Consider the following 116,097-nt stretch of genomic DNA (forward strand, 5'->3'; position numbering starts at 1 on the left):
CCAGCTCCAGTCTTGTCAGGTATTTGAACCTGTACCCAGCTCCAGCTGTGACGGGTATTTGATCTGTACCCAGCTTTAGCTGTGACGGGTATTTGAACCTGTACCCAGCTCCAGCTGTGACGGGCATTAGAACCTGTACCCAGTTCCAGCTGTGACGGGTATTTGAACCTGTAGCAAGCTTCAGCTGTGACGGGTATTTGAATCTGTAGCAAGCTTCAGCTGTGACGGGTATTTGAACCTGTACCCAGCTCGAGTTGTGACGGGTATTTGAACCTGTAGCCAGCTCAAGTTGTGTCAGTGGCAAACATGAGATTCGAGCGCCATTGACATCACACGTGAACACGTTTCTCACACGAGAAGAGAAATGAGCTTGAAATGTTTTCGCAATATAAACCAGTCCTGACACTTATTTTTTTGCAAACTGTTGACACTGTCAGGCCTAACGTACAGGCATAAAGAGAGAAAGTCCGGGGTCAATTACACATATCTGTTGTCTAACATTACTTAAATAATGTTAAAATTCACGTGCATGACGGGTCGAGGGTTCGTTCGTTTGTTCTGTTATCGTCACTGTCACCAACACGTGCTGGGTGGATTTTACATGCATTTAAAGTGCGTTACTTTTAATGTCATGATATTCATGTTCAATTTTGAGTCTATTTATGAACGCAATCGACATTCCCGTCAAACCAGGAAGTTAACATTGCATTAAAAGACTTTCTTTCAAATCGTTTATACCTTTAAGAGTATCAATATAATTTGAACACTATGTATTTAAATGCCGAATGATTGTAAGGTAAATACCCCGCGTTCCGTCATTTAAAAGTGGATAATTTCGAAAGAGGTTCTTATCCTTACCCGTAGCCATATCTTGTCTTTCACTATGCTTCACAAATTTAGTCCGATCTTCTGCCACAGAAAAATCACGAGGCTTGTGTTTTTCTCATTGTAAAGGTTGTAGTCTGTATACTGGTATATCTTGCGGACGTTCATTTGAAGACACTCTGCTAAAATTGTTTTATTGCGATGTTAATAAAAATGATAAGAAAAACTGTGGGCAGGGCTGGTATTCATACTAGGGTTTCCCAAAAGTCCATGACAATTGATTCTATATAATTGTTGTGGATGATCTTTATAGAAGACCCTCAACTGAAATTGTTTAATGTATTGCAACCGTGTAGAATAATCATCCGAGGGTTGTTCCAACGGCGCGTGGCAAATACTACACCAAAACTTTCTGATGCCATATTGGTATGATATATTTTTAAAACGATACAATTCTTTGTAAACGATTTATAAACCGTCAATACATCATCTCAGTCTATGAACTTATAAATTTAAATACTCTTTGGGAAACAAATGTGAAGCGCTTTTTGAGTTTAAATAAATGCATTATTATCTTTAAGAACAAGTTGGCTGGCGCACGCCATAAATCCCGTTTTGTTTTGAAGGTGATTTAAGCTCTGAGTTCTATTATTCGGTGTATGCGTATTATTTAACATCAATTTTCTGATTAATTTTCAATTAATGGCGTATTTCCATCAATAATTGTGCATAACTAATTATAAATTAAATTCCTATGACAATGTCCCTGTAATTATTCCGCAGGGAATATATCTCTACAAATAATCCAATTATCATCTCTTTATTGGCGATTATTTATTCCATTTGTTATAATAATTTGATAAAACGTAAGTAAAAAGTATGAGTACATTGCCAACGTGTCTACATTGCCAACGTGACTACATTGCCAACGTGACTACATTTCCAACGTGTCTACATTGCCAACGTGTCTACATTGCCAACATGTCTACATTGCCAACGTGACTACATTTCCACCGTGTCTACGTTGCCAACGTGTCTACATTGCCAACATGTCTACATTGCCAACGTGTCTACATTGCCAACGTGCATATATTGCCAGCGTGTCTACAGTGCCTACATTTCCATCGTGTCTACATTTCCAACGTGTCTATAGTTCCTTCATTTTCATCGTGTCTACATTGCCAACATGTCTACATTGTCAACGTGACTACATTTCCAACGTGACTACATTGCCAACCTGTCTACATTGCCAACGTGTCTGCATTGCCAACTCGTATACATTGCCAACGTGTCTTCATTGCCAACGTGTCTACATTGGCAACGTGTATACATTGCCAATGTGTCTTGATTTCCAACGTGCCTACATTTCCAACGTGTCTACAATGCCAACTTGTCTTTCTTTCTAACGCGTCTATATTGCCAACGTGTCTACATTGCAAACGTGTCTACATTGCTTTCAGTGCCTACAGTAGCTACGTGCCAACAGTGCCTACGTGTTAACAGTGCCTACGTACAAACAGTAGCTACGTGTCAACGAAGCCAACAGTGCCTACGTGCCAACAGTGCCTACGTACATACAGTAGCTACGTGTCAACGAAGCCAACAGTGCCTACGTGCCAACAGTGCCTACGCACATACAGTAGCTACGTGTCAACAAAGCCAACAGTGCCTACGTACATACAGTAGCTACGTGTCAACAAAGCCAACAGTGCCTACGTACATACAGTAGCTATGTGTTAACAAAGCCAACAGTGCCTACGTACATACAGTAGCTACGTGTCAACAAAGCCAACAGTGCCTACGTACATACAGTAGCTACGTGTCAACAAAGCCAACAGTGCCTACGTACATACAGTAGCTACGTGTCAACAAAGCCAACAGTGCCTACGTACATACAGTAGCTATGTGTTATCAAAGCCAACAGTGCCTACGTGTTAAGTGTTTATGATCATTTGGTGAAGCGAGCGTGAATATGATCCGTTTTAAACGATTTTGAAATGTTTGCACATTGTTTTTTCTGCTTTGGATGGTTTACGACCTAAAGGACTCTTTTCGTCTTGTTTAAAATAAGGCCAAAAATCCCCCTGTATGTCAAAACGTTAAGCCAATAGAACTATTCACATTCAAACGGTTCTTCCGTGTTACCTATACGTATTTATTGAATATCAATGATTGGGCTGATCGAAGTAATACAATAGTTGACATTCAAAGTTTTGTTAAAAGACATTGTACGCATGCATGTAGTTGAGTGTAAATAAAACGGAAATGTATAAAAAGGGTGAAAACTAAATAAGACATTGGAATTAAAATGAGTCTTTGTGTGTTTTTATTGTACTTTATCGTGACTAGTAATGGTGAGTTTTTTTCATTTTTATTGTCTCCGATCCATTGCATAAATTAAGCCAACGCCCTATTTATTCAGTTATTCCTGTTGTGTTTTTTCATCAACACGTATTTCGAAGACGAATACAAAAAAGTTTTAATAACGTAACAGAACATAGCATAACATATAGTTTATTGTAATTTAAGGTCTCCGGCCCATACTACAGTTATTCATCTATACAACTTTTAACAACAATATAATACAGTGATGAACAAGGCACATTTTAAAGCAATGAGATATAAATAATATTCTTGCAAACTCCTTTAAACAAATGTTTAAAAATGCAAAGAATCAACATACTTGTAAATTAATATTGCATTCATAAGCATCCGATGTAAGAATAAGATGCATATATTATTATAAAGCACAGGTGAATGATACTGAAACGAATTATCATTACGTTTAAGAAATTTTTCTCTTGTTTTAAAAGCGTTGTAAATATATTTTGAAATCAGTACAATACAATTTTTTGACACTCCTGACATAATAAGACAACGTGATTTTGCGATTATAAATATAGTTCTTCATTCGTATTGCAATAAAGAACACAAAAGCCCAAGCAGTTTACCTTTGGATATATTGATATGTATGATAAACATGAAACTTGATACTTTAAGAAAAGTATATCTTCTTATTATATGCAAAACAAACTTTCCACGCCACGCAAAAATAAATCTGGGTTTGTTCATAAACTCAACAAATGGACCAGCAGTCGACTGTATAAAACTGGTTAATTGTTTGGATCGGTCAAAGTTAGACCAAATGTTTCTTGGTTTGTTAATATTTCACCCAATAATTACTATTAACCAATGAAATCATTGTGAGGAAACTGGCCATAGGATAACCTGTGGATAACTTATCCCTGTTATATACATTGGGCTGCAAACTGGCCATAGGATAACATGTGGATAACTTATCCCTGTTATATACATTGGACTGCAAACTGGCCATAGGATAACATGTGGATAACTTATCCCTGTTATATACATTGGGCTGCAAACTGGCCATGGGATAACCTGTGGATAACTTATCCCTGTTATATACATTGGGCTGCAAACTGGCCATAGGATAACATGTGGATAACTTATCCCTGTTATATACATTGGGCTGCAAACTGGCCATAGGATAACATGTGGATAACTTATCCCTGTTATATACATTGGGCTGCAAACTGGCCATAGGATAACATGTGGATAACTTATCCCTGTTATATACATTGGACTGCAAACTGGCCATAGGATAACCTGTGGATAACTTATCCCTGTTATATACATTGGGCTGCAAACTGGCCATAGGATAACCTTTGGATACGTTATCCCTGTTATATACATTGGGCTGCACACTGTCATAACCACCATTGGTGGCGTATGGGCACTGTCTCTGTCAGAATGGCGGTGTCGAAAATTAAATTTGATGTAAGACATGTGTTATAATAAAAAAATATATGTTATTCTAGTCATCAATCGACATTCGTGACGATTGTGGTTTGGTCTTTGATTCTTCTGGTTATTGTTTTTTTTTTTAAATGTATTGATGTCTAGAATGGTCAATGTAGATCGTTATCTGTGTATATTAATTTATAAATGTAGTTGGCAAAAACTACTCATAGGTTCTGGTATAAACATCAACAGTATTTTGTATAGAAACTATTAATGTGCGTTATGCTATATTCAGCTGAAGATGTGAGTTACCGGGAAACAGGTTGCTATGGTGATGCTTCCGGTGACAGCGACAATCGTCTGGTTGCATCGTGCAGCACGGGGCGTATATACATAAACGATATTCTTGTTGGAACAAAACCAGCATCGGTCGGTATGTAAGACAAATACTAATTTCGTTCGATGGAAAATATAATTTATATAATTAATCCGAATACAAGGGATTTTGCTTTTGCGTAAACAATATAAACATCAAACGGAGTTAGTCCGATCTCGGAGAAACTCTGTCGCATATATCTTGCTCTATGCTCTAACCGCATTTATAACTTGAAACACATACACATTAAATGCATAGGGTATTCATGGAACACTTGTTAACTGTTCACCTTCTGTGGACCTCCCGACATGTTTCTGCCTTGTTGAAGCCCGGCTGCATTCTTTTCGACATACAATACATAGTTATGTGCACGCAATGTTGTACTGTTCTTCCATCAACCAGCCTTGAATCACCCGTCATTTCCTGCATGAGCTGTACCTATAGCACCTTCTCATTGTCCTTTGCGCAAAATGATGGCACTTTCCATTTTCAGGTTGTCCATCTGTGGACCACCAGTCTTTTCCCGCCCTGGCAGAGACATGCTGCACCTACAACACGTCTACAGACTGTGTGAGGCCCTACACTGGGTTCTCACTCATGGCCTATCTGTCCGACTGTACGGGCGCAGTGAAGTGCGAAAAGCAGGTTATCTGGGACGTGATGGTGTGTGATACGGCAGTACATGTATACCCTACATTCAGCTCCTATATGGTGCTGGACTACGTGTGCAGAACAAGTAAGGACTGTTGTTCATACTTACATCTATACGTACACGTTAATGAAACGGAATCAGTTAATGTTGTCGTTTAACAAATGTATACACGACTCATGCTTATTATATTTATGAGAATGTGCATGTAACAACGTTAACCCCATCTGGGGCGGGTGTTGAGGCGGTGGCGATGCCTGAACAGCCAGTGGAATTGGACTATGAATGCAAATACCACCCATTCAATACCATTATTTTTCTCTCTCTCATGTATGTTCTGCTTTCCCAGCTGGAGTGTTCGGTTCCCCATGTGATGGCGTGACGGACTGTCGGTACGCGCGCCCGGAGTGCCAGGACCAGGTTTGTGGATGTGAAGACGATTACTCCTATGTCGGCGGGGAATGCGTCCTCGGTAAGTTGGCATACACTATTTATACTTTGAAATTAGATGTAGAAACCTGACATGTATCGACAACAACTGTCGCATCGGCGGACATTGCGTCCACCATGGAGGTCAAGGTGTCCGGAAGCTGACAAATGAATCTTGATAGAGAAGTGAACTCCTTTTTGAATGAGTGAAACTTGGCTGATCCATTGTACATCATTTGCAGACTGTTAATGTTTTTTTTAATCTTCTGTTTCAGACGGGTCGACGGGCGGCGAATGTTTGCTGCAGGCCAGCGTCCCATGCACGGACCCGAACGCGGAGTGCTCGTATAGCGGTATCTGCCAGTGTCGGGTCGGCTTCCGGCTTATAGATGACAGATGCACTGAAGGTGTGTACATAAAGGAAGTGTCGACGAGATTAAATAATCTTTTTTTGTGACAGACGACACAATTAAATAACGATTGATCAAACAAATGACAAACGGGAAGCATCTACGTCCAATGTACTGTAACTATCCTTTTCTTTAACACGATATTTTCTTTATAGCTACGCCCCTTTATTTAAGCCCAACGCGCTAGTTGGGTCCGGAGTCATGCCCCCCCCCCCCCCCCCCCCCCCCCTGGAATGATGATATTTTCTAATGTCGCATTTTCGCGATTTTAAAACTAAAATTTTTCGTATCGTCGAGTGACACAAGTGGGAGTTGTCTGTACAACCTCCCGTGATTTTTATCCTGCGTCTTTCCATCTCATTTCCGTCTCATTCCAGGTGACGACGGTCTACAGAGGGTGACGAGTTGTTACGGCGACAGGATCTCACTGTCTTGTGAGACTGGAGGGATCTACATCGTGGATATCAGTGTGGCGGCAAAACAGTTACAAACCAGTAAGATCTTCCATGATATTGCTGAATTAATTATTTGTATTTAAGATGTTACCACATAATAGATAATTAATGTTACACTAGAAGTTTAAAAAAAAAAGAAAAAAAAGAAGAGGAAAAACCAGTTTTCTTTATTGGGAAAGTATGATCACAGCTAGTTCCAATTGTATTGTCAGTAAAAAAATAGAAGCTGATATAGAAAGTTTCAATTTTCTCTGCTTTAATACAATATATAAATACTTTCGGAAAACATCAAAATAGCGTTTTGAACTCACGGTGATTTAAGTTTTTTAACTTATATTATAACAAAGGCCCGCCATTTCCTTGAGTATCATTTACGCGTTGTTCGATGCTATCTGACTATCCTCCAAATACCAAATACATAACTAAAACTGTTTGTGAACATTTAAAGTACGAGATATAAACAAAATACAGTAAAACTGCAATGTAGCTATGTACTGTAGCTTGAATGAAATTCTTTTGAAAGTGACTGGCGAAATAAAATGTCTGCCATATTAATTTGTGTGTCCGTCCACAAGTAAATACCCTAAAGAAATATTTGATTTTTTTTAATCAAATACTTTAGAATGATAATGCATCAAATAAAACTCCAGATGGATAGTACGTAAAGAAATAGCTTAGATGGATATGGTATAAAGAAATAGCCTAGACGGTTATTGTATAAAGAAATAGCCTAGATGGTTATGGTATAAAGAAATAGCCTAGACGGTTATTGTATAAAGAAATAGCCTAGATGGATATTGTATAAAGAAATAGCCTAGATGGATATGGTATAAAGAAATAGCCTAGATGGTTATGGTATAAAGAAATAGCCTAGATGGATATTGTATAAAGAAATAGCCTAGATGGTTATTGTATAAAGAAATAGCCTAGATGGTTATGGTATAAAGAAATAGCCTAGATGGATATGGTATAAAGGAATAGCCTAGATGGTTATTGTATAAAGAAATAGCCTAGATGGTTATGGTATAAAGAAATAGCCTAGATGGTTATGGTATAAAGAAATAGCCTAGATGATTATGGTATAAAGAAATAGCCTAGATGGTTATTGTATAAAGAAATAGCCTAGATGGTTATTGTATAAAGAAATAGCCTAGATGGTTATTGTATAAAGGAATAGCCTAGATGGTTATTGTATAAAGACATAGCCTAGATGGATATTGTATAAAGAAATAGCCTAGATGGTTATTGTATAAAGAAATAGCCTAGATGGATATTGTATAAAGAAATAGCCTAGATGGTTATTGTATAAAGAAATAGCCTAGGTGGATATTGTATAAAGAAATAGCCTAGATGGTTATTGTATAAAGAAATCGCCTAGATGGATATTGTATAAAGAAATAGCCTAGATGGATATTGTATAAAGAAATAGCCTAGATGGATATTGTATAAAGAAATAGCCTAGATGGTTATTGTATAAAGAAATAGCCTAGATGGTTATTGTATAAAGAAATAGCCTAGATGGATATGGTATAAAGAAATAGCCTAGATGGTTATTGTATAAAGAAATAGCCTAGATGGTTATGGTATAAAGAAATAGCCTAGATGGATATTGTATAAAGAAATAGCCTAGATGGTTATTGTATAAAGAAATAGCCTAGATGGTTATTGTACAAAGAAATAGCCTAGATGGTTATTGTATAAAGAAATAGCCTAGATGGATATTGTATAAAGAAATAGCCTAGATGGTTATTGTATAAAGAAATAGCCTAGATGGTTATTGTATAAAGGAATAGCCTAGATGGTTATTGTATAAAGAAATAGCCTAGATGGTTATGGTATAAAGGAATAGCCTAGATGGATATTGTATAAAGAAATAGCCTAGGTGGATATGGTATAAAGGAATAGCCTAGGTGGATATGGTATAAAGAAATAGCCTAGATGGTTATTGTATAAAGAAATAGCCTAGATGGTTATTGTATAAAGGAATAGCCTAGATGGTTATTGTATAAAGGAATAGCCTAGATGGATATTGTATAAAGAAATAGCCTAGATGGTTATTGTATAAAGAAATAGCCTAGATGGTTATGGTATAAAGAAATAGCCTAGATGGATATTGTATAAAGAAATAGCCTAGATGGTTATTATATAAAGAAATAGCCTAGATGGTTATTGTACAAAGAAATAGCCTAGATGGTTATTGTATAAAGAAATAGCCTAGATGGATATTGTATAAAGAAATAGCCTAGATGATTATTGTATAAAGAAATAGCCTAGATGGTTATTGTATAAAGAAATAGCCTAGATGGTTATGGTATAAAGAAATAGCCTAGATGGATATTGTATAAAGAAATAGCCTAGATGGATATGGTATAAAGGAAGAGCCTAGGTGGATATGGTATAAAGAAATAGCCTAGATGGTTATTGTATAAAGAAATAGCCTAGATGGTTATTGTATAAAGGAATAGCCTAGATGGTTATGGTATAAAGGAATAGCCTAGTTGGATATTGTATAAAGGAATAGCCTAGATGGATATGGTATAAAGGAATAGCCTAGGTGGATATGGTATAAAGAAATAGCCTAGATGGATATGGTATAAAGGAATAGCCTAGATGGTTATTGTATAAAAAAATAGCCTAGATGGTTATGATATAAAGGAATAGCCTAGATGGTTATTGTATAAAGGAATAGCCTAGATGGTTATTGTATAAAGAAATAGCCAAGATGGTTATTGTATAAAGAAATAGCCTAGATGGTTATTGTATAAAGAAATTGCCTAGATGGTTATTGTATAAAGGAATAGCCTAGATGGTTATTGTATATAGAAATAGCCTAGATGGTTATTGTATAAATAAATAGCCTAGATGGTTATTGTATAAAGAAATAGCCTAGATGGATATGGTATAAAGAAATAGCCTAGATGGTTATTGTATAAAGAAATAGCCTAGATGGATATGGTATAAAGGAATAGCCTAGATGGTTATTGTATAAAGGAATAGCCTAGATGGTTATTGTATAAAGAAATAGCCTAGATGGTTATTGTATAAAGGAAAAGCCTAGATGGATATGGTATAAAGGAATAGCCCAGATGGTTATTGTATAAAAAATAGCCTAGATGGTTATGGTATAAAGAAATAGCCTAGATGGATATTGTATAAAAAAATAGCCTAGATGGTTATGGTATAAAGAAATAGCCTAGATGGATATTGTATAAAGAAATAGCCTAGATGGTTATGGTATAAAGAAATAGCCTAGATGGATATTGTATAAAGAAATAGCCTAGATGGATATTGGATAAAGAAATACCCTAGATGGATATTGTATAAAGAAATAGCCTAGATGGATAGTACATACAGAAATGTCCTAGATACATTTCTTGATGGGTAGTGCATACAGTAATACCCTAGATGGGTAGTGCATACAGTAATACTCTAGATGGATAGGGCAGTCGGTAATACCCTAGATGGATAGTGTATTCAGTAATACCCTAGATGGATAGTGCATAACGTAAAACCCTAGATGGATAGTGCATTCAGTAATAGCCTAGATGGATATTGCATGAAGTAATAACCTAGATAGATAGTGCATAAAGTAATACCCTAGATGGTCAGTGCATTCAGTAATACCCTAGATGGGTAGTGCATACAGTAATACCCTAAATGGATATTGCATACAGAAATAGCATGATTGATATTGCATACAGAAATAGCCTAGATTGATAGTGCATACAGTAGTAGCCTAGATGGATAGTGCATACAGTAATACCCTAGATGGATAGTGGATAAGTAATATCCTAGATGGATAGTGCATACAGTAATAGCCTAGATGGATAGTGCATACAGTAATAGCCTAGATTGATAGTGCATACAGTGGTAGCCTAGATGGATAGTGCATACAGTAATAGCCTATATGGATAGTGCTTACATAAATATCCTAGATGGATAGTGCATACAGTAATAACCTAGATGGATAGTGCATACAGTAATAACCTAGATGGATAGTGCTTACATAAATATCCTAGATGGATAGTGCATACAGTAGTAGCCTAGATGGATAGTGCATACAGTAATAGCCTAGATGGATAGTGCTTACATAAATATCCTAGATGGATAGTTCATACAGTAATATCCTAGATGGATAGTGCATACAGTAATAGCCTAGATGGATAGTGCATACAGTAATAGCCTAGATTGATAGTGCATACAGTAATAGCCTAGATTGATAGTGCATACAGTAGTAGCCTAGATGGATAGTGCATACAGAAATACCCTAGATGGATAGTGCATACATAAATATCCTAGATGGATAGTGCATACAGTAATAGCCTAGATGGATAGGGCATACAGTAATAGCCTAGAAGGATAGTACATACAGAAATAGCCTAGATGGATAGGGCATACAGTAATATCCTAGATGGATAGTGCATACAGTAATAGCCTAGATGGATATGGCATACAGTAATAGCCTATATGGATAGTGCTTACATAAATATCCTAGATGGACAGTGCATACAGTAATAACCTAGATGGATAGTGCATACAGTAATAGCCTAGATGGATAGTGCTTACATAAATATCCTAGATGGATAGTGCATACAGTAGTAGCCTAGATGGATAGTGCATACAGTAATAGCCTAGATGGATAGTGCTTACATAAATATCCTAGATGGATAGTTCATACAGTAATATCCTAGATGGATAGTGCATACAGTAATAGCCTAGATGGATAGTGCATACAGTAATAGCCTAGATTGATAGTGCATACAGTAATAGCCTAGATTGATAGTGCATACAGTAGTAGCCTAGATGGATAGTGCATACAGAAATAGCCTAGATGGATAGTGCATACAGAAATAGCCTAGATGGATAGTGCATACATAAATATCCTAGATGGATAGTGCATACAGTAATAGCCTAGATGGATAGGGCATACAGTAATAGCCTAGATGGATAGTGCATACAGAAATAGCCTAGATGGATAGTGCATACAGTAATATCCTAGATGGATAGTGCATACAGTAATATCCTAGATGGATAGTGCATACATAAATTTCCTAGATGGATAGTGCATACAGTAATAGCCTAGATGGATAGGGCATACAGTAATAGCCTAGAAGGATAGTACATACAGAAATAGCCTAGATGGATAGGGCATACAGTAATATCCTAGATGGATAGTGCATACAGTAATAGCCTAGATGGATAGGGCATACAGTAATAGCCTAGATGGATAGTGCATACAGTAATATCCTAGATGGATAGTGCATACAGTAATATCCTAGATGGATAGTGCATACAGTAATAGCCTAGATGGATAGGGCATACAGTAATAGCCTAGATGGATAGTGCATACAGTAATATCCTAGATGGATAGTGCATACAGTAATATCCTAGATGGATAGTGCATACAGTAATATCCTAGATGGATAGTGCATACAGTAATAGCCTAGATGGATAGGGCATACAGTAATAGCCTAGATGGATAGTGCATACAGAAATAGCCTAGATGGATAGTGCATACAGAAATAGCCTAGATGGATAGTGCATACAGAAATAGCCTAGATGGATAGGGCATACAGAAATAGCCTAGATGGATAGTGCATACAGTAATAGTCTAGATGTATAGGGCATACAGTAATATCCTAGATGGATAGTGGATACAGAGATTGCCTAGATGGATAGTACATACAGAAATAGCCTAGATGGATAGTGCATACAGAAATAGCCTAGATGGATAGGGCATACAGTAATAGCCTAGATGGATAGGGCATACAGTAATATCCTAGATGGATAGTGGATACAGAGATTGCCTAGATGGATAGGGCATACAGTAATAGCCTAGATGGATAGTGCATACAGTAATAGCCTAGATGTATAGGGCATACATTAATATCCTAGATGGATAGTGCTTAAAGAAATAGCTTTGATGGATAAGGCATACAGTAATAGCCTAGACTGATAGTACATACAGTAATATCTTAGATGAATAGTGCATACAGACATAGCTTTGATGGATAAGGCATTCAGTAATATCCTAGATTGATAGTGCATACAGTAATAGCCTAACTGGATACTGCATACAGAAATAGCATAGATAGATAGTGCATACAGAGATTGCCTAGAAGGATAGTGCATACAGTAATAGCCTAGATCGATAAAGCATACAGTAATAGCCTAGATGGATAGTGCATACAGTAATAGCCTAGATGGATAGTGCATACAGTAATAGCCTAGATGGATAGTGCATACAGTAATAGCCTAGATGGATAGTGCATACAGTAATAGACTAGATGGATAGTGCATACAGTAATAGCCTAGATGGATAGTGCTTACAGTAATACCCTAGATGGATAGTGCATACAGTAATAGACTAGATGGATAGTGCATACAGTAATACCCTAGATGGATAGGGCATACAGTAATATCCTAGATGGATAGTGCATACAGAGATTGTCTAGAAGGATAGTGCATACAGTAATAGCCTAGATGGATAGTGCATACAGTAATAGCCTAGATGGATAGTGCATACAGTAATAGACTAGATGGATAGTGCATACAGTAATAGCCTAGATGGATAGTGCATACAGTAATAGCCTAGATGGATGGTACATAAAGAAATAACCTATATTGATAGTGCATACAGCAATAGCCTAGATGGATAGTACATACAGTAATAGCCTAGATGGATAGTGCATACAGTAATATCCTAGATGGATAGGGCATTCAGCAATAGCCTAGATGGATAGTACAAACAGTAATAGCCTAGATGGATAGGGCATACAGTAATATCCTAGATGGATAGTGCATACAGTAATAGCCTAGATTGATAGTGCATACAGTAATATCCTAGATGGATAGTGCATACAGTAATATCCTAGATGGATAGTGCATACAGTAATATCCTAGATGGATAGGGCATACAGTAATAGCCTAGATGGATAGTGCATACAGTAATATCCTAGATGGATAGCGCATACAGTAATAGCCTAGTTGGATAGTACATACAGTAATAGCCTAGATGGATAGGGCATACAGTAATATCCTAGATGGATAGTGCATACAGTAATATCCTAGATGGATAGTACATACAGTAATATCCTAGATGGATAGTACATAAAGTAATATCCTAGATGGATAGTGCATACAGTAACATCCTAGATGGATAGTACATACAGTAATATCCTAGATGGATAGTGCATACAGTAATATCCTAGATGGATAGTGCATACAGTAATAGCCTAGATGGATAGGGCATACAGTAATAGCCTAGATGGATAGTGCATACAGTAATATCCTAGATGGATAGTGCATACAGTAATATCCTAAATGGATAGGGCATGAAGTAATAACCTAGATGGATAGTGCATACAGTAATATCCTAGATGGATAGTGCATACAGTAATATCCTAGATGGATAGTGCATACAGTAATATCCTAGATGGATAGTACATACAGTAATATCCTAGATGGATAGTACAAACAGTAATATCCTAGATGGATAGTGCATACAGTAATATCCTAGATGGATAGGGCATACAGTAATATCCTAGATGGATAGTGCATACAGTAATATCCTAGATGGATAGTACATACAGTAATATCCTAGATGGATAGTGCATACAGTAATATCCTAGATGGATAGTACATACAGTAATATCCTAGATGGATAGTACATACAGTAATATCCTAGATGGATAGTGCATACAGTAATATCCTAGATGGATAGTACATACAGTAATATCCTAGATGGATAGTTCATACAGTAATAGCCTAGATGGATAAGGCATACAGTAATAGCCTAGATGGATAGGGCATACAGTAATAGCCTAGATGGATAGGGCATACAGTAATATCCTAGATGGATAGTGCATACAGTAATAGCCTAGATGGATAGTTCATACAGTAATATCCTAGATGGATAGTGCATACAGTAATAGCCTAGATGGATAGTTCATACAGTAATATCCTAGATGGATAGTGCATACAGTAATATCCTAGATGGATAGTTCATACAGTAATAGCCTAGATGGATAGGGCATACAGTAATATCCTAGATGGATAGTTCATACAGTAATAGCCTAGATTGATAGTGCATACAGTGGTAGCCTAGATGGATAGTGCATACAGTAATATCCTAGATGGATAGTGCATACAGTAATATCCTAGATGGATAGTGCATACAGTAATAGCCTAGATGGATAGTGCATACTGTAATAGCCTAGATTGATAGTGCATACAGTAATATCCTAGATGGATAGGGCATACAGTAATATCCTAGATGGATAGTGCATACAGTAATAGCCTAGATGGATAGGGCATACAGTAATATCCTAGATGGATAGTGCATACAGTAATATCCTAGATGGATAGTACATACAGTAATAGCCTAGATGGATAGGGCATACAGTAATATCCTAGATGGATAGGGCATACAGTAATAGCCTAGATGGATAGGGCATACAGTAATATCCTAGATGGATAGTGCATACAGTAATATCCTAGATGGATAGTGCATACAGTAATACCCTAGATGGATAGTGCTTACAGAAATTACCTATATTGATAGTGCATACAGTAATAGCCTAGATGGATAGTGCATACAGTAATATCCTAGATGGATAGTGCATACAGTAATACCCTAGATGGATAGTGCTTACAGAAATAGCCTAGATGGATAGTACATAAAGAAATAACCTATATTGATAGTGCATACAGTAATATCCTAGATGGATAGGGCATACAGTAAAAGCCTAGATGGATAGTGCATACAGTAATACCCTAGATGGATAGTACATACAGTAATAGCCTAGATGGATAGTACATAAAGAAATAGCCTAGATGGATAGGGCATACAGAAATAGCCTAGATGGATAGTACATAAAGAAATAGCCTAGATGGATAGGGCATACAGAAATAGCCTAGATGGATAGTACATAAAGAAATAGCCTAGATGGATAGGGCATACAGAAATAGCCTAGATGGATAGGGCATACAGAAATAGCCTAGATGGATAGTGCATACAGTAATACCCTAGATGGGTAGGGCATACAGAAATAGCCTAGATGGATAGTGCATACAGTAATATCCTAGATGGGTAGGGCATACAGTAATATCTTAGATGGATAGTGCATACAGTAATACCCTAGATGGGTAGGGCATACAGTAATATCCTAGATGGATAGTGCATACAGTAATACCCTAGATGGGTAAGGCATACAGAAATAGCCTAGATGGATAGTGCATACAGTAATACCCTAGATGGGTAGGGCATACAGTAATATCCTAGATGGATAGTGCATACAGTAATACCCTAGATGGGTAGGGCATACAGAAATATCCTAGATGGATAGTGCATACAGTAATACCCTAGATGGGTAGGGCATACATTAATTTCCTAGAAGGATAGGGCATACAGTAATACCCTAGATGAATAGTGCATACAATAATAGCCTAGATGGATAGTACATACAGTAATATCCTAGATGGATAGTGCATACAGTAATATCCTAGATGGATAGTGCATACAGAAATAGCCTAGATGGATGGTACATAAAGAAATAACCTATATTGATAGTGCATACAGTAATAGCCTAGATAAAGAATGAATAAAGGAATACTCAAGAGGCATAGTGCATGGTTTTTAAACTGAGATAAGATACTGATCTGTAAATGTTAGGACAGATTTGGCATTCAATATACACTTGGCAGATTTACAAATTGAAATGCATCCAGTGCTATTTGTACATTCAGCTTAAGTGTTAATTCAACGTATTTGCTTACTGGGTGTAAGAAAACGCGAAGTTAAGGCCACGCAATAGAATAATAAAATTATGATTGCGCGAGAACTGATCCAAGACCAAATAAATGATTGCATGTATAAATGTGTTATGTAGCAACTAAGTTAAAGACATGTTGAGTTGTGTATCGTCCATTTCACTTGTCTTTTCCAGATTGCGGTCTTGTACCAACTGACCATGCCGAGTGTTGTACAGTGAATGTTACCACAGACTGCATCAACAAGTACGAAGGTCTGTACCTTGAGCGACTCATACCCATTAACTGTGTTGTTTATATTTTCTGGTGACCTCTGTGCTGGTAAATTGGAGTTTTGAATGTATAAGTAATTTATTAAGAGTGGCTAAAGATTGAAATAAAACATCGTGTTTTTCATTCGTACATGGATGTGATTATTTATTGGCATATGTGTCATGTGTTTATGATATAATCGCTAGCGGATTATAGTGGTTTAGGCTCACACGCCCCTCCCCGTTAAATCGTCCAAGTTTACCTTTTATGTCAATATCCGAGAGAATAAAAGTTATTATATACGCTCAAAATGCAACATTTTGTACTAGAAATTGTTATAAAATCCCCGAGCCCCCGTGCAAGTATTTTATGCCATATACATTTCGGGGAGGGCGCAAGTCAAAAAGTTACGCCCCCTCTTATGTCAATTCCTGGATCGGACCCTGGTGACGATCTTAATAACATTTTGTCGGAATGATATTTTCTCCTTATCAAACCATAACATGTACTTTCGGTTATGAAAAAAAATGGTTTATATAATTTGTTTGCTTTTTTCTGTAGAGAAAGCAGTACTGTCCAAAATAAATATGGAAGGGATTATCCGCCAATTAATGCATGCTGCTTAATGACATTTCTCATTTTAAATTGCAAGTGCTTTCGTCTAAATGCAGGTGCCTTCGTGCAATTGCTTCGTGCCTATTTGTTATTGACAAACGCATTTGTCTATGTTTACAACTTTAAGTTGCCTTCACTTTTTTGCTTAGTGTTTACGTATTTATAAACTGTAATAAGACCATTGAAAGCTAAATTAATATTCATCAATAGCAGTATGCATTTGTCAATAAGCATATAGACGATAGACGAATGCATTTAGAAGTTAACTTTTTATTTCAATATCGGAGACAAAAAGTAATAAAATGCACCCAAAATGCACCATTTCGGACTAGAAATTGTTAAAATTATCTTGGGGAGTACCCCCAAACACCCCTGCCAACACCTTAAACCAAAAAAATGGTTCTGAGGGAGGGAAGCATGTCAAAAAAGTTGCGCCCATAAGTTATGCCCCCTCTGAAGTCAGATCCTGGAAGATATTGCCTGACACATAAGCCCGGTGAAAATCTGAAGTGTGACTTTCGTAATTGCAGTTTGATTGCAGCTCCCCACGCCTAAAGCTATTCACCAAAACTTTGACTGCCCTCAATGTCAAACAACCATTTATAACCCTAGCAACTAAAGTCCAACATATAACAGAGTAACAATGTCATGGTAATAATATGAGTTTCTAAATTGAATAACCAAATCACCTCTTGAGTATAAAACTCGATTCTATTCTGACATGGTCCTTGCATTTATTGCCAGTCTTAATTATATTTTGAACATCTCAATATGTATTTATACACAAAGGGGTTTAGTAACAATTAGTAATTAGTAACAATTAGAAAAAAGCAAAATCAAATAAGGTTGATGACCGTGTGTGTAGTAAGTTAATACAGTCAAGTTAAAGCTGCACTCTCAAATATTGACAGTAATGCCATTTCTTAAATATTTTTTCCCAGATTCAGCTTATTTTGGCGTCAATGCCATCAATTCAGTCATATAAGATAACTTGCAATAGAACCATCACAATTGTTTAGAATATTCCCCCCCCAAAATTTTTTTTTCTTAAAGCGTTATTAACACTTCTATCCATAAAACATAATTTTCTAACATAAAATTGAAAATCTGCGATCTGATTTTACGTCAGCAGTCTAATATCACTGGTTTCCAGATATGTATGCAAGAATTGGCTAATTCCAAGACAAAAAAATAAACTGTCAAAACGGTCAATCTGTGAGAGTGCAGCTTTAAGACAGTGAAACCCACAACTTTTTTGTACGAAATGTACATGTTTCTGTCTAGGGCATGAACACTGAAAAATAAATTTTAGATGCTTTCATGACTGGATCACACAGGGAAGGCAGAAATATATGCCTCTCTCAAGATATGGTGTAGTAAGTAACACACTTGTAACACAAAAGTAACCATGGTGTAACGGGTTTTATATTGTATTCAAACAAATTAGTTGAATTTTTTATACATATTTTGTACAATTATCTCATAAATGTAGTAAGAATTACACCAAACTTTAAGTATCCAGATATTTCTCTTTTTTGTACTAAAGTTGTGTTAATGTTGTATGCTTGGTATGATACCAGTAAAACAGCTCCTGCACGAAAACTGTTGGCTGCTACCGTAGCAAAAGTCGTGAGAGTGCTTTCCCGTGAATTAAAAGGGTACCAGCATTTGGTTTCCGTTCCCATTTAATATTGCTGTTGCTGGATACCAATACTGGTTCCCCTTTAATTCCATTCATTCAGTTGCGTTCGTCTAGATGCATTCGTCTATAGGAATGACGTCACCATTACGTCATATGTACTTCCGTTGTGTGGAAAATTCTCAATAAAAAAAAAATGTTCTTATGATTGATAGACATGTTTTCACATGCTCAATACACTGTCAATCAAAACTATAATTATTCCTGAAACTTTTATACCTTAAGTATCTATTCTTGCTTGATTTATCATTTAGAGTAGAGATTAAAGCATAAACCGCTGCCCTATAGTTGAAAGGTCATTTTGGAAGATCTGTCATGGCGGACGGTGCAATTTTTAGAGTTTGTTTTTCAAGTGGAGTGATTTTTCTTAGGAATAACTTGACCCCCCTTTTTATTGGCTTAAAGGGTAATTTAAAGCTTGTATATTAAGAATATATGTGGTTATCATAGCCTGCATTCGCTCGAAATGCCTTTAAATGTTGTCTAAAAATTATAATTTTACATTGAATTACATAGGGAATAACAATGGTGGTGTGTAACCTATATGCTTATTGGCAAATGCATACTGCTATGTTTGATTGATGTATAATTAAGTAATTAAGTAAGCTTATATATAAATATTATTAGTAATGATATTAGAAGTTTAATTGTACTCTTGTATTCTAATTAGTACACAATAGTCAATTAAAAGTAAAAACTTGACATCTGTCATATATCGTTTAGACGTAGACACTAAGCAATAACATGAAGGAAACTAAAAGTTGTACACATAGACCAATGCCACCTGTCGATGGTTAAACCACCTGAGTGGAAGAGAGTCAGCTTTACCTATCATGACCATCATGCCCTGATATATATATGATTCATGGAGGAGCTTGGTGTTACCTTACAATGACAATGTTTTCTTCTAGGTCTAAGTATCCCGAGTTTCCACGCGTGTTACGGGAAGTCCTCCTGCGAGAACCAGGCGGTCTGGGCGCCCATCACCTGTGAGCCGCCGGGACTCTTCCCGTCCCTGAGCAACTACATGATCATTGACTACTACTGTCTCCCGTGTGAGTAATCGGCAATTTTCGGCAAGCTTGAACGCATTTTGGAGCGTATTAGTTCTTTTTAATCATAAAGACGTTAATAGGACATATTAGAGGTTGCAAACACTGAATGCAAGTGTATATGTGGTCTACGTTCCGATTACTTACATTCATATTTGCACGTGTAAAATGCACATGTCATTAATTTACAACCCACTTGAACATAAGAGAACTCATGATAGTGGTGTTATATGAGAGAGATATTCTCCAAAATAATGGTTATTCCATTTATCTGGCGATAACAAGGCCAGGTACATGTAAAAGTAGTGTTTCGCAACCTCTGCGGACGAGGAGCCGAATCTAAACGACATAGTGTTAAAACTCTTCAACAAATACCGCAGTCGTTTGAGGATATGTGATAAATTTAGGGGCCTTGATTGTTCTCTTGAAAAACACATCTTATTTTGTATATGATATGACCCATATCTATCTATCTACTAATAATAGTTCCTAGAAATACTTATACATGAAATAACGTAGTCCTAGTCATGTGGAGTGTCGGTTTGTTTTGGCCCCAATCAAAATGCACCATAAATGATGATGCATTTCTAGGCAGGGTATAAAACATCGGGTGTGGTTCAAAGCAAGAGCTTCAGTGGGACCCTAAATCAATCGGTGTCACGAGTGCAGAGACTGGTAGCCTAGTGTTGACACCAGGACTTGCATTGGTGACAGCGTTTGAATTATAAAATAGCACAATTGAAAAACCTCTGTAGTGAGTTTAGTTGAAACGTCATGGAAAATTCGGGGTCCCGTTTAGTTTTGGTTTCTGGCATAAAGTATGATGGCATACATGCACTTATGATGGCATGCATGCACTTATGATGGCATAATTGCACTTATGATGGCAAACATGCACTTATGATGGCATGCATGCACTTATGATGGCATGCATGCACTTACGATAACAAACATGCACTTATGATGGCATACATGCACTTATGATGGCATACATGCTTTTATGATGGCATACATGTACTTATGATCGCATACATGCACTTATGATGGCATACATGCACTAATGATGGCATACATGCACTGATGATGGCATGCATACACTTATGATGACATATATGCACTTATGATGGCATACATGCACGTATGATGGCATACATGCACTTATGATGGCATACATGCACTTATGATGGCATATATGCACTTATGATGGCATACATGCACGTATGATGGCATACTTGCATTTATGGTGGCATGCATTCACTTATGATGACATACATGCACTTATTATGGCATGCGTGCACTTATGATGGCAAACATGCACTTATGATGACATGCATGCACTTATGATGACATACATGCACTTATGATGACACCTATGTATGCACTTGGAATAGCATACATGCACTTATGATGACATACATGCACTTATGATGACACACATGCACTTATGATGACACACATGCACTTATGATGACATGCATGCACTTATGATGGTATACATGCACTTATGATGGCATACATGCACTTATGATGGCATACATGCACTTATGATGGCATACAAGCACTTATGATGGCATACATATACGTCTTGAGAATCTCGCCTCATACTGCATATATTCACCATTGACGACCATTTAAAATGATATGTGTAAATGTAGCACATTGATCATACTCTCTTATGTAACCCTGCAGTCGGGCACAATTTCGGTCCGTGCAGTGGTACAGCGGACTGCATGGATCCCGCCGCCGACTGTGACAAGGCTTCCTGTCAGTGTACCCAAGACCACGTTGCCGCGGATATTTTTGACCGGTGCTGGGAAGGTATGTGCCATGTTTCATTTCATAAAAAATAATCCTTTATACGTTATATATCGAAATTAGTTGTCCAGAACTTTATTCTAGCGATGTGAGCTTCTTTGTGATACGCTCATATATTTCAAGAAATGAAGAAATGAAGGGCATCTTAAACAGTTTTCTCAAATATTGTTAGAATGCCGCAGCTGTGTTCATATAATTTCCAGAGCAGTTAAATGTTTGAACGTTAACAACGATAACTTTAAAACGACGTTGTCAATTTTAAATTTTGATGTGTGAAAATAAACGGCATAATAATCAGGTAATTGGTCGGTAGTGAACTATGTTTGGCTTTTCCTTATGCAGAAATGTCAAAGAAAATATCATTACACAGTAATCACACTCCATATTTTTAATGTTATGTTCATTGTCGGACCATTAACCATCTGTTGATCATCAAATATTGATATTCACTTTTCACTATCGTTATGACCCAAAAACTGTTTTGTTTGTATACAAACGCGCAGACGGACATGTGAACGGAGACTGCATGTTTGGCTCAGACACGCCCTGTAAAGGACAGAACACGAAGTGTGACTATGGAAGCAACAAGTGCGTGTGCATCGATACTTACGTCATCGATGACGTCATCATGGAGTGCGTGTGTCCATCGGGCTATCGGGAGGTCAACAGTCGGTGCACCAACGGTATTTATAATACTTGAGACATATTGACGGTAAAGATGATCGTGCACATTTCAAATATTATCTGGAGACAAAAACAACGATATTACATAATTATTTAAATAATTTGAGACTTATTTTGCTTTTTGATATTGTTTTTACCCTTCCATCGCACGGCTGTTTTTGTAAAATGTACTAATATGTGTTTATGTTTTTTTTACACAAGTTTTTAATTTAAGGTATGCAAGAAAAAAGAACAATCATGAGTTTCCAGTCTGTATCGAAACGTCCGACCCTTGGGCACGCTGCGTGGCCGGTTACTCGAAAAGCCTCGTAACCGGCTTACGCGCGTGCCCTCGGATCGGATTTTTTGATCCGGACCTATATCTTTTTTGTCCTATATGAGTTGTCCTCTATCACTCTCCCTTTGTCCATCAATCGTCCTTTATCCATTACTCGTCCTCTTATACTCGTCCTCTATCAATCCCTTGTCCTCTATCTATCACTCGTCCTCTATCACTCGTCATTTATCTATCACTCATCATCTATCACTCGTCCTCTATCCACCCCTCGTCCTCTATCTATCATTCGTCCTCTATCACTCTTCCTCTATCCATCCCTCGTCCTCTATCTATCACTCGTTCTCTATCACTCGTCCTCTATCCATCACTCGTCCTCTACCACTCTCATCCTCTATCCAACCCGCGTCCTCTATCTATCACTCGTCCTCTATCTATCACTCGTCATCTATCCATCTCTCGTCCTCTATCCATCACTCGTCCTCTATCACTCTCATCCTCTATCCACCCCTCGTCCTCTATCTATCACTCGTCCTCTATCCATCACTCGTCCTCTATCCATCACTCGTTCTCTATCACCCCCGTCCTCTATCACTCTCGTCCTCCATGCATCACTCGTCCATTATCACTCTCGTCCTCCACTCCTATCACTCGTCCTCTATCACTCGTCCTCTATCACTCGTCATTTATATATCACTCGTCCTCTATATATCACCTGTCCGCTATCACTCGTCCTCTATCACCCTCGTCCTCTATCACTCTCGTCCTCTATGCATCACTCGTCCATTATCACTCTCGTCCTCTATCCATCACTCGTCCTCTATCACTCGTCCTCTATCCATCACTCGTTCTCTATCACTCGTCCTCTATCACTTGTCTTATATCCATCACTCACCCTCTATCACTCATTCTCTATCTATCACTCGTCCTTTATCATCACTCGTATTCTATCACTCGTCCTCTATCCATCACTCGTCCTTTATCACTCGTCTTCTATTACTCGTCCTCTATCACCCGCCCTCTCTCACCACTCGTCCTCTATCACTCGTTCTCTATCCATCACTTCTTCCCTATCTATCACTCGTCCTCTATCCATCACTCGTCCTCCATCACTCGTTCTCTATCTCTCACTCGTCCTCTAACACTCGTCCTCTATTACTCGTGCTCTAACCATAAATCGTTCTCTATTACTCGTCCTCTTTTACTCGTCCTTTATTATTCGTCCTCTATTACTCGTCCTCTATCACTCGTCCTCTATCCATCACTCGTCATCTATCACTCGTTCTCTATTACTCATTCTCTACTATCTATCACTCGTCATACATCACTTGTCCTCTATCACTCGTCCTCTATCCATAAACCGTTCTCTATCACTTGTCCTCTATCACTCGTCGTCCTCTATCTATCACTCGTCCTCTATCACTCGTCCTCTATCCATCACTCGTCCTCTATCACTCTCATCCTCTATCCATCACTCATCCTCTATCACTCTCATCCTCTATCCATCCCACATCCTCTATCCATCCCTCGTCCTCTATCCATCCCTCGTCCTCTATCCATCACTCGTCCTCTATCACTCGTCCTCTATCCATCACTCGTTCTCTATCACTCGTCCTCTATCACTTGTCGTATATCCATCACTCACCCTCTATCACTATCATCCTCTATCCATCACTCGTCCTCTATCACTCTCATCATCTATCCATCCCTCATCCTCTATCCATCCCTCGTCCTCTATCCATCCCTCGTCCTCTATCACTCGTCCTTTATCACTCGTCCTCTATCACTCTCATCCTCTATCCATCCCTCGTCCTCTATTACTCGTCCTCCATCGCTCGTCCTCTATCACTCTCAGCCTCTATCCATCACTGGTCCACTGTCTATCACTCGTCCTCTATCACTCGTCCTCTATCCATCCCTCGTCCTCTATCTATCACTCGTCTTCTATCACTCGTCATTTATATATCACTCGTCCTCTATATATCACCTGTCCGCTATCACTCGTCCTCTATCCATCACTCGTCCTCTATCACCCTCGTCCTCTATGCATCACTCATCCATTATCACTCTCGTCCTCTATCCATCACTCGTCCTCTATCACTCGTCCTCTATCCATCACTCGTTCTCTATCACTCGTCCTCTTTCACTTGTCTTATATCCATCACTCACCCTCTATCACTCATTCTCTATCTATCACTCGTCCTTTATCACTCGTCCTCTATCACTCATCACTCGTATTCTATCACTCGTCCTCTATCCATCACTCGTCCTCTATCACTCGTCCTCTATTACTCGTCCTCTATCACTCGCCCTCTCTCACCACTCGTCCTCTATCACTCGTCCTCTATCCATCACTTGTTCCCTATCTATCACTCGTCCCCTATCCATCACTCGTCCTCCATCACTCGTTCTCTATCTCTCACTCGTCCTCTATCACTCGTCCTCTATTACTCGTGCTCTAACCATAAATCGTTCTCTATCACTCGTCCTCTATCACTCGTCCTTTATTATTCGTCCTCTATTACTCGTCCTCTATCATTCGTCCTCTATCCATCACTCGTCATTTATCACTCGTTCTCTATTACTCATTCTCTACTATCTATCACTCGTCATACATCACTTGTTCTCTATCACTCGTCCTCTATCCATAAACCGTTCTCTATCACTCGTCCTCTATCACTCGTCGTCCTCTATCTATCACTCGTCCTCTATCACTCGTCCTCTATCCATAAACCGTTCTCTATCACTCGTCCTCTATCACTCGTCCTATATCACTCGTCCTCTATCACTCGTCCTCTATTACTCGTCCTCTATCCATAAACCGTTTTTATCACTCGTCCTCTATCACTCGTCCTCTATTACTCGTCCTCTATTACTCGTCCTCTATCACTCGTCCTCTATCCATAAACCTTTCTCTATTACTCGTCCTCTATCACTCGTCCTCTATCACTCGTCCTCTATCACTCGTCCTCTATCCATCACTTGTTCCCTATCTATCACTCGTCCTCTATCCATCACTCGTCCTCCATCACTCGTTCTCTATCTCTCACTCGTCCTCTATCACTCGTCCTCTATTACTCGTGCTCTAACCATAAATCGTTCTCTATCACTCGTCCTCTATCACTCGTCCTTTATTATTCGTCCTCTATTACTCGTCCTCTATCATTCGTCCTCTATCCATCACTCGTCATTTATCACTCGTTCTCTATTACTCATTCTCTACTATCTATCACTCGTCATACATCACTTGTTCTCTATCACTCGTCCTCTATCCATAAACCGTTCTCTATCACTCGTCCTCTATCACTCGTCGTCCTCTATCTATCACTCGTCCTCTATCACTCGTCCTCTATCCATAAACCGTTCTCTATCACTCGTCCTCTATCACTCATCCTATATCACTCGTCCTCTATCACTCGTCCTCTATTACTCGTCCTCTATCCATAAACCGTTCTCTATCACTCGTCCTCTATCACTCGTCCTCTATTACTCGTCCTCTATTACTCGTCCTCTATCACTCGTCCTCTATCCATAAACCGTTCTCTATCACTCGTCCTCTATCACTCGTCCTCTATCACTCGTCCTCTATCACTCTATCGTTCTTTAAAACTCGTCCTCTATCACTCGTCCTCTATCCATAAACCGTTCTCTATCACTCGTCCTCTATCACTCGTCCTCTATTACTCGTCCTCTATTACTCGTCCTCTATCACTCGTCCTCTATCCATAAACCGTTCTCTATCACTCGTCCTCTACCACTCGTCCTCTATCACTCGTCCTCTATCACTCGTCCTCTATTACTCGTCCTCTATCACTCATCCTCTATCACACGTCCTCTACCCATAAACCGTTCTCTATCACTCGTCCTCTATCACTCGTCCTCTATCACTCGTCCTCTTATACTCGTCCTCTTTTACTCGTCCTATATCCATCACCTTATCTTCCGTTATTCCATTTCCATTACCGCTGCTTAACCAACATTCCCCGATTAATGATCATTATATCGGTATCCCTTTGCCGTTTTCTTTCCTATCCCGGATTAAGACTTCTCGCACCATCCCCTTCTGACCTCTCTTTCTACGCCTTTGGTTGTTTGGCCTTCCTCAATACATACCCTTCTGACAACTCGTTCACCACTCTGTGTTCCTTCTTCACTAGCCGTCTCCTCTATTTCCTGTTCTTTCCCCCATTCTCGTTGTCAATTCTTTCTTCCACTTGACTCACTTCTCTTACCTTATCATTCCCCGCGCTCTCCCCCGTCATCTCCGTACATAATGTCATTTTGACAAAAATATTCGCTTCCTTAGTTTTTCTTTCCTTCAGTGCTGTGTTCTCTCACATTAACTAGCGTTCACTTAACACCTCATTATCCTTCCGATTTCTATTTTCCTAGTATAAACTAATGATTTCTCGTTCTGGCTTGTTCGACAAAATCTTAAGCATATATCATGTATGCGTGCTAGCGTGTTAGTCGGACGCCAACACGCCAGAAGTGCAATTACATGTGATATTACGACACATATAGCGTCTGTCGCGTTGGTCTTCACTCTCTCTCTCTCTCTCTCTCTCTCTCTCTCTCTCCCTCCCTCCCTCCCTCCCTCCCTCTCATTATTATTCACTCAGTTCCCACAATATTCTGCTTTTATTTTCTTTCATATACTTGTTTTCATTCATGTGTATCGGGCAACCAATGTTTAACCATTACAGATGGTATGCCTGGCGGCTTCTGCAACTCCTCGGTACCGTGCATTGTTGAAGGGTCTGTGTGCAATTCTGTCACGAGCACGTGTGAATGTGATGCAAGTCAGAACTTGACTCTACATGACGGGGAATGTATTCCAGGTAATTTTAAGACATGCTTCAAAACTATTTTTTCTTTGAGATTTCCGTATATTTTTTTAGATTCGTCGAGGAAAGTCTTGTTACACGGTTATAACTAACAACGTCTCTTTACGCTACGGATGGTTTTTAAATGTAGTATATATGAACAAGGAGTGTAGGTTAGGCTAGAAAGGTCCTACAGTTTGCCTCAAATGAAAACATTTCAGCCGGAAACCTGCACGGCTATTGCGACACTCATACTGTCTGTGTGGATCCAAACACGGAATGTCGGGACAACACATGCGTATGTAGCGCAGGATTCAGCGACATTCAGGGAGAATGCTTACAAGGTAGAATGTGTTGGAATTGGTAGATAATAATAATACATACCACTTCAATAAAACAGTTGAAAACAGACTACAAAATGATTACATGAATTTACCTGTATTATTATGCACCAGTCAATTGTAACCACGTCCCCCCCGCCCCCAGGTCCGGGGTATACCGGGGATAGCCAGGGAAATGGGCCGTGTTTTTAAATTCATGGTGGCCCCGCAGTGCCGGTGAATGCGGTGGTTTTGACTTCGCGCAAAATATAGCGGGGAATGGGACTTCGGGTGCGGGGTCCCTCGGGTGCGGGGGCATTTGGCGGGGATTTTACCATCAGTTCGTCCCCGTAGGGCGGGGATTCTACCCGGGCTTGGCTGGACCGAAAGTCAAAGTCCCCGCTATTCCCCGGACTTGGAGGAGAGGCGTGGTTACAATTGACTGGTGCATTACTAATAGCATTTAGTAACTATTATCAGTTGAATGTTGTTCATCTGTACTACATCGTAAACACTTTTTGAAATATGTTGATAATTATTGAAATTCAGAACACAAAAAAAACAGCACACTAACGTTCATAATAGTGCCAGTACTCGTCTGTATTTAATGTACATGTATACCTGCCTTATTGCATGACCACATCTTAGTTTCTCTGGCTAGATCGTTTGTTTTTCTCCTCTCAATGCTACAAAAGTACAAAAGAGCAACCATGCACTGGATGATCTAGCTTACAACTGTCTTATTTAACAGGTATCATCATCATCATCATCATCATCATCATCATCATCATCATCATCACCTTTTCGTCGTAAATATGATATAAAAGTATGATTTGTCTTGCAAACCTCTGAGCGTTTCATGATCAATAAAGTTTAATATACAGCCACTTAGCCATTACAACTTCTTTGTATTTCACTATAAGCTTTACAAGTTTAGTTGATTTTTTAGATCTGACGTTCAATTATAAAATACGCGATAGCAAAACATCTGTCAAGCATGTCTTGGAATTAGCTTGTTAAAGATACTCAGTTCTTAGTGTTCATCTACTATATGTGTATCTGTAAGTTAAATTTGTCGTGATATAAACCCACAAGACGGTATGCCTGGTGGCAGCTGTCTCGCGAACAAGCAGTGTACCCTCAACACCACACGATGCAGCTACCTGACGGGTTTGTGTGAATGTGTCGGCAATTTCACGGCCGTCGGCGGAATATGTGTTGAAGGTAAATTTTAGACCGTCTTTGGTGAGATTTAGAACCTCATTTATACTTACTTATAAATTGTTTTTCTCACGTTGAACTAGATAAATTTTAAACAGCACACCCTTATTACTTGAAGTGTTCTCTCCCATTATACGTTTATATCCTTGTTCTTTTATCCTAGATTGACATGTTAATCTTCAATCCTCTTACTTACATCTGCGCCTTTATCTTCTTTAAAAGCTAGAATTTTCTACCAATATGTTTCGAATGTAAATACATGGTATGTTATATATCTGTCATGTTTGTTATCTCTGAGGTGTTTAACATTTCCTTATTTAATAATCTTGAACTTCCGTTTTGTAAGGTATTTTATCTTCGTATGGAACTAAAACTACAACAGTAAACATATTTCACTGACGGACATAGGATACACACGTTACGTTTGTCATTATCAAGGCATATGTATAGCAATAGTCACTAGAAGATTAATACAAAGCTTTATTTGTAGATGGCTACCCCATGGGTCGCTGTAGTAATACTGGCGTCACTCCATGTAGAGATGCTAATACTGAATGTAGAAATGGGACGTGTGTTTGCGTAGAAAATCATACGTATATCAATGGAAGATGCATTCTAGGTATCGCTTTAATACATTATGATTTATTATTAAGAGGACAAATTTGAATAAAAACATTCACATTTCAGAAGAACCTAGCCGTTTGGTACAGAATTACTTCCTTTTCAGACACTAAACATAAACAAAAGCAATGTTTCATGATAGGAACATGTATGGAGACTTTTATAGACATTATTAAATACATACAACCTTTATGGCCCTTCAAATATACGTACCTTACGTAAAGCTAAACATGTTATTAACTACAATTTTTATATTGACATATGATTGTATTGTTGTTTAAATAAACTAAAATTAGCGTTTCAATGTTCTTGAAACCTGTTAGATGGTACAGAAGATGGATTTTGTGATAATAATGGCGGTTGCAGCGATTTCAAAATCCATTGCAACTCGGCATCTGGCCTCTGTGTATGCAGGGACGAATATATCAACACAGATGGCGACTGTTCTTGTCCTGGTGGCTTCAGAGATGGGAACGGAGGCTGTGTCCCTGGTGCTTATATTACATAAAACTTTATGATATGCTAAATCATATCAAGGCGCGGATCATATTTAACATTACAATGTTTCCAAAAACGTGATTGGAAACATCATTTCAAAATCTAATGCTAAACGAAAAAGTTAATTTCAAAAGAGCTTTTAAAAGACATTGCAACAAGGAAAGATATTTCAACGATACCTTTGAAAGAAATTGGTCTACATGTCCTTCTGTTGTTTTTATCTTTATCATGTATGTAATTTGTTACGTTAGAATCCCCGGATGGAACGTTAGGCGGTTTTTGTAACGCGACAACAGAATGTTTTGAAGCACATACCAAATGTGACGTCATCAGCGGTGTATGCATCTGTGATGACGTCAACAATTATACGGAATATAATGGCACCTGTGTGCCAGGTACTTGTTCTGTTCAGTTATTGTTAGATTTGTAGTATTAAAAATAAATTAAAATATATTGCCGAGAGTCAAATTTAATAAATCATCACGTGAACAATAAAAGCATTTCAAATGTTTACATATTTTCTTTTTTAAACATTTATATTTATCATTATATGTATTCGTTTATTTTTTACAGCATTTTAATGACATTCTTTTTTACAACCGATTTGTCTCTAAATTTGAGAATTTTTCTCTACAATAGTGAAGTATGTAGCAAATATGCATGCTTTATGTTGAAATAAGAATGCTTTTTCTCTTCTTTCACCCCTGTACACTATCTACACTCCTGTGCACTATCTACATCCCTGCCTACTATCTACACCCCTGCGCATTATCTACACCCATGCGCTATATAGCTGGCAGTTTGCACGGGTTATGCAGCGAGCTCATAGCGTGCGTAGACCCGCTCACACTTTGCACCAATCAAACCTGCCTTTGCTTGCCTCAACATTCTGAAATCAATGGCAAATGTCTGAAAGGTAGTCGCTAAAGACGTTTATAATTAATTCATGAATTACATGTAGTTTATTTTGCTCTACAGCCTTAAGTTTAGTTGCCATTGCGATAAATATTGTACTTAAAATTTAATTGTGTTTGTTTTGGATTTTAACTGAAATATGAATCTTTCATGAGTATTGTTAATATAAACTTAATACAAAATGATTGAGTTTTTATGTTAACAGTACTTAATCAACTTTTCGTAATTTTATGAGGAAAATCACGATAGCTTCCATTAAAATGGTTATATTATATCGGAATATAACACTGCAGCTATTTATTACAATGATACCTTTTAAAAAGATAATAATAAAAATAATGACGATGATGATGATAAAGATAATGACGATGAATTTGCTAATGATAGACCATACATACATACGTACATTTTCTAGATGGGTCACATGGGGGTTACTGCACGGTCGCTGTCGAGTGTCTGCTTGATAATGCTGTTTGCGTCTACGGTATATGCCAGTGTGCTTCCGGTTACACGTTTATCGACAACATATGCATTTTGGGTAAGCTGGTAGTTTAAATAGACTCTAATTACTTAATTCATGAGTCGCTTTACATAAAACATATGGTAATAACTAATAAGACATGTACTTATACATGTTACATGTTAAAAAATAGATCAATTTTTAAAATGTATAACCTGTCTTATTGTCTCTAGTTTCTTTCTTTAAGATGGTAGTAATGGCGGGGTTTGCCTGACGAATGCAACGTCTACGTGTAATGACGTTAACGCTGAGTGCAACAGCGACAGGTGTCGCTGTAAGACGGGCTTCTTCAACATTCACGGGATCTGCAAAGAAGGCACGTGCTATTTTTTTTACTAACCGCTGACCGTGAATCGTACAGTGTTTTTGGATGCCAGACATGTTTTATAACATAACCTCTGCTTTGACATGTTGATTGATATTACGTGCTAACTGTAACTTACTGCAATAAGGTAAAACAACTTACAACAATAACATAAACACACAAACAAGAGTATATTATGATACCTTGTCTGCTGGAACTTTGTTACATAACACCTACTTCACCACCATATTCTATGTTTAAGCTTAAGTCGCAACCAAGAACAATTTCGCATAATTCAAAATTTGATAAAAAAAACTGATGTGGAAGAAGTGTGTTTGGTGAATGTATAATTTGTATCCTCCTCCATCACATGCAGACCAGCAGCCCGGTGGACGGTGCTCCCCGCCGACTCTGTCCTGTTTGAGCAACCTGACCGAGTGTTCTGAAGAAGGCATATGTCGATGTATAACCTCATACACACTGGTTAATGGTGATTGTGAAAACGGTACGTTCTTGTCCCACGAAGACTTGGTCCCCCAAAGACGGCCCCGACATATAATGAATCTAGTTCATTTGAAGTACATCTTCTAATTTACCTTTCGAAATTATTAAAAACTATGTCTACTTTCTTTGATACCACGTTGATGTCATCCTCAAACTATTGAGCATTATTCTAGCACAAACTGTACAATAGTGACGTAGGAAAATACGATTTATGTTGATTTTTACAGATAATTACTCTGAAGGAAACAATTCTTCTTTCAAATGTTTATGTTTGTATCAATTGTTTACGTTGAATCTGACATTCGCTCAAGTGCAAGAAAAGCATTTCCAGGAAAACAATATCCTGACTACAAGACTTTGAACTGACGTATTCGCACCGATGTTACATTGACATTCTTCCATTTACACGCTTTCAGATGGTAGTATTTCCGGTGTATGTAAGTCCACAGATGTCGCGACCATCGGAGACTGCGATGACGTCAACGCGATGTGTGTTGATGACGACACTGGTCAATGTGCCGGTACCAACTGCAAGCCGGGCATTTGCCGGTGTAAGGCCGGGTATAAACTAGGTTCACTGGGCCAGTGCGCAGTAGGTTAGGGATGTTTTATAACTTTGTTTTATCAAACGAGGAACATGTAACAATTATTTACATTGAATCCACACCCCTCTTATATTTTTAACGCCTATTTTCATCCAATTCCAATGAGCTGTACTTATAAAAAAAGTCATGGAAATAGCGTACTTCTATAGAAGTAACGTTTACTGAATATATAATATGAAACAGAAGAAACTCGTCACAAAAATGAGTTTGAATTCATTTATGCGTGTTATTAGGCATAAAAGAGAGTTTTGGTTAGGATCACATCCTTTTCAAAAACAGGTAGGGTAGGTAGGCTTTATTATTAGCTTTATTACTATTATTGCAAGGCTTCATATAAGAACGTTTTTTTTTCATCATTAGAGAATGATGTTAAAAGTAATATTCAGTATAAAGGCGTTAAAGCTGTACTATCACAGATTGAACGTTTTGACAACTTTTTTATTTTTTTTTGTCTTGGAAAGAGCCAATTTTTGCAAAAAAAACATGGAAACCAGTTATATAAGACGGCTGACAAAAAATTAGATCGCAGATTTTTATATTTAAGTTCAAAAATTGATGTTTTATGCATTTTTCTTAAACCGTTACTAACGGTTTAAACCATAAAACATTAATTTTCGAGCGGAAAAATGAAAATCTGCGATCTGATCTTTTGTTCGAAATCTTTTATCATTGGTTTGCAGAAATTTACGCAAAAATTTGCTCTTTCTAAGACCGAAAATAAAAAAAGTTTTAAAAATGGTATATTTGTGAGAGTGCAGCTCTAATTAAAACACACGCTTAATTCTTTTTTCTACTTTTTTTACCAACTGTCTATAAAAAGGTCAGGGTCGGTGCCTCTTTCGTAGGTAGGGACGGGTACCCAGAACCAAATGTATTTTTTAGGCCTTAATGGTAGATAAGGTGTTTTTAAGTAAAACAGAAGTCACGACTGAATGAAAGAAATATTCCTAAGTGTGTGTTTAATTACAGACAATATTCATCAACCTCATGTATGCGTCTTCCGTAATTGCGGAATATAATTTTTTTTTAATATCAACTATAGTTTGATCAATTATTAGGTGTTTTAAAAGACATGATAGCCCGTACATTTTGATCCAAGAAAACCACATTCTCCCATTCATAAAATAAAAATATCAAATACTGTTTTATTTTAGCGTTGTTTTTTCAAATTGTCAATGGTGTTAATTTTGAGGAAAACAACGGTATTATATCATGTTAAATTAAATACAGAATGAGAACCTTGTGGAAACAATTCAATTCTTGTATGTTTTATGAAACATTAAAAGAGAAAAAAAGCAAATATCTTGCACAAGAACGAATTTATATTGCTCGTTTCCATGTAAATGGCTTGCAATATCTAGTTTAATCACGACCCACTATGACTTTCATTTCTTTGTAAAATATTAAAATGAAACAATGTAGTTTAAATTAAAGCTGCACTCTCAGAGTTTGAACGTTTTCCAACTTTTTTTTATTTTTTGTCTTGGAACGAGCAAATTTTTGAGTAATTATCTGCAAACCAGTGCGAAGGACTGCTGACAAAAGATCAGATCGAGATTTTCATATTTCCGTTCCAAAATTGATGTTTAATGCATTTTTCTTAAACCGTTAGTAACGTTAGTAACGGTTTAAGCCATAAAACATTAAATTTGGAATGGAAATATGAAAATCTGCGATCTGATCTTTTGTCAGCAGTCTTTCATCACTGGTTTGCAGATATTTACGCAAAATATTGCTAATTCAAGACAAAAATAACTTAAGTTGAAAAAACGGTAAATCTGTGAGAGTGCAGCTTTAATATCCGATTTAGAAGCAACAAATCTGCAAGTACGATCTGCATGAACGATCTTGACGTGTTCGCCTTATTATTAACCTTTAAAGGTGCACTCTCACAGATTGACAGTTTTGCCATTTTTTAGTTTTTGTCTCAGAATCAGTTGATTTTGGTATCAATGCCTTCAATTCAGTCATATAAGATAACACACACTAGAACAGATCTCAATTATTTGGGAAACTACTGGAAATTTCGATATTCTTAATAAAGCGTTAGTAACGCTTAAAGCAATTAAACATCAAATTTCAAATGTTAAAATGAAAAACTGCGATCTGATCTTTTTTTCAGCAGTCTTGTATACCTGGTTTTCCAGACGTTTAGGCAATAATGGCTCATTCCAATACAAAATAAAAATAAAAATGGTGTCAAAAAGGTCAATCTGTGAGAGTGCAGCTTTCAGGTGCAAACATATTTCTAAATTATGAGTTCTGAACATCACATTACATACACAATTCATTAAATATTAACGATATAATACGTCAGTTAAAACAATAATAAATAAGCTAGCACTGTTGTTCCGGTCGTTGGAAATATTTTCTATGATATTTTTTACATTATTCATTTTCATGTTGATGTTAGCACTGACGAGGCTTGTATTTTAAGTGTTGTGACATTTGTGAGGTAATGGCCATACAAACTAGGCGACCGCGCGCCTGGCACGAGCCCGTCTCGCCGAGGTCGATTCTTGGTCTGTTTGTATTTGTGTATGTTGTGTTGATACCTCATTGCCGTTAGGGTCTTATTTATTGCATCAAAACAGGGTTTACTTTATATGACTGTTAGACTCCTGATCTTGTCCCTGCAGTTTTCACTGTACATTGTACATATGCGGTATTGTAAGACAGTGAACTAGTTAAACTCGAGCCAAAAATGAGTAGAAATAAGAAAAAGATCAACTCACTGATTTATAGAAAACATGAACTTCTGACTGCACTTAATGTAGAAGAGATCTTTTGCTCTGTGTCGTATCAAGTTTGTACTCCATGGACGTATGTTCATGTGAGATCATTTTGTTCACGGTGGCTGTTAAAATACGAGTGTCACGAAGCAGACGACTCATTTGTCTTTACTTTTCAGAGTGTGCAACGGACAGTGACTGCTTGGACGCCAACGCGAACTGTCACCCTACGTTGTTCGTGTGCGAATGTTCCTTACAATATACACTTGTAAAAGACGCGTGTGTCGGACGTAAGTATAGGTATTTAGTCGAATTCGAAGAGATTTAGGCAAAAATATAAATATCACACACAATCTTGAGAGTATACAATTCATTAATTCTTTCTGCAGATTGCTAACAATATAATGTCTTGCGCACCTGACAGGCATTTTCGGTTAGTATGGCCGTGCTGGATAATTCCGTTTGGCCTCGCAACAACGCACCACTTTTTTATTTATCATGTAAGGTAAATTATGTCACTTGAATATGATGACCTATTTGACGTCAACTTTGAACTAAAAACAGATATATAAATTATCATGTGTTCCGGTCCAGACCGAGGGCTCACGCGTGAGTCAGTATCGAGGCTTGCCGATGAACATGTGATATATATTATTAATATTGCTGGCCAGAATGTTGATTTTAAGTCATTTGTCACAATTCAATAAGTAATATAATTTATTTCTACTCTGAAGTTTGCTATGTTGTTTTTGTAGCTGGGGAAGTTGGTGGTGAATGCAGATCTACATTGGGTTCAGAATGTGATGACGTACATGCTGTGTGTTTGGACGGAAAATGCACATGTAATGATGTCAGACATTACGTCATAAAAGACGGAAAGTGTGTCAAAAACGGTAAATGTTTCTACTTCATAGTGTGAATGTAGTGGTAGATCTACGTCATTGCAAACTTCGAGGGAACATAACATTTACCATTATTATGCATGTTTCTGGCACACTGGACAGGTGAATTTTGTCGTGCTGGGAAATTCAGTGCCAGATGAATCAACGCTGTGTAGTTTGTAAAAAATGAAATATAACATACGTACAGAGCGCAATTGAACACATGATTCTTGACAAATAAATGAATATAAATAATCTTTAAAAATGCGATTGCTTAGCGGAACCATTTGACGTCAATATTTGACATAAATTACGCACGTCTGGCTTGAATATCACGAAAATACTGAAGTCAAATCTCAATCTCAATCTCAACTCATTTTACCACATAAAGCCTAGTATAAAGCCTAGTATAAAGCCTAGTATTGTTCAAAATCTTGCATCTTTTTATACTTGTTGAAAACGTATTTTCTTATAGATTGGGACACGAATCATCGCTGAAAGATTTTGACAATATTTCCAAGAAAACTTATTCTAGAGCAAAACCTATACTTGAGTTATTGATAAAAGGCAATGATTTGTACTCATATACATTCAGTTTGTCTGTAGAATATTTTTCCATTGGAATCTAGGCCAGAGGTTTAAATCAACATATTCAATGATAGAATGGAGTTCAAAAAAGTGTAAAAACATATTTTGTTCATTTTTTTATGTTATATGGTAAAATGAGTTGAGATTGAGTTTGAGAACTGACTTAAGTATTTTCGTGATATTGTGGACTGGTTTTTCTATTCGGACAGGATATACATAATACAATAGTAAAATACTATGGAATTGTTTCTAATTTTGAACGGAGCTTACGTTTCACATACTAAGATAAACAATAAATTGAATAATTAAAAAGTAGCTCGTAACATGAAAATGTATTTTAGATACGTATACAAACGGTTTATGCGGGCAGAACAAGCCATGTCGAGACAGTAACGCCCACTGTCAGAGTGGTACGTGTGTCTGCAAGGCCAACTATGTGTCTGTAAATGGCCGCTGTGTGAACGGTAGGATACAATTTTGTAGCGCTTGTTTACTGCAAATGTTTAACGTTGCTCAAGTTATGGTAGTGTGTGACTGGTAATACACATGGTTTTGAGTCATACATTTGAAGCTTTAATGTTTCAAAGAATACCAACCATTCCCTTATAGAATGGCGAAGAAATATGCTTAAAATATGATAATTTGAAATAAAATTGAATTGATTTAACTATCAGTTTAACAGTTAACAAAAAGAGGTGATTGTACCATTGCTTGTAGATGGTAACAATGCCCAAAGCTGTGACAGCGATGATTCGTGTCCAAATCACGCCCAATGTGTTGAGGGTCAATGCGCTTGCGCGCAAAATTACGTCATGGTTCACGGCGTCTGTGTTAAAAGTAAGTTGTAACTAAAGATGTATTTTATGTCTGAAAGGCATATATGATTTTTAATAGACCAGTCGCTAAAGCAATTATTGCGACATGTCGACATCCATTGGATATTGCAACAATATACTTATTTTATTTACAAAATATAATCCTATTATTGGTCAACTGATTGTTTGATTGACAACATTAAGTTTGTCATTTTAAACTGTTTGGCGGTCACATTTGAACCAACAATTGTTGTTTGCATTTCAAAGAACACACTCGGAGTATTGTTATGTCTGTTTTTATTCCTGAACAGGCAACTCGTCAGTGATCTCTTCTTGCGAAGGAGACTCTCCATACAACACATTGCAACCTGAATGTCCGTCAGGCAAGACTGCCGTAATAACGGACGCCTATACTATGGTAGCCATGAGGGCGGCATGTCCGCCCAAGATGGATGTGTATAGCTCCACCTTGTTTGAGCAATGCTGCACGCCTAATTCCACTGATTGCAGACTCGATGCCCCAGGCTGTATGCAAGGCAGCTTCTCCACCTATGACGTGGTCGAGTACACATGCGTGGATGGTGAGTTGTCCAAAGATCGCACAAAAAGATATGGCCTTGAATTTAAATTTCTGCTTCAAACCTTTCTGATGTAGTCCTTGAACCAATGTTATATGCGTCTACGGTATATGACAGTGTGCTTCCGGTTACACGTTTATCGACAACATAATTATGCATTTTGGGTAAGCTGGTAGTTTAAATAGACTCTAATTACTTAATTCGTGAGTCGCTTTACATAAAAACTATGGTAATAAGACATGTACTTATACATGTTAAAAATAGATAAATTTTTAAAATGTATAACCTGTCTTATTGTCTCTAGTTTCTTTCTTTAAGATGGTAGTAATGGCGGGGTTTGCCTGACGAATGCGTCGCCTACGTGTAATGACGTTAACGCTGAGTGCAACAGCGACAGGTGTCGCTGTAAGACGGGCTTCTTCGACATTCACGGGATCTGCAAAGAAGGCACGTGATATTTTTTTACTAACCGTTGACCGTGAATCGTACAGAGTTTTTGGATGCCAGACATGTTTCATAACATAACCTCCGCTTTTGACATGTTGTTTTTTATTACGTGCTAACTGTAACTTACTGCAATAAGGTAAAACAACTTGCAACAATAACATAAACACACAAACAAGAGTATATTATGATACCTTGTCTGCTGGAACTTTGTTACATAACATCTACTTCACCACCATATTCTATGTTTAAGCTTAAGTCGCAACCAAGAACAATTTCGCATAATTCAAAATTTGATAAAAAAAACTGATGTGGAAGAAGTGTGTTTGGTGAATGTATAATTTGTATCCTCCTCCATCACATGCAGACCAGCAGCCCGGTGGACGATGCTCCCCGCCGACTCTGTCCTGTTTGAGCAACCTGACCGAGTGTTCTGAAGAAGGCATATGTCGATGTATAACCTCATACACACTGGTTAATGGTGATTGTGAAAACGGTACGTTCTTGTCCCACGAAGACTTGGTCCCCCAAAGACGGCCCCGACATATAATGAATCTAGTTTGAAATTTCATTTGAAGTACATCTTCTTATTTACCTTTCGAAATTATTAAAAACTATGTCTATTTTCTTTGATACCACGTTGATGTCATCCTCAAACTATTGAGCATTATTCTAGCACAAACTGTACAATAGTGACGTAGGAAAATACGATTTATGTTGATTTTTACAGATAATTACTCTGAAGGAAACAATTCTTCTTTCAAATGTTTATGTTTGTATCAATTGTTTACGTTGAATCTGACATTCGCTCAAGTGCAAGAAAAGCATTTCCAGGAAAACGATATCCTGACTACAAGACTTTGAACTGACGTATTCGCACCGATGTTACATTGACATTCTTCCATTTACACTCTTTCAGATGGTAGTATTTCCGGTGTATGTAAGTCCACAGATGTCGCGACCATCAGAGACTGCGATGACGTCAACGCCATGTGTGTTGATGACGACACTGGTCAATGTGCCGGTACCAACTGCAAGCCGGGTATTTGCCGGTGTAAGGCCGGGTATAAACTAGGTTCACTAGGCCAGTGTGCAGAAGGTAGGTGATATATTATAACTTTGTTTTACCAAACTAGGAACATGTAACAATTGTTTACCCTGAATTCACACTCCTCTTATATATTTAACTCCTATTTTCATCCAAATCCAATCAGCTGTACTTATAAAAAAGCAGTCATGGAAAAAGCATATTTCCATAGAAGTAACGTTTACTGAACATATAATATATGAACATGAGCAAACTTGTCACAAAACGATAATAAATTACAAGGAATTCAGCTACGAGTTTGAATTATTTGCACGGGTTATTTATTAAATATTAAGGGTAGATAAAGGTGTGTTTTTTTAAGTATTACTGAAGTCACGACTTTATGAAAGATATGTTCCCATGTGTCCATAACTGCAGACAACACATGTATGCGTCTTCCGTAATTGAGGAATATAGGTTTCAACTATAGTGTTTGTTCAATTATAATGTGTTTTAATCGACATAATAGCCCGTATATTTTTTTATCAAAGAAAACCATATTCTCACGTCATAAAATACACATATCAAATACTGTTTTATTTAAGCTTTTTCAAACTGTCAATGGTGTTAATTTTGAGAAAAAACCCGGTAGTATATCATGTTAAATTAAAAACAGAATGAGAACCTCGTGGTTACAGTTCAATTCTTGTATGTTTTATGAAAAATTGAAAGAGAAAAAAGCAAATATCTTACACAATAACGAATTTACATGCCTCGTTTCTATGTCAATGGCTTTCATGATCTATTTTAATCATGACCACTAGCACTTTCATTTATTTGTAATGTATTAAAATGGGACAATGTAGTTTAACTTAATGTCCGATTTAGAAGCAACACATCTGCAAGTAGATCTACGATCTGCAACAAATCTGCAAGTAGATCTGGACGTGTTCGCCTTAGTTAACCTTTAAAGCTGCACATATTGGTAGTTTTGCCTTGTTTTAGTTCTACTCTCAGAATCAGCTGATGTTGGTATCATTGCCTTAAAGTCAGTCTATAGATAACGCACAATAGACCATATCTCAATTGTTCCGGTCGTTGAAAATATTTTATACGATTTTTTTTTTACTTTATTCTTTTCAAGTTGATGTTGGCTCTGATGCGACTTATATTTTATAATAATTAATAAATGTTGTGACATTTGTGAAGAAATGGCCATACAAACTAGGTGACCGCGCGCCTAGGTCTAGCCCGTCTCGCCGGGGTCGATTCTTGGTCTGTTTGTATTTGTGTATGTTGTGTTGATACCTCATTGCCGCTAGGGCCTTATTTATTGCCTCGAAACAGGGTTTACTTTATATGACTGTTAGACTCCTGATCTTGTCCTTGTAGTTTTCACTGTACATTGTACATATGCGGTATTGTAAGACAGTGAACTAGTTAAACCCGAGCCAAAAATGAGCAGAAATAAGAAAAAAGATCAACTCACTGATAAATAGAAAACATGAACCTCTGACAGCAACTATTGTAGAAGAGATCCATTGCTCTGTGTCGGATCAGGTGTGTACCCCACGGAAGTATGTTTACGTGAGGTCATTTTGTTCACGGTGGCTGTTAAAATACGAGTGTCACGAAGCAAACAACTCATTTCTCTTTACTTTTCAGAGTGTGCAACGGACAGTGACTGCTCGGACGCCAACGCGAACTGTCACCCCACGTTGTTCGTGTGCGAATGTTCCTTACAATATACACTTGTAAAAGACGTGTGTGTCGGACGTAAGTATAGGTATTTAATTAAATTCCAAGAGCTATAGGCAAAAATATAAATATCACAAACAATCTTGAAAATATACAATTCATTTATTCTTTCTGCAGATTGGTAACAATATATTTGCTAACACACCTGGCAGGCATTTCCGGTTAGTATGGCCATGCTTGATAAATCCGTTTGTCCCCGCAACAACGCACCGCTTTTTATTTATCATGTAAGGTGAATTATGTCACTTTGAAAGATGCCCTGTTCGACGTTAACTTTGAACTATTTTTTTTTATCTATCATGTGTTAGAATACAACATATATTTTCAGCCAATGGAATTACAGATAGGCAATCATAAGTATTAGACGTAATCATTAAGAATTTCACCTTCAATAAGTTATATGAGTTATTTCTACTTTTGGTTTTCTATGTTGTTTTGTAGCTGGGGAAGTTGGTGGTGAATGCAGATCTACATTGGGTTCAGAATGTGATGACGTACATGCTGTATGTTTGGACGGAAAATGCACATGTAATGATGTCAGACACTACGTCATAAAAGACGGAAAGTGTGTCAAAAACGGTAAATGTTTCTTCTTCATAGTGTGAATGTAGTGGTAGATCTACCGAATTGCTGAATTCGAGGGAACATAACATTTACCATTATTATGCATGTTTCTGGCAAACAGGACAGACATTTCTTGCATACCGGACGTGTGTTTCCGGTCATGTGACCAGTGCTGGAAAAAAACATCTTACATACCCATGTAAGATGAGTCACGCGCAACAACGCGCCACTACGTATTTCATTTATTGTATGGTTTATGAAAAATATATTATGCATTTATTGTATGGTTTATGAAAAATATATTATGCCATTTCAATAAAAGGTCAATCAAATATTTATGTTTGCAAGACTTTTAATTAAAATTGAAAATAAATAATCGTTAAAAAACGCTATTTTAGTTATTCAAAATGACTGTGCTTTATGACGTCAGTAAAGAACGTCGCACGCGCTTTTTGGTGATTTGTTAAAAAGTTCGTTTTGAACGTCATTTTGTCCACAAATTGATAAATTTAGATATGCAAGAAAAAATATCAATCATGTGTTTCCGGTACGGATAGAAAAATCCGACTCGAGGGCACGTGCGTAAGCCGGTAACGAAAATTCCGTGAATTTTGTCGTGCGGGACAACTCAGTGCCAGATGAATCAAAGCTGTGTAGTTTGTAAAAAATATAATATAGCATACGTACAGACTACAGAGCACAATTGAACACATGATTCTTGAAAAATAAATGAAAATAGATAATCTTAGCGGAACTATTTGACGTCAATGTTTGACATAAATTTCGCACGTCTGGTTTTTCTATTCGGACCGGAAATACATAATAAAATAGTTAAATAAAACGGAATTGTTTCCAATTTTTGAACAGAGCTTACTTTTCACATACTAAGATAAACAATAAATTGAATAATTTCAAAGTAGCTCGTAACATGAAAATGTATTTTAGATACGTATACAAACGGTCTATGCGGGCAGAACAAGCCATGTCGAGACAGTAACGCCCACTGTCAGAGTGGTACATGTGTCTGCAAGGCCAACTATGTGTCTGTAAATGGCCGCTGTGTGAACGGTAGGATACAATTTTGTAGCGCTCGTTTACTGCAAATGTTTAACGTTGCTCAAGTTATGGTAGTGTGTGACTGGCAATACACATGGTTTTGAGTCATACATTTGAAGCTTTAATGTTTCAAAGAATACCAACCATTCCCTTATAGAATGGCGAAGAAATATGCTTAAAATATGATAATTTGAATTACATTGAATTGAATTAGGAATCAGTTTGACAGTTAACAAAAAACAGGTCATTGTGTTAATAAACCATTGCTTGTAGATGCTAACAATGCCCAAAGCTGTGGCAGCGATGACTCGTGTGCAAATCACGCCCAATGTGTTGAGGGTCAATGCTCATGCAAGCAAAATTACGCCATGGTTCACGGCGTCTGTGTTAAAAGTAAGTTGAAACTAAAGATGTATTTTATGTCTGAAAGGCATATGTGATTTTTAATGGACCAGTCGCTCAAGCAATTATTGCGACATGTCGAGACCCATTGGATATTGCAACAATATACTTATTTTTTACAAAATATAATCCTATTATTGGTCAACTGATTGTTTGATTGACAACATTAAATTTGTCATTTTAAACTGTTTGGCGGTCACATTTGCACCAACAATTGTTGTTTGCATTTCAAAGAACACACTAGGAGTATTGTTATGTCTGTTTTTATTCCTGAACAGGCAACTCTTCAGTGATCTCTTCTTGCGAAGGAGACTCTCCATACAACACATTGCAACCTGAATGTCCATCAGGCAAGACAGCCGTAATAACGGACGTCTATACTATGGTAGCCATGAGGGCGGCATGTCCGCCCAAGATGGATGTGTATAACTCCACCTTGTTTGAGCAATGCTGCACGCCTTATTCCACTGATTGTAGACTCGATGCCCCAGGCTGTATGCAAGGCAGCTTCTCCACCTATGACGTGGTCGAGTACACATGCGTGGATGGTGAGTTGTCCAAAGATCGCACTCAAAGATATGGCCTCGAATTTAAATTACTGCTTCAAACCTTTCTGATGTAATCCTTGAACAATATGTGAAAAAAACATCAATACTCTTATCGACGTTACACAATAAAAACACCTTTATTATCTTGTTATACCAAGATAATTCGATATCCCTCTGTATTAAGGTCAAGTTTCTGCCATAATTTTGCAGTTTTAACCTTCTTTTAGATTCCGCTGTTATTGGTCATGAAGACGATGACAGTGTTTCCGGTAATCCCGTCTACGTGGTGTCGCCTGGAGGCCATACAGAAAGTGGTTCAGGCGGTGGCACTTCCGCTTCCTTATGTCACGTGCGAGCAGACTGCAAGACCACTTTATATGTGTACGTGGTCTATATGGAGCAGGTATGATTGTTTATGCATTAAGTGACCTGTAGTTGAAGCGTAAACATGTGTACATGTTCGCAATCAAGAATGTATATAGATATAACGGACTGCACATACATGTACTTAAGAATCTAGGATGCAGTTTAAGTATACTTGTAAGACTAAGTAGTTATGGAACAAAGAATAGTGTGGCGTTGTGGTATAAATTTGCCTGTATCTATCTTAATAAATATATTTGCACTTTGTAACCTGGAAGTAATTTTAAGGCAATATTTCTTGTACTTTATACAATATCTACATCGCCAAGAAACCTCTGACATTTCCATCGTTGAAAGATGGTCTTGAAAATTGAACACAAAACACATATTCCTATTGTCAAAAGACTTCCGGAAAAATGCAAAAAACGGATTTTCCAAAAAAAAATAATATAAGATTTCTTTCGTAGAATACAACAGAACAGATCACAAATCTATTTAAGAACATAAGCATTACATCGACATCAACGAAAAATTATGTTCATGGTTATTAAGTTATTTAACATTTGAAAGGCGGCTGCCATTGAAATTCATTTGACAGCATGCATTTATAAGCATGCATGTATAGACAGAAACAATCAGAAATTTAAAGTTACTAGTATTACCTAATGACTTAGTGATGGTCATTCTCCGTATTAATCTCAACAAGACATATTCTCTTTGCTTAGTATGGAAATTAACAATTCATAAAGAACTAAGTGATGAAATTCTTTCTAATCAAATGCTCTGTATACAAAAAAGAGAGGAGAGATATTCTTTAACATTAAAATAATTTCTGTAACACACATTTGTATCATTTGATACATATTTGGACAAGTTCGATAAACTCGTGGAATATATTTAGTTTTATATCCTTATAGGTTGCATTCAACCACGAAATTACATTCATTTTTGAATCCATTAAAAGTGTGCAAATTCTTTGTTCATAAACTGTTTTATTCCACATATTTACTTCTATATAAAGACTATGGGATGATATTCTCAGCTGATTTAAAGCAGTTCTGAAATAATGTACATTAACACACAAGGGTAAGGTTGAAATTGAAAATGAAATACATTTCTATAAAATAACGCTCTTGTCCGAAATCTCCTTTCCAAATTTTGAATAAAGACGTCTCTTATGTTTTGCCTGATATTAAAGTGACATAAAACTATCTCCTACACCTTGTGCGATATACACATGGTAGAACCCAAATTACTTTCTATAGTGTTCACATCTACAGCCTATCACTAAGCATTACATTTTAATAGATTCTAACGAATTTATCATTTGGCACCTTTAGACTTTAAACAAGTATTTAATTATACTGATATAACAATGCGACGATAAATCCAGTCTGCAAGTCTCTGCCTAAACACATTCGTTTATGTAGTACTTCTAACCGAAAATACATATTTTCTGAACTGAGTTTGTATTCTTTCATTTGGCATTCGTTTTGCAAATCCCTAAACTTCCGAAGTATGTAGCCAAACCCGTCTAACAAGGTTATGTAAAAAGGTTTATGTTCAGATGTAATATTAGTGAATATATTCAAGTATTTTCTGAATTTAAATATTGCCTTATATGCTTGACCAAACAGCGTTTTGGTAGACAAAGTGATCCACCTGAGTTTAAAACTATTCCTCAATATGTAAATTGATTGAAGAGATCCAGTGACGAGTCCTGATGCAAAAATGAAGACTTTATAAATAAAAACAAGAATCTTCGTTTTAGTTTTGTTCATTTTAAGGCTCCTTGTTTGGTATTATTCTTCTAAGATATCAAGATCCGCTTAAGCTGAATTAATGTAAAGTTTCTTCCTTAGCTAGCTCAAATTAAATTACAAACCTATTCATGAACTGCATTGTCCCAAAAATTAAATATGAAATCAGTAATATATACATGCAATTGACAATGATTGATTACAAAACCAAATGATTTAAATTTATTAATATGGTTCAAGAATCAAAGTTTTATTATCATAAAACCAAGAACGTACAAACAAAATCACTACAACACCTATGCCTTATCTTACAGGACCAGCATACAGAACGCTTATAAACCAATCTCACAATATATCAGTGAAACCCGCAGTCCTAATTGTATAGCTTGTACGGGGAATCAAACCATTGTACCTTTTCCGTCTGTATCGCAATGCTCCAGGCTTACTAAGAGGCTAAAAAGAGACCACACGGATGTCCGAACCTGGAAACTAGAAGCTGTAGCGCAATGCTTCACTTTAATTCTTCTAGCCCCCAATAGTTCAGAACCCGCCCTAAACAGTACAAAAAGATACTTCTATTACTATGCCTTTCGCTGGCTTTATACCCTAACATCACGTGACCAAAACGGAATTATCCATTTTAACAAATCCTATGGGTGAAACCATTATATATTACTTACATTTCAGACTAGGGATGTCAAGTACATCAATCTTTAGAAAAAGTAGAAAACCATCAAGAATATAACTTTTTTCGTATCAAGTTATGATCTACTAGTTTAGACATTTAATGCTAAAACCATACCCGTAAAACAAATCAAATACTTTATAAATTTCGCTGATACAGAAATGTTTATTTTCCGGGCTCCGGATTACATTATTCCAGGAACTTTACATTAGCACAACATAGTCGTATTGTAAAAGTAAAAAGAACTAAAACAATCCTGTGTCGACCCTTTTGACCCTTTTAAGATACGAAGCTGCCTCTTAATAGTTAATATGCAAAGAAAATAATTACGACAGTAAACATGAGACATGAGATGAATTAGTTAATTGTTGCAATTCTAAAAAGCGCGAACGTAGCGTCATTTCCGACATGACGTCGTTGAATTGGTGTCCAAGCCCTGTGAGAGAGCGGTGAGATATAATTTTTATTTCACTGATAAATCTTTATTCACCTCTAGATAGCATAAAATCAACTTGTCTCTATAGTTTGTTTAAGTCATTATTACACCAGAACGTGAAGCAAACGTTGACTGTTTTACACTTGTTCATACCCTTTATGTTTTATTTCATTACTTTTCAATGCTTCGAAAAAATGAACATTAACTAACCTCAAATTTTATTATTAAATGAACATATTTTAATGCATATCTTCCTTGTGTTAGCTGTATTGAGACAGTTACACATTCGGCCACTGGACGTGTTTTTTGTTCGATGTTTGCATATTGGGTTTGTCCTGTACAAGTAGTTTCCATTGTATTACTGCAAACGATCGGAATAACATTCAACATTTTTTTTATTAACATTATAACTTCGTTTATTAACATTATAACTTTGTTCAATAGTGAATGCAACTTTTAAGATAAGGTACATCAACATTCATTTTAAAACAATGTTAAATACGCGTATTACAGTGTTAGTAATTTTGCATATGTCAATGGATGATTTGTCACCGGGCTACGGGTACTCACATCATTAGTCGGCGCCCAGAAGGGCGACGACTATATTTGATATTACTTTAGAAATATTCTAACTTAGGGACTAGTTCATAAAATGCAGAACAATGCTTTCAATAGTGTCCACGTTGCATGATAAAATATGAAGTTTAGTTTGTTTTATAAAACTTAACACTTTAATTGATAATGAAACCTAGTTTGTTTTATAAAACTTAACACTTTAATTGATAATGAAACCTTAAATTATTAAAGCCCTGCTTATCATTATGAAAATTTTGATTTTAAATACCAACTCAATCATAACAACTCGGCCATCTCCGAGATAGATACAGGCCGAGGTGTTCCGATTGATATTAAATCGATGAAGGTTACACGGTACTAATAAAATATCCTTTATGTTTTTAAATCGCAGTAATCTCCCTTAGTGACAACAAAAATGCCGAGTTTTGAAAAATTAACATTGAGCTTAATAGTTTGTTTTGAAAATGCCATTCGAAAGAATGAACTCCAGATAATTCCCCTTTGATGTATAGTATTTTTATCCCCGTTCTATACTCATATGATTATATATCTTTTGTTATAATTTAGTTTAAAGGATTAGCTTGGGTAAAAAAAACAGAATATCTATAATTCCGGGCTTAAACTAATGTAACAATATTTTTAACCATTATGTCCTTCGAGCATATGTACACCCAACATAAAACAAAATATGATCATTGAAATGATAACTATTTTTGGTTATCTGCATGCACGTTTTTCTTCTAATTTCATTGCGCCGACTTGATGCTATGCATCAACTTTTTTCTTGTTACGATATTTGGTTAGTGTGGTTTTCACATGGTCGGGGTAAGGGGTGTGTATTGAGGCCACATCGTCGGGATATGGGGTAGGTGAGGTGGTCACATCGTCGGGATATGGGGCGGTTGTGGTGGTCACATCGTCGGGATATGGGGTTGGTATTTCGACCACATCGTCGGGATACGGGGTGGGTGTAGTGGTCACATCGTCGGGATACGGGGCGGTTGTGGTGGTCACATCGTCAGGATACGGGGTAGGTGTAGTGGTCACATCGTCGGGATACGGGGCGGTTGTGGTGGTCACATCGTCGGGATACGGGGTAGGTGAGGTGGTCACATCGTCGGGATACGGGGCGGTTGTGGTGGTCACATCGTCGGGATACGGGGCGGGTGTAGTGGTCACATCGTCGGGATACGGGGCGGTTGTAGTGGTCACATCGTCGGGATACGGGGCGGTTGTGGTGGTCACATCGTCGGGATACGGGGCGGTTGTGGTGGTCACATCGTCGGGATACGGGGCGGGTGTAGTGGTCACATCGTCGGGATACGGGGCGGTTGTGGTGGTCACATCGTCGGGATACGGGGCGGTTGTGGTGGTCACATCGTCTGGTTATAGGGCGGGTGTGGTGACCACGCCGTCGGGATACGGGGCGGGTGAGGTGGTCACATCGTAGGGATACGGGACGGTTGAGGTGGTCACATCGTCGGGATACGGGGTACGTGAGGTGGTCACATCGTCGGGATACGGGGCGGCTGTGGTGGTCACATCGTCGGGATACGGGGCGGTTGTGGTGGTCACATCGTCTGGATATAGGGCGGGTGTGGTGACCACGCCGTCGGGATACGGGGCGGGTGAGGTGGTCACATCGTCTGGATATGGGGCGGGTGTGGTGACCACGCGTCGGGATATGGGGCGGTGTGGTGGTCACATCGTCTGGATATGGGGCGGGTGTGGTGACCACGCCGTCGGGATATGGGGCGGGTGAGGTGGTCACATCGTCTGGATATGGGGCGGGTGTGGTGACCACGCCGTCGGGATATGGGGCGGGTGTGGTGACCACGCCGTCGGGCTACGAGGCGGGTGAGGTGGTCACATCGTCTGGATATGGGGCGGGTGTGGTGACCACGCCGTCGGGATATGGGGCGGGTTTGGTGATCACATCGTCTGGATATAGGGCGGGTGTGGTGACCACGCCGTCGGGATACGGGGCGGGTGAGGTGGTCACATCGTCGGGATATGGGGCGGGTGAGGTGTTCACACCGTCGGGATACGGGGCGGGTGTAGTGGTCACATCGTCGGGATACGGGGCGGGTGAGGTGTTCACACCGTCGGGATACGGGGCGGGTGAGGTGGTCACATCGTCTGGATATTGGACTGGTGTGGTGGCCACACCGTCGGGATACGGTGCGGTTGTTGTGGCCACATGGTCTGGATATAGGGCGGGTGTGGTGACCACACCGTCGGGATACGGTGCGGTTGTTTTGGCCACATGGTCGGGATATGGGACGGGTGTGGTGCCCACATCGTAGGCATATGGGACGGGTGTGGTGGCCACATCGCCTGTGTACATTCGTTAGCTCTTGAAATATGTCAGGTGTATTCCTGTACACATTCGTTGGTTCTTGAAATATTTTAAGTGTATTCATGTTCACGCTTATTAGGTCCTGGAATATATTAGGTGTGTTCCTTTTTACATTTATTAGGGTTTTGAAATATGTAAGGTGTATTCCTGTACACATTGATTAGCTCTTAAAATATGTTTGGTGTATTCCTGTACACGTTCATTAGCTCTTAAAATATGTTTGGTGTATTCCTGTACACGTTTATTAGCTCTTAAAATATGTTTGGTGTATTCCTGTACACATTTATTAGCTTTTGAAATATGTTAGGTGTATTCCTGTACACACTTTTTAGCTCTAGAGATATGTTAGGTGTATTCCTGCTCCCATTTAATAAGTCTTGACGTATGTTAAATGTATTCCTGTACAAATTCGTTAGTTCTTGAAATATGATGTATTCCTGTATACATTTATTAGATCTTGAAATATGTTTGGTGTATTCCTGTACACATCGTCGGGAAATGGGGTGGGTGTAGTGCAACACCGTCGGGATATGGGGTGGGTGTTGTGGTCACATCGTTGGGATATGGGGCGGTTGTGGTGGTCACATTCTTGGGATATGGGGCGGTTGTGGTGGTCACATTCTTGGGATATGGGGCGAGTGGGGTAGTCACATTGTCGGGATATAGGGCGGGTGTGATGGTTACATCGTCGGGACCCGGGGTAGGTGTGGTGGCCACATTGTTGGGATACGGGGCGGTTGTGGTGGTCACATCGTTGGGATATGTGGCGGGTGTGGTGGCCGTAACGTCGGGATACGGGGTGGGTGTGGTGGTTACATCGTCGTGATATGGGGCGGTTGTAGTGGTCACATCGTCGGGATATGGGGTTGGTATTTCGACCACATCGTCGGGATATGGGGTGGGTGTAGTGGTCACATCGTCGGGATATGGGGCGGGTGTGGTGGTTACATCGTCGGGATATGGGGCGGGTGTGGTGGTTTAATCGTCAGGATACGGGATGGGTGTGGTGGTCACATCGTCAGGATATGGAGTGGGTTTAATGGTCACATTGTCGGGATACGGGGTGGGTGTGGTGGTTACATCGTCGGGATATGGGGCGGGTGTAGTGGTTACATCGTCGGGATATGGGGCGGGTGTAGTGGTCACATCGTCGGGATACGGGGTGGGTGAGGTGGTTACATCGTCGGGATATGGGTAGGGTGTAGTGGTCACATCGTCGGGATATGGGGCGGTTGTAGTGGTCACATCGTCAGGATATCGGGTGGGTGTAGTTTCCAGATCTTCGGGATATGGAGATGGTGTGGTGGCCACATCATTGGGATATGGGGTGGATGTGGTGACCACACCGTCGGGATACGGGGTGGGTTAGTGGTCACATCGTCGGGATACGGGGTGGGGTTAGTGGCCAGATCTTCGGGAAATAGGACGAGTGTTGTGGCCACATCGTCGAGAAATTGGTGCTGATATAGTTGCCAGATCGGCGGGATAAAGGGTGTGTGTGGTGGCTACATCATCGGGAAATGGGGTGTGTGTGTGCTGACCCCACCGTCGGGATACGGGGCGGGTGTAGTGGTCACATCGTCGAGATATAGGGTGGAGTTGGCTTCCTTATCGTCGATGTAGGCGGTGTCATGACACTCTTATGTACATGGAGAAGTAAAATATGTTTGGTGTATTCCTGTACACATCGTCGGGAAATGGGGCGGGTGTAGTGGCAACATCGTCGGGATATGTGGTGGGTGTTGTGGTCACATCGTCGGGATATGGGGTGGGTGTTGTGGTCACATCGTCGGGATATGGGGTGGGTGTTGTGGTCACATCGTTGGGATATGGGGCGGTTGTGGTGGTCACATTCTTGGGATATGGGGCGAGTGGGGTAGTCACATTGTCGGGATATAGGGCGGGTGTGATGGTTACATCGTCGGGACCCGGGGTAGGTGTGGTGGCCACATTGTTTGGATATGTGGCGGGTGTGGTGGCCACATCGTCGGGATATGTGGCGGGTGTGGTGGCCACATCGTCGGGATATGTGGCGGTTGTGGTGGCCACATCGTCGGGATATGTGGCGGGTGTGGTGGCCGTATCGTCGGGATACGGGGTGGGTGTGGTGGTCACATCGTTGGGATATGTGGCGGGTGTGGTGGCCGTATCGTCGGGATACGGGGTGGGTGTGGTGGTTACATCGTCGGGATATGGGGCGGTTGTAGTGGTCACATCGTCAGGATATCGGGGTGGGTGTAGTTTCCAGATCTTCGGGATATGGAGTTGGTGTGGTGGCCACATCATTGGGATATGGGGTGGGTGTGGTGACCACACCGTCGGGATACGGGGTGGGTGTAGTGGTCACATTGTCGGGATACGGGGTGGGTGTGGTGGTTACATCGTCGGGATATGGGGCGGGTGTAGTGGTTACACCGTCGGGATATGGGGCGGGTGTAGTGGTCACATCGTCGGGATACGGGGTGGGTGAGGTGGTTACATCGTCGGGATATGGGTAGGGTGTAGTGGTCACATCGTCGGGATATGGGGCGGTTGTAGTGGTCACATCGTCAGGATATCGGGTGGGTGTAGTTTCCAGATCTTCGGGATATGGAGTTGGTGTGGTGGCCACATCATTGGGATATGGGGTGGATGTGGTGACCACACCGTCGGGATACGGGGTGGGTGTAGTGGTCACATCGTCGGGATACGGGGTGGGGTTAGTGGCCAGATCTTCGGGAAATAGGACGAGTGTTGTGGCCACATCGTCGAGAAATTGGTGCTGATATAGTTGCCAGATCGGCGGGATAAAGGGTGTGTGTGGTGGCTACATCATCGGGAAATGGGGTGTGTGTGTGCTGACCCCACCGTCGGGATACGGGGCGGGTGTAGTGGTCACATCGTCGAGATATAGGGTGGAGTTGGCTTCCTTATCGTCGATATAGGCGGTGTCATGACACTCTTATGTACATGGAGAAGTAAAATATGTTTGGTGTATTCCTGTACACATCGTCGGGAAATGGGGCGGGTGTAGTGGCAACATCGTCGGGATATGTGGTGGGTGTTGTGGTCACATCGTCGGGATATGGGGTGGGTGTTGTGGTCACATCGTCGGGATATGGGGTGGGTGTTGTGGTCACATCGTTGGGATATGGGGCGGTTGTGGTGGTCACATTCTTGGGATATGGGGCGAGTGGGGTAGTCACATTGTCGGGATATAGGGCGGGTGTGATGGTTACATCGTCGGGACCCGGGGTAGGTGTGGTGGCCACATTGTTTGGATATGTGGCGGGTGTGGTGGCCACATCGTCGGGATAATGTGGCGGGTGTGGTGGCCACATCGTCGGGATATGTGGCGGTTGTGGTGGCCACATCGTCGGGATATGTGGCGGGTGTGGTGGCCGTATCGTCGGGATACGGGGTGGGTGTGGTGGTCACATCGTTGGGATATGTGGCGGGTGTGGTGGCCGTATCGTCGGGATACGGGGTGGGTGTGGTGGTTACATCGTCGGGATATGGGGCGGTTGTAGTGGTCACATCGTCAGGATATCGGGGTGGGTGTAGTTTCCAGATCTTCGGGATATGGAGTTGGTGTGGTGGCCACATCATTGGGATATGGGGTGGGTGTGGTGACCACACCGTCGGGATACGGGGTGGGTGTAGTGGTCACATCGTCGGGATACGGGGTGGGGTTAGTGGCCAGATCTTCGGGAAATGGGGCGAGTGTTGTGGCCACATCGTCGAGAAATTGGTGCTGATATAGTTGCCAGATCGGCGGGATAAAGGGTGTGTGTGGTGGCTACATCATCGGGAAATGGGGTGTGTGTGCTGACCCCACCGTCGGGATACGGGGCGGGTGTAGTGGTCACATCGTCGAGATATAGGGTGGAGTTGGCTTCCTTATCGTCGATGTAGGCGGTGTCATGACACTCTTATGTACATGGAGAAGTAAACTAGTGGTTGTAACACTTAATTAAACCTACTTCTGGCTTCCATAACTTTGAAAGTCGCATTTCTTTTACATTTCGTTAGATAATTAAACCCATCCACTCTTTAAAGCTGCACTCTCACAGATATACCATTTTTACAACTTTTTTTATTTTTTTGTCTTGGAAAGAGCAATTTTTTGCGTAAAAATCTGCAAACCAATGATAAAAGATTGCTGACAAAAGATCAGATCGCAGATTTTAATATTTCCATTCGAAAATTAATGTTTTGCGGCTTAAACCGTTTAAGAAAAATGCATAAAACATCAAATTTGAATTTAAGTATAAAAAACTTCGATCTAATTTTTTGTCAGCAGTCTTATATAACTGGTTTCTATGGAATTTCGCAGAAATTGGCTCGTTCTAAGACAAAAAAATAAAAAAGTTGTCAAAACGTTCAATCTGTGAGAGTGCAGCTTTAAAGAAATATAAATCAGATGATACTGCACTGTAAAACACCACACTATACATGAGTTCTCAATGTAGGGGCAATATTAAAGATTTTTTCAACGAAAAGTATGCAGTACATTCCGTATGTGTCAATGGTTATTGTTGAAGAATGAATCTATGCCGATCATATAATAAACTTTATTAAGATATGTTGTGTAAGTAATAAATGCCCCGTGTTTGACCCAGATTGTCACTGAACTGTAGTGTAATACGTATTCACGTTTTCGATAGAAATATCTTCTTAATGATACGCATTTATATCAGTCATAATTGGATGCAAATCTTGAGCTAATGCCACTGTCGGTCACTAGTATTAATGTAGCAGTCTATGCGTACTAAAGGTCATTGCTATACAAATAAAAATATGAGCTAACTATGTGCTATCACTTAGAAAAGAACAAACATAATTTTGAGATCAACGGCATTTGTATATGATAAAACATTTACATACTTGTTATCGGTTTAAACAGTTTACGCACGCTTGTTTGCTCACGTGAATATTGGTTTCAATAGTGGACATGTGTCGTACGTGCACGGTGAGGAATCACGTGACTGTAAAGTGATTCTCACGTGGTTCACCACAGGTCCGTGGTGATCCATCATGGTGGGAACCCTATTGAAGTCACGTGATTCCTTATCCATGGACACCTTTATAAATGTTTCCGAGTATGTTTGTTGCTGTATTATCACCCTATGCAGCAAACTGATACACGCATTCCATGTTAACAAGTTGGTACCAGGCAGTAGCGCGACAATAACGTTTTGAATCATTGTCTTAGTTTAAAATAATGACTTTCTGATCTAAAGTTGGAAAGGTTCATTCACTTTTTGACCATGTCAGTTTAGCGCCATCAAATATAACTTAGAAAACTGCATAAATGAACTACATGTAAGTTTTGAAACAAATTCAGAAGAATATTATTAAGAATGAAACAATCTACCTTACTGTTATTTTCATTACCTCTCAGCTTTTCATGGGCTCTACAATACATAACCAAATAATTCGATTTAATTAAGAAATGAATTGCGGGGTTGATGTCATTATCCGAAGGACTCCACACGTACTTTGACCAACCCAATTGCGTTCATATCCCCGATAATGACATCTACCCCGCAATTCATTCCTTATATTTACACCAATAGTTCATTATTTCATTCAAGAATTGTTAAAAAAATACTTCATTTCATTTAAGAAAACCTTTCAGTAATCCGTTCTTACCCATTCTGTAAACAGAACGACCCGACTATAACCGGAAACATTTTTTTCAAATGACGTCACAATAACGCGGGAAAAGATCAACCACTTGAAATCACTTTAAAACGTAAAATTAAAACACTTCTGGTACCAATATATTTAAAATATAATAAACTAACACTTTTAAAAATGTTGATCTATATTTTACGGGACCTGCAGACACAATACAAACAATAACAAGATCAATAGCTTTCATGTATATTGTTATGCAATGAATTACGATCCGAACATATCCGAAGATGTTGCGTTCATCGGTTGATGAACGCAATTGCTGAAAGGCATTTCATTTAAGGAACGGAAGTTGAGGTGTAAATATGGTAATTTGATTTCAGTGTATACCCAAGTGTTCTCGGAGATTTGGTTTATAGTTTTCATGTATCAAATGAAGCCGGATGCAATGGAACTGCGGGAACGATCCGATTGCAAACCAATCTTCTTCTTTGGCACCGCGACCTTGAGGCCAAAATAAAAACACCAATCTTCTTCCACGTGAAACCCGAACAACAAACTAATACCATTTTATCCTAGAACAATACCACAGCAATGGCTTCCTAGACGCACTTACAGAAGGATTGTATTTTAATGTCATTCTGACACAGCATGTTCTTTACGACTTTAATTCATTGTCGTGTGATTCATTTGTTTCTCATTTATCGACAAGAAAGGTTAAAGTAACTCGCTCATGGTTTGTAAAATGCACCTTTTTAATTACGAAATAAAGTGTGGGAAATCATAAGGAGTGTTAAAACAAAAATACTACACCCTTCAGCAAATGTTGATATTTGCTCAAATATCGTAATAACGCGATTGAAAAATAATTACGGCTGTGGTGTTTTATGATTGATTGATTGCCATTATCACGTGATGTTATCAATGTATCGTTAAGAGGTCAACATATCCACTATTTTGGTGTCCCAATGGCCGTGTGGACTAGTTGACTGTTTTCTATTTTTGTCTTGACTTTACCGGCTTGGGTTCGAACCCCACTGAATCCAAAATATTTGTTTATGCTATAACTGTATTTTTTCTGCAATGTCGATATCATAGAGTAAAATAATGATACAATAAGTGTTTTCAGTTGCATTGCCGGGAAAACTAATTTCTTGTCCAAAAACATCAGCGAGTCACTTTAACATAATACACATATCATATAACTTTCCTCTTATTGACAAATAAGTTCACGAAGTTCGCAGACTAGCGTTATAATACTTCTTTAATAAAAACACATTTGGATTTCTGTTTTCAATTTGACACGTGTTTATATTGTTCTTCATAGGTTTGGATTCTTAAATGACATAAATTAACATTCTATTTTCATACATGTGTAGCTTTGTTATGAAAGCGAAACTCCCTGAATTATGTCCCTTATGTCGTTATATTTCTGAGAAATTTCCGAAACATTTCCGGTTGATTCTTATATGAGGCTATCAATATTCATTTTTTTTTCAAGAAAACGCTTTTTGTCACTTTCATTGTGTGTTTTCTATCGATGAAAAAGAGACGTTTAGAAATAGAAGTAGCCTCATCGAGAAAAGCGATCTAAACTCGTAGAAAAAGAGATAAATAGGTAAAATATTACATTACGGCTAAAATTACCTTAAATTGGTAAAAAACAAACAGACAAATGCAACCGGAACAAGGGCAACATTTCAGCGGAAACGATTTAATCATATCGCATATAACACACGTTAACAATTCTGCGTTAAATTTTCATTTTATATAATACAAGAGTTTTTATCCAATGGTTATCAAACGTGGGCAGACTATTCGTCGGCATGTTATCTTAAATATATATCAATATGGATCATTTCGGGTCAAAAACTAGGTCACTAGGTCAAATCTTTAGAAGAAATATTTCACGGTAATAAATTCAACAATTTTTATCAAATCTTGATGTGAAACATGGTCAGAATGCTTGTCTGCATTATATCTTGCATATTTTTAATAAGGGTCAACCCGGGTCAAAATCTAGGTCACAAGGTCAAATCTTAGGAAAAAATTATTTCCACGTCATAATTCAATATTTCTTTTTTCATATCTTGATGAAACTTGGTCAGAATATTTGTCTGCATAATATCTTGCTTATTTTTTATATCGGTCATCCCGGGTCAAATTCTAGGTCACTAGGTCAAATCTTAGGAAAATCTTTTCACGTCATAAATTCAACAATTTTTGTCAAATCTTTATGAAACTTGGTCAGAAAATTTGTTTGCATAATATCTTCAAAGTTCTTTAAGATGGGTCATCCCCAGTCAAAATCAAGGTCACTAGGTCAAATCTTAGGAGAAAGAATTTCACGGTCATAAAAATATATTAATTTTTGTCATTTTTTATGGAACTTGGTCAGAATATTTGTCTACATGTTGTCTTAAACATTTGTGAATATGGGTTACCTCAAATCACCACTGACCACAAAGCTGTCTGGATTGCGTTTTTAGTGTTTACCATTATCATTTAAGGTTAACCATTTCATATAATCATGCCTACACAATACTTACCAAACCTATCTATATCAGTCAACAACTAAATTCAATTGATATTTTATAAACACAAATCCCAATTATGAATTTCATAACTACCCATATTTCAAAAAATATTAGCTTCGGTGTTTTCCCTGCTCTTCCTTATGGATATCGTGCCGGATGTTAATTGCAACAATTATTTTTTATTGCGGCCACAACTTGCCACCACAAAGTAACTTGAAATAATAATAATATAATAAATGATTTACTCTTTTATTACGTGAAATAAACAAAACGATACTCGTATTCTTGAACAGGGAGGCGGCACGTGTTCACCTATCCTTATCTTAAATGGTGAGCAGACGGATTGTAACAAAGACCCAGTATTCACCACGGCTTACGGATATTTGAAAGTTGAATCTGTGGCAAGCAATGGCTCGTTCTCTCTTAAGTTTGAAGGTACGCTATTTTTAAGATTTGATAATCAAAATTGATATTCACATTCGGGTTTGCGCCTCTGTTTTTGCATTCATTCTGTTTTTATCAATGAGACATGGTATAGCCAACGATAAATGTCCTTTCAACAAACCAGAGGCAAATAGGGAAATCGTCATGTCCTTTTTCTGTTGTTGTTGTTGTTGTTGTTGTTGTTGTTTTAAATGCTATTCATATTTTAAACTATGTGTAATTATAATTTATTGAAACCTTGAGCATGATTGTACGGCTTTCATCCTTTGTCAGGTGATGAGAACGTTTCAATACAAGTAGCGTGTGGCAGTAAATCCTCGTCTATAACTCTATCTGAACCCGACAGCTGTGTCACGCCACCACCAACAGGTTTGCAAACATTTCATCTCATCTGATACACACTGTTAATTCGTATATAATAATAATATATAATACTAATAATAACATCTTTATTTTAAGAAGGTAACACATTATGTCATAATTACAATGTCAACTATAAAACATCATATTTTCATAATGGCCTTCTAAAACAAAACATAATGACAAACATCTTTACACGATTCACACATGTATGCATACTATTATTCAAATATCATCAAAAACGATAAACAACAAGTCATATAAAGCCTTAATGAATAATTAAACATGTTAATTATGGTAAACACGAGTATTCAATTCACACAAGTGTACTATCATTCAAATAACAAAAAGGATAAAAATAAATCATCATATGAAGCAGTAATGAATACCGTGGTAAACACAGGTATCATTCTAGCGAATTTCAAGCACAGACCGACAAACACCCAATTTATTTTACAATACATTTGTAATTGATAAATATAATAATGAATGTAACGTTTTAACAAATCGTTTAAATAAATTCAGTTGGATTTCAAGTCTTAACTAGAATGTTTAAATGTTTATTCAAAAGGAAACTTTTATACTAACTTAAATTTGACCGTTGCCAATTTATAGACATTTCTTACTTCTATGGGTATTTCATTCAGTACTGTGCATACTGTTATATGAAAAGGAATCCTGGAGATAATTTGTTCTGGGCAACATATTGCAAATACGATCCTTTTATTTAACTGATCTAAGAGTATAGTATTCATCATTTTAAAAGATCTAACTTGTATGTTGGTACCATATCATGCATGGTTTTACAAATATGTATATACAAGTAAGGCAATATGATAGTTACATCAATCTGTTATTGTTAACCATTTTAACTCGTGCAGCATTCCACAAAATGAAGAATGTTTATTTTATTTACATTTGAACCATTGCCTTTGCCCCAAATAAGACAACAGAAATCTAATAGCGGAAGTATATATGAGTTATAGAACATATATTTCATCTCATCGGTCAGATAATATATAACTTTTTTAATAGTGAATCTTTTGAGTTTACCTTTTAACAGACAAATTCTGTCTGTGAATGCCACATGAGATATATAAATTATGTTATATTAAAAACTGTACACATTCGTTAGCTCTTGAATTATTTTAGGTGTATTCCTGTACACATTCGTTAGCTCTTGAAATATTTTAGGTGTATTCCTGTACACATTCGTTAGCTCATGAAAGATGTTAGGTGTATTCCTGTACACATTCAGTAGCTCTTGAAATATGTTTGGTGTATTCCTGTACACGTTCGTTAGCTCTTGAAATATGTTTGGTGTATTCCTGTACACGTTCTTTAGCTCTTGAAATATGTTAGGTGTATTCCAGTACACATTCGTTAGCTCTTGAAATATGTTTGGTGTATTCCAGTACACATTCGTCAGCTCTTAAAATATGTTTGGTGTATTCCTGTTCACATTTATTAGCTCTTAAAATATGTTTGGTGTATTCCTGTACACGTTTATTAGCTCTTAAAATATGTTTGGTGTATTCCTGTACACGTTCATTAGCTCATGAAAATATGTTTGGTGTATTCCTGTACACGTTTATTAGCTCTTAAAATATGTTTTGGTGTATTCCTGTACACGTTTATTAGCTCTTAAAATATGTTTGGTGTATTCATGTACACGTTCATTAGTTCTTAAAATATGTTTGGTGTATTCCTGTACACATTTATTAGCTCTTAAAATATGTTTGGTGTATTCCTGTTCACATTTATTAGCTCTTAAAATATGTTTGGTGTATTCCTGTACACATTTATTAGCTCTTAAAATATGTTTGGTGTATTCCTGTACACATTTATTAGCTCTTAAAATATGTTTGGTGTATTCCTGTACACATTTATTAGCTCTTAAAATATGTTTGGTGTATTCCTGTACACGTTTATTAGCTCTTAAAATATGTTTGGTGTATTCCTGTACACGTTTATTAGCTCTTAAAATATGTTTGGTGTATTCCTGTACACATTTATTAGCTCTTAAAATATGTTTGGTGTATTCCTGTACACGTTCATTAGCTCTTAAAATATGTTTGGTGTATTCCTGTACACGTTTATTAGCTCTTAAAATATGTTTGGTGTATTCCTGTACACATTTATTAGCTTTTGAAAGATGTTTGGTGTATTCCTGTACACGTTCATTAGCTCATGAAATATGTTAGGTGTATTCCTGTACACATTCGTTAGCTCATGAAAGATGTTAGGTGTATTCCTGTACACATTCGTTAGCGCTTGAAATATTTTAGGTGTATTCCTGTACACATTCGTTAGCTCTTGAAATATTTTAGGTGTATTCCTGTACACGTTCGCTAGCTCTTGAAGTATGTTAGATGTATTCCTGTACACATTCGCTAGCTCTTGAAGTATGTTAGATGTATTCCTGTACACATTCGCTAGCTCATGAAATATGTTTGATGTATTCCTGTACACATTCGCTAGCTCATGAAATATGTTTGGTGTATTCCTGTACACATTCGTTAGCTCATGAAATATGTTAGGTGTATTCCTGTACACATTCGTTAGCTCATGAAAGATGTTAGATGTATTCCTGTACACATTCGTTAGCTCATGAAAGATGTTAGATGTATTCCTGTACACATTCGTTAGCTCATGAAAGATGTTAGATGTATTACTGTACACATTCGTTAGCTCATGAAAGATGTTAGATGTATTCCTGTACACATTCGTTAGCTCATGAAAGATGTTAGATGTATTCCTGTACACATTCGTTAGCTCATGAAAGATGTTAGATGTATTCCTGTACACATTCGTTAGCTCATGAAAGATGTTAGGTGTATTCCTGTACACATTCGTTAGCTCATGAAAGATGTTAGATGTATTCCTGTACACATTCGTTAGCTCATGAAAGATGTTAGATGTATTCCTGTACACATTCGTTAGCTCATGAAAGATGTTAGATGTATTACTGTACGCATTCGTTAGCTCATGAAAGATGTTAGGTGTATTCCTGTACACATTCGTTAGCTCATGAAAGATGTTAGATGTATTACTGTACACATTCGTTAGCTCATGAAAGATGTTTGGTGTATTCCTGTACACATTCGTTAGCTCATGAAAGATTTAAGGTGTATTCATGTACACAGTTATTAGGTCTTGAGATATATGTAGGGTGTGGTCCTGTACACAGTTATTAGCTCTTTAAATGTATTAGGTGTATTCCTGTTCACAGTTATTATGTCTTGAAATGTGTTAGGTGTATTCCTGTAAATAGTTATTAGGTCATGAAATATGTTAGGTGTATTCCTGTACACAGTTATTATGTCTTGAAATGTGTTAGGTGTATTCCTGTACACAGTTATTAGCTCTTGGCATATGTAAGGTGTATTCCTGTACACTGTTATTAGGTCTTGAAATACGTTAGATGTTTTCCTGTACACATTTATTAGGTCTTGAAATATGTTAGATGTATTCCTGTACACATTCGTTTGTTCATAAACTATGATGTATTCCTGTACACATTTATTAGGTCTTGAAATATGTAAGGTGTATTCCTGTACACAGTTATTAGGTCTTGAAACATGTAAGGTGTATTCATGCACACTGTTTTTAGGTCTTGAAATATGTTTGTTGTATTCGGTAAATAGTCTTTAGCTTCTGACGTAATTCCGGTGTATTCATGTACATTTTGCAGCTTCAGAATTATGTACAGTTTTTAATCGTGTACATATTTATAGCCCTTGAAACAATGCTTCGTGGACATATTTCTTAACCAGTAGTGTCCTTCACTTAGCTTGGACACTAACTATGGTCATTCAGTTCTTTGATATTGCTAACAGTATTAATATGACATCTCAATAAAATTATAATTCTGAAAAAATACCATTATATTATATAAGAAGAATTACCGCGACCACAAAAACACATAATTCAGATAAATACGCGTCTTATTCATCGAGTAAGTAGGGCTGATATTTCAAGGTTTTTTGCATGCGCGAAGTTTGCCTGTCAGTCTGTGTTTAACGTGCTGTAAGGGGGAATCTTTCGTTGTTTTTAATCTCTTCACTGTTTCCTTATTCGCGTTTTCAGTGCTGAATCTGGGCATTTCGTCCGATTTTGTTCGACATTTTGACAATGTTTATGGCAGCTATTTATATTTGGGATTGCTGGACTATTTTACCTTGTCTATTTAATATATATATCCTTAACTATTCTGTAGAGAGTATTTAGAGAATACTAGGTTAGTGCCCTGGATGGAGGAAGTTTATCTGGCAAAGCAGAGGAATTCATTGGGTGAGCTGAAGGCGAACCCGATAAATTCCGCAGCCGAGTCAGGTATTTCTACCTTATGAGAGGGCGCTTATGCGATGATAGTTTATCACAGTAAATCTTTAAGCACTCACCAATCATTTAATATTTGTGCGTTTTCAGCTATTAAATACACGGTAATAATCTTGTTACCAGTTATTTGTATTTTTCCTAAATGCATTTTTTAGCAAGTTGTTAGAGGTTTATCACTCAAATATCATGTGTGTTATACATGTGTATGTATTGATTCTGAATACGAGTGTCACTTTAAACACGTTTTAATACATAATTAATAATTACTTCGCAGGCATCTATATTAGTTTGAGGTATGCTTGACATATTGGTATACCACTTCTTCTTTCAACAAAAGTTATAAATCAGGTTTACGACCATTGTTATAAGCGTTAACTGTTTCTATGTACCTTTTCTATGTATTTGTACGACATTCATAACTATACGTTTAGGGCACAAATGTGATTGGAAAACATGACGGTAAAACACGCAGTGCTTGAAAACATGACGGTAAAACACGGAGTGCGTGAATACATGACGGTAAAACACGGAATGCTTGACAACATGGCGGTAAAACAAGCAGTGCTTGAATGCATGACGGTAAAACACGGAATGCTTGACAACATGACGGTAAAACAAGCAGTGCTTGAATGCATGACGGTAAAACACGGAGTGCGTGAATACATGACGGTAAAACACGGAATGCTTGACAACATGGCGGTAAAACACGGAGTGCTTGAATATATGGCGGTAAAACACGGAGTGCTTAAATGCATGACGGTAAAACACGGAGTGCTTGAATGCATGACGGTAAAACACGGAATGCTTGACAACATGGCGGTAAAACACGAAACGCTTGACGAGATGACGGTAAAACACAGAATTCTTGACGACATGACGGTCAACCACGGAATGCTTAAAGACATGACGGTAAAACACGTAATACTTAAAGTAAAGACATAATGGTTAAACGCGTAATACTTAAAGACATGAGCGTAAACAAGTAATACTTCAAGACAATATGGTCAAACACAGACTGATTTTGAAAAACCATATCGAGCATAAATCTATCGAAAGCTTAGACTACACTTAAAGACTTCGAAACTGTCAACGCCCCATTGGCTCTGGCTTTACACATAGTTACTGATCATGAAGGAAGAGAAAATAGATAACTACATTTACAGCCATGTTAATATATGCTATGACATTAGGTCGTTTCCAGGGAGCATGTGTTAACTCGACGTGTGTGGAAGAATATCTGATTTGTGAAAACAGCATTTGTGTATGTCGAGCCGGATACTCGGAGGATGGAGAGATTTGTGGTATTTAAGTCACGCATAAATGGGCACAATAACATTTAACGCCGTACTTGTGCTTAACTTGCGCTTGGTGTGAGTATTGGCAGTTTGAAGCTTGCTTTTCCCCTTGTCTTTGTCTTATGAATCATGGCTGTACTTCTAGCACATATTGGTCATAACGATGTCGATAATCATAGCTGTACTTCTAGCATATAGTGTTCATAACAATGTCTGTAATCATGGCTGCACTTCTAGCACACAGTGTTCATCACAATGTGGGTAATCATGGCTATACTTCTAGCACATAGTGTTCATAACGATGTCGGTAATCATGGCTGTACTTCTAGCATATAGTGTTCATCACAATATCGGTAATCATGGCTGCACTTCTAGCACAATGTCTGTAATCATGGCTGCACTTCTAGCACACAGTGTTCATCACAATGTCGGTAATCATGGCTGCACTTTTAGCACATAGTGTTCATCACGATGTTGGTAATCATGGCTGTACTTCTAGCACACAGTGTTCATTACGATGTCGGTAATCATGGCTGTACTTCTAGCATATAGTGTCATCACAATGTTGGTAATCATGGCTGCACTTTTAGCACATATTGTTCATTACGATGTCGGTAATCATGGCTGTACTTCTAGCACACAGTGTTCATTACGATGTCGGTAATCATGGCTGCACTTCTAGCACACAGTGTTCATTACGATGTCGGTAATCATGGCTGTACTTCTAGCACATAGTGTTCATCACAATGTCGGTAATCATGGCTGCATTTCTAGCACATAGTGTTCATTACGATGTCGATAATATCACACAGTGTTTATCACACTGTCGGTAATATTGGCTGATTCTCTAGCACACAGTGTTCATTACAATGTCGGTAATAGCACACAGTGTCCATCGCACTGTCGGTAATCATGGCTGCTCTTCTAGCACATAGGGTTCATTACGATGTCAGTAATAGCACATAGTGTTCATCGCACTGTCGGTAATCATGGCTGCTCTACTAGCATATAGTGTTCATTACAATGTCGGTAGCCATGGCTGCACTTCTAGCACATAGTGTTCATAACGATGTCGATAACCATGACTGCACTACAAGCACACAGTGTTCATAACGATGTTGGTAATCATTGCTGCACTTCAAGCACCCAATGTTCATTACGATGTCGTTAATCAAGGCTGCACTTCTAGCACAAAGTGTTCATCACAATGTCGGTAATCATGGCTTTACTTCTAGCACAAAGTGTTCATCACCATATCGGTAATCATGGCTGCACTTCTAGCACAAAGTGTTCATCACAATGTCGGTAATCATGGCTGCACTTTTAGCACATAGTGTTCACTACGATGTCGGTAATCATGGCTGCACTTCTAGCACAAAGTGTTCATCACAATGTCGGTAATCATGGCTGCACTTTTAGCACATAGTGTTCACTACGATATCGGTAATCATGGCTGCACTTCTAGCACAAAGTGTTCATCACAATGTCGGTAATCATGGCTGCACTTTTAGCACATAGTGTTTACTACGATGTCGGTAATCATGGCTGCACTTCTAGCACACAGTGTTTATTACGATGTCGGTAATCATGGCTGCACTTTTAGCACATAGTGTCCATTACGATGTCGGTAATCATGGCTGCACTTCTAGCACAAACTGTTCATAACGATATCGGTTTTTTGTTTTGCCATTTGAAATTCATGGCATTTATTGCAATTAAATAGTTTATGCCTTAATTACTAGTAATAATTATGAGATAAATTCTTCTTGAAAGAAACCCACACGTGTCTAATCATACTTCCGGAAAGAAGCCTTTACAATTGATACTGTGGTGATTATAAGAATTAAAACGTATGCCATGAATGTTAAGTTCTAAAAACACTAGTGGCTGTTTCCCGTTAATACTTGTATGTGTGTTTCAAGTGAACATATTATATATTCGCGTTAGGACTAAGGTTTTGCTGAAATAACGCACCTATATTCGCGTTAGGGCTACGGTTTTGTTAAATCTACGCACCTTTATTTGCGTTAGGGCTACGGTTTTGCTGAAATGACGCACTTACATTCGCGTTAGGGCTATGGTTTTGTTGAAGTGATGCACCTATATTCGCATTAGGGCTACGGTTTTGTTGAAGTGACGCACCTATATTCGCGTTAGGGCTAAGGTTTTGTTGAAGTGACGCACCTATATTTGCGTCAGGGCTACGGTTTTGCTGAAGTGACTCACCTATATTCGCGTCAGGGCTACGGTTTTGCTGAAGTGACGCACCTATATTCGCGTCAGGGCTACGGTTTTGCTGAAGTGACGCACCTATATTCGCGTTAGGGCTACGGTTTTGTTAATCACCTATATTCGCGTTAGGGCTACGGTTTTGTTAAATCTACGCACCTATATTCGCGTTAGTACCAAGGTTTTGTTAAAATAACGAACCTATATTCGCGTCAGGGCTACGGTTTTGTTGAAGTTACGAACCTATATTCGCGTCAGGGCTACGGTTTTGTTGAAGTTACCCGCCTATATTCGCGTCAGGGCTACGGTTTTGTTAAAGTTACGCGTCTATATTCGCGTCAGGGCTACGGTTTTGTTGAAGTGACGCACCTATATTCGCGTTAGGGCTACGGTTTTGTTGAAGTTACGCACCTTTATTCGCGTTAGGGCTACGGTTTTGTTGAAGTTACGCACCTTTATTTGCGTCAGGGCAAGGTTTTGTTTAAGTTACGCGCCTATATTCGCGTCAGGGCTACGGTTTTGTTGAAGTTACGCGCATATATTCGCGTCAGGGCTACGGTTTTGTTGAAGATTCTCACCTATATTCGCGTCAGGGCTACGGTTTTGTTGAAGTTACGCGCCTATATTCGCGTCAGGGCTACGGTTTTGTTAAAGTTACGCGTCTATATTCGCGTCAGGGCTACGGTTTTGTTGAAGTGACGCACCTATATTCGCGTTAGGGCTACGGTTTTGTTGAAGTTACGCACCTTTATTCGCGTCAGGGCTACGGTTTTGTTGAAGATACTCACCTATATTCGCGTCAGGGCTACGGTTTTGTTGAAGTTACGCGCCTATATTCGCGTTAGGGCTACGGTTTTGTTGAAGTTACGCGCCTATATTCGCGTTAGGGCTACGGTTTTGTTGAAGTTACGCGCATATATTCGCGTCAGGGCTACGGTTTTGTTGAAGATTCTCACCTATATTCGCGTCAGGGCTACGGTTTTGTTGAAGTTACCCGCCTATATTCGCGTTAGGGCTACGGTTTTGTTAAAGTTACGCGTCTATATTCGCGTCAGGGCTACGGTTTTGTTGAAGTGACGCACCTATATTCGCGTTAGGGCTACGGTTTTGTTGAAGTTACGCACCTTTATTCGCGTTAGGGCTACGGTTTTGTTGAAGTTACGCACCTTTATTTGCGTCCGGGCAAGGTTTTGTTTAAGTTACGCGCCTATATTCGCGTTAGGGCTACGGTTTTGTTGAAGTTACGCGCATATATTCGCGTCAGGGCTACGGTTTTGTTGAAGATTCTCACCTATATTCGCGTCAGGGCTACGGTTTTGTTGAAGTTACGCGCCTATATTCGCGTCAGGGCTACGGTTTTGTTAAAGTTACGCGTCTATATTCGCGTCAGGGCTACGGTTTTGTTGAAGTGACGCACCTATATTCGCGTTAGGGCTACGGTTTTGTTGAAGTTACGCACCTTTATTCGCGTTAGGGCTACGGTTTTGTTGAAGTGACGCACCTATATTCGCGTTAGGGCTAAGGTTTTGTTGAAGTGACGCACCTATATTTGCGTCAGGGCTACGGTTTTGCTGAAGTGACTCACCTATATTCGCGTCAGGGCTACGGTTTTGCTGAAGTGACGCACCTATATTCGCGTCAGGGCTACGGTTTTGCTGAAGTGACGCACCTATATTCGCGTTAGGGCTACGGTTTTGTTAATCACCTATATTCGCGTTAGGGCTACGGTTTTGTTAAATCTACGCACCTATATTCGCGTTAGTACCAAGGTTTTGTTAAAATAACGAACCTATATTCGCGTCAGGGCTACGGTTTTGTTGAAGTTACGAACCTATATTCGCGTCAGGGCTACGGTTTTGTTGAAGATACTCACCTATATTCGCGTCAGGGCTACGGTTTTGTTGAAGTTACGCGCCTATATTCGCGTTAGGGCTACGGTTTTGTTGAAGTTACGCGCCTATATTCGCGTTAGGGCTACGGTTTTGTTGAAGTTACGCGCATATATTCGCGTCAGGGCTACGGTTTTGTTGAAGATTCTCACCTATATTCGCGTCAGGGCTACGGTTTTGTTGAAGTTACCCGCCTATATTCGCGTCAGGGCTACGGTTTTGTTAAAGTTACGCGTCTATATTCGCGTCAGGGCTACGGTTTTGTTGAAGTGACGCACCTATATTCGCGTTAGGGCTACGGTTTTGTTGAAGTTACGCACCTTTATTCGCGTTAGGGCTACGGTTTTGTTGAAGTTACGCACCTTTATTTGCGTCAGGGCAAGGTTTTGTTTAAGTTACGCGCCTATATTCGCGTTAGGGCTACGGTTTTGTTGAAGTTACGCGCATATATTCGCGTCAGGGCTACGGTTTTGTTGAAGATTCTCACCTATATTCGCGTCAGGGCTACGGTTTTGTTGAAGTTACGCGCCTATATTCGCGTCAGGGCTACGGTTTTGTTAAAGTTACGCGTCTATATTCGCGTCAGGGCTACGGTTTTGTTGAAGTGACGCACCTATATTCGCGTTAGGGCTACGGTTTTGTTGAAGTTACGCACCTTTATTCGCGTTAGGGCTACGGTTTTGTTGAAGTTACGCACCTTTATTTGCGTCAGGGCAAGGTTTTGTTTAAGTTACGCGCCTATATTCGCGTTAGGGCTACGGTTTTGCTGAAGTGACGCGCCTATATTCGCTTCAGGGCTACGGTTTTGTTGAAGTTACGAACCTATATTCGCGTCAGGGCTACGGTTTCGTTGAAGTGACGCACCTATATTTGCGTCAGGGCTACGGTTTTGTTGAAGTTACGCACCTATATTCGCGTTAGGGCTACGGTTTTGTTGAAGTTACGCACCTTTATTCGCGTTAGGGCTACGGTTTTGTTGAATTTACGCACCTTTATTCGCGTTAGGGCTACGGTTTTGTTTAAGTTACGCACCTTTATTCGCGTTAAGGCTACGGTTTTGTTGAAGTTACGCACCTATATTTGTGTTAGGGCAAGGTTTTGTTTAAGTTACGCACCTTTATTTGCGTCAGGGCAAGGTTTTGTTTAAGTTACGCGCCTATATTCGCGTTAGGGCTGCGGTTTTGTTGAAGTTACGCACCTATATTCGCGTCAGGGCTACGGTTTCGTTGAAGTGACGCACCTATATTTGCGTTAGGGCTACGGTTTTGTTGAAGTTACGCACCTTTATTCGCGTTAGGGCTACGGTTTTGTTGAAGTTACGCACCTTTATTTGCGTCAGGGCAAGGTTTTGTTTAAGTTACGCGCCTATATTCGCGTTAGGGCTACGGTTTTGCTGAAGTGACGCGCCTATATTCGCTTCAGGGCTACGGTTTTGTTGAAGTTACGAACCTATATTCGCGTCAGGGCTACGGTTTCGTTGAAGTGACGCACCTATATTTGCGTCAGGGCTACGGTTTTGTTGAAGTTACGCACCTATATTCGCGTTAGGGCTACGGTTTTGTTGAAGTTACGCACCTTTATTCGCGTTAGGGCTACGGTTTTGTTGAATTTACGCACCTTTATTCGCGTTAGGGCTACGGTTTTGTTGAAGTTACGCACCTTTATTCGCGTTAAGGCTACGGTTTTGTTGAAGTTACGCACCTATATTTGTGTTAGGGCAAGGTTTTGTTTAAGTTACGCACCTTTATTTGCGTCAGGGCAAGGTTTTGTTTATGTTACGCGCCTATATTCGCGTTAGGGCTGCGGTTTTGTTGAAGTTACGCACCTATATTCGCGTCAGGGCTACGGTTTCGTTGAAGTGACGCACCTATATTTGCGTTAGGGCTACGGTTTTGTTGAAGTGACGCACCTATGTTTGCGTTAGGGCTATGGTTTTGTTGAAGTTACGCACCTTTATTTGCGTCAGGGCAAGGTTTTGTTTAAGTTACGCGCCTATATTCGCGTTAGGGCTGCGGTTTTGTTGGTGTTTTGTTTTATAACTTTGTTACTGGTTTGCATTGGGCTGTGAAACACTCACACATGTAATTAAACTTATTAAAATAATAGAGTTTGTGAAGAAAAACGCTGTGTTCTTTTGTTCTGCCTGATGGGCTATGCAGGTAATTTAAATATTGCTTGATATGAAACCCTGCATACTATCTTATCCATGTTTGAGTATCAATTGAAATGAATTACAAAAAAAACAAACACAACTGGCATGAATTTAAAATCATACAATTGACGCCATGAAAATATTAATTCATTTTTGTTTGTATTACATAATATGTTTGTGTTACAGTAAAAACTGACGATCCACAAAGTAACACAAGTAAGTTACTTATATCACTGGTGTAGCGGTTCTTTGATACTTCGTAATTTTGTTGCTAATAGTGCTTCGTGACGGTAAAACATAGCAGTTTATTGATTTAAAGCTGAAACATTTAAGAAAATGGCAAACCAGTTGTGCGGATTAACATTGTTATTGAAATGACTAAATTACACACTCATTTGAAGAAAGGGGGTTGTTTGTTCAATTTCGGTGTAAGACCAAATTTAGTTGAAAATGCAGCTTTCGATGGTGTTATACCCCTAAACAAACCAAGGTAAGTGGCCTATAGCTTTCAGTTTGATGAAATTGTTAGAAAAGTGTTTAAGTTTTTCTACAAACGATTGTTTCAGTGATGTGGATTGTTATCACTATCTGCCTGCTGCTGCTGGTCGGACTCCTCGTAATTGCTTGGTTTTGTCTAAAGGACAAGATATGTAAACCTGTAAGTAGACACCAATAACTGTCATTTCGTTCTGATGTTATTTACAAAATTAACTGAATTAATTAGTCAAAATCAAAATCAGATAAAGCAAACTGTCACACCTGGTTATGTTCAATGGTCGTAGGTTTTGGCTAAACCGGACCTCATCGCTGACACTTCTCCAGCTAATACAAAGTTTGCAGCGACACCGAAAACCATGGCTGTTACGCCAGCCAACGAGAAGTTCCGCCGGGAGAATACAGACCTACCCTCAAGATCGACACTGCCACCCATAACAAGTACGGAAGTTTTAAGCACATGTTTCTTTTCACAAGATGAACTTTAAAAGTAACAGTTTATTAAAGTTTTTAGCATTTAAATCGTCTACCAAATAGTATGTTTGTTTAATACACTGTGCCGATATTCACCATGTTTTTTCATCAAAGGTAAACCTCCTGTCCAGCAACGATGGCACGGTGCACTGGACGAGGTTCAGAAAAGAGGAAAGAATAAGAAAGGGAAATCCACGGTATGACTAGTTTGCACTTTGTATACTTTCCAATGATTTTTTGGGTGCAATTTACTGCTTTTTAAAGGCTGTTTCCCCTTGCGAAAAAATGTCGATTTTTCCCAAAATGTTATATTTTTTTTCCCAATTTGATTAATGTAGATTACGTTAATGAATAAAAAAAGCAATGGATTTCTTGAAGTATAAACTTGACAATACTTACTCTGTCACAGCATAATGTTTGCATAATAAGTTAGATCATGTATATTTACCATTATATTAGCTTTTTGGCCTGATTTTGTATTTTTCCAAACTTTTTTCCCAATTTGCAAGGCACAGGCGTAAAAATAATTCCAAAAAATCACTACTTTCTATTTTACGTGTCTTCCATCACGCATACATATATTTCGTAAGACATTACTCTGTCGTTATGACATCGTTTAACAAAGTAAATAAGACACATTCCAGTATTATGACTAAATCAGTGAAACATGAACATGAATTATGTAATTGGATCATTTATTGACTCCTCAGTAAGTTCTGAATGTTCAATGTTAATGAGCAAATGACAATAATACCCTGTGTTCAATCTAAGAAAAACATTCGTGCTCTTTCAGCGTCAGAAGATGGAGGAACTGATTCAGTCTCTGCGTACACCTAGGGGCAGTGACGCCGTCGGCAATACCCGCTTCTCCAGAGCTTTAGAAATGGATAAAGTCACAGCCATACCCCCACACAATCTTAATGAAGACCTATCAGACATGGACAAGAAGAAAAAGAAGAAAAAGAGCAGGAACAGAAAGATTAAAAATTCTATAGCCGCAATATCTCGTTTCCATTCAGGGGATGATTTTTCCGGCCAGCAGGGGGTTTTCAGACCGACCGAAAATTTCCACACTTATCAACCCCAAGTTGTACCGTTGGGTCCAGGTGGGCTGCCGTCGTTCAGAAAGTCATCTGTGGGCGCGGATGGCGTGCCGCTAGCCGACGGCGCTAGTATGAACGGCTTCATCACAATGCATCCTCCGCCCGGTCCGCCAGGTCGTCTCCCTCCTGTTCAGGCTCCCCAGGTTACAGGACCCGCTCCTAAAGATTTTGTTGAAGCCGAGGATCTACCAAAAAGTCTGCGATTACCATCGAGACAAGGTATGTTTTCACAGTCTGGCACAAGCAACCCTGGCGCTTGGGCTCAGAGCATTGCTCCTTCCACGGGAAGTTACCATTCCGAAGTCCACCCTCCGCCAAACATGGGCTTTTCGATGAATTCCGAGCTGAGCTCAAGTGGTACCTTTGGGCCACTGTTTCGACGGACCTCGGTAGGTGTATCAGGACAGCCAGCGGGTCAGTCGATCTACTCGAGGCATTCAAGCGGGGATCAGTTTGCACCTCATGATCCTCAAGTAACTCCAAGACCAAGAACTGTAAGGCGACCGTCTCAACAGCTGGACATCTCTTCTCTTGGCGACAGAAATACGTATGAATAAACCTTCTGAGATATGACTTGTTGTAACACTGTTTTGCGAAAGATTTACTTATAATTTTGTTAGAATTGTTGTTTTCAAATGTATTTGTACATTCTATAAAAGCTGTTTATATATAGTTATTTTCTCATTTATTGTTATTTGTGTGCCAAAGTCAGAATTTATATGCATAGGTTAGTAACACTTTCACAATGTACTTATTTCTCTTACTAAATATTGTCTTTAACACTAGGTACGCACGTTCGTTTAGTGTATTTTAAGGAACATCTTATTATATATGTTTACAGGCGCGTGCACTTACAAATAACATGTATATTAATAGTGTTTTCTATACAACAGTCCATTTCATATATTATATTTAGTACGTAAACCACATTGTCATCTGTTTCTGAGAGATGTAAGCATGGAAGCGCTTCTTCATTAAATCAGTTCTACTTGGATCATTTAGGTTAATGCTGATACGTGTATCAATGATGAACTTTCTAATACCTATATATCTATTGAACACCAAGTTACAGTGCTAAATGCAAACTAACACAATATCATTGATTTGAACGTTCATGATTCTACATACAGAAACTAATGAAAAGTTAAGGAAATGGGATTATTTACTAATGAAAAGTTAAAGGAAATGGGATTATTTACTAATGAAAAGTTAAGGGAAATGGGATTATTTACTAATGAAAAGTTAAGGAAATGGGATTATTTACTAATGAAAAGTTAAGGGAAATGGGATTATTTACTAATGAAAAGTTAAAGGAAATGGGATTATTTACTAATGAAAAGTTAAGGGAAATGGGATTATTTACTGTTATTTGAGGATTGTTTTGCTATAATTTACAGTTCACGTCTTAATGTCAGTATTATCGATATGTCATCAAGTCTCATAATTTGCAATATTTATATATATAAACCAGGATTTTTACTTTATGTTGTTGTGTGATGTATTTACAAATACTGTTATATTTTTAAGATATTGGTTAATCAATTGTTTTTGTTATTTATTTAGAATCATTTCTGACTGAGTAACCGTGCCAAAAGATCAAATAGAACTAGGTTATCAGATTAGGGTATGTCGGTGGGATGATGGGTGGGCGGCGTTAACAATTCGTGTTCGTGCTGTCAGCTGGCCATGTATCAAGGGATTTTAAAATAACTTGGCTCAAATATTCTCTATGACAAGACGGTGTTTCTCATGCAATACTTAGGTCTATACGTCAAAGGTCAAGGTCACACTTAAAGTGAATAGGTCGAAAAGCCTTTTTATTTGGATTGTCCAGGCTGTAACCTCGTCATGCATATAAAGATTTTAAAATTGGCACAAATGACTAGACAATGCGTCCTATTGAAGACCTATGGCTGTAGGTCAAAGGTCAATGTTTGCATTTAAGGGTGAAATCATATTGTATTTCGGCTTGTCCGGACTATAACCTGGCCATACATAAAACTATTTGAAAAAAATGGCACAAAATTTCACCTTGACTAGACAATTTGTCACCTGCAAGAGCTAGTATCTGCATGTCAAAGGTCAGGGTCACACTTTAGGATCATTGCTCGTATTTTGGTTTATCCGTTCTGTTACTCGGCCATGCACCTAGAGATTTGAAAATAACAAGACACAAATGTTTTCCATGACTATACTCATGTCTGTAGGTTAAAGGTCAAGGTCATATATAAAGGTCATGGTTCAAAATTACTTGTAGTTTTTCTTGACTGTTTCTTCTTCGTGCATATAGGAATCAAAAATTACTTACATTAACAGACATTTTCATCATGACATTGTGTGTCTTTGGTCAAATAACAGAGAAACGCTTAAGCTTACATTAAGGTACAATGTACTCATGCGTTATCTTTAGGCAGCAAACACACCTTTTAAAGTTCGCCTTCTCCATATGTATTCTTATCCATCACTTTGTCCAAAACCTACCTTTACATCAATGTAAAAACATTTACAAAAATGTTGAGAACCTGGGTTTCATAGCATCATAGCATTACATGTTTAATCTATTTTTACAAACCATTGTAAAAAATAAAAACTCACGGGATCACAAATGTCAAAATTGTGAACAATAAAATGTAACTCATGAAAATTGTGTACTAACAGGGAGCGATAGAGACATTGACATAATTATTTCGAAGACAATTGTTCATTTTATACAATTCATTTTCATATGAGCAGACGGTAAATGTAGAAATACAAATATAGTTAGCAACGGCTATACGTTTTGAATTATATTTATTGTGCCTGCTGTTTTTGTGGTTATCAAAGAAAACGTATCATCTTCTGAGCACTTCAAGACCGGAAATCAATATATCTTCTTAAAAAATCTCAGGTGTCAAAGCAACACAGTCTGCCACAACAACCTTCTTTTTACTTTAGGCAAGAAAGTTACTGTGATCGTATTTCTTGGGTCATCATGACAAAGAACGAGAAAAAGGAGACATATATTGATGCTAGTTTCTACAAATAAGATAGCTCTAGGTGACTTGTACTTGAGCAACAAGTCTTACAGAGCCTGCAGAGACGTGATTGGAAACGTCTAACAGAGTCTACAAAACAAAATTGATTTGAAGAAATTTAAGCGCTTTGATAATGTCCTCGGAATATCGTTGTCAGTATATTGTTCTCTAAGAACGCGTTGCAAATCCTTGACATAAACTTCCAACCAATCACAACCTGTAAAACCCACTAAAGCGAATTCAGGGCGGGGCGCCCCGCACCAACCTTTAAAATAATGTGTTTAATAAATTTTATGTAAATATGGGAGGAAAAAATGAAATAAAATACGCTTAAAATGCTTCATTTCGGAATAGAAATTGTTAAAATTTCCGGGGGAGTAGATCCCCCCCGCGAACATTTTAAACCATTTAAGGGCCGACAGCGATGCACAAGTGAGTGGGGAAGGTCAAAAACTAAAACGTTTATAAAATGCATGTTTAATTTAGCTTTGAGGAACGATCGTTTTTGGGAGTGAAACATTTATTCTTGGCAACATGTTTTGGGTTAGTAAGAAGTAAAACAAATTTTACAAAAAAATATTTTTTACAGTTTTGGATAAAAAAGCATTCGCATTATTACGGAAAGGTCTATCGACATTAGTACTTCGTTTTTATGTCAAAGTGCCCAAGACTACCTATTCAACAATGTCTTCAGAGATCTCGATGATATTTTGTCAAGTGATAAAGTTATTCAGAAAAATAATGAAATTTCGTGGATGAAATTCATTTTCAAGTTACAAAAATGCATATATCTATTTTAAAATAACTGCAATCAACACAAAGCCACAAGACATTGTTGATTTGGCAGTTGCGACAAATTTGACTCACACACATATTCTTTTTGTATTAAGACATTTCCGGGAAAACGTAAATGCAATCAACACAAAGCCACAAGACATTGTTGATTGGGCAGTTCTAATAACTTTGACTCACAAACATATTCATTTTGTATTAAGACATTTCCGGGAAAACGTAAATGCTTTTTGGCTGGAAATCTGATAAAATATACTTTCGTAATATATGCTCTACTCCTAGTTTTTCATGTTGCATTGGATATATGAGTCATGCTTGTTAAATATTGAATCGAAAAAAATAATTAGAAGTTGATGTTTTAAAACATTTAAAATTCGACTTTTGCATCGCTGCCGACCCTTAAATTTCTGTTCCGAGGAAGGAGCAAATGTCAAAAGAGTGTGCCCCGACGCCCCGCACCCTCTAACGTCATTTCCTGGGTCCGCCCCAGATACTGGTGCAATTTGTACTATACACGAAGCCACTTTCAGAATATTTTTGAATATTAATAAATTGTTTTTAAATACTTTATAAGAAAAATCAACGAGGTTATAAAAAACAAATATTTCTCACCTGCGTACAAACGCTATGAACAGTCGTAATAACCCACTTTGAGATAATGTATGACATACACTCAAACTTCACAATATTCTGACTTTTCCTTTATCAGAACATCTCCCCTTGATGAACACTTGGACTAATTTTAAAACTAGGACACATGTGCTCAAAAATAGGTTAATCAATATGTTTGTTTAGAATCATATCATGGTAATACTTTGTCAGATTATGTTCAACCTTGGATGGATGATTCCCTTGATTACTTGTCACACTTAATTTCGAAATAAAAACAAACTCGTAAAAAGTGTATTTTACAAACCATGAACGAGTCCCTTTGAATTCAGCAAATCAATTAATTTTAAATTAGAACTCGAACTGTTTTGGAAGGAAAAGAATAAGTATTGAAGCATCAATTTATGTCAGTGTGAAGTTTAATACAAACCAAGAACCATAGCTATGTCACCCATTGTTGCAATTCCCTCCCATGATTTGAAATTTGAAAGGAAATGAATGGAAATTGAAATACTAGTAAATGAAAAGTTCTAACCGAGCACATAATAGTCTCGATTGGGTCTATGTAGAAAGAGAAATAAACGGAAACCTGTCATATTATCCCCCGCCGAATCGAAGATTTCGGGAGGGGGATATTGTTTTGGCGTTGTCCGTCCGTCATTCCGTCCTTCCGTCCGTCCGTCCGTCCAGTACCATATCTTGGTAGGCATTGATCAGAAAATGTTCAAACTTGGTCAGAATGTTTCCCTTGATCATATCTCGACCTTTTTTAAAAGAGGGTCACATGGGGTCAAAAACTAGGTCACTAGGTCAATTCTTAGAACAATCTTTGGAACATACTAGAGGCATTATACATGGTCAAATATTCATGAAACTTTATCAGAATGTTTTCCTTGATAAACTCTTGGTCGTAGATAAAAGTGGGTCACATATGATCGGAAATTAGGTCACTAGGTCAAATCTTAGAAAAATCTTGTCCAGAACCATATCATTGTAATGATTGGTCAACTTATGTTCAAAATTGGTCATGATGTACCCCTTGAAGAAATATGGACCTCTTAAAAAAGTGGGTCACATGGGGTCAAAAACTAGGTCACTAGGTCAAATCTTAGAAAAATCTTTGGAACATACGGCGTCATGAATGGTCAAATATTCAAGATACTTAATCAAAATGTTTTCCTTGATGAACTCTTGGTAGTAAATAAAACTGGGTCACATATGATAAAAATGAGGTCACCAGGTCAAATTTTAGAAAAATCTTGTCCGGAACCATATCATGGTTATAATTGGTCAAGTTATGTACAAAATTGGTCATGATGTAAACCTTGATGAAATATGGACCACTTAAAAAAGTGGGTCACATGGGGTCAAAAACTAGGTCAGTAGTTCAAATCTTAGAAAAATCTTTGGAACATACTGGAGGCATTATACATTGTCAACTATTTATAAAACTTAATCATAATGTTTTCGTTGATGAAATCTTGGACTTATTTAAAACTGCGTCACATATGATTTAAAATTAGGTCACAAGGTCAAATCTTAGATTTTTTTGTCTGGAATGGATATGATTGGTCGGATTATGTTCAAACTTGGTCATGATGTACCCCTTGATGAAATATGGACCGCTTGTAATAGTGGGGCATATGGGGTCAAAAATTTGGTCACGAGGTCAAATTTTAGAAAAATCTTTGAAACACATTAGAGGCAATATGTATGGTCTTATATCCATGAAACTTGATCAGACTGTTTTCCTTGATGAACTCTTAGACATGTTTAAAACTGGGTCACATGTGATTAGAAATTAGGTCACAAGGTCAAATCTTTCGTAAATCTTGTCCGAAACTATCTTATGGTGGTGATTGGTCTGATTAAGTTCAAACATGGTCAGTATGTTCTCTTAGGATGAATTTCGACTGCGTTTTAAAATTGGGTTAATGGGTCAAAAACTAGGTTACTAGGTCATATCTTACAGAAATCGTTGGAACACTCTAGAGGCAATACATCTGCTCTGTTTTCCATGAAACTTAATCAGAATGCCTCGATGAAATCTTGGAATAGCTTGAAACTAGTAGGTCATGTGGGGTCAAAAATGAGGTCACTGAGACAAATCTTAAAAAAAACCTTGTGGACACTATAGAGGCTGTATTTTTTGCATATATCTGGACCAATCTTCATGAAACTTGATCAGAATGTTTGCCTTGATGAAATCTTAGATTAGTTTGGAATTGGGTAGCATGGAGTCATAAACTAGGTTTCTTCTTCAATTCTAAATGTTATATATATACATTTTTTTTTTATTTCAAACAGTTGCAATCAAACTCAAACTCATATATATATATTTCATCAACAATTGATTTCCATTCCTTGACTTAGCCCAATCAGGCGGGGGATATCAATTCAACGAATTTGCTTGTTTCTCTCTGTCTCTCAGAAGAGGACCAAGTTGCATAAACTACAGTGTCAGAGTACTTTCATGGTTTGTCCCAGGTCACGCAGTCTATAAACTACGAACTAAGTAACGTACAAAATGTTAGGACATACATTAAAACATCCTTAACATCTAAACTAAATACCGAGTTGAAACACATTTTAGACTGGATGTACGCTGAGGCAATTATTTAACGATTCTATTATAATGCAGTATTGTGGCCCCCTCTAACCGAGTAACATGGCAGTTCGCCGTGTAGGTTTGAGACAATTTTCACTGTCCAAATTCTCGAGAACAGTGGGAGAGTGTAGTCCATATGAAAAGACGCTGGGGCTGGTATTCACACAACATCTCGAGAACAGTGGGAGAGTATAGTCCATATGAAAAGACGCTGGGGCTGGTATTCACACAACATCTCGAGAACAGTGGGAGAGTGTAGTCCATATGAAGGTTACACACCACCAATGTTTTTCCCTATACAATTCAATGTAAACTTATAATTTTAAAACAACATTTAAAGGCATTTCGAGCGAATGCAGGCTATGATAACCATATATATTCTTAAAGTACAAGCTATAAATTACCTTTTAAGCCAATGAAAAAGGGGGGTCAAGATTTTCCTAAGAAAAATCACTCCAATTGAAAATCAAACTCTAAAAATTGCACCATCCGCCATGACAGTTCTTCCAAAATGACCTTCCTACTATAGGGCAGCGGTTTATGCTTTAATCTCTACTCTAAATGATAAATCAAGCAAGAATAGATACTTAAGGTATAAAAGTTTCAGGAATAATGATAGTTTTGATTTACAGTGTATTGAGCTTGTGAAAACATGTCTATCAATCATAAGAACATTTTTTTTATTGAGAATTTTCCACACAACAGAAGTACATATGACGTAATGGTGACATCATTCCTGAATAGACGCTGGGGCTGGTATTCACACAACATCTCGAGAACAGTGGGAGAGTGTAGTCCATATGAATAGACGCTGGGGCTGGTATTCACACAACATCTCGAGAACAGTGGGAGAGTGTAGTCCATATGAATAGACGCTTGGGCTGGTATTCACACAACATCTCATGTCATTTCCTAACTTGAGTCACTTTTTTAATTTAAGTATCTTATTGGTCATATAATATCAAAACTAAAAATAATCTTAAATACATGATGGTCATTGACCTATTTTTAAAAAAAGAATTAAACGTTAAAATAACTTTTACATTTCTTTGATTTGACTAACAAAATTTAAAGAAATCACCTTAAGCTAGGAGATGACTTAAGATGCCTTATGATACGGCCCAGGAGTCATTTTTACGACTTTGTAAGGTGACATAAAATGACTAGTCAAAGTAATAAAGTAATTAAAACGTTTTCCTTGGTTATATCAGTAAGAGATGGTGAGAATTTTTTATATATAATTACACACATAATGAAGAATTGACAATACTATGTATATCGTCGTATGCATATTTATGTATAAAATATATGGGTCGAAAAGGGGATGGCAATGTAGGTGGGGGAATCATTACATTGCGATACAATCGTTTTATCAATTACACCCAACCAGTAGTGATTGAAATGGCGGTTGTCACGGCGCTGTACGACCTTATTATTCTTAAAACTACGCCTAATACAAAAACGATAAAACATATTCTTACACCACCACCGTCGCCACCACCACCACCACCACCACCACCACCACCGCAACAACAACAACAACAAAAACAACAACAAAAATTCTTAAAGTGACAGTCTTATTCAAAATTAATTTATTCACATGTACAAGAAACATAACTTTTAAGTGATTAATCTTTAACTACTTACTAAATAACGATTTTTTGGAAAATATTAATAACTGTTTACATGATTGTAACCGTGTATTTAATAGCTGAAAACGAAAACATATTAAGTGATTGGTGAGGGCTAAAGGATTTACTTTGATCTTCTTTCGTCTCATAAGGTAGAAATACCGTGTTTTCTGCAACGTTCTTTCCAATTAAACTCGTTATGATTTATAAGAACCATTGTTTTCGACATTTATTCATTTCTTTTGGTATATTAAAACTATTGTTTTAATTGTTGTAAATCTTATTTGGGAATTAGAGTGATTCTTTAAAACTTAAATTTTCTCTCTATTTATCTTGGTCGGTTGTTTCACTATCGTTAATGCTTGGCCATATCAGGCAAGCTCAGAACAGAACTACCTTTAAACCAAAGCTCTTCTGGCACTGCGGTATTCACTGCTTGCACGGAATTTAGCCGTTAAAAGCAATCTTACTGTTACCACTAATACCCGTACAGCAAACAACATAAAACAACAACAAATTAAAACAACTATCTCTACAGCAACCGACACTCCGCCTACAACTGCAGCCAAGTTGAGAACTAACATCATCATCAACAACAACAACAACAACAACAACAACAAAAGCGACAACAACATCAACATAATCAACGATTCTTTATAACTAGAATATGTACGCATACATGTATATTAACAAAATATATCTGCTCTACTGACAATAGCGATCTGTGACATAAATGTTCGAAATGTGTGATAAAAAAGATCTTATTTTTCCCAGCTGTGAAGAATAGGACCCTATTTCTCGCAGGTGGAAAGAATATGATCTAGGAAAAAAAGGTCTTACAAAGCGCTGGGGTAATGGAGAGCAACAACATACGATGTAGTGACATTTACCAAGCAGGTTGACGATTGGAAGTGATACGGTTGCATTTTTGTTAAGAATTTATTGCAATGTTATAGTCAGGTCTTATGCTGAGATCATGCACAGCTAAATACTTATGAAAATATTTCGCAGAGAATAGGCACTAGGTAGATCAAGGCACACGCCCATACTTCTTAGCAGAGACTAGGAACTAGGCAGATCACAACACAGGCCCATACTTCTCCACAAAGACAAGGTAATAGGCAGCTCATAGCACATGCACATACTTCTCAGGAGAGACTAGACACTAGGCAGCTCACAGCACACGCCAAAACTTCTCAGCAGAGACAAGGTTCTAGGCAGCTCATAGCAGTAAACACATGCCCATACTTCTCAGCAGAGACCTAGACACTAGGCAGCTCACAGCACATGCCCATACTTCTCAGCAGAGACAAGGTACTGGGCAGCTCAAAGCAGTAAACACATGCCCATACTTCTCAGCAGACACTAGACACTGGGCAGCTCACAGCACATGCCCATACTTCTCACCAGAGACAAGGTGCTAGGCAGCTCACAGCACACGCCCATACTTCTCAGCAGAGACAAGGTACTAGGCAGCTCATAGCAGTAAACATATGCCCATACTCCTCAGCAGAGACAAGACACTAGGCAGCTCACACCAGACGCCCATACTTCTCAGCAGAGACTAGGCACTAGGCAGCTCATAGCAGTAAACACATGCCCATAATTCTCAGCATAGACTATACACTAGGCAGCTCACAGCACATGCCCATACTTCTCACCAAAGACAAGGTACTAAGCAGCTCACAGCACATGCCCATACTTCTCAGCAGAGACTTGGTACTAGGCAGCTCATAGCAGTAAACACATGCCCATACTTCTCTGCAGAGACCAGACACTAGGCAGCTCACAGCACATGCCCATACTTCTCAGCAGAGACAAGGTACTAGGCAGCCCACAGCACATGCCCATACTTCTCAGCAGATACTAGACACTAGGCAGCTCACAACACATGCCCATGCTTCTCAGCAGAGACTATTAAGGCACTTGGCAGCTCATAGCAGTAAACACATGCCCATACTTCTCAGCAGAGACTAGACACTAGGCAGCTCACAGCACACGTCCATACTTCTCACCAGAGACAAGGTACTAGGCAGCTCATAGCACATGCCCCTACTTCTCAGCAGAGACTAGACACTAGGCAGCTCATAGCACATGCCCATACTTCTCAGCAGAGACAAGGTACTAGGCAGATCATAGCACATGCCCTTACTTCTCAGCAGAGACTAGACACTAGGCAGATCACGGAACACGCTCATACGTCTCAGCAGAGACTGGAACATAGGCAGATCACAACACATGCCAATGCATCTTAGCGGAGACTAAACATGCCCATACTTTTCAGCACAGACTAGGCACTAGGCAGATCACATCACATGCCCATACTTCTCAGCAGAGACTAGGCACTAGGTAGGTCACAGCACATGCCCATACTTCTCAACAGAGACTAGGCATGCCCATAATTTTCAGCAGAGACAAGGCACTAGGCAGATCAAAACACACGCCCATACTTTTCAATAGAGACAAGGCACTAGTCAGATCACAGCACACGCCCATACTTCTCAGTAGAGACTAGGCACTAGTCAGATCACAGCACACGCCCATACTTCTCAGTAGAGACTAGGCACTAGTCAGATCACAGCACACGCCCATACTTCTCAGTAGAGACTAGGCACTAGGCAGATCACAGCACACGCCCATACTTTTCAGCAGAGACTAGGCACTAGTCAGATCAAAATACACACCCATACTTTTCAGCAGGGACTAGGCACTAGTCAGATCACAGCACACGCCCATACTTTTCAGTAGAGACTAGGCACTAGTCAGATCAAAATACACACCCATACTTTTCAGCAGAGGCTAGGCACTAGGCAGTTCACAGCACACGCCCATACTTTTCAGCAGAGACTAGGCACTAGGCAGATCAATATACACACCCATACTTTTCAGCAGAGAATAGGCACTAGGCAGTTCACAGCACACGCCCATACTTTTCAGCAGAGACTAGGCACTAGGCAGCTCACAATACATGTCCATAATTCCCAGCAGAGACTAGGTACTAGGCAGATCACAGCACACGCCCATACTTCTCAGCAGAGGCTATGCACTAGGCAGCTCACAATACATGCCCATGCATCTCAGCGGAGACTATGCACTAGTCAAATCACAACACACACCCATACTTTTCAGCAAAGACTAGGCACTAGGCAGATCACAGCACATGCCCATACTTCACAGCAGAGGCTAGGCACTAGGCAGATCACGGCACACGCCCATGCTTCTAAGCAGAGACTGGAACATAGGCACCAAACTACAAATGCCCATACTTCCTAGCAGAGACTAGACAATAGGCAGGAAGCAGCAAATGTCCATACTTCTCGTCATGAACTAGGCACTAGGCAGATCGCAGCACATACCAATACTTCTCAGCAGAGACTAGGCTCTAGGCAGATCACAACACACGCCCATACTTCTCAACAGAGACTAGTCACTAGGCAGCTGACAACTCATGCCCATACTTTCCAGCAGTGGCTAGGCACTGTGCAGATCACAACACACGCCCATACTTCTCAACAGAGACTAGTCAATAGGCAGCTCACAGCACACGCCCATGCATCTCAGCAGAGACTGGAAACTAGGCACCAAACTACAAATGACCATACTTCCCAGCAGAGACTAGACAATAGGCAGCTCATAGCACATGTCCATACTTCTCGTCAGAGACTAGGCACTAGACAGATCACAACACATGTCCATACTTCCCAGCAGTGACTAGTCACTGAGCAGCTCTTAGCACAAACCCATACTTCTCAGCAGAGACTAGTCACTGAGCAGCTCTTAGCACAAACCCATACTTCCCAGCAGTGACTAGTCACTGAGCAGCTCTTAGCACAGACCCATACTTCTCAGCAGAGACTATGTACTACGCAGATCGCAACACATGCCCATATTCTCAGCAAAGACTAGGCACTAGGCATCTCACAGCGAACGCCTATACTTCCCAGCAGAGGCTATGCACTGGCAGCTCACAGCACATGCCAATACTTCTCAGCAGAGACTATGCACTAGGCAACTCACAACGCATGCCCATACTTCTCAGCAGAGATTAGGCACTAGGCAGATCACAGACACGCCCATACTTCCCAGCAAAGACTATGCAATAGGCAGCTCGCAACACATGCCCATACTTCTCAGCAGAGACTATGCACTAGGCAGCTCACAACACATGCCCATACTTTTCAGCAGAAACTAGGCACTAGGCTGATCACAGACACGCCCGTACTTTCCAGCAGAGACTAGGCAATAGTCAGATCGCAACACATGCCCATACTTTTCAGAAGAGATTAGGCAATAGGCAGCTCACAGCGAACGCCTGTACTTCCCAGCAGTGACTATGCACTGGGCAGCTCACAGCGCATGCCAATACTTCTCAGCAGAGACTATGCACTAGGCAGCTCACAACACATGCCCATACTTCTCAACAGAGACTAGGCACTGAGCAGCTATAAGCACACGCCCATACTTCTCAGCAGAGACTAGGCATTAGGCAGCTTACATAACACGCCCATACTTCTTAGCAGAGATAAGGCATTTCTCAGCAGATACGCAGGAATGGGAAACCTGAAATTAATCACTGGATTGCACATGTTCGAGTTGAGATCCGATCATCATCATCATCATCATCATCATCATCATCATCATCATCATCATCATCATCACCACCATCATCATCATCATCATCAGCAGCAGCAGCAGCAGCAGCAGCAGCAGCAGCAACAGCATCATCATCATCATCATCATCATCATCATCATCAGCAGCATTACCAATTTTAATCAGAAGCAGCAGCAGAATCATCCCCACACCGACCAAAACCACTACAACAACAATAACAACAACAAGAATATAATGATAACTAAAATTTGTCGATGTAGTTTTTTTGTAAAATTAATTTGCTATTTATAAGTATAAGCGGATAGGGCAAAATTAATAGATAATTCGGAAGTAATCATTCTTTTATGTTATGATTATGGTACAAAGGTTCATTGACATTCTAACACTATTAGTGGCAGAAGTTCATCCGTCGAGGATTATTTTCCGTGTTAATTATAGCGGCAGACAGCGCACAGTTCGTCTCTAGGGTGTTTACGTCAATCTCTATGAATCACGTGTAATCATGTCACACCTTACTTATATTTGGTTTTTCACAAAACTTAGTCGCTACAATTCAAAAGCAACATAAGGGCAGCAAAATATCTGACCAAATAACAATACCAAAATGTTAATAGATTTACTACATAACATCACAACTTTCAGAAATATGTCCCCTTTGTTAATATTATAACATAAAAAAATAACCTTGAATTCCGTATCGAATTATGAGGAATGGAAATAATTTTACAGTGGTTTACTTTGAATTAAGTCCAATCATGAATATCCGGCCTAGTGCAAAGGGATTCTTAAAGAAAAATAACGGTGCTTAACTTCAACATTGTATAGTTATCATATACGTGAAACGCTCGAAATGGCTCTTATACCAGCCTGAAATTTGTATTTTTGCATGCTAAACAATTAGTATAGTATAACCTGAAAGATAATGGGAAACCCCCTGTTATCATGCGAGCATCCGGCAATGTACACAAGGTTAAAATGTATTCCAACGACATAGGAATTTAAAGCAGAACCTGTGAGTCTTAAACATCTCCGTTAACAATGGAACTTCTCGAAAATAGAAAGCGAATTAAAGCACTAAGCAACGATGATAAACGAGAAAAGGTAAAGTTCTGATTCATCGACTTAAATATGTAATAACCCATTAAAGTTTGCAAAATTTAATAATTAAATTTTACTACATAAAATATTATCTCGATATTCTAAAGAGTATCATTTACATATATGTATTAAATGTGTCATAAAACTTTGTAGCAACATTAAATCCGTAAATGAAGTTTAAATATAAACAGCATAATTGTTAGTAACTTCAATTAACTTACATCTGTACAAACCTCACAAATGTCAATAAATTGATTTTTTTTATTTCCTCAACTCCACGTTCTTTTTCAATGTTGGCTTATGTTCAGTAGCAAAAGAACGGAACTATATCACTAAGATCATTAAAAATTACGACTAAAGTCCACTAAGATCTTTATTGAAACTGCCACCAGGGGCGTAGCTCTCTATAGGTCGTGTAGGCCGTATGGTGCCTATTCGATTATCCGAGAAAAACAGAATGCCGTAATAAATCATCACTTTGAATTGTTGTCATACGTCTTCTTTAGTTATAACTCAAATTTTTGTGTTATAGTAAACTGTAAGGAATGTGGATGTTTTCCCCCTAGATTTCTGTATACACACCATTTTGACCCCCTGCATATAGTATCAAATAAAGACATAATCTCCCACATTTTAGGTTGTAAAGGCTCTTTCACAGATCGTTTTTGATGATGCAAAGATTCTACGTATGATTCAAACATTCGAAGAGCAAATACAACTGGCGAACAGTACAGACGAAAACAAACGCAGTCAAACAGATCTGTTCTGGGAAAATACGTTTGTGAGGGGACTGTTTGATGGCACAGGTCTATGATAATTATAGTTTAAATAACAGATCTTTTATGTATTCTTAGATTATTTTTAAGCTTACTAAAGCATGAAAATGGAAAATAATGTCAATATCCCTAATCCATGGACTGAATACAATGATTAGATAGTGTTAACTCATTTACATCTGATCTATGAGCGAAGCTTCTGTGTGTTTTGATTTCATGCATATATGTATATGTTCTCATTTTTATTTCGTACTATAAGCATTTTTTTATCTTTATTCTAATCATCGTTTATCGTCGAATAAAGGGTTCTTGCGACACCGTTTTTTCGAAGAATTCATTGTTAGTTGTTGACAGCGATTGTCTGGCAAAGTATTCTGTTGCTGTTTTATAAAAAATATGTGTGTTTTATGAATGAGCGGTAAGTTAGTTGCCGATTCATTTACATTGATGTTTTACATGTAAGTGATATTAAAAGGCGGTTCATATTGATGTTGGTTTATATGTGTTTTCTATTAGAATGCGGGACATATCTAGGAATGGACCTGGGCGGCACCAATTTCCGGGTGGTCCGGGTGGACATGAAGGACGGCAAGGCCAACACCCAGACCAAATACTACAACCTGGAGAAGAAACTGCTCGTTGGGTCCAGCTCCGAGGTTAAGCCCAAATTAAGTTGGATATAATCTATCGAAACCATTTACATATTTAATATATTGTATGTTTGATATGAGTTTTACAAATTGTTGTTATGCGTATTTGCTTCATATTGACGTTTTATGTGAAGAATTTACCCGCACTCACTTGTGAACATAATGTGCTACATTCCTAAAGCGCATCAAGAAAAAAGTTTCGAGTAACAATACAACTAAACCACTTGATAACATATTCCCCACATAGATTAAAACTATACACAAGAAATTTACCCGCACTCACTTGTGAACATAAGTTGCTACATTCCTAAAGCGCATCAAGAAAAAAGTTTCGGGTAACAATACAACTATACCACTTGATAACATATTCCCCACATAGATTAAAACTATACCACTAGATAACATATTATCCAATAGTTTAAAACTATACCACTTGATCACAAATTCCCCACATAGCTTAAAACTATACCACTAGATATCATATTCCCCACATAGTCTAAAACTATACCACTTGATCACATATTCCCCACATAGTTTAAAACTATACCACTAGATAACATATTCCCCACATCGTCTAAAACTATACCACTTGATCACGTATTCCCCACATCGTCTAAAACTATACCACTTGATTACGTATTCCCCACATAGTTTAGAACTATACCACTTGATCACGTATTCCCCACATAGTTTAAAACTATACCACTTGATCACGTATTCCCCACATAGTTTAAAACTATACCACTTGATCACGTATTCCCCACATAGTTTAGAACTATACCACTAGATATCATATTCCCCACATAGTCTAAAACTATACCACTTGATCACATATTCCCCACATAGTTTAAAACTATACCACTTGATCACGTATTCCCCACATAGTTTAGAACTATACCACTAGATAACATATTCCCCACATAGTCTAAAACTATACCACTTGATCACGTATTCCCCACATAGTTTAGAACTATACCACTAGATAACATATTCCCCACATAGTCTAAAACTATACCACTTGATCACATATTCCCCACATAGTTTAAAACTATACCACTAGATAACATATTCCCCACATAGTCTAAAACTATACCACTTGATCACGTATTCCCCACATAGTTTAGAACTATACCACTTGATCACATATCCCCCACATAGTCTAAAACTATACCACTAGATAACATATTCCCCACATAGTCTAAAACTATACCACTTGATCACATATTCCCCACATAGTTTAAAACTATACCACTAGATAACATATTATCCAATAGTTTAAAACTATACCACTTGATCACAAATTCCCCACATAGCTTAAAACTATACCACTAGATATCATATTCCCGACAGAGTTAAAAACTATTCCACTTGATCACATATTCCCCAATAGTTTAAAACTATACCACTTGATCACATATCCCCCACATAGTCTAAAACAATACCACTTGATCACATATTCCCCACATAGTCTAAAACTATACCACTAGATAACATATTCCCCACATAGTTTAAAACTATACCACTAGATATCATATTCCCCACATAGTCTAAAACTATACCACTTGATCACATATTCCCCACATAGTTTATAACTATACCACTAGATAACATATTCCCCACATAGTTTAAAACTATATCACTAGATAACATATTCCCCACATAGTTTAAAACTATACCACTAGATAACATATTCCCCACATAGTTTATAACTATATCACTAGATAACATATTCCCCACATAGTTTAAAACTATACCACTAGATAACATATTCCCCACATAGTCTAAAACTATACCACTAGATAACATATTCCCCACATAGTTTAAAACTATACCACTAGATATCATATTCCCCACATAGTCTAAAACTATACCACTTGATCACATATTCCCCACATAGTTTATAACTATACCACTTGATCACATATTCCCCACATAGTTTAAAACTATACCACTAGATAACATATTCCCCACATAGTCTAAAACTATACCACTTGATCACATATTCCCCACATAGTTTAAAACTATACCACTTGATCACATATTCCCAACATAGTCTAAAACTATACCACTTGATCACATATTCCCCACATAGTTTAAAACTATACCACTTGATCACATATTCCCCACATCGTCTAAAACTATACCACTTGATCACATATTCCCCACATAGTTTAAAACTATACCACTTGATCACATATTCCCCACATGATTTAAAACTAAACCACTTGACCACTTATTCCCCACATGATTTAAAACTAAACCACTTGACCACATATTCCCCACATGATTTAAAACTATACCACTTGATCACATATTCCCCACATGATTTAAAACTAAACCACTTGACCACATATTCCCCACATGATTTAAAACTAAACCACTTGACCACATATTCCCCACATGATTTAAAACTAAACCACTTGACCACATATTCCCCACATGATTTAAAACTAAACCACTTGACCACATATTCCCCACATGATTTAAAACTAAACCACTTGACCACATATTCCCCACATGATCTAAAACTATACCACTAGATCACATAATGCCGACATTGTTTAAAAATGAATCACTTAGTCACATATTCCCCACATAGCTTAAAACTATTCCGCTAGATCACATATTCCCCACATGATTTAAAACTATATCACTAGATCACATATTCCCCACATGATTTAAAACTAAACCACTTGACCACATATTCCCCACATGATCTAAAACTATGCCACTAGATCACATAATGCCGACATTGTTTAAAAATAAATCACTTAATCACATATTCCCCACATAGCTTAAAACTATACCACTAGATCACATATTCCCCACATAGTTTAAAACTATATCACTAGATCACATTATACCGACAGAGTTTATTACTATATCACTAGATCACATTATACCGACATAGTTTATTACTATATCACTAGATCACATTATACCGACAGAGTTTATTACTATATCACTAGATCACATTATACCGACAGAGTTTATTACTATATCACTAGATCACATTATACCGACAGAGTTTATTACTATATCACTAGATCACATAATGTTTGCATAGTTTAAAACTATACCACTTGATCACATTATGTCGACTTAGTTTAAAACTATACCACTTGATCACATAATGTCGACATAGTTTAAAACTATACCACTTGGTCACATAATCCCCACATCTCGGTCCGAACCTCTTGGTCTTCTCTATTTTCAGCTGTTCGATTATATCGCTGTTAGTCTGAGGTCCTTTCTATCAGAAGAAACATTTCCCTACCAAGAGGTGCCGCTAGGTATTCACTTTTATAATTGCTTGATGTTTATTTATTCACTGTGAAAACTATTTTTTGAGATTTATTGCATAGTGAAGTTGTTGTTACTTCCTATTTTGATGACTTTAAAACCTTTTTTGATTTCTCATGTCCACTGTACAACTTATACTCCTTGAACCATTGCATGAATTCAGCAGTCTCGGTTACGAGTACGTTTAACTGTTAATTGGCAGTATTGATACGTGCAGCACTGTTTACGCCCCGCTCCCTTAGCTGTACACCCCCCCCCCCCGATACTTATAGGATATGAGCAAATAATTCAAATTAAAAGCTTTAGACATTTTACCTTTAAGTCATGCCTTCCTTCATGTAAATGTCGATACCGAATCTGGTTTCCATATTTCTATGTGTTTTGTCGTGCATTCATGCAGATGCAATAGTTGAGAATGTTTGCAGGTTTCACGTTTTCCTTCCCTTCCCGCCAAATAAGTCTGAAGCGGAGTACGATATCTACATGGACAAAGAGCATCAAATGCACTGACGGGGTGGGGCTAGACTCGGTATCTCTGTTGGAGGAGGCAATAGATCGACTCGGGGTTAGATTGTTTCCATTGATAAATATCGATTTTATTTTTAATTCATACCATGCAAAATGGTTATCGAGTTTTAAACTGATAATATCATGCAATGTATATATTGTTCATCAACAGCCACTTGTATAAACTAGTCAAGTCTTCGGTTTGCTTAACGACAGCCAAAATGTTAATTGAATGGCCAATATTTACCTAAAAATAATTTTAACCAATGAAATCATTTAAATGTGCAAACTAGCCTAAAGAACCTGTTGACAACTTATCCAAGCTTTATACAATTGACCGCGCAAGTGAAATCAGGAAATCTTTGAATTTGAAGAAAAATGGTACTTTTATTCAAATATTTCAGAGAGACACATTTCCTGTGCGTGTAAATGTTGTGGCCAGAATTAGCGACACAACTGGGACGTTACTCGCTGGAAATCTGCTAGACCATGAGTGTAAAATCGGCCTCATATTGGGTACGACATCATATATAGTTATGCCAAAATGACTGAACCTATTAAACTGTTATTCATTACATTTTTCATTCAGTGCGAACTTAAATACCTTAATTCATCGATCTTATATCCTTTACTTGAATGCATATGAGGCTTTATATCTTTTCATGAAGAAAGACAAAGAAGTTTAGTTCATGTATATGCTGCAGTTGCTCTTTGCAAGCACTCACCCAGAACGTTCCTTCGCTCTGTCCAATCCGTAGACACAGGTTTTCATTATGAACAGAACCAGTATGTAATGTCTTGGTAAAGTGGTATATGCGTTAAAATATAAAATATATTATTTATTGCCTTGCTTACATTCTGTGACAGTTATACCGCTGTAAGAATGACAATGTCCCATCCGTGGACACTTTGTCTACGTAGACATATAAGATAGAGTTTAGAGTTTATTAACAAAACAAATCGAGGCAAAATGCCCATGAGTGTGCAGCGTTTTAACAACGACTAACATAATAACATTGTGATCAAGGTACGACTACAACATACTTTTGCATGTATATATGTAAATTTATATCACAATCATATGGAAAAAAAGACATAGGTTATTATATACATAGCGTGAAGATTCCTTTAATTGAGTCGGTTTACCCATAATACATTTATATGTTTCCCTTATTTGCATAGCAATATACATACAAACTGCAAGATTTCTGTTAATATTAACAGTTTGTGATTCCATTAATTTAATAAATTCGGGTACATTTGGTCCTGTATAATAGTATTTCTTAAGATATTTCTTTCTTAAATCTTTATACAATGGACATTCTAGAACGAATTGAAATACAACCTCTAATGTATTACACGCAATACATTTTCTATCACTCTGTGGAATTCAACCGGTGTGTGCCACCTCCCAGCTTTTTCTTTCTCTAGTCTATGCGCCGACATTCTATGCCTAGCGAATGCAGTTCTATACTTAGTTATATTCACTCTAGATAGTGGATCATTTAACGCCGTCAAGTTATATTCACTCTAGATAGTGGATCATTTAACGCTGTCAAGTTATATTCACTCTAGATAGTGGATCATTTAACGCCGTCAAGTTATATTCACTCTAGATAGTGGATCATTTAACGCCGTCAACCACTTTTGAATAAAAACACAAGCATCGCTGACAATATAAATTGAAATTCAAACACGGTTAAACCCTAATTACTGTAGTATATATATGTCTTACTTAGTAAAACCACGATCTAGAATTAGGGTAATCATCTAAATCACTATACCTTTTCTTACATACTATTTTAACATATTTAATATTCTACATGTCAATCTTCAGCCAATATCTTATCACATTAGTAGAACGTGTGGTTGACAATGTTGTTCTTCCTAACTCCCCATATACATTTTGTTTCTGAGTTTGGCTTTAACTCCTAGTAAATCGTCACAAAAAAACTTTTTAATCTTAAAACATTCCGCTTTAACGTATTGTTCAAGGCACGGGCTCGAACGCAGCTTTTGTCGAGTACATCCGGAATATAGAGAAATGGGACACGTGCTATAAAGACAACGACCCGTCAGACAAAGTGAGTACTCGTTTTAGTTGTGTTTTCAAACAAAACAGTATGCCGTGGCATTCGTGAACATATTGGGTGTTGATCACCATCACTCATGACCGAAATCGACACAATCCCTCGACCAACTATCGACTATAAAGGGGGTTTAATGTTGTCCGTTTTTTAGGGTTGTTGGATAGTTATGCGAAATAATAATTCAATATATCAAAACGAATATGTAGCATTGTTTGAAAGTATCCTGACCGAAATTTTGATGCTTCGATTTGATGAAAAGGTCGAAGTGACAATTCCTTCAGGTAAATAGTAAAACGGGAGACTGTGATGTAACCAACATGATACAAGGAGACTGTTCCCAACTTTTTGCAATCGGTTTACTGGTTCGTCGTTTTCAAATGTCCATAATACCGGTTATTGTTTTTTAAAGTGTTCTTTTTAAGCTGAAAAATCATTTACAAAATATGAATATAAATGGCATTTATCAGAGAAGTGTGTGAAATGAGCCACATTTACTTAGAAATGATGTTTAATTTGAACGAAAGGTAGGGTTCGACATTTTAAAGCGTTATATTTTCAGCAATTGAAACAATGCAATATGATGTAATATATCAAAGATTTATCTCTTAAACCAGCCAAAATCAAGAGAGACATCGCCTCGGATATCATATATAGTAGTTCGTCCTGTTCTCAGTTATGTAAGCAAGTTAAAACTACATTACACGCTTCCAATCTCTTTTATCATTCTGAATGTAATAGAGTTTGAATAGGGGTTAAACAGGTGACACTGATACCTACAGTTTTATAATCTGTTTTAGTTCGAAATAAATAACTGTTTTAATTTTTCAATTCAGTTTGCCTGTATTAATTAGTCGTACTACTACTGCACACATTGACAAAATAAAATAGGTATGCCATTATCGACCAACATTTGTGGTATACAGGACTTCACATACAGGATGATCCTTCATCATATTTGCTGTTATCACTAGGTGGTCATCAACTGCGAGTTCGGGGCCCTGGGTGACAATGGATGCCTGGACTTTATGAAGACCGAGTTTGACAGAGAACTGGACCGACATTCAAACCACCCAGGATCATACACGTATGACTTGCTATTAATTAGTCCTTTAAATGCCCCCCTCCCCCTCCTCACCCCGTTGTTGTTGATCACAACTGTAAGAAAATGACGTCGTCTTAAAACGCCGTCTTAATTTGACGCATTTATACCCAAACAAAGCACGTTTATTCAGTTCTCTTTTCAATGTGGACACAAAAGATATTGTTCTTTTCAACTTTTTGTATCTTTTTTTCCCAGTAAAACACTTTAGTATATTTCGAAAGCGACACAAAGAGAATATATTCCCGTTTAACGAGAAGCGAAAAAAAGTGCTGGTAGTTTAACATTGACGAGCAGGTGACCCCTTTGACACTTCGGTGGTAGGTTAACATTGACGGGCAGTTGACCCCTATGAAACTTCAGTGGTAGGTTAACATTGACGGGCAGGTTACCCCTATGAAACTTCATTGGTAGGTTGACATTGACGAGTAGGTGACCCCTATGAAACTTCAGTGGTAGGTTGACATTGACGGGTAGGTGACCCCTATGAAACTTCAGTGGTAGGTTGACATTGACGGGCAGGTGACCCCTATGAAACTTCAGTGGTAGGTTGACATTGACGGGCAGGTGACCCCTATGAAACTTCAGTGGTAGGTTGACATTGACGGGCAGGTGACTCCTATGAAACTTCAGTGGTAGGTTGACATTGACGGGCAGGTGACCCCTATGAAACTTCAGTGGTCGGTTGACATTGACGAGCAGGTGACTCCTATGAAACTTCAGTGGTAGGTTGACATTGACGAGCAGGTGACCCCTATGAAACTTCAGTGTTAGGTTGACATTGACGGGTAGGTGACCCCTATGAAACTTCAGTGGTAGGTTGACATTGACCAGCAGGTGACCCCTATGAAACTTCAGTGGTAGGTTGACATTGACGGGTAGGTGACCCCTATGAAACTTCAGTGTTAGGTTGACATTGACGGGCAGGTGACCCCTATGAAACTTCAGTGGTAGGTTGACATTGACGGGCAGGTGACCCCTATGAAACTTCAGTGGTCGGTTGACATTGACGGGCAGGTGACCCCTATGAAACTTCAGTGGTAGGTTGACATTGACGGGCAGGTGACCCCTATGAAACTTCAGTGGTCGGTTGACATTGACGAGCAGGTGACCCCTATAAAACTTCAGTGGTCGGTTGACATTGACGGGCAGGTGACTCCTATGAAACTTCAGTGGTAGGTTGACATTGACGGGCAGGTGACTCCTATGCAACTTCAGTGGTAGGTTGACATTGACGGGCAGGTGACCCCTATGAAACTTCAGTGGTAGGTTGACATTGACGGGCAGGTGACCCCTATGAAACTTCAGTGGTAGGTTGACATTGACGAGCAGGTGACCCCTATGAAACTTCAGTGGTCGGTTGACATTGACGAGCAGGTGACCCCTATGAAACTTCAGTGGTCGGTTGACATTGACGAGCAGGTGACCCCTATGAAACTTCAGTGGTAGGTTGACATTGACGAGCAGGTGACCCCTATGAAACTTCAGTGGTAGGTTGACATTGACGGGCAGGTGACCCCTATGAAACTTCAGTGGTAGGTTGACATTGACGGGCAGGTGACCCCTATGAAACTTCAGTGGTAGGTTGACATTGACGGGCAGGTGACCCCTATGAAACTTCAGTGGTAGGTTGACATTGACGGGCAGGTGACCCCTATGAAACTTCAGTGGTCGGTTGACATTGACGAGCAGGTGACCCCTATGAAACTTCAGTGGTAGGTTGACATTGACCAGCAGAAGACCCCTATGAAACTTCAGTGATGGGATGACATTGACCAGCAGGTGACCCCTATGAAACTTCAGTGGTAGGTTGACATTGACGAGCAGGTGACCCCTATGAAACTTCAGTGGAAGGTTGACATTGACCAGCAGGTGACCCCTATGAAACTTCATTGGTAGGTTAAAATTGACCAGCAGGTGACCCCTATGAAACTTCAGTGGAAGGTTGACATTGACCAGCAGGTGACCCCTATGAAACTTCAGTGGTAGGTTGACATTGACCAGCAGGTGACCCCTATGAAACTTCAGTGGAAGGTTGACATTGACCAGCAGATGACCCCTATGAAACTTCAGTGGTGGGTTAACATTGACTAGCAGGTGACCCCTATGAAACTTCAGTGATGGGATGACATTGACCAGCAGGTGACCCCTATGGAACTTCAGTGATGGGATGACATTGACAAGCAGGTGATCCCTATGAAACTTCAGTGGTAGGTTGACATTGACCAGCAGGTGCCCCTATGAAACTTCATTGGTAGGTTGACATTGACCGGCAGGTGCCCCCTATGAAACTTCAGTGGTAGGTTAACATTGACGGGCAGGTGACCCCTATGAAACTTCAGTGGTAGGTTGACATTGACGGGTAGGTGACCCCTATGAAACTTTAGTTGTAGGATGACATTGACCAGCAGGTGACCCGTATGAAACTTCATTGGTAGGTTGACATTGACGAGCAGGTGACCCCTATGAAACTTCAGTGGTAGGTTGACATTGACCAGCAGGTGACCCCTATGAAACTTCAGTGGTAGGTTGACATTGACGGGCAGGTGACCCCTATGAAACTTCAGTGGTAGGTTAACATTGACGGGCAGGTGACCCCTATGAAACTTCAGTGGTAGGTTGACATTGACGGGCAGGTGACCCCTATGAAACTTCAGTGGTAAGTTGACATTGACGGGCAGGTGACCCCTATGAAACTTCAGTGGTAGGTTGACATTGACGGGCAGGTGACCCCTATGAAACTTCAGTGGTCGGTTGACATTGACCAGCAGGTGACCCCTATGAAACTTCAGTGGTCGGTTGACATTGACGAGCAGGTGACCCCTATGACACTTCAGTGGTAGGTTGACATTGACGGGCAGGTGACCCCTATGAAACTTCAGTGGTAGGTTGACATTGACCAGCAGGTGACCCATATGAAACTTCATTGGTAGGTTGACATTGACGAGCAGGTGACCCCTATGAAACTTCAGTGGTAGGTTGACATTGACCGGCAGGTGACCCATATGAAACTTCATTGGTCGGTTGACATTGACGGGCAGGTGACCCCTATGAAACTTCAGTGGTCGGTTGACATTGACCAGCAGGTGACCCCTATGAAACTTCAGTGGTAGGTTGACATTGACGAGCAGGTGACCCCTATGAAACTTCAGTGGTAGGTTGACATTGACCGGCAGGTGACCCCTATGAAACTTCAGTGGTAGGTTGACATTGACCAGCAGGTGACCCCTATGAAACTTCAGTGGTAGGTTGACATTGACGGGCAGGTGACTCCTATGAAACTTCAGTGGTCGGTTGACATTGACCAGCAGGTGACTCCTATGAAACTTCAGTGGTCGGTTGACATTGACCAGCAGGTGACCCCTATGACACTTCAGTGGTAGGTTGACATTGACGGGCAGGTGACCCCTATGACACTTCAGTGGTAGGTTGACATTGACGGGCAGGTGACCCCTATGACACTTCAGTGGTAGGTTGACATTGACGGGTAGGTGACCCCTATGAAACTTCAGTGGTAGGTTGACATTGACGGGCAGGTGACCCCTATGAAACTTCAGTGGTAGGTTGACATTGACCAGCAGGTGACCCATATGAAACTTCATTGGTAGGTTGACATTAACGAGCAGGTAACCCTTGTTGATTTTTAAGGTAGTATTTAACAGGTCTATAATGAATGCATTTTTGTGATTGTTTCATTCAAGTGCAAAAAAATCTCAGTGAAAAGGGCGATACTTTCACTTAGAATTATAGTTGAGTTTCTTTTGGTTTATGTAATTGTGTTTATGTAAAGTGCAGTCTGCTAAGAAATAGAATACTGTGTTATAGTATGTTCTGTAGGCGTAGATTTGTGTTTAAATATAACCAATGCCATTTAATGGTAACTACATCTAGGTTTGAGAAACACTACAGCGGTCATTATCTGGGCGAGCTGGTGCGACTGGCGCTGGTGCGACTGGCAGCTGATGGTCTAGTGTTTGCGGAAACTCCATGCGATAAACTGAGCGAGCGATGGGCGTTGACTACGTCCCATGTGACTGATATTGAAAGGTTAGGTAATATGTTGATGGACCTTTCATACAACTATGTTAACGATTGTCGTTCAAAATTGCTAAGGTGATTGTTTCGAAAATGACAATTGTTGAATATTACTGATCAAACGAACGCTTAGTAGATGTAAAGTATAAAAGCCTAGTTCCGTCATTGTCATTATATCACACAAATGTTTTCATATGTTAATCATTATTTTACAGGCTCGTAAACCACCTTTGTTTAAAACCCAGAATAATAGTACATCTATAGGCGAATGGGTCACTTGCCGTCCGACTTAATAGAAGGCTATTATCGGGCGTTTTTGTTGATACAAAACTAATTTCAGTTTTGGTTTCTAGCGCTCTGGAAACCTGTTTCAAAAGGTTTGCTTGAAGTAACAAATGCAAGTTTTGAATACAGCTTCAACAGCACGACGGAGCTTCTACATCATTTCTAAATTTTATCAAAACAATGGTACCGCGTTGGTCGTATGCCTGTTTTAACTAAATGGTGTTTCAACACACATATTTTTTTCCAAAGTGAGCTGGTTTTATAAGACTGTCACAACAAATACACGGTTCGTGTAACCAGTATGAAACCAATGTAAACTATAACAAGTTTATTACCAACAAAAACGCCCATCGTGTAGATTTTGTTTTTTGAATTTCGATGTTATGCATAAACAAAGTAAAAACAGTCTTTTTGTAAGATGCAATTTTTACGTGAAAAAATGTTTGAGTCAAGATTTTAAACACATTCATTTTTCTACATACTAACGCATGCGCGCTCGCACACGCGCGCGCTCACGTACGTACGAAAGCACGCACAAACGCACAGTTGTACAATTGCTCCTTCACGCTCTGTACTGTATCGCAGTGGTAATAGTGCAGTTGTGGGTATGGTGTTCCATAGTTTGAATCAATAAAACACGTGCGTGAATGGTATAACGGTTTCACTGCCGCTCCCATTTCCCAGTTTACTCCAAGCAATTACTTTTATGGCATATGTCTGTCATCTTCAAACAGATGGCTGAAATAGCTGGAAACTACATTCACCAGCCTGTTACTTTGAGCTATTTGCATCCGTGCTTGACAGGATCATCACATCTTTCTGTGCTGACCTTTGTAATTTCTTCGTCAAATTGTGTTTCAAAGAATGATGTCTGTTATTATTATATAAATATTGACGTAAGCGTTCGGAAGCGCTCTTTAAGGGATGGTCGCGATTTAGGCACTGGCTGGTTTAAGCTCCTCAACAAGTATCATAGCGTTCAGTGTGTGTTTACCGCGTGATAAATTACGTCATAAATGGTACGTCGGAAGTCAACATCTTGCTTCAAATGAAGACCTTAAAGAAAGATAACTTTTCATTTTCTTCACCGTGTTAAATGAATCAAAGGGCAGTCTATGCCACTTAAAAAGCCCCGCCTTCGTTTTATTACCGGAGTTTGATTAGGTGATTAGTTTCTTCAAACAGTCAACAAACCTTGTTTCCAAAATACGGTTTTGACCGTACTCCATCAGGCAGCGGTTTCGTAAAGAGGTTGGTCGAAGTGTTTTAAAAAATCTAACCTCTCAATCAACTCTGGTAAAAGACCGAAGGCGAGGCTCAATAAGCGGAGAGGACTGCACTATGTTTCATCGAAAGTGGTGAAGAAATAGCAAAGTTATCTTTGTTGAAAGTCTTTATTCGCAGCAAAATAAAAACTTCCGTGGTAGCATTTATGACGCAATTTATCACGTGGTAAACACACACACATACACACACTGGTGATGTATGGTTTAAAATTAAGTAGGTGTAAATGGAGTCAAATTATAGTTTTAATGTCAACTGTGTAAATAATCAAATCAATTCAGCGAATGCCATGGTTTTGCAATCCAGGGCTGTGAAATATTTCTTCCCATAGCCACCCTCCCCTTCTTTTGAGTGAAATGTGGTAACGTCTTGGTCATATTATCCTGTCACCAGATGCACATCAGATACCGGGTTCGGACTAGTCTATTTCCCGTACTTTTAGAAGACTAGATATGTATTTAACTTATAACCGTATGCAGACAATGGCAGTCGTATGAATACGTCAATTAAAATAATGAAACATTTATCATATTTATTTTCGCATTCAAACAGTCTTCATATAGTATTTGTGTATTGTTGAGATACCATTTTTATCACGTCACTGGACGAACATAATTTATTTACTATGCCTTTGTTTCGAGGCATAAAAAGTATTTGCTGTACAACCGACAAGGAATAACGTAGCTATGTTTCACAGGGTCACTGATGGGGATAGTCCAACCCTGCAGGCGTTCCTGGAGGAGTTCGGGGTGAGTTCCCCGAGTGAGGACGATATATTGCTGGTACGGGAGGTATGTGAGCTCATGTCAACCAGGGGAGCCTACATTGTGGCCACAGGTATGTGGCTTGAGAGCTTTACAAAGTGTGTGTGTTTTGTAAATTATTACACCACGATTTTCACAAATAAAACATATAAAAATTGTGACAATAGTGCCAAGACAAAGATTATAGCACATGCTGTGCACAATTGTGAAAATATTTTTTTTAACATTTATTGTCGAACAGAGCAATTCATTTCTTTGAATTTCTTATTTGTAATGTATTTTGACGATGTTTGTATACTAACAGACGTTATAGTGATATATTATACCTTACATAAATGTGTCCCTTCTTTGTATATATAAAGTCGATCGGTCCGTATATCACTGTATTTTGATAAACATCCTGTTTTATGAGGTCAGCGGTCCATATTTTTGGCCGGTCCGGACCTCGCCAAAAATGTAATATGGACCGCTGACGTCATACAACTGGTAAGTGCGGCTTGATATTTTCACAACGGCGAAAATTTGTCGCAAGTAAACATTATTAGCTTTCTTCAATAAAACACATTTAAAGCGCTTTAAAAATATTGAATGGTAACATGAAATTTACGGTATAATATAAGAAATATTTACACACCACTTCGGGCCATATGGCATTATAAGGACCGGCCAGTCAGCCCCCGAAGGTGAATGGACCTCGGCTAACTCCTCGGTCCATATACACTTTCGGTGGCTGACTGCCCGGTCCTTATAATGTCATATGACCCTCAGTGGTGTGTAATATTTCTTATTAATGTCTGCTTTTAGTTTTAAATGATATATTTTTAGGTTTGATTGTTTTGACTAATGTATGTATGTAGACCAGTATCTATATTTAATTTGATTTCTATATATTTCTTATATTTCGACCTATCATAAACCAGTAGAACGTTAATCTCTATAATCAGCCATGGTGGTTCTACTGAACCACATTGATCTACCGGAAGTGACGATAGCAGTGGACGGATCATTGTACGAGCACCACCCGAAATACCACAACAACATGGCGTCCTTTATAGCTAAATGGAGACCTCAAACAAAGGTAATGTCTGGAATTCTCGAAGATCTGAAATGAAAATGTATTGTTTAGCCTTGTACAAAATGGTTGGCTCTATTTCAAATTTTGTTGAAAGTAATTAAGTGAATCGATTGGTTAAAGGGGCACGCTCATGTTTTGTCACCAATTATTTTTCAGATAATGCACCTGAAAACACTTGTATTATAACTATTTTACTCTTTGATACCAGAAAAGCATGCACTTAAAGTGTAAAAAATTGTTTTGGTTTTAAAGTGGAGTGCGAATCCACTTCTGTACAGTCAAGGAAAAATAAGAAAACTGACAAAAACCTGACGCCAAACAGTCTCATACAAACATAAGGATTATTAAAATTTAAGCCTTTTGTTGCATCACGTAACTAACATATTCACAGTCCTAGACTTCATAGACGATATTTCAGTATATTTCAACATTTGTGATAATAATAATTGGGAATGGTTTTGAAAATATGTTGTTGTCTTTATGATGTGGGAATTGTGTATATTGTAGTAATGCATATTTTTTATTGCATCTGTGAATACAAATGTTTCAATAAATTCTTGAACTTCACCGAATTTCCAGCTGTTTGTTAAACAAGTGCCCTTCTAGTTTTTGTCATAATTTCGTTAAAAATAGGAATTTTTGAATTTTCTCTTCAGTACTTTTATCCTAAAGAATAGGACTGTCAGAAATTACTCATATCTCATTTTCGCCCAAAAAGTGGTTTCGGGCAAAAAATCCCGTGACTGGTCACATTTGTTAAAGGGTTTCAGCCGTCTGTGTGTTAGTTTTAACACTCCTAATGATTAGCCAAAATTAATTTCGTACTACACAAAAAGTGCATTTTACAAAATTTGAGTGAGCCCCTTTAAGATATCTACGCATGTCATTGGTCAACTGTATAACTGAGACTAAAAACAATATACAAATGATCGCCGAATTGTTCTGACCAGATGGCGAAGGTAACAAAAGCTAAATTCAAGTATCTTGTTAATTTACGATTCATTTGTGGGTCTGCCAAAGCTGTTTTGTTAAAATGATACAACGATTTCGGCAAACACAGTTCGGTTTCAATTAGTGGTCCTCATTGAATGACCAACATATATTTAGTAATCACCATTTTACGAATTAAATCATATAAAGTGATATTTAAAGCTGACAAAAATTGTCAGTGAATATTATATCAAGTTTAATAAACAGTGTGTGTATACCACGTGATGAATTGCGTCATAAATGCTACGTCGGAAGGCTATAGTTTGCTTCGATCGAAGACTTAAAACAATGATAACTTTTCATTTTATTTACCATTTTAAATTAAAAATAGCGCAGTCTATGCCGCTTACGGAGCCCCGCCTTCGATCTTTTACCAAATTTTAATTGAGAGTTTAGTTTCTTATAACACTTCGACAAACCTTTTCACGATACGGCCGACTGACGGAGCACTTTCAAAATTTTGTTTTGGAAACAGGTTTGTCGAAGTGTTTGATGAAACTAATCACCTTATCAAACTCCGGTTATAAAACAAAGGATGGGCTCTTTAAGCGGCAAAGACTGGCCCTTGTTTCATTTTAAATAGTGTAGTGAGCAAAAAGTTATCTTTGATTTAAGTCTTCATTTTAAGCAAAATATTGCCTTCCGACGTAGCATATATGACGTAATTTATCACGTGGTATAGACACACTGATAAAACTGAGTGGTAATATTTTTGTTGCAGACGACACTGAGACTGGTTAAGGATGGAAGCGGCCAGGGAGGTGCTCTAGTGGCTGCTATAGAAGCAAAATCGGCAAAACGTCCTTAAAATGAACTGGGCTTCAGAATGCTCTGTCAGTAAACGTACTTTTGTTGTCGACATTTTCTTGTATATATAACCTGAAAACGAAATAAAGTTGAAAACAGACCGACTTCGAAACAAATAAATGGTCAATACATATATTAAGGTGATTGTTAAGGACGCGTTATCTGGGCGTGGCCTTCTCCCTCGTTGAACAGTGTTATCATTTACAACAGCAACAACATCAACAAGATATGACAGTCAGTACATTTATCCACCTGTTCGAACGACGTGTTTACACTTTTTCAATTTGTCTTGAGAACGATCTAAGAAACTCAGCCGAAGCAATATGTCGCTATCATCGCCATATCACACATCTAGATTTTGAACGCACATTTAATGAATCACAAACTCATTTCAACTTCGTATTTTTATTTGTCATTAATAATGCTTGCGTTTAAAATTATATTTACTTTTAATGTAAAAAGAATCCCTGGAAGAACGAAATTGAATGTCTTTAAATAAGGTGGCTTTAATAGAACTGAACTGCCTTTACTACCATTTTAATATGTCTTTGTTTTTAATACAGAGGATATTGTCTAATATTAATTTTTGCTACTCTTGCTGTAACTTTAAACATTCTAGACGTATTTTTGGATAACTATAAAACATAGAAATATCTAATTGGATATCATCTTGTTGCTTTATTCATTAAAGTTTCAAATTTTATTTCTGATGGATCTCATGCGACACAGAACGCAATTATTAGCGCTACACGGGAATATTCCATGTTTGACCATTAATTGCGTTCAATAAGTCATGAGAGCATTTAAAAAATAATTCCATCATTTTATTATGAGTGTTTGTAACCCTTTTTATTTTTGTTTCATTGTCAAAAAAAACAACAACAATAATTTGATAACCCTTAAACTGTAGTTCGCTTGACCATATTAGACGTCCAGATGTAAGGTTTATGCATAGCCCCGACAAAACGAGATTCGTCCCTTTTTACGGATCAGCCATACTCCCGCCAAAACATGATTCGTCCCTTTGTAATGACCAGCCAGTACCCAGCCAAAACATGATTCGTCCCTTTGTAATGACCAACCAATACCCAGCCAAAACATGATTCGTCCCTTTGTAATGACCAGCCAATACCCAGCCAAACATGATTCGTCCCTTTGTAATGACCAGCCAATACCCAGCCAAACATGATTCGTCCCTTTGTAATGACCAGCCAATACCCAGCCAAAACATGATTCGTCCCTTTGTAATGACCAGCCAATACCCAGCCAAAACATGATTCGTCCCTTTGTAATGACCAGCCAATACCCCGCCAAAACATAATTCGTCCCTTTGTAATGACAAGCCAATACCCCGCCAAAACGTGATGCGTCCCGTTGTAAGGATCAGCTATAACCCCGCCAAAACGTGATGCGTCCCGTTGTAACGATCAGCTTTAATCCCGCCAAAACGTGATGCGTCCCGTTGTAAGGATCAGCTATAATCCCGCCAAAACGTGATGCGTCCCGTTGTAAGGATCAGCTATAATCACGCCAAAACGTGATGCGTCCCGTTGTAAGGATCAGCTATAATCCCGCCAAAACGTGATGCGTCCCGTTGTAAGGATCAGCTATAATCCCGCCAAAACGTGATGCGTCCCGTTGTAAGGATCAGCTATAATCCCACCAAAACGTGATGCGTCCCGTTGTAAGGATCAGCTATAACACCCGTTGTAAGGATCAGCCATAATCCCGCTGATTATTGTTTCATTGTTGAACAATATATTTTAATATTGTATAGGTATACCAGTGCTGAGCAATATCTTCTACCATTGTATAGATATACCAGTGCTGAGCAATATCTTCTACTATTGTATAGGTATACCAGTGCTGAGCAATATCTTCTACTATTGTATAGGTATACCAGTGCTGAGCAATACCTTCTACCATTGTATAGGTATACCAGTGTTGAGCAATACTTTCTACTATTGTATAGATATACCAGTGTTGAGCAATACCTTCTATCATTGTATAGGTATACCAGTGTTGAGCAATACCTTCTACCATTGTATAGGTTTGCCATACCAGAGCTGACAAATACCTTCTACTATTGTATAGGTATACCAGTGTTGAGCAATACCTTCTGCCATTGTATAGGTATACCAGTGTTGAGCAATACCTTCTACCATTGTATAGGTATACCAGTGCTGAGCAATACCTTCTACTATTGTATAGGTATACCAGTGTTGAGCAATATCTTCTACTATTGTATAGGTATACCAGTGTTGAGCAATACCTTCTACCATTGTATAGGTATACCAGTGCTGAGCAATATCTTCTACTATTGTATAGGTATACCAGTGCTGAGCAATACTTTCTACTATTGTATAGGTATACCAGTGCTGAGCAATACCTTCTACCATTGTATAGGTATACCAGTGTTGAGCAATACCTTCTACCATTGTATAGGTATACCAGTGTTGAGCAATACCTTCTACTATTGTATAGGTATACCAGTGTTGAGCAATACCTTCTACTATTGTATAGGTATACCAGTGTTGAGCAATACTTTCTACCATTGTATAGGTATACCAGTGCTGAGCAATATCTTCTACCATTGTATAGGTATACCAGTGCTGAGCAATATCTTCTACTATTGTATAGGTATACCAGTGTTGAGCAATACCTTCTACTATTGTATAGGTATACCAGTGCTGAGCAATACCTTCTATCATTGTATAGATATACCAGTGTTGAGCAATACCTTCTATCATTGTATAGGTATACCAGTGCAATATCTTCTACCATTGTATAGGTATACCAGTGTTGAGCAATATCTTCTATCATTGTATAGATATACCAGTGTTGAGCAATACCTTCTATCATTGTATAGGTATACCAGTGCAATATCTTCTACCATTGTATAGGTATACCAGTGTTGAGCAATACCTTCTACCATTGTATAGGTATACCAGTGTTGAGCAATACCTTCTACCATTGTATAGGTATACCAGTGTTGAGCAATACCTTCTACCATTGTATAGGTATACCAGTGTTGAGCAATACCTTCTTCTACCATTGTATAGATATACCAGTGTTGAGCAATTCCTTCTACCATTGTATAGGTATACCAGTGTTGAGCAATACCTTCTACCATTGTATAGGTATACCAGTGTTGAGCAATACCTTCTACCATTGTATAGGTATACCAGTGCTGAGTAATACTTTCTACTATTGTATAGGTATACCAGTGCTGAGCAATACTTTCTACTATTGTATAGGTATACCAGTGCTGAGCAATATCTTCTACCATTGTATAGGTATACCAGTGCTGAGCAATACCTTCTTCCATTGTATAGGTATACCAGTGCTGAGTAATACTTTCTACTATTGTATAGGTATACCAGTGCTGAGCAATATCTTCTACCATTGTATAGGTATACCAGTGCTGAGCAATATCTTCTACCATTGTATAGATATACCAGTGTTGAGCAATACCTTCTATCATTGTATAGATATACCAGTGTTGAGCAATACCTTCTATCATTGTATAGATATACCAGTGTTGAGCAATATCTTCTACCATTGTATAGATATACCAGTGATGAGCAATACCTTCTACCATTGTATAGATATACCAGTGCTCAAGCAATACCTTCTACTATTGTATAGGTATACCAGTGCTCAAGCAATATCTTCTACTATTGTATAGGTATACCAGTGCTGAGCAATACCTTCTATCATTGTATAGGTATACCAGTGCTGAGCAATATCTTCTACTATTGTATTGGTATACCAGTGTTTAGCAAAACCTTTTACTTTTGTATAGGTATACAAATGTTGAGCAATATCTTAACTATTATTTAGGTATACCAGTGTTGAGCAATAGCTTTTACTTTTGTATAGGTATACAAATGCTGAGCAATATCTTCTACTATTGTTCAGGTATACCATTGCTGAGCATTATCTACTATTGTATAGGTAGTCGATTGCTGAGCAATTATTATATACTATTGTATAGGTATACCAATGTTGAGCAATACTTTCGTATTGCTTTCCAATTAAGTGAATCTTTTGTAACATCTTGAAACAATTACATTTATTACGAGCATTTAAAAAATGTTTACATTGCATTAAGCAAACCCCGGTGCATTGACATTACAACTTATTTATTGACACCACAACCAAGACAAAACCGAAGCTAGTTCAGCAAATATAGCAAATTATTTTCTTTAATTTGAAAAGAGGCAACTTACAGAACGGTAACCTTTTTCATGAATTTCCAGAAAGTTATACAAATTCTGTAATGTTTGATAGGATTTTAAATTTGTTGAAAAAGTAAACATGGTCTTTTTCGTCAAAACAGGTTATATCCAATTAATCTTTGGTTATATCTTTGACCCTGTTTTCCAACCCATATTTATAAGGAAAATAACCAATGGCTAAATTTGACCATAAATTGCAAAGATATAATATTTCCAAAATCAAAGTCGCAGAGTTAGATATTATGATTCGATGTCCATTTACATAATGGAATTGAAGAGAGTCGGTCTACTGTTTTGCAGAACAAGTTTACAGTATACAATGATTAATCAGTTAGACTTCACATAATAATATAAGTTCTAGTCTATGAATTTAAGTCTTATTTAAACAAGCTCAACACCTTCGCTTAGTGATAATAATAAAAGTACCTTGTATTTATTCACAGAATTGTCATAAAATGTACAGCTTTTTTCTTCAAAGTGCAAATGAGATAATTGTAATATGTCTGGATTCAACTCAGGTGCTAATGACTTGATCATGCAGAGACATATCGGTGTTTATATAAAACCATGAGGTGTAAGACGATACATTAAATGACCTTTAAGGTGAAAACGTGCGACAGTAACACTAGAATAAACGGAGACTATCGATGAGATGATTCAAATGGTCGGCCTTTAAAAGGCAATCGAAATGTTCGTATTTTGCCATAACAGAAGAGCACTGAACGAGGGCTCGATTTACAAAGAGTGGTTTTACCTTGGATAACTCCGAAGAAGGACTTTCATTTCAATATTTGACTTTCTTCAGACAACTTTCTCGATTTTCTTAACTGGCCAGCAAAAGACTGCGTTTCAGACATCGTCAAAAGTCATCGTCAAATCTACCTGAGGTAAAGGATTTTTTATGGTTTATGTTTTTTTCTTATTTCAACATGTTTGGTTAGTTGGTTGATAAATGTCTTACAATAAATACTTTAGCAGTGCATGTAAAAAATAAATTAGACTGTGGTAATTGGGACTAATTCCGACGTAGCATTAATGACGCATTTAATCACGTGGTATACACACACTATTATATATTATTTGAGCAAGACCACGGGCAAAGTTAAAAAAGTACCCGTATAGAGCTACCTTTTTATTGTTATTACGCAATTACCTCCCTTGTTGAAGAACGTTATCTGTAGCACCATGGAACTCTTGTCTTGTGGCAATATTTAAAATCAAAATAAATCATTTTACGCTTCACATGGCACCAAAAAGGTGTTCATGATGCATACAAGATATAATGCTGCACTATCCTCAGAAACTATTTAAAAAACGATTTAACTATTTACAAAGTTTGAATCACTGCAAATTATTTCTATGACAATCACAAATTAAAACATAATATATCTATACGCGACTTATTTCACTACGCCCAAAAGAGTTCCATCGAAAAAAATACATAAACTTTCCTTTTTCAGGTACCCCCGTCTCCGTTAAACAAAATGTACTAAAACTGTTATTTAATTTGTTTATGACGAACGGGTACCTTTTTTATCTTTGCATGTGGGCAAGATACGGATCTCCAGGATCGACGAAGATTTGAATCTATTTATCTTGGGTGGGAAACATTTTCCTGTTTACAACGTTGTAAAAGCGAAATGAAATAAAACAGTTTCTTGCAAAAGTACTTAAGTCTGCGTTTGCGATGAGGTATCATGGCAACGGGGTGCTTCCGGCGACTAACAACCGACAACAAGGGAAGAAAAAATAACTCAAAATAGATGTTAGAAGGTAAATGGTTAAGCCTTTTAGGTTTTTAGGTTGCGCCCCATCCATATATATTCTAATGAACTATGTCACACTTCCAATAGTTGAGAGCTATATTACGAGCGAAATCTTTATTACACTTGATATTTCGTTTCCTTGATTAAAAATTTAATTTAACATGAAATAGACTATTTCAAAATTATGTGAATAAGATATGATATAATTGGAAAGGGAGTTCCGCGGTTATATTTATTTCACTGCGACATGATACCTTCTAATTTTTCCTGGTTAATAATAATGTATTTCTGTTAAGTTAACGAGTGTTTATAGACTAATAACAAATCTCTCACGAACAAATGTCAACTTGACATGAACTGTGCACTTGGTAATCATAAAAAAATCTATGATGTAAACTAATAACATAGAAACCAAGATATTAATGCCTGCGTTATTGCTGAAAAAGAAAAACTGTTGTTAACAAACGGCTTTGGTTTTGAATGAATGGTTTGTTAATGATAACAGTGCACAATATTAGTATTTCAACCAGTGAATTAAATCTGGTAAACATGATATGTCTTTTTACACATTTAATAATGGAAATTATATTTATTCTTATTTCTCGGAAGAAATACATATTATCTTTCAGATGAATTAGCTAAACTTGTAGTGCCTTTTTTAACAGAAATAAAAAGCGTACACCGTTGGTACAAAGAACACGAGATTACGAAATTTGTCACTGGAACATCTTATAACATAATTATAAGTTGATATGGGGCCATATTTACAATATGTTTTGACTGTAATGTTTGAAAAAAGCTGAAGATCCATAAGTTAGTTTAAGGATTGTGAAAACAACTGTGATTGCACAATTGTATATTATTATTGTATAACTTGCGATAAATATATATTCTGAGCCGTGTACCTCTAAACAGGGTACTGTTTGACTACTGGGCTTGACCCTGTAGTTTCCACTGTATTATTCAACTTTTTATGGATATAGTTACGTAATTTATAAATGGACGACGGAAGCGAGAAGCCAACCTCCGACATTTCGACCCTCGTCACGTTGACACATTCGGTATCCCCTCGATATTTCGACAACTAATATAATAACTATATATCAGCCCCTTACATGGCCAAGACATCTCTATCTTAGAATATATGCATGTTAATCATTGTATGTACGTCTAACAGACCATCAACAACAAATTAAATTATACAATTAACATAAAGTATGGAATATAAATATTGAAATGTACAATCCGAAAATGGCATTTTAGAACATGCATGTAAATATGATTTTACAACATAAATATAAACCTATTAAACATTGCAATGCCATTGCAAATCCGATCCTCGGGCACGCTGCGGGCCTCGTTACCGGCTTTTTCCATCCTACCGGAAACAAATGATATAGACACACACATATATATATATATATATATATATATATATATATATATATATATATATATATATATATATATATATATATATATACAAGACTGGCGAATACCGAGTGGGGTCACTTTGCCTTCTTACTTTCTCCGACTTGACACTACGTCGTATTGCTGCTTGACTGCTGTTTGTTTTTCAACATTTTTGAAGTTTTGTAAGTGCAAAAAAGGCTGCCAAAGGGAAGAGGAAACCTCGATAGCGAGGAAGGCTCCTTCTGTTGAGCCAGAGAATGAATGACCAGTAAGATGATGCTGAAGAAACTATTATAAGGAACCGGAGTTGGCAGGCTTTCAGGAAAGTTTCACTGCTTGAGGGAACCATTAGCCAGTTGTTTCCATTCTTCAGGTGTGAAGAGGGTTGTCATACTCTTCATGTTCTGTTTACGTAATAGTGATACAAATGGTAGTCAAAATATAGGTTAATCTATTAATCTTAGATTTTTGTCATTGAAAGTTTGTGGAAGAGTATCTGAACAAATTAATCCGGATTTTGTGTCGTTTATAAATGGTTACGATATAATTGGGTGTCAAGAAACAAAAACAGATATATTAGACATTGTTGAGTTCGAAAATTGTACTCCATTCTTTACACAAAGAAAACACATTGCAAGAAAGAAGTCCGGTGGTATTTGAATAGGTATACGTAATTATTTGCTGCCATTTGTATGTTGAGCTCGAAAAGTGTACTCTATTCTTAAAACAAAGAAAACACATTGCAAGAAAAAACAACATTTTTCATGAAATGCAACATGGCGATTTGATTCAAGAACTAAATTATGATAGTTATTTCTTTAACCAATCGCGTATAAGCCTAAAAAGAAACAATTGTGATAAAATAGTGAATAACTACGGATATAAATTAATTGATTTCCTTAAAGCAAACATTTATTTTGAATGGCCGTACTCTTAGTGATTTAAAAGGTAGTAGGACTTGAAAAAATGTTAGCGCTGTGGATATATTGTGAGTAGTCCAACTTTGTTTGAGAATGTTATAGATTTGTGTGTCAATGATTTGTGCTGTATGTACTCTGATGTTCATTGTCCTGTGAATGTTACGTTTAATTTTAAGTGTAATGAGATTGTTGTTAATGACAAACCTGACACGTCCCAAAAAGCGAGGTCATGGGAAAATGATAAAAGCGATATTTTTATTAATAACATTAGTAAAGATATTTTTTTAATATTGTTAACGAATAAGAAGCTTTGCAACAAACGAATGATACTTATATTAACACTATAAATAATATTTTACATGAAATAAGGCAGTTATTCCATAACAGTGCAAATGCTAGTTTTAGCCCTCGCCAAGCTACAATAAAGAAATGTTTAAACAAAGATAAAGCTTGGTACAATAAGGAATGAAAAAAAAATCACGGAAAAGATTCCATAGAGCTAATTTTTTGTACAAATAACATAAAGCTGAAGTTACAAAAGTTATCACAAGGCAAATGCAGATAAATTAAAGAAAATGAGTAAATCAATCTAATTCAAATCAATTTTGGAAATTGTTGATCTCTAACAAATCTAATAGCTGTAACGCAACACTTGGCGAAATGTATGATTATTAAAAACATACATCAACAGCGATTCAAATGCTCATGGAGATGTCGAAGGCAATGAACAAAACATAAATGATACAAATCCAAATATAAATATTGATGACAATATGCTTAAAGATGATATTTCCTTTCAAGAAATAGAAATGGCAATTAAGAAACTGAAAAAACCCCAAAGCGTCCGGTGAAGGCAAAATTGTAAATGAATATTTGAATATTCTTTTGATCTTATGAAAGATGTGTATAATTGTTCAATATTGTGTTAACCACAGGCATTATTCCAGATGACTGGACTGTTGGTGTCATTAATCCTATATATAAGAATAAAGGAGACGTGTCTGACCCCGCCAATTATCGCCTAATAACGCTGCTTAGTTGCTTTGGAAAGTTATTTACATTGATACTTAATAAAATACTTTTGAAATCTGTTGAAAAACATGATCTGATAAATAAATTTCAAGCTGGTTTCAGACCTGCGTTATATCGACAGTTGATAATATGTTCGTATTATAAATGCTTATAGATTACCTGTATGTCTCACGCAAAAAGTTATTCTGTGCGTGCATAGATCTTAAAGCTACATTTGATTCTATTAATAGAAGTTTGCTATGGTTAACATTAGAAAACTATTGTATTCAAGGAAAAGCTTTTAATGTTGTAAAAATATATATACGAAAAGGCTAAAAGTTGTGTTCAAGTAAATGGAAATGTTCGGACTACTTCCAATGCTGCATAGGGGTCAGACAAGGAGAAAGTTTATCCCCCTTATTGATTTCGTTTTATGTCAATAATCAACATGACTATTTTCAAAATAGCACAGTTGTTTATGGCTTGATTATTACAAAACACGACGGTGATCAAAGATTAATATATTTCTTAAAATTGTTTGTACTGCTGTATGCTAACGATACAATTATTATTTCAGAACGTGCTGACGATTTACAAAATGCTCTATATGTATATGACAATTATTGTTAAGAAAATAGACTCACAGTCAATACCTCAAAAACCAAAATTCCTATATTTACCAGAGGTAGATTGCCTAGATACGAGTTCACTCGTTGTAATGCTAATATTGATGTAGTGTCTGAATATAAATAGTGATATTTGGTAGAAGTGGTTCTTTTTGTAAAGCTAAATAAAATATTTCAAA

At 38.1% G+C, this 116,097-nt stretch overlaps 2 protein-coding genes across 5 annotated transcripts; both read left to right on the forward strand.

Annotated features, from left to right (window-relative positions):
* The first annotated feature begins 3,056 nt into the window (after positions 1 to 3,056).
* Positions 3,057 to 75,454, forward strand: LOC128239075 (neurogenic locus notch homolog protein 1-like). Of its 4 annotated transcripts, XM_052955524.1 has the most exons (43): positions 3,057 to 3,179; positions 4,883 to 5,020; positions 5,457 to 5,699; positions 5,962 to 6,084; positions 6,317 to 6,448; positions 6,829 to 6,945; positions 16,854 to 16,931; positions 20,155 to 20,298; positions 21,985 to 22,113; positions 22,614 to 22,793; positions 27,775 to 27,909; positions 28,116 to 28,238; positions 29,310 to 29,438; positions 29,926 to 30,054; positions 30,380 to 30,547; positions 30,806 to 30,949; positions 31,348 to 31,470; positions 31,885 to 32,007; positions 32,177 to 32,305; positions 32,670 to 32,798; positions 33,214 to 33,393; positions 36,314 to 36,424; positions 36,890 to 37,027; positions 37,945 to 38,067; positions 38,321 to 38,440; positions 38,730 to 38,999; positions 39,315 to 39,443; positions 39,808 to 39,936; positions 40,360 to 40,539; positions 42,133 to 42,243; positions 42,667 to 42,804; positions 43,735 to 43,857; positions 44,119 to 44,238; positions 44,526 to 44,795; positions 45,023 to 45,198; positions 59,424 to 59,565; positions 59,848 to 59,943; positions 65,466 to 65,576; positions 72,027 to 72,056; positions 72,407 to 72,498; positions 72,623 to 72,776; positions 72,924 to 73,006; positions 73,603 to 75,454. In XM_052955524.1, exons 1-43 carry the CDS (start codon positions 3,134 to 3,136, stop codon positions 74,467 to 74,469), a joined length of 6,555 nt encoding a protein of 2,184 aa, XP_052811484.1. In that variant the 5' UTR covers positions 3,057 to 3,133; the 3' UTR covers positions 74,470 to 75,454. The 4 variants fall into 4 exon arrangements, with proteins under 4 accessions (XP_052811484.1, XP_052811485.1, XP_052811486.1 ...); XM_052955525.1 differs by lacking the exon at positions 65,466 to 65,576; XM_052955526.1 differs by lacking the exons at positions 65,466 to 65,576; positions 72,027 to 72,056.
* A 12,675-nt stretch (positions 75,455 to 88,129) lies between these two features.
* Positions 88,130 to 106,041, forward strand: LOC128236982 (hexokinase type 2-like). Its single transcript, XM_052952148.1, has 12 exons — positions 88,130 to 88,279; positions 88,914 to 89,082; positions 89,569 to 89,708; positions 92,920 to 92,995; positions 93,431 to 93,570; positions 93,917 to 94,028; positions 95,508 to 95,596; positions 96,574 to 96,686; positions 100,593 to 100,748; positions 103,003 to 103,142; positions 104,014 to 104,147; positions 105,856 to 106,041. The coding sequence occupies exons 1-12, from the start codon at positions 88,217 to 88,219 to the stop codon at positions 105,940 to 105,942; spliced, it is 1,419 nt and encodes a 472-aa protein (XP_052808108.1). The 5' UTR covers positions 88,130 to 88,216; the 3' UTR covers positions 105,943 to 106,041.
* Positions 106,042 to 116,097: the final 10,056 nt, after the last annotated feature.

The sequence above is a fragment of the Mya arenaria genome, chromosome 6, assembly GCF_026914265.1.
Source record: "Mya arenaria isolate MELC-2E11 chromosome 6, ASM2691426v1".
Taxonomy (NCBI): Eukaryota; Metazoa; Mollusca; class Bivalvia; order Myida; family Myidae; genus Mya; species Mya arenaria.

Bases quoted from the DNA above. Each gene is read 5' to 3' on its own strand.
- LOC128236982 (XM_052952148.1), top strand. From the start codon at position 88,217: ATGGAACTTCTCGAAAATAGAAAGCGAATTAAAGCACTAAGCAACGAT. The intron at 93,571-93,916 runs GTTAGATTGTTT...CAAATATTTCAG, and splicing joins AGGCAATAGATCGACTCGGG to AGAGACACATTTCCTGTGCG. The intron at 95,597-96,573 runs GTGAGTACTCGT...TGTTATCACTAG, and splicing joins ACAACGACCCGTCAGACAAA to GTGGTCATCAACTGCGAGTT.
- LOC128239075 (XM_052955524.1), top strand. From the start codon at position 3,134: ATGAGTCTTTGTGTGTTTTTATTGTACTTTATCGTGACTAGTAATG. The intron at 32,008-32,176 runs GTAAGCTGGTAG...TCTTTCTTTAAG, and splicing joins CGACAACATATGCATTTTGG to ATGGTAGTAATGGCGGGGTT. The intron at 40,540-42,132 runs GTAGGTGATATA...TTTACTTTTCAG, and splicing joins ACTAGGCCAGTGTGCAGAAG to AGTGTGCAACGGACAGTGAC.